At 56.3% G+C, this 140,550-nt stretch overlaps 5 protein-coding genes and 1 long non-coding RNA gene across 9 annotated transcripts; 4 read left to right on the top strand and 2 right to left on the bottom strand.

Moving 5' to 3' along the window:
- Nucleotides 1-5,850: 5,850 nt before the first annotated feature.
- Nucleotides 5,851-43,108, top strand: LOC119094164 (uncharacterized). The gene is made up of 27 exons (XM_037217238.1): nt 5,851-5,870; nt 6,189-6,359; nt 6,852-7,001; nt 7,401-7,565; nt 8,109-8,261; nt 8,849-9,013; nt 10,407-10,577; nt 10,815-10,955; nt 11,304-11,470; nt 11,793-11,943; nt 12,195-12,373; nt 12,589-12,625; nt 12,770-12,934; nt 13,543-13,662; nt 14,750-14,826; nt 15,130-15,193; nt 15,260-15,304; nt 15,624-15,728; nt 16,675-17,046; nt 17,222-17,368; nt 17,726-17,884; nt 18,634-18,846; nt 19,364-19,516; nt 21,090-21,200; nt 25,147-25,212; nt 25,799-26,203; nt 36,931-43,108. Exons 3-27 carry the CDS (start codon nt 6,852-6,854, stop codon nt 42,880-42,882), a joined length of 9,633 nt encoding a protein of 3,210 aa, XP_037073133.1. The 5' UTR covers nt 5,851-5,870; nt 6,189-6,359; the 3' UTR covers nt 42,883-43,108.
- Nucleotides 43,109-48,711: 5,603 nt separating this feature from the next.
- On the top strand, nt 48,712-59,434 carry LOC119094165 (uncharacterized). Its single transcript, XM_037217240.1, has 14 exons — nt 48,712-48,730; nt 49,367-49,377; nt 50,289-50,384; nt 51,055-51,183; nt 51,304-51,698; nt 52,010-52,211; nt 52,502-52,636; nt 53,446-53,591; nt 54,149-54,263; nt 54,528-54,668; nt 55,625-55,807; nt 56,870-57,373; nt 58,109-58,297; nt 58,736-59,434. Exons 1-14 carry the CDS (start codon nt 48,712-48,714, stop codon nt 58,946-58,948), a joined length of 2,478 nt encoding a protein of 825 aa, XP_037073135.1. The 3' UTR covers nt 58,949-59,434.
- An 11,760-nt stretch (nt 59,435-71,194) lies between these two features.
- On the top strand, nt 71,195-73,526 carry LOC119094166 (uncharacterized). The gene is made up of 3 exons (XM_037217241.1): nt 71,195-72,139; nt 73,238-73,342; nt 73,508-73,526. Exons 1-3 carry the CDS (start codon nt 71,748-71,750, stop codon nt 73,524-73,526), a joined length of 516 nt encoding a protein of 171 aa, XP_037073136.1. The 5' UTR covers nt 71,195-71,747.
- A 106-nt stretch (nt 73,527-73,632) lies between these two features.
- LOC119094046 (uncharacterized) lies at nt 73,633-75,038 on the bottom strand. The gene is made up of 3 exons (XR_005093745.1): nt 74,931-75,038; nt 74,419-74,540; nt 73,633-74,217 (listed from the first exon to the last, which is right to left on the bottom strand). It is a non-coding gene; the product is annotated as an uncharacterized LOC119094046 (long non-coding RNA).
- A 1,025-nt stretch (nt 75,039-76,063) lies between these two features.
- Nucleotides 76,064-91,273, bottom strand: LOC119094167 (ribosome-binding protein 1). Its single transcript, XM_037217242.1, has 10 exons — nt 91,129-91,273; nt 87,105-87,252; nt 86,172-86,294; nt 85,439-85,843; nt 85,093-85,228; nt 78,690-78,859; nt 78,107-78,404; nt 77,474-77,856; nt 76,915-77,052; nt 76,064-76,183 (listed from the first exon to the last, which is right to left on the bottom strand). The coding sequence occupies exons 2-10, from the start codon at nt 87,246-87,248 to the stop codon at nt 76,064-76,066; spliced, it is 1,917 nt and encodes a 638-aa protein (XP_037073137.1). The 5' UTR covers nt 87,249-87,252; nt 91,129-91,273.
- Nucleotides 91,274-93,562: 2,289 nt separating this feature from the next.
- LOC119094047 (creatinase) lies at nt 93,563-109,326 on the top strand. 4 transcript variants are annotated; one of them, XM_037217113.1, is made up of 10 exons: nt 93,563-93,668; nt 98,463-98,675; nt 99,467-99,590; nt 102,376-102,494; nt 103,726-103,953; nt 104,601-104,748; nt 105,232-105,346; nt 105,836-105,946; nt 107,104-107,237; nt 108,005-109,326. In XM_037217113.1, exons 2-10 carry the CDS (start codon nt 98,535-98,537, stop codon nt 108,205-108,207), a joined length of 1,323 nt encoding a protein of 440 aa, XP_037073008.1. In that variant the 5' UTR covers nt 93,563-93,668; nt 98,463-98,534; the 3' UTR covers nt 108,208-109,326. The 4 variants fall into 4 exon arrangements, with proteins under 4 accessions (XP_037073008.1, XP_037073010.1, XP_037073011.1 ...); XM_037217115.1 differs by having other exon boundaries at nt 102,379-102,494; XM_037217116.1 differs by having other exon boundaries at nt 98,463-98,667.
- The last annotated feature ends 31,224 nt before the right edge of the window (nt 109,327-140,550 follow it).

The raw sequence follows: 140,550 nt of genomic DNA on the forward strand, positions 1-140,550 counted from the left end.
GATGTTATAATTTCCACCAATCAGATGTACTCCATCGCAAAAGCCGATGGTTACAAGACAGAACTTTTTGAATGCAGCATTTAGTGATGTGTTGCACTTATGCCCTTCTATCGTTCGATTTGTGGTGGGAGGTTTGTGTAGCGGGAAGTTGTTGATGGGCTTTGCGCACCCGAAATATTTTGTTTCTAGTGCCTCGTGGCGTATGATTATGCACTGTCCTTATGCACACGATTATGCAGCGGCAGTGCTGTGGCGGCCGGTGTCGCGCTCGGCCGTCACGGGCCCTTCTCGGTCGCCCAGAAAGGCGACGTCTGAGGCGTCCGTCTGGAGTGTGGCGGAGCTGTGTGCACGGAGTGGCCGGCGACAAGTGCAGTGTCTGACCTGTGGTGCTGGCAGACAGCCCGCGAACGGGCGCTACCCGCCAACGCCCTGGCAGGAACGCCGGGCGGCGCGGCCGCGGCTCCGCCTCAGCGTCCGCGGTCGTGCTGTGCCGGACGCCGTGACTGGCCACTCACGGCGCTCGTCTTCGTTGGACAGAGCGTGCACAACGAGCTACAGTGCGAGAAGTCTCGGCTGGACACGGCCGTACAGATTTGCGAGGCGGCCACGGCCTCCATTAGCCGGCCGTCCTCGCCGCACGACCACCCGCCCGACACTGTGCCGGAGCGGGAGCTGCAGGTGGGGCTGGCACGCACGCGCGCGCACGCGCACGCACACGCACGCACGCACGCACGCACGCACGCACGCACACATTCACGCACGCACGCGCACACATGCACGCACGACCCCTTCTCATTGCACACAAATATAAACATGGGCACCCCTTTCCCCATACGCAGACACACGCACACACGCGCGCGCATGCACGCACTCACGCACACACGTCGGAGGACGTCAGCTGTAAGACTCAGGGACGGGACACCTGCAGACCGGGCTCGCTCCAACCGACCGGGTCAGCGCGGCACGTCCTGCAGTGGTATTTGTCGAGTGGAGGTCAGCGTGTGTAGTGGCTGCCTGCCCGCCGGCCTCTCCCCAGTGGACTGGCCGGCCAGGTGCTGACTGACGGGCTTTGCCTGACGCTGTCTGACGGGCTCTGTCTGGTACTGACTGACGGTCTGTGTCTGGTGCTGACTGACGGACTGTGTCTGGTGCTGACTGACGGATTGTGCTTGGCAGTGACTAATGGGCTGTATCAGGTGCTGACTAACGGGCTGTGTCTGGTGCTGACTGACGGACTGTGTCTGGTGCTGACTGACGGGCTGTGTCTGGTGCTGACTGACGGGCTGTGTCTGGTGCTGACTGACGGACTGTGTCTGGTGCTGACTGACGGACTGTGTCTGGTGCTGACTGACAGGCTGTGTCTGACGCTAACTGACGGGCTGTGTCTGGTGCTGACTGACGGACTGTGTCTGGTGCTGACTGACGGACTGTGTCTGGTGCTGACTGACGGATTGTGTCTGACGCTAACTGACGGGCTGTGTCTGGTACTGACTGACGGATTGTGTCTGACGCTAACTGACGGGCTGTGTCTGGTGCTGACTGACGGGCTGTGTCTGGTGCTGACTGACGGTCTGTGTCTGGTGCTGACTGACGGATTGTGCTTGGCAGTGACTAATGGGCTGTATCAGGTGCTGACTAACGGGCTGTGTCTGGTGCTGACTGACGGACTGTGTCTGGTGCTGACTGACGGGCTGTGTCTGGTGCTGACTGACGGGCTGTGTCTGGTGCTGACTGACGGACTGTGTCTGGTGCTGACTGACGGACTGTGTCTGGTGCTGACTGACAGGCTGTGTCTGAAGCTAACTGACGGGCTGTGTCTGGTGCTGACTGACGGACTGTGTCTGGTACTGACTGACGGATTGTGTCTGACGCTAACTGACGGACTGTGTCTGGTACTGACTGACGGATTGTGTCTGGTGCTGACTGGCGGACTGTGTCTGGTGCTGACTGACGGACTGTGTCTGGTGCTGACTGACGGGCTGTGTCTGGTACTGACTGACGGATTGTGCTTGGCAGTGACTGAGGGGCTGTATCAGGTGCTGGCAGACAGACTGTTTCTGGTGTTGACTGACGGGCTGTGTCTGGCGCTGACTGACGGACTGTGTCTCAGGTGCGCTGTCAGCTGGAGCTGCTGATCGACCGGGCGCAGTCGCGGCTGGCCGAGCTCCAGGCGGCCGCCGACGGCCTGCAGCGGCTGGACGAGGACGAAGCGAGCGTGCGGGACTGGGCAGAGCAGCAGACGCGCCAGCTGGCCGAGCTGGACCGGCAGACGGCGCGCCTGCAGCCGGAGACGGCCGCCGCCGAGCTGGAGCGGCTGCGCGAGTTGCAGCACGCCCTGCTGACCAAGCAGGCCCTGCTGGACGAGCTGGAGGCGCGCCGGCTGCAGCTGAGTGCTGAGTCGTCGTCGCAGCCGGCGCGGGCCGAGCTGGAGCAGCTGGCCAGCCGGGTGAGTGGGCCGCTGCCGGACTGATAGTGGGCGCAGCCGGGCTGACGGTGGGCGCAGCCGGGTGAGTGTGCCGCTGCCCGGCTGGCGGCGGGCACAGCGTCCTTCTCCGAGGTCTGCCCGGATGCCAGGCGGCGCGCTCAGCGCGTGATCGGTAGATCGGTCCCGTGGCCGTGTCAGCGTTTGACGTGTTGGCCAGACTGACCCAGTGTGCCGCCGCTGGCGCGGCGCGGCGCCGGCCGGTCTGTCACCCGCCGCCGCCCACCGTCAGCAGGACTTCATCCGGGTGAGGTTGTGGCGCTGAGGCTGTGACACATGCTCCGCAGGTGGCCGAGGTGCTGGACGCGCGCACGGCCGCCCAGACGTGTGTGGAGGAGTATTCGGCGGCGCTGCACGCGTGCCGGGAGTGGCACCAAGCGACGTCGGACGCTCTGCGGGTAGGCCGGCCCGGCAGCCGGGCGCGCACCATGTGCCGCTCCCAGTCCAACGTCGCACGGCCGAACAGGGCGACCGTGTCCGACAGGGACTTCCCCCAGGACACGCAGGCCGGCGCAGACCGGCGAGACAGTCGTAGAACCGAATGCAACCCGTGTTGTTGCTTTGGGTTTAATGGATGTTTCTATGCCTGGATACCAGTGGGGTGCAACAGGCTTTCATAGATGTTCATGGAGATGTCATACGCAGCACGGAGCCACCTGTGCCAGTCGAGGTCGAACGCTCAACAACGTGAAAGAACGTGACAACGGTACACTCGTGTGCGTTCGTTCATGCAGTTCCGCATTTAGAGGGTTTGGTGTAGATGGACCACAGTCTGGTTGGTATCGGTGTGTTGTTTTGACGGGAGTCGGCCGTGGTGGCAGGCCGTGGACGCGCAGGCGGCGCCTGGCGACGGGCGTCTGCAGTCGCTGGCCGAGCTGCGTCAGACGTGTGACGCGCAGCGGACCAAGCTGCAGGCGCTGGAGCGGCGGGCGGAGGAGGCGCGCGCCCGCCTGCCGGAGCCGGAGGCGCAGCACGTCACCAGCCAGGCGAGTCGGGGCCCGCCCCGTCTGATGTTGAGCGGCAGGCCGACTGGGGGCGTGTCGGCCGCTCCGTCGCACAGCGCCCTGTGCCGCCTCTCATGGCGTCTGCGCTGCGCGGGGCTCCGTCGGCGTCGATCGGTCGGCTGTGTAGCGGACAGTGGCGGTTGCACGGTTATATTGCGCCCTGAGCCGATTGTGCGGCCGTGTGGCGTTGCGTCTGCGGAGGAGGGAGCGGCCCACGCGCCGGGGCTGGCCTTGACCAGCGCGCCGCGCCTGGCCGGCGGCAGGTGCTGAACGCCCAGCGCGGCTACGACGAACTGTGCCGGCGTCTGGAGCAGAAGACGGCCAGCGTGCGCTCGGCCGCCGAGCAGCTGGAGTGGCTACTGGAGCAACTGCGCCAGCTGGCCGGCTGGTGCCAGCAGTCGCAGCAGACGGCCGCTGGCCTGGCCCGCCCGATCGGCTTCACGCCTGAGGCCGTCGCCGACCGCATCCAGCAGATCCAGGTCCGCCAGCCCGCCAGGCCGCCAGGCCGACCGGACGCCGTCTGACGGCCGCGCCATCCGTCCAGGAAGTAGGCCGTGCTGCACGCTGCTCACCTATCCACTGTCCGAGCGTGGTGGGGTTTATAAACCCCAATGCACGGTTGGGGACCGGATATGTGTACAATTACGTAGCGGGATCACCCTCACGTGCCGTATTCCCCTATTCTTTGTATTTTCAGCCGATGTTGGACTTCCGTGCTTTTGTGTCGTTTGAGAAAAATGCTATGAGGTCGAATGGGCTAGGACTGTATGATTAAGCAGAGCTGAAGCCTTGCAAGACGCTCAGGCCGGCGACAGGTCCTTTCCATGAGACGAGTGCACGGCGTCTTCCCATTCTCGTCGCTTGCGTCGCAACGCTGTGTCTGTGCGGCGGCAGGCTCTGGAGGCCGAGACGAACGCGAAGCGCTCGATGCTGCCGCAGTTTTCCAAGGCCGTGTCCAGCCTGGGTCCAAGCCTGGCCAGTTCTGAGCGCCAACAGCTGACCTCGACACTGCAGCGGATGGAGGTGCGTCAGCCGCCGGCACAGCCATGGCTGCCAGCGTTACGTGACAGCGATACTCAAAGCAGTGTGGTGTGGTCAGTCATGACCAGTGCAGTGCATCAGCGGAAGGTTTGGCTGCAGTTATGAGGTGTCTGCCACTTGATGCATGGCGACTCAGCGGGCGCGAAGCATGGCATCGGTCTCTGCGAACATCGCGAGTCAATTGGCCGAATTATATATTGTCTGTCGTCATCAGGTCGTTGTTTCTGTGGAAGGGCGAGGTGAACTGGTGATGAAGCTGGACACTATAGTGACGAATAATTATATATATATATATATATATATATATATATATATATATATACGATGATGTGCCCTCTCCTCTCTCTCCTCACCCACGTCTCCCCCCTTCCCCTCTCTCCCATGTGGGACTTGAAGAGCTCTCAGACCTATTGCGGTTATGTACTGACCTGCATATAAGGATGGGGTGACATCACCATGGCACCAGGCCCAGAGCGCCAAAGCCACACAGCTGTGAATCGATGTTGGGCTCGTCTTGTCATGCCTTGCCATGTGCTGTTGGCGGCTGTGTGTTGTGACTCTGTCGCGCGCCGCGCCTCTGCCGGCCGGGCAGGCGTCTGTCAAGGAGCTGTCGGCGGCGCTGGAGACTCAGACGGCGGCGCTGCGGCGGGCGCGCGCAGACCGCGAACGCCTGCAGCGCGCCACCAGCGACGCTCGCCAACAGCTGACCGACGCCGCTGAGCAGCTGCAGCTGCCGGAGCAGCTGCCGCTGGCTGCTCAACAGGTCCAGCAGCTCATGGACCAGAGAACGGTAAGTGGCATACGTGGTCGGCTGCAGACACGCGGCGGGCCGGTTCGGTCAGTCGAATGGTTGGCGTTCGCAGCAACGCATCAGGAAGTTAGAACAGGGAGCCCTCCCCCCCCCCCCCCCCCCCCTCCTTGCATTTGGTGTGTGATTGAGTTCACCAGAGACGTGGTGCTGACATTCGGTCTCACGGTTCAGATAGCTTGCAACATATTCCATATACCCTCTTTCACACCAAAAATGTAATCGCCTTTATTCTGCTTTGCACTGATTTTCTGCGGAGGCTGCAACACTGGAGCTGGAACCTCGGTGTTGTAGTACAGTATATGGCTACAGTATTGAAGCGCCTCGGTTTGCTGTGCGTCGCCGCAACTCTGAGAGACTGTCCAGTTTTGGCGGCCGCCAGACACTAGTGTCGCAGTTGGATACGCTGGCCGGCCGCCGGCTGGCCGAGCTGCGCCAGCAGGCCGAGCCGCTGCTGGCCGACTGCAGCGACGACGACAAGCAGAAGCTGCTGGACCAGCTGGAGCAGCTGAAACGGGACGTCGCCGGCCTGCAGGTGTGTGGCGCGCCGGCTGTGGGCCCTGTCTGTCGCGCGCCGCGCTGCACTGACCGCCGGCCGGTGATCACGGGCCGTCCCAGACGACTCGACCTATGTAGTCTAGCGGCCGCGGCTCAGTGCAGGCCTCATGAAGGGGACGGTTTGGCGTTTGTCGAGCAGATATTGCCGCACTCTGTGCGGCGTCAGCGACGGTGCGAGCGACTGCGTGCGCGCATGCGTTTGCACGTGTGTTGGTGTTTGTGCTCTGTTTGCACATGTTTGTGTTGTGGAGCGGTCGACGCTACGAGCTGACCTGCGTCTTCCTTGGGTGAGCAGGAGCGGGCGGCGGCCGGCCGGGAGCAGCTGGCGTTGGTGCTGAAGTCGCGCCGCCAGCTGGACGCCGAGCTGGAGCAGTGTCGTGACTGGCTGCAGTCAGCCCAGCTGACGCTGCGCCACGAGCCGCTCACGGCCACCAATCTGGCCATCCTGCAGGAGCACGCGCTCAAGGTAGCCGGCCCTCCCCCCCCCCCCCCCCACGGCCGGATGAGGCCTCCTCCCCACGCCGCGATCGGCGACACCCGGTCAACCGTCCGACGGCCGTGATTATCAGAAAGGAAATACAGCCCATGTTCATTGCCTTCGCTAAGGTTTTTTTAAAGAGAGTTAGCCCAACTATGATAACTCAATCAGGCTTTTTGGAATGATCAAGCAAAAACTATACGCCCGTGACTCCCAAATAGGACGTATAGGTAGGTCGAGACAAGTAATGGCTACGTTAAACCCCGATGCTGGGCTTTCTTTGTGTAGTTGTGTTTTCTTCGGGCTCATGTCCGACACCGTAGGACAGTGATTGGGAATGAGATGCGGCCCGGCGCGGCTACGACTGTACGGCTGTGTCTGGCTGCGGTGTCTGCAGCCCCCGCCCTTTCTGCGAGACTCTCCGTGCTGTCAGTGGTGTGGCCCCGGTGCGGCAGCTGCGGTTCTAACCACGTCCGGCAGATGGCGAGCCTGCAGGAGGAGTACGACGCGCACCGACAGCAGCTGGCCGGCGTGCTAGAGACGAGTCAGCGGCTGCTGCCGGGCCTGCGAGCCCCCGACCGGCTCACCCTCACCGACTCGCTGGCCACGCTCAACGCCCATTACGGCGAGGTAAGCGGCGTTTCCGGTGCCGGGAGCCGGCTGCGGAGCCGGTCACGGAGCCGGCCGCGGAGCCGGTCACGGAGCCGGCCTCGGAGCCGGCCACAGAGCCGGCCACGGAGCCGGCCTCGGAGCCGGCCGCGGAGCCGGCCGCGATGCCGGCCGCGGAGCGGGCCACGGAGCCGGCCGCGGAACCGGCCACAGAGCCGGCCACGGAGCCGACCACGGAGCCGACCGCCCTGGGTCACAAGCCCCAGCACGAGCGACCACGTCGGTCAGACCAGCACCATGGCGGCTGGCGGCCCGGGGATGCGTGTAACGTCGAACTGTGTACCGGGTTGATGGCGTCGGCGTGCCGTCGCCGGCGGTGCCTTGACGCGCCTGACCGGGCTGGGCCGGCCTGTCCCTCAGGTGGGCACGCGCATTGAGGAGCGGGCCGAGGCGTTCCGCTCGGCGTCAGAGCGCCAGCAGGCCGTCAACACCAAGATCGCCTCCAGTGTTACGTACCTGACCGAGATCAAGAAGGAGATTCGCACGCTCAACAAGCCCATGGGCTCAGGCGTGGAGGACGCTCAGGTAGGCAGCACGAGCGCCAGCCGCGCCCGGCCCGGCCCGGCCTGGCCGGCTGGACGCCACGCACGCTCAAGGCCGGGCACACCGGACTGGCTCGGGTTCAGGGAGTGCCGCCCCTCTGGATAGACTTGGGTGCAAGGATTGCCGTCGCTCTGGACAGGCTTGGGCTCAGGGAGTGCCGTTGCTCTGGACATGCTTAGGCTCAGGGAGTGCCGTCGCTCTGGATAGACTTGGGTGCAGAGATTTGTGTCGCTCTGAGCGGGCTTGGTTTAAATGAGTGTCGTCACTCTGGACAGGCGCGGGCGCAGGGTGTGCCCTCAGTCTGCCCGTCCGTGAGGTCCGTTGGGCGGCGTCACAGTCGGTACCAGCGGCGCCTGTGCTGGAGCCGCGTGTCGACACGGGCGGTCTGGCCAGCCCCGAGCAGCACGCCTCAGAGCCGGGGTGTGCCGTGTCGGCTCGCCGGGTGCCGACTGACGCAGAGTCTGGCCGGCGACGCCGGGCCGGGCTCCTCGGCGGCCGGCTGACCCGTGCTTGTGCTGGCGGCAGGGCATCCTCAGCAGCTACGAGGAGGTGCTGCAGAAGCTGCGCGAGTTCCGCAACCAGCTGGAGTCGCTGCAGGACCAGACGGTGGGCAGCATCACCGACCTCAACGACCTGATCCGACAGCAGGACGAGCTGGTGCGGGCCATCGAGAACCAGGTGAGCGGCGCCTGGCCTGACGGGAGCTGGCCAGTCACGCCACGTCACGTCACGTCACGTCACGTCACGTCACTGCCGAGCGGCCGGGCCGGCGGCCATGAGCCGTCGCCTCTGCCCCGCTCCGACCGAGGCGCCCTAGGCCGCTATACGGACGGCAGGTGTTCAGCCTTCCAGCGCGGATGTCTGGAACCGAGCAGCGCAGCTTCGTGATGGAGGACGACGCGCAGGACGGCACGCAATGTAATTGTGTTTTCAACAACCTGATCATTGTATGTCTGTCGTATGGGTTGGTGTGTACCGATGTCGCACGAATCTTTTCTGAAAATTGGTGGCTGCTATTTAGAGGAATGATGCTTCTGCTAATCCCTTGATTGCCACTTGTCGGAGGCTGAACGAGGGCGGCTGTTGGTGTAACAGGCGCCGTGCGGTCTCCAGCGCGCCGGCGCGGGGGCGCTGTGCTGGTCAGACGGCGGTCGTCCGGCGGTCCCGGGGCGCCGTTGAGAGGGTGCTGCGTTGGTCGGATGGCGTCCGGCCGGCCGGCCGGCGGTCCGGGCGCTCCTCCTCAGCCGCCACCGGCGCGTCCGCAGGTCTCCAAGCTGCGCAACCTGGTGCTTCTGCGGCAGCAGTTCCTGCACCTGCTGACCGAGATCACCGCCTTCCTCACCAGCCACGCCGACATCGTGGCCGACGTGGAGCGCACGGAGCGGCCCGTGCCCGACAAGATCCGTCAGTACACCGGCGTGCTGGCCAAGGTGCGGATGTGCGCGGATGTGCATGGCACCGGCCCTGCCCGGCGCCTCGCTCAGGCGGACCGGGCACGCCGCGGCGCCGGCGGCGGCCCGCACATCCGCCGGCGGCGCGGCGCCGCAGGCCCCAGTGTTGGCTTACTGGACAGGATAACTCTGCACTGCTTTCGAGATTTACCGTCTGGCGTTATAGGCTTTTTGGAAGGGTGTGTGATGCACGTCCCCTGCACAACCTTTTATAGAACTCCAGCGACTGCGGTGGTCATATCAGCGCTAAGGGGCCGTGGTGCTGCCGGCATTGGAGCCAGAGCTTCACACGTGGGAGCCGAAGGGACCGATCACCCGACCGTTGCGCCCCTAGTTCGGACACTGGGTTTGCCCCTGGTTAGGTCCCTGTGTCGTGTCGTTGCACTGGGCGCTGCGGCGTGTCGGCCCTCACGCGTCCTGTGTCACATTCGTCCGAGGTCGCCACGCCCTGAGGCCGTACTTCTGCGCACGCCGCTGATGAGAGGAGTGCACAGCTGCTCTGTCAGCGGGGTTTGCCTTCCAGGTGGGCGGCGATCCGAACCGGCGGGTCCACTCGGCCGTCTCGCTCAAAAAGTTAGGCGTCGCGCAGTGCGATCAAATGGTAAACGACAGCCTGCGCGCCGTCGTCGGTGGCGTGTGTGCCCAGCCCGGTCTCCGGTCCGCCCTCCGGCGCCGGCCGGTCCCCGCCCCCCACTCCCCCTTCCCCCGGGACAGACCGATCAGGGGCGCTGGGCCCTCCGGCGGTAGGTCACGGCCTGAGCTGACGGTGGTGGCCGCAGACGGTCGGCCGCCCCGCTCCAGCTCCGCTTTTGTTCCGCTCAGGGCGGCGCTTCGCCTACCGTGACCGGGCTGCAGCGGACGTGGGAATGTTCTGACCCGGTTCTGTCCGTCCACGGGGTGCAGGGAACTACTGACCCGGCACTGTCCGTCCCCGGGGTGAAGGGGTATCCTGACCGGGCTCTGTCCATCCCCGGGATGTAGGGGGTATCCTGACCCGGCTCTGTCCGTCCCCGGGGTGAAGGGGGTATCCTGACCGGGCCCTGTCCGTCCCCGGGGTGAAGGGGGTATCCTGACCCGGCTCTGTCCATCCTCGGGGTGAAGGGGGTATCCTGACCCGGCTCTGTCCGTCCCCGGGGTGAAGGGGGTATCCTGACCCGGCTCTGTCCATCCCCTGGATGTAGGGGTATCCTGACCCGGCTCTGTCTATCCCCGGGGTGTAGGGGGTATCCTGACCCGGCTCTGTCCATCCCCGGGGTGTAGGGGGTATCCTCACCCGGCTCTGTCCATCCCCGGGGTGTAGGGGGTATCCTGACCCGACCCTGTCCATCCCCGGGGTGCAGGGGACTACTGACCCGACCCCGTCCGTCTGCAGGTGCAGGACATCGAGGCGCTGTTAGCCGCGGCGCAGGACAAGGGCCAGCAGATCTCGGAGGAGGGCACTGTCAGTGACCGCAACGCCATCCTGAAGCAGCTGCAGAGCCTGAAGCAGCAGATGACGTCGCTGAAGCGGGCGGTGGAGACCAAACGGCGCCAATACGAGGAGGTGAGCGCCCTCGTACAGCCCCGCTGTCTGCCGACACACCGCGGCCGCCTGGGGGCGTCCAACAGCCGCTCAACAGGAGCGTCAGGTGTGCCGTGACGGACTGTCCGCAGGGTTCAGTCTCGGGTGTATCCATGTTGTCCCCAGACTGTCTCAGTTCTGTCCGTGTTGTCCCCAGACTGTCTCAGTTCTATCCGTGGTGTCCCCGGACTGTCTCAGTTCTATCCGTGGTGTCCCCAGACTGCCGAGCGCCACGCGGCGCTGACGCAGCAGGTGGCGACTGAACTGGACTGGCTGCACGAGCGGGAGGCCGTCATCAGATCACGGCCCGTACTTAGCATGGACGACGCCGAGATCCACCGACACAGCCAGGAGAGCCTGGTATGGGCGGCGCGGCGCAGCGTGGCGCGCGGGTCAGCCGCTCGCCCCGTCCCTGCTGGCACGCCACGCGCGCTCAAGGGTGGACCAGCGCCTGACACGGAGTGGTGCAGACGCGGCTATGGCGCGGCCGGTGGAAACGGTGCTTGTAAACAGGCGTCTGCCTGGTGTTCTCTTGTGTTCTACGTCTGCCTGTTCCAATCCTGTCTCGCCCTGCGGGCCGGCACATCTCCCCCGGTGCCCTCCGTTCGCCCCCCCCCCCCCCCCCTGCAGCTCTGCCGACCTCCCTTCCGGTGCTCGCCGTCCGACTGTGTCCGTCCGGACTGACCAGGTACGTGTGGGCGCCGGCAGACGCTGTGTGACGAGACGCTGCCGGCGCTGGAGCGGCTGCAGCAGCTGGTGACGGAGACCGAGGGCCTGGGACCGACGCGCGAACTGCCGGCCGGCCTGCAGCAGCAGCTGAGCCAGGCGCGCCGCCTGCTGCACACCCTGCCCGGCGAGATGGCCGGCCGACAGACGTGCGTACCGCGCGCCGCCGCTGCACGACGTACAGTGCCAGATCTGGTCTGGCGACGATGGCAGAACCACGCAGTGGGCGGTGCAGACGGTTGCTCGCTGAATTTAGACCTGAGTGTGATTTGGGTGCGAGCTCTGCGTATGGCGTATGAGTGTAGAGCAGCTGCCGGGCGTTACGTCGGCCTTCGTCTGACGTCACACCGCGTCACGTCACGTCACGTCACGCCACGTCACGTCAGTGAGAGCCAACCATGGGCTAAGTCGGTGCAGTCGCGCGCGATCAGTGTCACGTTGGTAACGGTTCGGCGGGGTCGCACTGCGCAGGTATCTGCAGGAGGCGCGCCGCCTGTTCGACCAGTACCGGTCTCTGAAGCAGACTGTGTCCGAGTGGGCCCGCGACGTGGGCGAGCGCGTGGAGGAGGCCGAGGCTTGCGGTGACACGCCGCAGCGGCACCAGGCCGTCTCCCGGTGTCAGGTGAGGCGCCCGGGGGTGAGCCGCGCTGCCAGCACGACGGCCGCGCCGCCCAGCAGCCGGCTTTGATCGAATAGGGGGCGCTCCTGACACTTGGCATTTCCACTAGTTGTTCGTGTACTATGCGTGGGTGACGTGGTTGTTGTATGCGACCGTGAAGAGTGCCCACCTGTAGCGCGAGCGGCTGCCGCTGCCGGCCCGCTGGGGCCCGGTCGGTGGCGCCGCTCACTCGGCGCGTGTGTGGCCGCCGGCAGGCCCTGATGGCGGACGAGTCGGCACGGCGCGCCCAAGTGGCCGAGCTGCACACGACTGTGGACCGGCTGCTGCCGCTGCTGGCCGCCAAGCCGCGCGCGCAGCTCGACGCCAACCAGCGCCAGCTGATGGTCTCGTACGACGCCATCGTGCTGCGCGCTCAGGAGCTGCTGGACGGCTGGTCGCGCCAGCTGGCGGCGCGGCAGCGGGCCGAGGCGGTGCTGGCGCAGGTGCGCGCAGCCCTGGCCGCCGCCCGCCAGCCGCTGCCGGCGCCGACCAGTCTGGAGACGCTGCGGGAGGCGGCCAGTTGCGCACGGCAGGCGCGCGCCGCTCTGGACGTGAGTGTGCCGCCGCTGGGGGTCGGTGCCGCCCGACCGCCTGTCCTCCACCTGTCAGTACAGAGGTGTCCGAGGTTTCTGTCGAGGCCGTCCAGGTGTGTGGTTTCACCGGCCGGCGTATCCTAGTGCGAGCGGCGCCTGTAAAGAGTCTCCCGCGGCCTGGCGTACCGGGCCGTGCGCCGTCGGACGGGTGCCGGCTGGATGGGCTGCTGTCTGACGGTCTGTCCCATTCCGGCCAGTCCAAGGTGCCGCTGCTGTCGGAGCTGCAATCGCTGGTGGACGCCACCGACGGCGGGCAGGAAGCGGCAGGGGAGGCGGATCGGGCGCAGGCCGAGTGGCGGCAGATGGCTGACCGGCTGGATGTTGACGCTGCCACTATGGACGATATGATCAGGCTGTGGCAGGTACGGCTCCAGGGGCACGGCATATTATCAGGGGCTGGAGCCCTTCAGCTCCTGAGAAGTAGCGTTGACCCATGGACATTGACTGCAACAAAAAATAACCAAAAAAACTGTTCACCCCAACTTGGTAGGACATGCCTTGTCTCGAACAGGGCACGCGTCCTCTCCGTCCTGGTCTGTGTGGTCTGTACCCACCGCACCGGCCTCTATACTCAGCGCACCGGACCGATGTCCACTGGCTCAGACCTCAGCCCCATCTGCATCCATCGGCCCCGGTCCTAGCGTCAGCCCATGTGAGCATCAGCTCTGTGCGGGATTTGCTGCCACCGTTCGCAGCGCCGGCGGCGGCCGCGCCTGCTTGTGGTTGGTCTGGAGCCGAGCGAACTACAGACTCGAGTGCACCACCCACTGCCTCCTGTGGGGTATAGAACTTACCTGTCCGGGGTGTGCATATGGAAGTGGCGGCAGCGCCGGCCTCGGTACAGCCGCCGCACGTGCTGGCGGCCGCCTCAGTCATGCTCTTGCCGGGGCGCTACAGCTGCTGCCCGCCTGGCGCGCCGCAGTGCTGGCCCGCGGTGGCCTCCGCTGTACACTGGGCTCCGCCGTTGCAGACGGTGGAACGGGAGCTACTCGGTCTGGAGTCGGCCGCGGACGCGGTCGGAGCGTCGGCTGACGCGCTGAGGCCAGCCGACGGCGCCTCCGACCGGCAGGCGCAGACGAAACAGGCCCAGGTGCGTGATGCGCGCCACGCCCGGCGGTGCCGCCGCGTCCGTGATGGGACCAGGCGGCTGCGGTGGCCGGCCGCCGCTGCTCGTCGGTGGCGGCTGCGGGATTGCAGCGGAGGCCGGCGGAAATCAACGGCAGCCCCGCCCTGTGGGCACGGCATTCATGTGTGTGCGGAGTGCTAGTGTATGCTCTGTACGGACTGATGCGGAGAAGGTAGCCTGGTGGCGTGGTTTCGGCCAGGGGGGGGGGGGGGCTGCCTGCCCCTGAGCTCTCCTATCTCTTCTCTGTTGCCGCCGTCTTTTGGCACCGGTACCTGCTGTCCCTGACGACTGCCTGTTCCTGTGCCCGCTCTCCCTGACGGCTGCCTGTCCGTGTGTCTGTTATCCCTGACAGCTGCCTGTCCGTGTGTCTGTTATCCCTGACGGCCGCCTGTCCGTGTGTCTGTTATCCCTGACGGCTGCCTGTCCGTGTGTCCGTTATCCCTGACGGCCGCCTGCCCGTGTGTCTGTTATCCCTGACGGCTGCCTGTCCGTGTGTCTGTTATCCCTGATGGCCGCCTGTCCGTGTGTCTGTTATCCCTGACGGCTGCCTGTCCGTGTGTCTGTTATCCCTGACGGCCGCCTGTCCGTGTGTCTGTTATCCCTGACAGCTGCCTGTCCGTGTGTCTGTTATCCCTGACGGCCGCCTGTCCGTGTGTCTGTTATCCCTGACGGCTGCCTGTCCGTGTGTCCGTTATCCCTGACGGCTGCTTGTCCGTGTGTCTGTTATCCCTGACGGCTGCCTGTCCGTGTGTCTGTTATCCCTGACGGCCGCCTGTCCGTGTGTCTGTTATCTCTGACGGCTGCCTGTCCGTGTGTCTGTTATCCCTGACGGCTGCCTGTCCGTGTGTCTGTTATCCCTGACGGCCGTCCGTCCGTGTGTCTGTTATCCCTGACGGCCGCCTGTCCGTGTGTCTGTTATCCCTGACGGCTGCCTGTCCGTGTGTCTGTTATCCCTGACAGCTGCCCGCCGCCGCAGACGTGCCGGGCCGAGCTGGCGGGGCTGCGCCAGCGGCAGGAGGAGCTGGCGCCGCGCGTCGCCCGGCTGCTGCAGTACCTGGGCGCAGCCGAGTCGCCGGCTGTCGGACCCCTCTCGGAGCGGACCGAGCGGCTGGGCCAGCGTCTGGACAGGTGAGTGGCGTCCGCCTGCTCGGCACGCACCGGTGCTCCGCACGACGGCCGCATGCGGCGCTAACCTCTCCGCTGGCGCCAGCCTGGACAACTGTCTGTGTAATGGCCAGTGCAATAAAACCGGCATGAGCGGGGAAAGGTAAAAGAATACTTCGGTGCGTTGGAAAGGCCTCGATGTACTTGTCCTTGGCTTGTACTTAAACTATTACTCGTGTCGCGATTTGCGTCAAGGGATAAGTGGTTGTGTCCGTCGATGCGCCGCTGGCCGTGCAGTTCAGCCGTGCGCCATGTTCGGTCCCGCAGTGTGACGACCGCGCTGGAGGAGCGCTGCCGTCAGCTGGAGGCGGAGGCGGCATTCTCCGAACAGGTGTGCCGCCGGACCGCCGGCCTGGCGGCGCGGCTCGAGTCGCACCGCGCCGCGCTGGCCGAGCAGGACCCGTACAGCGGCGAGCCCGCGCCCGCCGGCCACCAGCTGCAGGTGAGCAGCTCCCAGCGGACGAGCAGCATCCGCACAGCTGTCGGCGGTCGACCGCGGCTGCCAGCGGCCCGGCCGTGAGGTCAGCTTAGATTTGCCACGCGCCTGACAAGGTGCAGGCCGTCGATGGATGGCTGATGGCAGCGCCGCGTCCAGGGACGGCTGTCGGGAAGAGTCATCGACAATGGATGGTGATGTGACGGACTGGCATGGAGGACAGCATGCCAGGCAGGGTGCCGTGATTTGAGCATCATCCGTCAGATGTGACGGCGTCGGCCGATGGTGTCGATGGTGCTCAGCTCAGTGCCGTGCGCGCCGGCAGGACCTGCAGGAGGCCTCGGACGGCCTGGGCGGCGAGCTGACGGCGCTCTGTGACGAGGTGGCCGCGCACTACGAGCACGGCACGCCTCGAGCGGTGGCTGCTCAGGTAGGAGACGGGCCGCGCCCCAGGCCGCCCCGGCCCCACGCCCCATGGCAGCGGTAGCCGAGCGGTGCCGCTTGTGACGTGCCGAGTTCGGGCAGCACGTGCTGTCCGTGTGCAGCCCGTGCACGGCAGAGGGCGCCAGCGGACGTCAGAGCCGGCCTCTGATCGTACTCGTCCCGGCGTCCCGCCCGTGCACGTGCGCCGCCGCTGCGACCGAGCACTGATCAGTCGACATTGGTGGAGTCTGTGTCGGAGGTGTCGGTATTGGTCGTGTTTCCAGGTGTCCCGTCTGGAGATGGTGTGGGTGTAACGCCTGTCACCAGGCTGGAGATGGTGTGGGTGTGACGCGTGTGACCCAGCTGGAGGTGGTGTGGGTATGACGCGTGTGACCCGGCTGGAAGTGGTGTGGGTATGACGCCTGTGACTTGCCTGGAGATGGTGTGGGTGTGACACGTTTGTCCCGGCTGGAGATGGTGTGGGTATGACGCGTGTGACCCGGCTGGAGGTGGTGTGGGTGTGACGCCTGTGTCCGTGTTGCCAGGTGTCCCGGCTGGAGCTGCTGTGGGTGTGACGCCTGTGTCCGTGTTACCAGATGTCCCGGCTGGAGGTGGTGTGGGTGTGACGCCTGTGTCCGTGTTGCCAGGTGTCCCGGCTGGAGCTGTTGTGGGTGTGACGCCTGTGTCCGTGTTACCAGATGTCCCGGCTGGAGGTGGTGTGGGTGTGACGCCTGTGTCCGTGTTGCCAGGTGTCCCGGCTGGAGGTGGTGTGGGTGTGACGCCTGTGTCCGTGTTACCAAATGTCCCGGCTGGAGGTGGTGTGGGTGTGACGCCTGTGTCCGTGTTGCCAGGTGTCCCGGGCGAAGATGGTGTGGGTGTGACGCCTGTGTCCGTGTTGCCAGGTGTTCCGGCTGGAGGTGGTGTGGGTGTGACGCCTGTGTCCGTGTTGCCAGGTGTCCCGGCTGGAGCTGCTGTGGGACGGCTGTCGCCAGGCGCGGGCAGACCTGGAGTCGGAGGCCAAGCGCGCCTCCCAGGTGCTCGCCGACTACGCCTCGGGCCTGGAGGAGGTGACCAAGTGGATCGGTGAGCTGGAGTCGCGGTTGTGCGCCGCCGCCGAGCCGGTGCAGCTGCGCGCCCTGCTGGAGGAGCTGCAGGGCGAGCTGGCCGTCACCTCTGTTCGGCTGGCGGACGTGACGCGGCTGGCGGGCGTCATCACCGAGCGCGCCCGCCAGCCGGCGCGGCGCGCCACCGTCCAGCAGGCCGTGCAGCACGCCACGCAGGAGCTGGAGGCCGCCCGCGGCCGGCTCGAGAAGCGGCGACTCCAGGTGAGGGCTCCAGGTGTGCCATGTGAGGGCCGCTGTCTGGTGTGGTGGCGCTGGCCGCTGGTCCGGTGTTGTCACGGCAAGGGGCCGCCACCGTACTCAGCGGCGTTCCAGGTGTCAAAAGTCTGTAAGCAAGTGCTGGTGTTTGACGGTGGTTTGCCGGGCTGTCTCGCCGCAGGTTCTCGAGTCACTGGAGTCGTGGAGTCGCTTCATCGATAGTCATGACGCTGTCCGCGACTGGATGAAGAAGCAGCACGCACTGGTGCGCGAGCCGAAGACTTTAAACACGCTGATGAACGCTAGGGACGCACTCAACGAGTACAAGGTGATCACGGTTTTCAGAGCGGCGTTTCGTGAAATCGTCATGCTTTTCATGACAATAATAAAGGCGGGGCTCGGTATGTGTGCAATGGGAGATGTGTGCACGGTATGTCACACTCCAGTCTCGTTGTATGGGTTGTGGTGTCTGCTAGTTGGCTATCACTCCAAACTAGATAACAGATGGCTACGATCCTCCCAATGTCAAGCGCGGCCGTCCCGGATCGGGCTCCAAACAGTGCATTCGATGACGCAACAGGGTGTTAGCCGCCCTGGTAAACTTCCCGTGGCGTGGGAGGAGGCGCCGGCGCCAGCAGCCGCGCCGCACGGTCGCTGACGCGCCGCTGCCGGCCGCCGTCGCCAGGCCGCCGTCAAGGAGTGCAAGTGGGCCACCCGCAAGCTGCACGAGATGGCCACCGAGCTGAGCAGCACTGGCGAGACGTCCAGCGTGGACGCGCTGACCGAGCGCATGTCGGCCTGCGAGCACGACAAGATCGAGACCGAGACGCTGCTCAAGGAGCGGGTGAGGCGGCCGGCCGGCGGTTGGGCGCGGCTCCGTGCCCCGCCGCTGCTCCACTGCATAACCCGGCGGCCATTTGGTGGGCCGAGGCTCTCAGCTGACTAACTGTGACGGGGGGGGGGGGGGGAGGGGCGGGTTTTATGTAGACGGAACGAATTAGAATGATCGCGGTCTAGCTTTTCCTTTCATTCGCTCGCTGCGTGGTGGTTGTCGTTTGGTCCCCGCGGTCTGTGCAATAAGCTTGGCTGATATTTGGTGTGCATTCAAACAGCTGTTGCTCCGATGGACTCATGTCCAGCCCGCGTGCCGCTGTGTGTCTTGAGTCACGCTGCCATTGTCGGGTGTGGTAGTCGTGCTGGCGGCCGTGGGCCATTGGCTGGAGCACTGGGACCGCGTGGCGCGGACCAGGTGTGGCCAGCAGCTGTGATCTGGGCTGCGCTCCAGAGCTCGCTGGCGGAGGCTGGTGTGTGCTGGGCTGGGCGGTAGCAGCGCCATCTGGTGCAGGTTGGGTCTGGTTAGGGACCGATTATGGCGCTAACGGCGTGGCGCGGCGCTGGCCGGGCCGCGGCCTCGAGGACGTGTTCTGTGTTGAAGTTAGGTACGGACGGAAAGGCCGGCCGGCTGGGGCCCGGCAGCTGCATCTGACGGCGGAGCTGTAGCCGCGCGCTTGTCTCGCCCGTCCGTCAGAGGGCACTGTTGCCACACACGGCCGAAGGGTGGGGCTGGCTCTCTGACATCTACCCGGTTGACAGATGTCGCTACTGCTGGAGATGACCGAGGAGTGGGAGCAGTGCGAGCGTAAGATGCGGGAGGTGCAGGCCTGGTGTCAGGCGTCGCGCGCCTCGCTCGAGTCGCAGCAGGCGCGCAAGAGGCCCCTGCGCGACCAGCTCGCCTTCTGCGAGAAGATGTCCAGTGACAACGGCATCCAGCGCACTCGTCTGGCCATGGCTGTGGACAAGCTGGGAGTGAGTGTAGCCGCCGGGCGGACTGGCGGCCCGGGCCCAACACAAACAGCACTTTCCTGCGATGCCTGCGTGATGGCCCTCATAAGCTACACGCATTGTCACAAGAGTGTGTGCGTTCTACGGGTATTGCGGTAATAGTGCCCAGGTCCCACTGTTATTTGCGGAGGTGTATTAGGTCTAGGCTGCAGCTCACCTCCCTCCCTCCCTGACTCGATGCTGTGTGTCCGGCCGGTCCCCAGCTCGATGCTGTGTGCCCGGCCGGTCCCGGCTCGATGCTGTGTGTCTGGCTGGTCTCGGGCTCGGTGCTGTGTGTCCGGCCGGTTCCTGGCTCGGTGCTGCGTATTCGGCCGGTCCCCGGATCGTTGCTGTATGTCCGGCCGGTCCCCTGCCTCGATGCTGTGTATCCGGCCGGTTCCGGCTCGGGTGCTGCGTGTCCGGCCGGTCCCGGCTCGGTGCTGTGTGAGTCCGGCCGGTTTCCGGCTGGGCGCCTCCTGACGTGCCGTCTACCCGGTCTCAGGTCCACTTCCGCTCTGGTTACTTTGCCGGCGCGTCGGTGGTGGAGGAGCGTCGCTCCGAGCTGGAGTCGGAGCTGCGCCAGCTACAGACCACCGTGGACGAGCAGTGCCGCTCGCTGGCCGTCTGCGTCAGCCAGCTGGAGCAGTACCAGCAGGTGGGTGTGCTGGCGCGACGCCGCGTTACCCGGCTGCCAGCGGGCAGCCGCTGCTGCCGGTTGTACGGTCGGCGCTGGAGACGGTCTGCGTGGCTGCTGGCGGTGCTGGTGACGTCACACAGATGGCACCTCCAGGACGCCGTCCTGCCGTCTCGCCTCGTTGGTAACAGCTGTATGGTGTTGGCAGAGCTGTCGATATCTTACATTGATAGGTACTGGTATGGCTGTGAAGGTTAAGGAATCATCAGCTCTGAAAGCGGATGTGTGGCCGCACTGTCTCATAGGTGCGTTGTGATATTGCCACCAGCGCCAGTGCGGGTGCGCTGGCGGCCGGGATCCTCTTCAGCCGGCCCTGTCCCTCCTGGCGTCCGATGCTCCGCCGCCGTCGTCGCCGCGGCGCCGCTCCTCCAGCCTGCCTCCCTCGGCTGGCCCGCCCTCTCCCGAGCGGGCGGCACGCCCCGCCGCCGTCAGTCGGGACCTGACGCCAGATCCGCGCCAGCTTCACAGCTGTGTGCGTAGCGCGCGCTCCCTGCTGCGCCACACCTGGCGCATGTGCGCGGTACGTGGTGCAGGTTCTCCTATGATCCGCTCTCCTCTGCCCTCTCCCTGCGCCCCCCCCCCCCACCCCTCCTCTTCTCTCCTCCTTCTCCTCTCATCGCCTCTCCTCTCATCGCCTCTCCTGTCCTCATCCTCTCCTGTCCTCTCCTCTCCTCTCCTCTCCTCTCCTCTCCTCTCCTCTCCTCTCCTCTCCTCTCCTCTCCTCTCCCCTCCTCTTCTCTCCTCTCCTCTCCTCTCGTCTCTTATCGTCTCCTCGCCTTTATTCTCGTCTCTTATTGTCTCCTCTCCTCTCCTCTCATCTCTCTCCTCTCCTTACCTCTTTTCTCCTCTCCTCTCCTCTCCTCTCCGCTCCTCTCTTATCCTCTCCTCTCCTCTGCTCTGCTCTCCTCTCCTCTCCTCTCCTGTCCTCTCTCCTCCTCTCTTCTCTCCTCTCCTCTGCTCTGCTCTGCTCTGCTCTGCTCTCCTTTCCTCTCCTCTCCTGTCCTGTCTGTTCTTTTCTGCTCTCATCTCATCGCATCCCTTCTTTTCTCTCCTTTTTTCTCTTCTTTTATCTCTTCTCGTCTCCCTTCTCTCCTTTCCTCTATGCTCCTCTTCTTCCGTGTTCTCACTTCTCCTCCGGTCGCTGGCCAGTGTTGGTGCCGGGCCGCCACAGTCAGCTGTGCGTCTCCTACCAGTCGAGTTGTCCGTGTGGAGGAGGCGGGGCTGACCTATTCGCTCGAACGCGCTGTGATGCTGTATGGTTGACTTCAGACACCCAGCGCTGTATCGGCCTCAGCCGAGCTCCCGTCTTGTGACCTTTCCATGACTGCCGCTTCGCAGGCTGCCTGAATTTAGTAGGACTAGTTCCTGTCCTAGTCTACCATATGTTCTCATACCTATCCAGGCTCTGGCCCGTCTTTCATCCGAAACCTGGCCAGGGCGAGTGACGCGCGCCGCCGTGCCGATGCGGCACCGGTGGCCATGCGTACCTCCACCAGTCGGCCCGGTGCCTGTCGTGACCCCCCGCCACCCGCAGGACGTGCAAACGCTACGCGCGCGCATACTGGAAATCGATCAGCAGTTGCGCACCGTGTCGCAGCCAGCACACGTGGCACGGGACCGGGACGTGGCGCTTGCGCAGCAGCGGGTGAGCGCAACCGAGGCCGATCGGCACGGCCCCTCGGCGTGTGCGCGTGTGCCGGCCGCCGGGGGCTGAACTCGGCGGTGGCCGCCGTCGCCGGCGGTGCCGTGTGTTCTGTGGGTGACCCAGTCAGTCGACGTCCCAGCCCAGTGGTGTCCCTGCCTACCAGGTGCGACGAAACAAGTGCTATCTGTGTTACCTGTGTCGGCCTTCGCTGACTATGTCTTCTGTTCTGTTTCAACCTATAAAGTAATTGACGCGTGTCCGGGGCGTGGCGATTGTGTAGTTTGATTTAACGTGAATTCAAAATGCACGCTGCTGGAAGCTTTCGTGTAGAATTCAGCCTTGCAGTGAGCGTGATCACACGGAAGGACACGTAATCATTTATTATATACGAAGCTCACTTGTGTCTTGCGCCGGCCATCTGCCGGGTTAGAGTCGTTCCAGAGGCTCTGCCGTCCTAAGTCAGAGACACGTAACTAACATTTTTCTCGAGATGGACTTATTGGTTTTATTACATTCGTCTGGGCGGGCCATACATTTTGACCGAGTGAAAAATGCGCGTTAATAATTTTAAAAAGAAGTAAGGTGATACAAGGATGGTAAATAGACGTATAAGTTGTTTCTGTGACGTTGTCCAAAGACAGAAACGAGTTTCTGACCCGTAACTGTGAAACAGGAGCCTTAGTTGTTCCCACTCGCTCCGTTTTCAGGGTAAAAAGCGCGCATCCGTTCACATACGCAGTGTTGTCACTTACGATCAGCGGCATTACTATGTCAAAAGAGCGTATCTGCGAAGTTACGCCTTTTGAGCTATTGGGAATCGTTGTAAACTGACCAGTTACGCTTGTTCGCCATTGAAAAATGTTTGTTTCTTTAAATTGTTTCCAACTCAATGCAAATACGCGCATCTTGGCAGCGGGAGTGCTGCGGTCTTACACGTGCATTGCAGTCATTCGTACAATGGGAAGAACAGCAGCTTCGGTGTGTTTATACCAGGGGTCTTAACCATGGCTATTTACCACCAAGAGCCACCATGCACAACGGGTATGCATCACACCATGTCTGATGTTCTCCACCCAAAAGATGCTTAACTTTTGCAGAGGCATGCACGGCCCTGAATTGATAATGGATGGCACACGACATCCTTCCCTGGTTCCATGGAGCGGTTCAATCACCCATTCGATGCTTAATAACTGCGTATAGAAAACGCGTTACTGCGCAAATAGTTGTCTTCGCCGACATACAAGACTTTTTCTGAGCCCCTTGCTACAATTGAACAAAAACGCGTATGTTATGGATATACGCGTGTGTTATCAAATACGCGTATATCTTATTAAAATTGTATGTTACCAGATATGCGTTTTCGCCAAGATACACCTTTCTGACTTTGACCACTATTAAGTTTTAATACCGTCTTCCCCTGTCATAAAACATCATCAGCAGTTAAAACTGTAGTTATCTCCGGCTCGTTAATTTTTGACTTTCCTAGGTAGAGAATTGTTTTGTCTTCCGATTGGAGTACGCTTTCTACTTTTGATTCTGATTTCTGACCATGACGCCAAAATAACATAAAAACGCTCTCCTGAACTATTATGAAATTGATAGTTAGGCGTTTTTGACTTTTGACGGCAGGGCTGGTGGAAGCTGGGCCAGGCCGAGCCGAGGTATGCACGAGTCTGGGGTGGCGTCGGTGCTGGCCGGCTGGGGGTGTCTGTGTCCGCCCCTCGGAGCAGTGAGCAGTGCCACTGGGTTGGGTCGGGGCGCCGCGGCGGCGGCCGACTCTCCACACTTCGCAACACCGCCCTCACTGATGCACCGACCGATGTGTGGCCGCACACTGCGCTTGGTCCGGGCCGGGACTGTGCTGACTGTGTTTGACGGGCGGCGGCGGCTGTAGCGGGCGGCGGGAGCGGGCGCACCGGCGCGGCGGCGGCGCGCGCTGACCCACTGTTCTGTTCGCAGGACTGTCGGGAGCGTATGAAAAGCTTGCATGCCAAGATTACCGCCAGGAATGAGCGCATTAAACTGTTGATACAGCGTGGCAAACCTGATCCTGATCCACTGCCCACCAATCCCTGATCGGCGGCCGGCGAAGTCGGCAGGCATTGGCCGGCGGTGAGCGCCGGGGACACTGTTACGGTCCCTCATGTGCGGCCTCGCCGCCGCCGGTGGTGCCGATCTGTCGGCGGTGTGTCGTGTAGGGTCGTCGGGGCCCGCCACCGTGCTCCCTGCAGACGGCCGGCGCCGCAGGGCGCGGCGCGGCAGCCGGCTGTGATACTCTGTCCCTGAGGGCAGCCCCGACCTGCGCCGCCGCGGTGTGCGGTCGGACGGCCGGAGCCCCGTGTTTTGTATTTGTCTGGTTGGAATATACGCGGCCGGCGACAGAGGTGTCTTGGGCAGCGCGAGCGGCGGCGCTGATGACCGGCGGTCGGGTCAGGTCAGGCCATGCGGCGCGGTCGGCTGGCGGCTCCGGAGCAGCGGCGCGCCAGGTGCGAACTCGCCAGAGTGCCGCATGAGCTAACCCCAGTAACGGGCCTGAGCCCTGTCTCCGTGTGCGCTACTAACCGTGCTCGTCCGTCTCGCTCGGCGTGCCTGACAGGCGCGCATCGTGCGACGGTGGAGGTGCACCGGCGCCAGTTCAGACCAGCTCCGCGCGCGAACGCGACGTCGGAGGCAAGTGGGCTGTTGAGCCCGGTGGCGGCGGTCGGCCCCTCCGCCGGTCCGTCTTCCGTGCAGGCCGGGGCGCGGGGCCAGGCTGTGACGCGCCGGCGCCGAAGGCGTGCCAGACCCGCCGGGCTGGACGGCTTGTCGGCCGCGTAGGACCCCCCCCCCCCCCCCCCCCATCCCCCTCTCTCTTTCCCGACGTCGGCCCGGCCACACCAGCGTGCTGCTTCACCCTCCCACCCTCGCGTGCTGCCACAGACTGTTTGCTCGTGTTGTGAACCGGGTGTCGTAGTCTCTCTTAGCCCTGCCGTGGACATTGCTGTGTTATTGGAGTGTAAATGCTGTCCAGTTCTACGTAGTTCAAGAGTGCGTTTTGCAGGTTGCAGGCGAGTTGTGTTGGTAGATCCCATGGCAATGGCGTGCTCTTGATAAGAGCTACATCTAACATAAACAACATATTAACAGCCTGCTGCCTGCCGCTGCCACTGAGTGAGGCTTCCGATCGTTTAAAGAAGAAAATTGCTAAGATAAGAGATTGAAAACAGGAACTTGAAATCGTCCGATGACATTGTCATTCAGTTCTTGAACATTTCTCCAGAACTGCTTCTGGCACACTGGATGACATGTTAGTGGCCTTCGCTTTTGTGCGATGGCGAGCTTTTAAGCTGTAAAAGGCGAAACATCTGAATGAAAGGCGGACAAGACGCGTTTGGGTTTGCTTTGGTGAATGTTTCGATCGCCATCTTCACCGAAATTTTTATGTGCGCGGCGTAATGTCATGTGCTGCTCAGTTCTTGGCCAGTTTGTACGGGGGCGGTCAGTAGAGCGCTATTCCGTGACGCGTCAGTCTAGCCGTGCTGTTAGGCCGCACCAAGCTGTGCCAGTCTAGCTGTGCTGCCAGGCCGCACCAAGCTGTATCAGTCTAGCTATGCTACTGGGCCACACCAAGCTGAGCCAGTCCAGGCGTGCTGCTAGACCGCACCAAGCTGAGCCAGTCCAGTCGTGCTGCTAGGCCGCACCGAGCTGTGCCGGTGCGGTGGTAAGTGCTCCTTTGTAGGCGGCCGCCGTTGGTCCAGAGATGGGGACCGGTCCAGAGCGAGGCGCCGCGGCCAGCCTCCCCCGTTAGTCACGAGGCAGACGCCGCCACGCTGATGAGAGACGCCTGCGGCGGTCGGAGCCGCGCCAGCGCCTGCCGTGCTGCCGCGTCCTCGCCGTCTGGGCTGCGCCAGCGCCGCAGACAGGCGCGGCAGTGTGTGACGCCTGTGCCTTTGCGGCCGTGTTGCAGGCGGACGAGCCGGTGTTTGCGGACCCCGGGCGGCGCACGGCGTGCTGGGCGGACACTGAACAGCACGTGAGTGGGGGATGGCCTGCTGGCGCAGTCACCGCGGCGCGTTTACCGCCACTGGTCAGGGCGTGCTCTGGACACTTCCCCGGAGAACGGTCTGCGATTGTCAGGTGCATGCGGAGGGGCCCTTAGGCAGGCTGAAACTCAGCAGAGACATGACAAGCGTTACGAAGAGAGACGTTTGTGGTGTTGAGGGATAACCTCATGGTGCCGAGAACGACCTTGGAGGTGCTGAGGGAGACCCTGTTCGTGCTGAGGGCGACCCTGTTCGTGCTGAGGGAGACCCCTTTGGTGCTGAAGGCGACCCCGTTGGTGCTGAAGGCGACCCTGTTGGTGCTGAGGGCGACCCTGTTCGTGCTGAGGGAGACCCCTTTGGTGCTGAAGGCGACCCCGTTGGTGCTGAAGGCGACGCTGTTGGTGCTGAGGGCGACCCTGTTCTTGCTTAGGGCGACCCTGTTGGGGCTGAGGGAGACCCTTTTGGTGCTGAAGGCGACCATGTTGGTGCTGAGGGCGACCCTGTTCGTGCTAAGGGAGACCCTGTTGGTGCCGAGGGCGACCCTGGAGACCACCATTGACGGGCCGGTGCCGACAGGTGGCCAGCCTGGAGCGTTGTGTGTCGGAGCTGACGCCGGTGGTCGGGTGGCTGTCGCAGCTGGAGCGGACCGTGTCGGGTCTGACAGAGCCGCCGCGCCGGCCGCCGGTGACCGCCGACCGCCCGACCACACCGCCCGGTGTGGACGGTGGCAGCGACGACACCCACGCGTCGGATACCTCCCCGGACACGGAGAGTCAGTCGGCGGACGTGCCGGACATGGAGATGTGGCCGCTGTCAGATGCGGAGAGTCACACGTCCGATGGTCCGGACACCGCGCGCGAGCAGCCATCTCTGTCGGACAGCACGGACGGGCAGCGTGGGCTGTCTGGCTGTCTGCTGGTGGATTTGGCGTGGATGGAGCGGCAATTGACGGAGATGCGGAGCCGGCAACACCAGCACCAGGTCAGCGGGCTGCGTTTCTCTTCACGGGCGGGCGCCACGTTATCGGCCCGGGCTCATCGACACGGGCCGGTGCTAGAGAACCGCTGTGATTGTCTATGGTATTAAACACGGCAGCTAAAACAGCTCGGTCGCGCACGTAAGTGTGCGTTTCAGTACATACAAAGGCACTGGCGGTGAAGACACAAGTGATGCCTTTCACCACGACGGATGCACTCAGGCAACGGCTGGTCTGCATGCACAGTGAAGTAACGTCGTCTGATGAAAACCTCACGTTTTCGTGGATCGGCTCCAGCGAAGCGCAGCTGCCGCCGCGCATGTACCCTCGCTTCTGGGCTGACGAACCACTGCACGCCCTGCCGCACGCAGTGGCTGTGGCTCCAGCTTGCCTGACGCGGAAGTGGAGGCTCCGTACTAAAAGCCGCAGTGTCGCGCAGCGCCCGGTCGGGCTAGCTTACACAATCCACATGATATTAATGCATCTAGATGATTATGCCTGTATATGGGCAGCTGTGAGCGGGCGATCCTTCGGCTCGGCGGAAGGTCAACGGGCGCTTGTGCAGAGCCGGCGCCGTGGCAGCCTACAGCGGCTTTGTGTCGTTGCTACGCTGCGAACCTCGGTACAGCACGCGACTCGTCGCTCTAACCTATCGATCCTGCGAGTGCCTGTTGGACTTTGAACGGCCGTCGCGGCTCGGGCCGGGCGGTGATCGCCGGGCCATGAGTGTCCCAGTTATTGACCGGCTGGGCGGCACCTGTGCCGGTCAGGTGTGCCCCCCGTCAGAGGCGCACCGCGAACCCCGCCTCTCAGCCGGCCCAGCTGAGCAGATCCGGCGGACCGGCTGCCGACGCCCAGAGGCCGGCCGGACAGGCCGCGAGTGGACAGGACTCCGCTGGCTGTTAGTGGACAGGACTCCGCTGGCTGCTAGTGGATAGGACTCCGCTGGCTGCTAGTGGCTGCTGTTAGAGGCTATCGCGAACGTATTCCCGACAGCTCCGGAAGCCCGACGGAGAAATTGCACAGGCCGATGAAGCTTGACGTTTACCAGCATTCTTATGTCAACATTCTAGGAAGTACTGTCTATCGAGTATCGCTGTCATTCCTGCTCTCCAGAATCGAAAAGTCGAATTTGGGAAGCATTACGCGGCTCAGCAGGGATGTGTATAGAGGCCAGCGTTGTACTGTTGTCGGTTGACCATGTGAAGGTCCTGAGTCGAGGTGCGCGCAGTGCGGTTGTGAAGGAACGAGCGCTGCCCCTAGCGTCAGCCTTCTCATAAGCGTGGGCGGGTCTGAGCTAGAGGATCCAGGTATGCCGGATAGTAAAACCCGGCAGACGTGGCCGCCTCAGACCAGCCGAGCGGCTCACTACATATAATGGACGCGCCGGCGCCGACAGGTGGCCGTGTTCGATTATCGCTCATGGCTTGGTGGTTCCTAAATAGTTGTGAACGTTGCACACTATCAAGATGATTTTGTTGTAAGGTGTGATCAAACGCTTCTTTCATCAAATGACCATGTTTTGCATGACTTCCGTGCGGATGGTCTGAGGCAAACGTGCAAACGGGAGAGAGCGGTACCGTGGACCGAGGAAGTCTCACTTCCAGAAAAGTATTCCGTATCAGTCTCGTTCTGTCTCAGTACGAAGCCGGCTGTTTCATCAGTTACCCCATCATCAGTTGCCTCATCATCAGTTACCCCATCATCAGCTACCCCATCAGCAGTTACCCCGTCATCAGTTACCCCATAATCAATTATCCCATCATCAGTTACTCCATCATCAGTTACTCCGTCATCAGTTACCCCATCTGTGAACAAAAGCCGCTTAACCATGCGATGCCCGCGGTCTTTCGTCAACCGTGACGGCCCGGTGATTAAATTCCTTCGTGCAATCTCAGCATCTAACCATCGGATCGGAAAACAATCGACAAGGGATAACGTGGTCATTTTTATTCAGACAACTGAGTTGACATTTTCGCCGGACCAACTGCCTCGCGGATCACGTGAAATATCCTAGAAGTCCTAAAGTAGCGCTGCCTAAAAGTCTCATTCTAATTTCGGACCCAGCAGCACTCGTAATTGTGGTTGTTGACGGTGATAGCTGACCTAGGTAACGTCCTGTGATGGCATTACCCATGGGTATTGGTTCATGCAACGCGTTAGTCTCGTCGAATTAGTTAACACGAATGGGCGGCACAGGTTCTGTGGCTCAGCGCTTCAAATTGGTCTTGCGTAATTGCACGGGTGGCGATCCCTGGACTGAACATGTAGCTCGACATCCTACTCGACATCGACAAAGGCATTGACTGGTGGCGGTACGGCATTGCCTGGCCTGCTAGATTGCCAGAGAACCGGCCCTGCACACACGTAACAGTCCAGATGAGAGTAAAAGCTATCCGATAGTTACGGTGGTATGGAGTCTGCGTGTGTTGTGAATGCCTTTTGTTTTACAAGTGCTGCGTACAAAATCGATCCGCATAGGGTTTTCGGCGTCGCTATCGACCCATTGTCTTCGAGCAAATGGTATGGGCAAGAACGTCAGTCAAAGAAGCCTTCTCAGAGCACAGGTGTGAAGCGACTGCTCCAGTCAGTGATCGCTGTCCGTCCCTGTTTGTAAATGGAGAACGTGCTGCTAAAGCGGAGCACCTCCCTCGGTGCTGCGGGTGACCGTTCTCACGGAACAGAACGGGGGCTTTAGCACGACCACGCCCGCACGCCCGGGGTCCAGGCGGTGTACGTGCCGCTCTCCGCGCAAGGACTGCTTTCTTGATAGTCATGGGGAGAGGCAATTATAATTTCGTATGATGACGGATATGGGTTTTAAGTACAGTTTGGCGGTATATCTTCCACCTGATTGCATCTCATAAAATGTGTCGAGGAATGGAATGTACGGATTTTGTACGCCTTGTTACAGAGTGAAGGAAGTATTGGCGTGGTGCTTATTTATTTCTGCGAAGAAATCCGGCCTTGAACTCAGCGTCGGAGCGTCGTATCTGCTTAATACAACCATTGCTTGCTCGATGGCTTCGTTCAATCGGTGCCTTGTGAACTGAATGTAATTTGTGTTCAGCGAACTCCCCACTCATGCCGGACCATAACGAGTGAATGGCCTTTCTTACTTGTATCAACTTCAAGCACATGTCGAAGCGCCGGTCCCGGTATTAATTAAGACGGCCAATCTGGTAGCTCGTTCGGTCTCCAACCTTTGCACATTCTGTCCGTCCATTTATCGGAGTGCGCGTTGAGCTCGGGTAAGGTCAGTTCCACGTTTAGGTGTAGGTGGTTACTGGCAGTGCGCATGGTACATTTCTCGTAATCCCCTGGAAAATGTAAAATGTTGCACGCTCTTCTCTAGTCCGCCCCTGCCAGGACACGTCATTCTGCATCAAGCTGTGTTTACGTCTTAGACCACCTTCCATAATTGATAAATGAAACCCATTCTCGGGGATCATATCGGACCGATTTACTAAGATGTTTGATAATGATGTTTGGGGATGTCTTGACATGGGAAACGAACTTTAATTGGCTGAAATCCGTGGTTTCGATTTTAAAAAGTTACGTCCCTGCCTCTGACAATGAAGATAAATATCATAGCTTATGATAAGAGTTCACAATGAGATGATGGACGGGTCCCCAATACCGAACCCCTGTCATTCTTTTGTAAGCTGAGGACCGTTAAACCGAACTCGAAACTCTGTACCATTTATTTGACCACCTGCGGTTATAAGGAATCTTGTTGCGTCAATGAAGATTTCGCTTCAGTCCGCAGCCAACTTGTGGGTCAGAGGGCCTCCCGCGTCAGTCCGCAGCCAACAGCCTGGGTCAGAGGGCCTCCCGCTTCAGTCCGCAACCAATTGCCCGTGTCAGAGGGCCTCCCGCCTCGATCCGCAGCCAACTGTCTGGGTCAGAGGGCCTCCCGCTTCAGTCCGCAGCCAACTGTCTGGGTCAGAGGGTCTCCCGCTTGTCTGGACCGATGTGCGGCTGCACACCGCGCGCGGGCCGGGCCGGGACTGTGCTGGCTGTGTTTGACGGGCGGCGGCGGCTGTAGCGGGCGGCGGGAGCGGGCGCACCGGCGCGGCGGCGGCGCGCGCTGACCCACTGTTCTGTTCACAGGGCTGTCGGGAGCGTATGAAAAGCTTGCATGCCAAGATTACCGTCAGGAATGAGCGCATTTAACTGTTGATACAGCGTGGCAAACCTGATCCTGATCCACTGCCCACCAATCCCTGATCGGCGGCCGGCGAAGTCGGCAGGCATTGGCCGGCGGTGAGCGCCGGGGACACTGTTACGGTCCCTCACGCGTGGCCTCGCCGCCGCCGATGGTGCCGATCTGTCGGCGGTGTGTCGTGTAGGGTCGCCGGGGCCCGCCACCGTGCTCCCTGCAGACGGCCGGCGCCGCAGGGCGCGGCGCGGCAGCCGGCTGTGATACTCTGTCCCTGAGGGCAGCCCCGACCTGCGCCGCCGCGGTGTGCGGTCGGACGGCCGGAGCCCCGTGTTTCGTATTCGTCTGGTTGGAATGTACGCGGCCGGCAACAGAGGTGTCTTGGGCAGCGCGAGCGGCGGCGCTGATGACCGGCACTCCAGCGCGGTCGGGTCAGGCCAGGTTAGGCGGCGCGGCCGGCTGGCGGCTCCGGGGCAGCGGCGCGCCAGGTGCGAACTCGCCAGAGTGCCGCATGAGCTAACCCCAGTAACGGACCTGAGGCCTGTCTCCGTGTGCGCTACTAACCGTGCTCGTCCGTCTCGCTCGGCGTGCCTGACAGGCGCGCAGCGTGCGACGGTGGAGGTGCACCGGCGCCAGTTCAGACCGGCTCCGCGCGCGAACGCGACGTCGGAGGCAAGTGGGCTGTTGAGCCCGGTGGCGGCGGTTGGCCCCTCCGCCGGTCCGTCTTCCGTGCAGGCCGGGGCGCGGGGCCAGGCTGTGACGTGCCGGCGCCGAAGGCGTGCCAGACCCGCCGGGCTGGACGGCTTGTCGGCCGCGTAGGAGCCCCCCCCCCCCCCCCCCCACCATCCCCCTCCCTCTTTCCCGACGTCGGCCCGGCCACACCCGCGTGCTGCTTCACCCTCCCACCCTCGCGTGCTGCCACAGACTGTTTGCTCGTGTTGTGAACCGGGTGTCGTAGTCTCTCTTAGCCCTGCCGTGGACATTGCTGTGTTATTGGAGTGTAAATGCTGTCCAGTTCTACGTAGTTCAAGAGTGCGTTTTGTAGATTGCAGGCGAGTTATGTTGGTAGATCCCATGGCAATGGCGTGCTCTTGATAAGAGTTACATCTAACATAATCATATTAACAGCCTGCTGCCTGCCGCTGCCACTGAGTGAAGCTTCTGATCGTTTAAATAAGAAAATTGCTACGATAAGAGATTGAAAACAGGCACTTGAAATCGTCCGATGACTTTGTCATTTAGTTCTTGAACATTTATCCAGAACTGCTTCTGGCTGCTTCTGGCACACTGGATGACATGTTAGTGGCCTTGGCTCTTGTGCGATGGCGAGCTTTTAAGCTGGAAAAGGCGAAATACTTGAATGAATGACTGACAAGGACACGTTTCGGGTTGCTTTGGTGAACATTTCTGTCACCATCTTCACCGAAAAGTCATATGTGCACGACGTAATGTCATGTGCTGCTCAGTTCTTGGCCAGTTTGTACGGGGCGGGCAGTAGAGCGCTATTCCGTGACGCGTCAGTCTAGCCGTGCCGCTAGGCCACACCGAGCTGTGCCTGTCTAGCCGTCCTGCTAGGCCGCACCAAGCTGTGTCAGTGTAGCCATGCGGCTAGGCCGCACCAAGCTGTGCCAGTCTAGTCGCGCTGCTATGCTGCACCAAGCTGTGCCAGTCTAGCCGTGCTGCTAGGCCGCACCAAGCTGTGCCAGTCTAGTCGCGCTGCTATGTCGCACCAAGCTGTTCCAGTCTAGTCGCGCTGCTAGGCCGCAACAAGCTGTGCCAGTCTAGCCGTGCCGCTAGGCCACACCGAGCTGTGCCAGTCTAGTCGCGCTGCTATGCCGCACCAAGCTGTGCCAGTCCAGCCGTGCTGCTTGGCCGCACCAAGCTGTGCCGGTCTAGCCGTGCTGCTTGGCCGCACCTTGTAATGCATTTAGCTCGCGATAAACTCGTTTTACTCTATAATAATTATGGAAGCTGTGCGTCGTTACGTTGTGTCACAACTTGCAGGAGAATGTCAGGTGACACTGTAGCAGCGCTGAACGCCTCGGTGTCGCCGTCGAGGGCAGCGCGCAAAGTGGCAATGTCCGTGTTCGGAATTGCTGGGGGTTCAAAACGGAGTTTTGGAATATAGATTATCTTTTGACCCAGCAAGTTGTTGTCTCCATCCCTGTAAGAAAGTAAACCATAATAGCGTTGGAATCTCCGGTGCCGTCAGGGGTAAAGAAGAACACGGGCGAGGGATCGCAGTCTCATGGTTTTCCGTACTTTGGCTCCTCAGGACCCCAGCAATACGACGCCGGGCGGTCGCAGTTTGCGCATGAACCCCCGCCAAGGTGGTGATGTCCCACTCCGGGCTTTCGCGTCATGCTTAGGGCTTGGTCCTAGTTCGTGCTTCTGGTGCCGCCACTGCGACCAATAGCGTGGCACCGATCACTCGCTTCCGTCGTCATTTAGCTGACTGGGAGACGGCGTCATTGCTGACATTGGCAGCCCCGAGGTACTATGGTGTCAGCATATTTTTACCCTCTGAAGCGGGCTCCAGGCACGTGGCCAGGTGCCAACTGCGCCTGCGCTTTGCTCTCTGACAGTGACAGTGCACGGGATGGCAGCAGTGTGCATGAGCGGTCTTTTGCTCCGGCCGTTAGAGGAGCGATGATTCATCAATGTTTGTCCAAGACGACGCCTTGGTTGCGTTCGCTTTCCACCGAGGCTGGTATTTGGTTTTCGCGACGGCTTGGTTTTGTCGACTCGCGACAACGTCGTAACAAACTACTCGCATGCATACGTTTTTCTGCTTACGCGGCGGACAATGGGTCTGAGAGCGTTTCCGGAACACACAAGAACAATATTTCGGGAAGGGGAGGCCAAACGTATGTCATCAGATAACAGTCGAGTGTGAGGCGTCATCAGCCTGAGGCGTACAGTCAGCCCCAGCTGTCGAGCACGTCTTGGGCGGTGTGACTGGGTTTTTTGCACGGCATGTGGACTAGTACGTCGGCCGGCTTCATTATCCTGGAACGGTGAGGGCCAGCTCGCCCTGTGGTAGGCGGCAGCCTGTCAGCCGTACCCGGTCCCTGCTCGTCAGCTGTCGGGCTCACTTCGGTGGACACCGGTGGCCTTGGGTTCAGCTCTGACCCCCGGTCCGGTCGGTCCGGCCGCGACCCCCTCCCTCCGTCCACGTTTGCGACAGAGTCAACAGGTGCGGACCCGGCGGCGGACGCGCGCATCTGCCAGCGGCCGCTCGGCGGGGGGCGGGGCCAGGGTGACGTCACCCGGCCCTTCGCGCCACCCGGGCCTTGGCGCCATCCGGCGTCAGTGTTGATAGTGGCCGCGGGCGGGGTGTGCGCGGGACGAGGCCTGTTGGGCTGCCCGCCGCCGTGCGACGTCGGCCCGGTGTTGCAGGGTGTCCTGAACCGGCTCGCGGGCAGGTGAGCAGCGGCCGGTGCTGTCTCTCGCCCGTCACGCGGGGAGGCGCCATTGTGGCTGGCGCCGGGCCCGGGCGGTGACGGCATGTTTGGCAGTGTCCCATGCAGCGGCGGCTTGATTTTGGCCCTGGTGTCCGGTGGGACTTGGCTGCGCACGATCAAGATTCCGCAGCGGGCAGTTGCAGGCCGGAGGGAGATGGTGTGGGCAAGTCTGACGAAATTGCCCGAACGGCATCGTGCGGTGGGAACGGAAATCGTGGCAATTTTGATGAGGGGTCGTATGGCCACTCTCACGCCTGTCATAAAGGTAGTGCATAATGCTGAATATAGAACCCACGCACCGCTTATGACAGACGGTGCACCGTGTTCTTAAGCGAGAGATGCTTACCATTGTGACTGGATCTCATGCTGTAACTGGGTCGTTCTTCAGCCCTGAAAATACTCACCAACTGCGTAATAGGGCACTGCGTAACTGAGTAATAGGGCACTGCTGTGTCTGGAAAGAAACAGGCGACCTTACTGCCTAGCTGTGCTCATCTGCGTCGTGACAGTCGGCCAGAGCGTCAGTCAGCCCTGCCTCTGTGTCAGCAGCGCCGCGCCGCCGACCGGCAGGCTTTGGCACGGCGCCAGTCGCGCGCCCCGGCGTTCGAATGGTGGCGCGCCGCCGGGTCGGCGGGCTGGGCGTGGGGCGCGGCGTCCGAGTCGAGCCGGCCCGCACGCGCTCGCACCGCTGCCGGCTCAAGGTCGTCTGACGTCAGCCACGCCGTCGCCGGCAGCCTGCACGGCTCGGTCTGGGGGGCCGGGGCCCGCTCGCGGACCGTCCCCAGCGGCGGCCGCTGGACGCCGGCCCGCCGCCGCCGGTAGTCGGCTGCAGAGCGGCGCGGAGGCCACCCGTACCGGCGCCGGCGCCGGTGCGCTGACATACGGCGCAAGAGCTTTACGGGGGGGGGGGGGGGAGGAGTGAGATGAGATGTTGGGGTGACGGGTGGAATGATCGGATATCGTCCTCGTGTGGGGCTGGAATGGACACGGCGTTTCGGCCAATGACTTTTCGGCCGTTGTCAGGTGTTTTTGGGTTCTGAGAAGGATTGGAGGATGTCTGGCTTTCAGCCATGTACGCGTCACAACTCGAATTCTCTTCGTGGAATTACTGGGATTCGAGCGAGGGTCCCCTGTTTTAAAGTTCAGTATTCAGCTGCAGTAGCCTTGGATGCTGCTACCAATACTGGTAACGACACAGCCGCTGCGACGCAGCTTCTGTGCAACATTGGCGTCATAAAACTGCCAATATGATGGACAACGCACCCATTGAGACAACACAACCGTCGAAGCGAGTCGTCTGGATATAAGCATGTAGACGAACTATCACATCCATTGCTCTATTCTCTTGTGTATTCTACGAGGAACAAGGCTATTAATACCGTCTCACCTAAATACTAATAACCGTAATATATCATTAAAGAACAATGTCAACCTATTAATGATTAAAGATATAACTTGAGAAATAAGAGTTCGACAGAACTTAGCTCAAGTGGGCGACAAAAAGCACCCGCAGGTAGACTGATAGACGGCTTCCGTCGCCGCGTTGCTGCGGCAGGCCGGAATCGCGCCGCCGCGAGCCAGGGCCCACCTGGTCACGGGCAGCGTGCGCTGTGGTGCATTGCAAGCCATAATTCAGTCATTGTTACAGGTAATTGCTTGAAACTTGGTACAGGCATCATTCATAGTTATAGTGGGAATACTTAAATATTTGCATAGTTTTGAGCTCGAAAAAAATGTTGAGTTCTCTTTATCAGTGTTTTTGTTATTTTACATTCCAGTATTTCACTGTGTAATACTGAAACAACGCAGCAAGGCTTATGAATGAGGGACTCGCAATGATGGCGCACATCTCCCATTTTCAGGATGTAAAACATGCTGTTTCGTTCGGCCTCTGTACCAATGTGTCTACGGCTGTGCGCTTTTGTAAAAAACAAAACGGCGAACATGACATCACTCTAACGGCACTCACGCTTGATCTATTATGGTCTAATAGTTGTGATTTTGGCACAAGGCGTAGAGTTCATCAGTTGTCGGCTACCGAATTTTTTTTTACGATATCCCGAGACTTTTGAATTATCGGGAATATTGGACAGGGGCGCAGATTCGATCTTCCCCTGGTCAATACCTGGTTAAGGAACCCGCGATTGTAGATTGAAGTGGGTCACCAAGTTGAACTAACGTGTCCAAGTTACGTTTGTCTGGAAGTGGTCAGCATTCAGTCGGACTCGATAAGTGATAAAAATTACATTAAGTAGTTTTGAGCACGGCGCTCGCAAATATTCGGAACAAAGACCTACGGCAGAAAAAAAAACACTCCAGGCGTTGCAGTTCCCGTAGGCGGCGCAGAATCCGCCCCGCATCTAATATGGAGCTTTGCTCAACGGCTGGACGGAAATGATGACGCATCCGAAAAGAAGTACCTTTGAACGCTTTAGGGCATCAAATCGTACATTTAAAAGGTGACCCAAATGTGGCTGCCTGTCAAGGCAGCTCACGCTCAGCCCATGGTCAGCCCATCCAAGCGATCCTTTCAAACTGCCCAAAATATGAGATGGAAGACCTTCTCGACATGAACACTTCGATCAACTCCAAGGTGTGGGGAGTATGGGAGTTGGGCTTATATCGTCAGTTTCACAGGGTTCATTTCCAATCAGTAGATATCAACTAAATCACGTAACAGTCGTCTTTGTCTTACAGAGTTAAAAGCATTTCAGATTTTTCTGATACAGAACATGATTTTAGTTGCATCAAAGTAAGGTCACTTTTTCATTTTGCTTTATTTCCTATCGATTGTATCATCGCACCGAACGGGGTTGATTTCGTCGGCCCATGTGATTGTCCTGATTTTTAAGATGATAAGTAGCTGGGCTGTAACACCTTATTCACCTAACGCCTTATTTTCCGAATGGACTAACGTGATAGTCAACATTGATGATTTCGGCACTCCTGGGATTCCGCTGATTTTGAGATATACGATAGCTGGACATTTAACGCGCCGGTGCCCGTGCAAATTACGCTGGGGAAAACGTTCTTAGGTTTATTGTGTGGTGTTCCGTGCTGTGTGCTGCGTGGCCGGTGTTTGAGCGTGATCGGTCGTGTGTTTCAGGCGATGAGTGACGCCGGGAAGCCGGCGTGGGTCGCCGCTGGCCCTGACGCGGCCGCGGCGGGTGCCTCCTCGGAGGTCGGCTCGGAGGCGGCCCGCGCCGGCCGGCTCTCCCCGGCGCCGCACACTCCCGCCGGCAGCCTCCAGCTGGTGGAGTTGCCAGAGCCTCGCACCGCGGTCGAGACGGAGGAGTCCGTCGACGAGCTGGGCCGCCGCGTGGTGGTGACGACCACGCGGTTCTTCACCTACGAACGGTCCGACGACGACGCCGACGGTAACGTGGTGGTGCTGGAGCGCGTGCGGCGCCGCGTGCACCGCGCCGTGTACGAGAATGGCGACGAGCAGGCAGTGCCAGAAGACGCCGCCGTGTCGGCCGTCGTGTACGTTCCGGAGGAGTTTGTGCTGCCCGAGCCGGCCGAGACGAGCGAGGTGCGCGAGTACGAGGACGAGCTGGGCCGACGTGTGGTGGAGAACATCACCATCCGCACCACGTTCGAGGAGGGCGGAGAAGAGGATGGCGGTGTGGTCATCCTAGAGAAGAGGCAGAAACGGGTGCATCGGACCATCTATACCGGTGACGAGGTCTTGGAGGAAGTCGAAGAAGGTGATGCGGATGAAGCTGGTGCGAGTCCCGAACTGCCAGCACCACATCAGAGAGAAGAAATGAAGGAAGTTATCGACGAATTTGGAAGGAGGGTTGAGGTCAGGACTGTCCACGTGACGACCTACGAGCAAGATACCGATGACGATGGCAATGTCGTTATATTGGAAAAGGTGTGCACAAAAAACTTTCAGACCATTTTGGAAGACGTTCCAAAGGCGGCTGAAGACGACAGCCGTCTCCCAGATTCCGATGCACAACATGTGCGGTCCGTGGTGACTAGTAACATGTCGGAACCAGGCGAAGACTTTGAGCTTCCTGAACCGCATGTGTCGGAAGAGACGCGCGAGTATGAAGACGAACAAGGCAGAACGATGGTGGAAAAAACAGCCATCACTACCACATATGAAAAAGACGCTGACGATCCGAACTGCGTAACGATTCTCCAGAAAGTGTCGCGACGCGTTACGAGAACTATATATGTGGACGGCGAAGTGGTTGAAACGATACACGATCCATCACCGGGGCCGGTGGCCACCACCGGCCAACCCCGACAGGTTGAGGAGCGACCCGAGTCCGGAGCCGTCACCACAGATCGCCTTGAGCCCGTCGGTCCGCTGGAGGAACCAGCACTGGCTGAGGATCACGCTGTGGCCCGGCCAGCTCCTGATGACCTCGCTGGCGATTGGACCGGGCCGGACGCGGCGGGCCTGCCGGAGGCCGTCGCTGGTGACGTGCCCTGTGTCGACACGTCGCTGGCACTGCAGACCGGGCCGGACGCGGCGGGCCTGCCGGAGGCCGTCGCTGGTGACGTGCCCTGTGTCGACACGTCGCTGGCGCTGCAGACCGGGCCGGACGCGGCGGGCCTGCCGGAGGCCGTCGCTGGTGACGTGCCCTCTGTCGACACGTCGCTGGCGCTGCAGCGGCTGGTCGGTTGGCCGGCGGTCCAGCTGCCGCCGAGCGCCGTCCTGAGGGTGGCCGAACGCGAGCTGCCGGCGCGTGACGTCCAGTGGCCAGGTCAGGAACCGGCGGCGGCGCCGGCCGGTTCGCTGCTGGCTGACCTGCCGCCCGCCCAGCTCATGGCGCATGCCCCTGCCCAGGCGCCGGTGGCGGCGGCGACCGCCGCTTTACCGGCTCTCGGTGAACTGGCAATGCGTCATGCGGCTGTGCCGCCAACTGTCGGCGAAAATCCGCAGAACTGCGGCGACCTGACGCCAAAGGCTGACATTGACGAGCACCAGCTGGTCGGACAGTCGGAGACGCCCTCCAGCCAGCCACTGGCGAGTTGGGAGCAGGACGGCAGCGTGCAGTCCACGAAACTGGGCCTCGAACCGTCGTCAAGAAAACGGAAGCCACGCGACAAGAAGGCGACGTCACCACCGGTCCAGCCATGCGAGTCACCGACGCCGGCCGACGACCTGAGCCCGGCCACTTCTGCGGACGGTGGCGCGCAGCGGAGTGACGAGCGGCCGCTGGCAGAGGACCTGTCCAGCGCGCGCTATATGGTGGCGACCGAGACGACAGAGCTGTCGCCCGAGCCAGGCGCATGTCCGAACGCCGACACCCTCGAGGAGTATGTGGACGAACACGGACGCCACATCCGCACCGAGAGGACGGTGCGCACTCAGCGCGACCGTGCCGTGGCGAGGGACGGCGTGGAGCGGCTGGTGACGCGCGTCGTGCGCTCGATCCGCGTGGACGGCGACGAGCAGGACGGCGCCTCGGCCGACCCGACGGAGGAGTGCCGTTCGGAGTTCTGTGAGGACCAGACACGGGGGACCGAACCTCAGGCGCAGGAGCAGATATTGGGAGAGACAATGACTGACAAAGCCGTTCTACGGGGTGAGGTACCGGGAGAGGCTTTGCTAGGGCAGGCCATCATGCAGCATCAGGAGCCTGGAGAGAATCTGTCGGATGGAGCTGTGCTGTACCACCAGGGGCCCGAAGAGATCCTGCCAGAGCAGTCGGTGCTGAGGCATCAAGAGTCTGGAGAGGTCCCGCCAGCAGGCCTTGCGCACAAGCACGAACATGCCGGGGAAATGACGCCGGACGACCCGGCGCTGGAGCAGCATGATCCGGGTGCTCCACCGGCCGGCGTCTCACCAGATGAGCCAAAGAGCACCAGCGACGGGAAGAAGAAGAAGAAGCGGAGGCAGAAAAAGAACAAAAAATTGCCAGATGCGCTGCTTTTAGCCAGCCGACTTCCGGAAAGCATGGTGATTGGCTCGGAATCCAGCCCAGGCGTAATAGATTCCGGGGCCAAGTCGTGTCAGCCGGTAAAACATGCTGAAGAAGGGACGATTTCGATGTTGGGCCCCAATCTGGCCCAGAAAGCATTGCAAGATGTGCAGACTGGGTCCAGTTTTCCCGACGCCGAGCGCGACCCGCTGGACTGCGAGGCCGCCCAGGTGCAGCCGCCGGACGCCGCTCCACAAGCACCGGCCGGGGACGCGCAGTCGGAGGATCGGGACGCCAGCGCTATCGACCGTTTGGAGCTTCGACCTCTTGATGGTAAGGAGGAGCGTGCTGGTTTGCCGTCGACAGAGCCGACGGGCGCGAAGCTTGGAAAGAAAACTCGGCGTAAAACGAAAAAGAAAGAGCGGGACGGATCGACGCGACATGTCGATGCTAATCATGCGCCAGCTGTCGGCAATTTGAATCGAACAGAAACCCCAAACGACGCGTTGTCCGAGCCCCAACTCGGGGCCGAAGGCCACTCGACTGAAGACGTCCGGTTCGAAGGTTTGGAAAAGCGATTGGAGGAAACAACTCAGACTGGAGCATTGCGGGAAGCGTCGCCCAGCGGGGAAGACGCGTCCGCCACAATGTCCGCCGACAATGCACGGGCTGACCGTGGCGTCGAAGGAGAGTGCACGCCCCCGCAGCGTGACGAGGTGCCACCGGCCCGCGCTGCCCCGGTAACGCCGCTCAAGACGGAACGCCAGGCTCTGGAGGAGAGCGTCGAACTGGTGGACGGCGTCCTGCTGCAGGACCCCACCGTCAGTATTGTCGAAGACGAGATCGTCGACGAGATGGGGCGGCCGGCGAAACTGCGCAAAATCTACGTCACGTTCGTGGAAGAGGTCGAAGACGAGTCGGGGAACAAAAACACGATGAAACGTGTGGTCCGGTCCGCCCAAAAGACAACAGAAATTGATGGTAACGTTGTGGTAGAGGATATCGAAGAACCGTTCGAAGACGTGTGCGGGAAGGACCTTGAGAGCCAGTTGATCGAAGAGTGTTTACCTCGAGTAATGGGCACTCTGGTTGAGGAACCACAAATCCAGATTTCGGCAGAAGAGACGTCGGACGACAGGGGCAGGCGTGTGGTTATCCAAAATATTTGCATTACATTCGTGGAAACAATTTTGGACGACTCGCAGGGGACGACCGTCGTGAGACGAATCATCAGAAAGAGACGCAAGGTGACTGAAGTGGGCGGTACGTCGATATTGGAGGAACGTGAGGAGCCCGAGCACGCAGAGGTTATGCCGGCCTCTGTTCCGGAGTTGACCGAGACATCGGTGCTGGAGGACTCGATGGTGACGGTCACGGGACAGTTAATCGGCGATCCACATGTGGAAACGACGGTGGAGGAGACCGTGGACGAGCAGGCCAAACCTGTGAAGATCAAACGGGTGTACGTAACGATCTTGGAGGAGGTTGTCGACGTCACGGGCGTCACCCGTCTGGTGAAACGCACGATAAAGAAGACCCAGAGGACGAGAACGGAGAACGGCCGCCCAGTCACCGCGGACGTCTTCGAGCTGATCGAAGAGCCGCCAATGGACGAACAGCGAGAGCGTGTGCTGGAGCTCTGTCTCCCGCTCATGCAAGGCACGCTGTTGGAAACGCCCAAGGTCGAGTCATCTTACGAGGAGACATTGAACAAGGACGGAAAGCCGGTGACCATAATACGCTTTTGTGTCACGGCCATCGAGAAATTCGAGGATGGTATACCAGGTACAATGAGCATCTACAAGAGACTGATTAAAAAGATTCGAAGCGTTACAGAGATGGACGGCACAGCCGTGGTCGAAGAATGCGACGAGCCTGACGAGACCCAGCTGGTGGCGCGCTCCATCCCTGAGGCCACTGAAGCGTCTGTTCTCCAGGAATGCAGGCCTCTTCTGAGAGGCACCCTAGTTGTGGACCCCAAAACCGAAGTTGATGTTGAGGAGGGCGTTGATGACCGCGGTATTCCCGTGACTATCAGAAGGTTTCACACATCATTGCTGGAGGAAATTAATGACGGGGTGGACAACCCCCGTCTCGTGAGACTGGTGGTCAAGAAGACTCAAAAAACCAAGACGGTTTATGGGCTTCATGTGACCGAAGACGCCGAAGAACAGATCGCAGAACCCTCCCGAGAAGAAATGAAGGAACAAGTGCTGCAGCAGTGTTTGACGTTTTCACGCAGCTCACTTATCGGAGAACCCACGGTAGAAATTCACACGGAGCCTGGTCAGAGCAGGGTGGGAACTCCGGCGCAGATCAGTAAGTTTGTCGTCACCGTCGTGCAGCAGGATGGTTGGACCCGCGACGCGTTGGGTCGCGATGTTCCCATCAGGCGCGTCATCACCAAGAAGCGACTGGTGTACCCGTACCAGGACAAGATGGTGGTGGAGGAGTACGACGAGCCGGAGACGCTTGAGGAGCTGGCGTCGTCCGTGGCCGAGATGACGGAGACCGGCGTGAAGGAGGAGTGCGTGGCCCTCGTGGCAGGCGCACTGGTTGGCGAGCCGGAGGTCACCACCACCGAGGAGGAGAGCTCGGACAGCCGGGGACGTCCGGCGCGGCTGCGCCGTGTGTGCGTGACTGTCACTGAGCGGCAGCCCGGCCCTGGCGGCGCCCTGTTGGTCCGGTCGGCGCAGCGTGTGCAGCGCACGGTGGACGAGAAGGGCCGCCGCGTCACCGAGGACTTACAGCAGCCGGTGGCGCCCGAGCCGCGCCAGCTGCAGCGGAAGGCGGTGCAAGACTGTCTCCGACACCTGGCGGGCACGCCGCTAGGAGAGCCGGATGTGGAGACGGAGCTGGAGGAGACGGTCGACGAGAGGTGCGGGCCCTCTGTAACCCAGCGCGCGGTCGTCACGGCGAGGGAGCAAGTCACGGACGAGCAACAGAACGCGCAGATCAGGCAGGTCAGATTCGTTAAGAACCTGAAGACCTATCAGGTTGATGGAATGTGTGTGGTGGAAGAATGGGATAAGCCGCTGGAGGTGGCTACCGTTACCTCGTCCGTGCCAGAGATGACGGAGGAACAAGCACTGTCAGAAGCCCTGCCGTTTGTTCATGGTTGTCCTGGTGGAAGACCCCAGAACAAGAACTGTCATTGCAGTGGCGGAGGACAATGATGGGAATCCTGTCACGATCAAGACGATATATGTGACTCTGCTTGATGACGTTACTCAAGCGGATGGAAACAAAAGGCGCGTAAAGCGAACGATGAAGAGGTCCCAGACGATGAGCGAGGCGTTCGGAAGGCCGTCAGTGGCCGACGTGCGGGAGTATGACGTCGATCCGCCGCCGACTGATGAAGAGCTGCTCAGAGAGTGGCCTCTGCCGCTCGCAGGGCCCATGCTGGGAGAGCCCAGTATACACTGCGTCGTCAACGAGTCGGTGGACGAGACGGGCAAGCTGGTGACGACCCGACGTCGCACAGTCACGGTGCTAGAGCAGGTCGTTGATGCCGCTGACAACATCGCGGTGAACGAACGCGTCTTCTCACACGTGCTGAGATCGTACGTTATCGACGACAAGCTGGTCATGGAGGAGACCTTGGAGCCCGAAAGCAGCCAGGTGCTGTCCACCTCGGTCCCGGAGGTCACCGCGGAGGCGGCGATCGAAGACGCCCTCTCCACCGTCACTGGCAGCCTGCTGCAGCAGCCGTCTGTCCAAGTACTGGACACCGAGTCGGACCACGACGGCGAGGCGGTGACGCTGCGCAGGACCGTCGTCACGCTCAGCGAGAGCGTGCCGGACGTGGCCGGCGTCGTTCGCCCGGTGACGCGGTGCATCACCCGCGTGCAGCGCATCCGGCGGGTGCCCTGCGGCCGGGTGATCGAGACCGTGCGCCCGGAGCCGGCCGAGCCGGCCGACCCGGCGCTGGAGGAGGCGGCCGCCGAGCTGTGCCGGTTTGCGGCGGACGGCCGCCCGCTCGAGCCGCTCCACACCGAGACGTGCGCCGACCAGGTGACCGACGCCGAGGGCCGGGTGATAGTCAGCCGGCGGGCCAGCGCCACGCTGCAGGAGGCGGCGCGCGACGGCCGCCGCGTGCGCTGGACGGCTGCCCTGCTGCGCCGACTCGTGCCGTCGGAGGACCGGCTGGTGGTGGAGGTGTGGCCGGAGGAGCCCGTGCGGGCGGAGGTGCTGGACGGCACGGCTGACGAGCAAGCCGTCGAGCTGGACGGCCGGCCGGCGGCTGACGAGCCGGAGACCGCCTCCGCCGCCTCCGCCGCCGCCGGCCGCTGGACCGAGCTGGACTGCCAGGCGCAGCTGGCGCTGGATGAGCTGCGCGCCGCCGCGCTGGAGGAGCCGCAGCTGCACGCGGAGGAGGGTGAGTCTGAAGAGGAGCGCGGCGGGCGGTGCCTGACGAGGCGGCTGGAGCTGACCGCCTGGGAGCGGGCGTCCGACCGACTGGCGCGGCCGGTCGTGCTGCGGCGCCGGCTGCGGCTGGCGGCCCGGCTGCAGGGCGGCGGTCTCCGTCTGCTGCCACGCCAGGAGGAGTCCGAGCCGCTGGGTGTCATCGTGGACTCGGAGCCGGACGACGGCGGCTACGTGTCGCGCGTGGCGCACCTGGTGGAGGGTCCGCTGGCGGCCGAGCCAACCGTGCACCGGCAGCCAGCGACGGCAGATGCCGGCCCGGCCGGGCTGACGGTCACCGTGCGCCGCGCTACCGTCACGCTACTGGAGCAGGTGCGGGTCGGAGACAGGTGGCTGTCGCGGCGCCACCTGGTACCCGTCACGCGCCGCATCGCCGCCGTCGGCGGTGTAAGCGTACTTCTGGAGGAGGTCATCGGGGAGCCGGCCACCACCTGGCTGGATGAGCCGGACTCGGCGGCGGCTGGCGACACTGCGGTGACGCCGGCGGCGCCGCCGCCAACCGCGTCTGGCGCTCCGCCAGCCAGCAATGGCAGTGGCGACACGCCGGGCCTGGCTCGGCTCCGACAGACGATCACAAGCCCGGAGCCGGGACCGGCCGCGGTCCGCCACAGCGCGTCCGCTGGCCCGGCTCCCGTGGCTGGCGCGCCGTCCGATCCGGCCGGCCGAGACGCCGCCATCAGCGTGCTGAAGCTGGAGGAGGACGCAGTGGCGCTACCGGACGGCTCTGCCGCCGAGCAGCGGCTGCCGGGCCGGGCGTCTCCGGCTGCCGGGGACCGGGAGCCGGCGGACGGTGGCTCGTCGGGCGCGGCGCCGCCGTCCGGACAGGCGCCGCCGTCATCGGACGGCTCGCAGACAGAGGACAGCTTTCTGGACGCGCCCGTCCTGGAGCGCGAGCCGACCGAGCCGGCGCTGAGCCTGCCGCCGCTACCGCCGCTCGAGTCGGCGTCGGAGCAGGAGCGCGCCGTGCTGGAGCCGCTGCTGGTGGCGTACGCGGCCCTCAGCAGGCCGGGCGCCGTCCGGCCGCCGGAGCTGCTGCCGGCGGCCGCCGTGCCGGTCGACGCGGCTTCTCTGGCTGCACTGCGAGCACCCCTAACGGAGGCGCGCGACTGGTCTGAGAGCTGGCGCTCCTGGGTGAGGGCGCTGCTGTTTATCATGGCGCGGCTCGATCACGTGTTCAGCACTCTGGTGCACACAGACGAGCAGCTGCTGGCCCAGCTGGGAGAGCTGACGACCGCTGATGAGGCGCTGCAGCAGCTGCCGGAGCGTCTGATGCAGCTGTCGGGCATGCCAGAGCCCAGCCGGCACTTGCTGGTGACGTTGGTGGAGCACGTTTCGTCCGCGGCGCGCTGGGGCCGTGACCTAGTGTCGGCGCGCCGGCGCGCCCTGGACCGGCACGGCGCGCACCAGAGACAGCTGCGCCACGGCCTGGCCACCAGCCACCACCAGCTGCACCAGCTGCAGAACTGGCTGCACGCGATGGCCGCCTGTCAGGACCCGGCCGAGCGGGAGCGCCAGATGACGCTGGCGCGCATCAAGCTGCGTGGCCACGAGCGTCAGTTCTGGTGTCACTCATTGCTGGCGCAGCGTCTGGCCGGGCCAGGCGGGGACCGGCCGCCGGCCTGCCTGCAGCCACTGCAGGCGCTGCTGCAGGAGACGAAGGCGGCTCTGGAGGCGGTGCCGGCTGGGCCCGAGCGGTCCGCGGCCCTGCCGCCGCCGGCCGCGCTGGCGCTGCTGCCGCCCCACGACCGGCCGCTGGTGGTGGACACACTGGCCGAACTGCGCGCTCTGCTGCCGCTGTACCGGCGGCTGGCCCTGCTGCTGCCGGCGCCGACCGGCCGCCAAGCCCAGCCGCTCAGCGCGGCGCTGCTGCTCTGGCAGGAGCTCGACGGCCAGCTGACGGAGCTGGACACGTGCCGGGCGGACGGGGTCGCCCTGCTCGCAAAGCTGGCCGACCAGGTCAACGTCGACGACCAACAGCTGCTTCCGCGGCTCGAGGTAAGCACTCCTGGCCGCTCATTTTCAAGGTGCGGCTCTTTACCTTTTAGTCGGAGATCGTTATGTTAAGATCGCTGAAGATGATTGAAAACAATATTCCACACTGCTATGTGGTCGTCGTTTGGCTACAGCTGGTGCGGTGTGGTCACGTGCTGTGCCCGCGGGCATTGTGTAGTGCGTGTGCCCGCGGGCAGTGCGTGTGGTACGTGTGCCCGCGGACAGTCTGTGGCATGTGTGCCCACGGGCAGTATGTGGCATGTGTGTTCGCGGGCAGTGCGCGGTACGTGTGCCCCGCGGGCATTGTGCGGTACCTGTGCCCCTTGGTGTGACTCGACGGCGTCGTCTGGCGGCAGACCCAGTGCCGAGAGGTGGCGGCCGGCTGCGCCATGCTGGCCGACCTGCAGGTGCTGCTAGCTCGCCTGCAGCGCCTGGTCACCGCCCGCCACGCCCAGCTGCGCCTGGCCCGGCTCCGGTCCGAGCTGGCCCAGCTGGACCGCCGGCTGGTGCGCACGGCCAGCCAGCTGGCCGAGTGCCAACGTCGCCTGGCGGACGTGGCTGGAAACTTGGACCGCTTGGAGCAATGGATACAACTCACACAACAGCTGATGGGTCGGGACACACCGCCGTCAGAAGCGGAGCTGGAGGTGAGTTGGGATTTGTCGCCAGGACGCCCAGTTCAATGATGTGACGGAGTCAACGGTTTAAGTTACGGACTTCTGTAACTAATGTGATGGTACACATCGTAGCCAACTATTACTTTAAGGCTGCCGGTACGCTGAATGCTTATCAGTGTTCAGTATTTACTTGGACCTGTGTGTCGACTGTGTGCTTTACTCCCGCCGGCGATGGCAGAGTACTCTCGATGCGTCTTACATTGTCGCTATCAAGACCGGGCGGTCGTGATCGTCTCTGCTGACGAGCGGGTTTGATGTGGACTTTGCGGGGCCCGTGTGTGCGGCGGTGTGAGCGTGCGCCCCGGTCGGGGAGGCGCTCTGACCTCTGGCCGCGTCGGCCGTGGCAGGAGGCCTGGGACCAGGCAGATACCATGGAGCACCTGTGCGTCGTCACGTCTGAACAGCTGGAGGCGGCGCTAGCCGTGCTGCCCGCCTCGGACGAGGAGTTGCTGCGCGCCCGGCTGGCGCTCAACCGGCGACGGCTGCTGGAGCTGGCGACGGCGCTGCGCCGCTGCTGGCCCGACGACCTGGCGCGGCTGAAGCGGCGAGCCGAGCGGCTGGAGGCGCGCGCCGCCGCCGGCCCGCTGGCGCCGGCCGTCGCCGCGTTGGAGGGCCTGCGGAGCCGGCTGGAGCGGCTGCCGGACGCTACACCGCCGGCCGACACGGCCGAGTGGCGGCTGGCGGCGGCCGAGCGCGTCGCCGCCGTCAGCCGCCTGCAGCGCCGCCTAACCGCCAACCTAACACGGCTGCGGCCGCTGGCGGCTCGACTGGTGACGCTGGACGAGGCGCGGCGGGCAGTGAGCGACCAGCTGCAGCTGCTGCAGCGGCTCCGGCGGCCGGCGGGCGCGCCGCTGCGAGCCGAGGTAGAGGCGCTGCAGCTGGTAGCGCGCTCGCTCGCCGCAGAGGGGCCAGGCATCGCTGCCATCCAGGTGAGCTGAGAGCGCACAGCCCATTCAGTCTCTGCTGTGGCACTGCCCGCGTCCAGTGTGGTCCATCGGAATTCGCTGCGTTGTCACCAATGCGGCCGTTCTGAGGAGTATGCTTAGTTGATGTGCTCTATGTCTACCAAATCAGAACGCCGCCTTGAAGAGACCGTTTTGCAACGAACCAGCGGTTAGGGTTTCAGTCCACAGCTGATCCGACTCTGGCGACCTGCCGCCTGCCGTCTGCCGCCTGCTCCGCCGCTGCCCGGTACTCGCGCGTCCCTGGGCGGGAGCGTGCCGAGCAGCGGCGACTGGCCGGTGTCCGGGGTGTGACCAGCCTGTGTGCGTCTCCCCAGTCGCTGGAGTCGGAGGCGGCGCAGCTGGACGCGCTGCTGCACCGCTCGGCGGCGGAGGAGCCGGACCGACATGCCGCGCTGGCGGCCGACCTCGGCCGGCTGGTCAACTACGTGCTGCACGTGGAGTCGGAGCGGGCGGATAGCCACCGACTGGCCGACTGCGACACCGAGCAACAGCTGCAGGCCGCCGCTGACGTGGACCAGGTGGGTCGCGGCCCCCCTCCCCCGCTCAATGGCTGTTCTCTGATGGGTGTGTGTTCTCTGGGGGGGGGGGGGGGGAGGGATGTGCTATCCGTAACTCGTACGTTATGCAGCACATGTTAATGGTGCGTTACTGGGTCGTTGGCTTTGGCTAATGTCTTAACTTATGAACCATTTGGCTGGATGTTCTTCGGGCCAGTGTGGTTGAATTTTTTTATTTGCTTTCGGGATGTGAAATCCTATATATGTCCTGTCCGTTTTCCGTTTTCAACATTGATTGCGCATTTCTTTTATATCTGGTTTGCATAGGACAGCCACATTTCATTGTTACACTATTTAATAGGATTCTACCCTGGCACTGAACCGTGCACAGCAGGGGCGTTCCTTAACTGATGTCTCATCGGTGTTCAGATGTCAAAAAGGATGGAATAATGCAAACGTTCTACACGGGTACGATTTCACGTTCTGGTGAATGATCGTACAACATCCAGGCACGTTAAAATATGTTGTAACCTCTGCTGTCAAGTATAATTGAGTAGATGTCGTTGAATCTGCGAAAAGCTGATTGCTAAAAGATATTGCTAAGATTTCTCCCGATGTGGGTGGAAACATTTAGCGAAAGGTGTGGGGATAGTTTTCACGACGTTTTTTTTCCCAAATCCTGTTGATCAGCGTTGTTGCGGTGTGCGGTCGTGCTGGGCGGCTGTGAGCTGACGGCGCCGGGCTGCGGCGTCCGCAGGAGGCGTCGGGCCGTCTGCAGGCGACCGAGCCGCCAGCGCCAGTCTCCGAGTCGCCGCTGGTTTGGCCGCTGCTCGCCGGGTGTCTCCAGCTGCGCGGGGAGGCGGCCGAGCCGGCGGCCGGCTCCGCCTCCGCCTGTCGGTCCGCCGCCGCCGCGTGGAGCCGGCTGACCGCGCTCCTGGACGCCACAAACGAGTGGCTGGAGCGGCTGCCGGCGGCGGCCGAGGACGACGCCGGCGCCGCCGCCGATCAGGTACTGTGCCGGATGAATGTTGGCGCGTACCTGCTCAGGTCACTGGCAGGTCAGCCTCGAGCCGACCCGGTGACTGTCGGCGCGTGCCTGCCCAGGTCACTGGCAGGTCAGTCTCAAGCCGACCCGGTCTTAGTCACGCCGAACACGGCCGACCGGTGGCGGATGAGGGAGCGAGGTTGTCCACCGGGCTAGGACGCTCCACGATGTCCGGCCGTGCCTGTGTTCGTGTGTCCGCCTGTATGACCCCAGCTGCCACCTGGACCGAGTGTGTCAAGTGAGCCCCTAATGCAGCCAGCTGAATGCATGCTGCTTGTGCGGACGGCGCGCTGGCGAGATGGCACACATTGCGTGAATCTGCGCAGAGCGCGGATGCTCTTGAGTTCGTATGATTTACAAGAACTAGGCTGTCATGGATGTTGAGCCGGTAGCACGAACATTTACTGATCCTCCCCCTCCCCCCCCTCGTTTACTGACCTAGATCCCCGTTTACTGCCGAGTAGCCCCATAAGCATATGCGGGCGATAATGACGTTCGGAAGCATCACAGTTGCCTTTCATCGTTTCCCTTTTTTGAGCGGTAGTCTATTCTGGGGTGTATGGGTGTCGCTGACGTGTTCTGGGTTTTGATGTACCTAGTTTAGATCTGCAGTAGCACGCCGATAGGCGTGGAGGCAGTGAGCAGAGTGAGTCCTGTGCCGCTGCCGCGCGCCGTAGGCGGACGGCGCTGACCGTGGCGCCGCGCCGGCAGTGTCTGCTCGAGGAGCTGGCCGGCCGACAGGAACAGTTGGGCGCCGGGGCCGGCCTATTGGACGCCGTGCTGGGCTGCGGCCGGGTGTCGGCCGGCGCCGGGCGTGCTCTGTCGGCCCGACTGGCGGCCGCCGGCGCCGGCCTCGACGCCGCCGAGCACCGGCTGCGCGGCCGGCCGGCCGGTGGGCCCCAGCTGGCCGCCTGCCGCCGCCGGCTGCAGCTCATCACCGACGCCGTGCAGCTGCCGCAGCTGCCGCAGCTGGCCAAGCAGCTGGAGGCTGCCGCCGACCTGGGCCTCGAGCTGCATCAGCTGTGCGGCACGGTGGCAGCGCCGGAACACTACGAGGAGCCGGCCCAGCTGCTGCAGGTGCGGCCCGAACGTCGAGCCGGTCCGCGGCCGCCAGCTTACCCGGCGCCCGAGCTCGCGCAGACGGCCCGCCGCCGGGGCCCAGTACTGACGCCCTGTCGTCGCGCCGACGCGAACCATCGTAGCGACATCGTATTGAGACCTGGCAACCCAGGGGACAGTAGCGGATGCGTTTTCATCGATGGCGTGGAGGTGGGTCTGCCGAGCCGCGGCTGCCGCCACCCAATGTGTGTAAGTGTGTGTGCCGGGTCGCCAGGAGTGGGAGCGGGCGGTGACGGAGCTGCTGGCGCAGTACCGGTCGGTCGTATCAGAGTCTCTGCGGCAGCCGGCCGGCATCGGACAGCTGGCGTTCGTGCGGCACCATCTGCTGCTGTCCGTGCCGACGGCCGAACCCGGCCCAGCCGCCGACCGTGCGCTGAACGACGCCTTGCGAGCGCAGGTCAGTCACCTCCGGGACAGGACGGAACGGAACGGAACGGAACGGGACATGTGGGTGTGCACGCCTTTGTTGTGACCAACGCTGAGGTGTCACCTGTCTTGACGCCCGCAGGCGATCGAGGTCATCGTTGGTGTGCACCGGGACCAGCTGGCGGTGCAGCTGGCGTCGCCGGAGATGCCGGCCGCGCAGCACCAGCAGCTGTGTGACGAGCTGGCCGCTGTGCTGCGCCAGCTGTCCCAACTGCGGGACGGACGCGCCCACGGCGCCCAGTGGTCGTCGTACAGCACTCTGCTGGCCACGTACCTGGTGTGGCTGCGGCGTGCTGACGCCGACAAACAGCGGCTGGAGTCGGTGCCGCTGGTACCGGAGCAGCTGGAGCGGCGGCGGCGTCAGCTGGCCGCGCTGGGCTGCCGGCTGACGCGCGGCGGCCGCCTGCTGGCCCAGCTGCGGCAGCTGTCGGCGCCGCCCGGCCGGTCGCAGCAGCTGGCGGCGCTGGAGCGACGCCAGGCCAACCTGGCCGCCGGCGTGGCAACGTGGACCAACTACGTGGCGTACGTGGCCGAGCATTGGCGGCGCTGGTGCGAGGTGACGGAGGCGGCCGACGCGCAGCTGACGGCCGCCGAGGAGGCCGTGACCGGCGCCGGCGCGCCGCCGCCGCCGCCGCCGGCCGCGCTCGACCGGCTCCAGTCGGAGCTGGAGAAGGCGGCGCGGCTGTGGCGGACGGTGCAGGCGCTGGCGAGCGCCGAGGCGATCCGCGCCGCTGCCGACCAGCTGGCAGAGCTGCACCTGCGGCTGCTGCTGCTGCGGCTGCTGATCGGCACCAGACACCAGCAGACGGCTGACGCCGACACGGCCCGTCACCTGCAGACACTCAGGTGAGACGTCCTCACAGGCGGCACACGCCAATAGTCTGACCGCCAGCCGCCACCACATCGGTCTGTTGTGGTGCTTGTATGGCGTCACACGACGCTTGTTCTCTGCCCTGAGAAGTGCGGTCGGGTTGGTTTGGAAAATGACTATAAGCTTTCGTCTTATTACCAATCTTGTAGTTTTTAATCATGTTTGTAGTCGAGGTAACTTTGCTAATTTGATACATCTACGGGGCCCATATATGCTGCCGTCGTCGGATATGCTGCCGGTTTGGTGCGCATAAGCATTGGCCTGACGCTTGTTTCCGCTGTTGCAGTGGTGATCTGGCGCAGCAGAGCCGGCAGCGGCTGGCCGCCGGCCTACGCGGCCACGGCCAGCCCTCGCTACCCGCTCTGCTGGCCTACTTGCAGCACGAGCTGCCGGCCGAGCTGGCCGCCGACGGCGCCAGCACCGGCGACGAGACGGACCCGCACGGCTTGCGCTGCGCGCGCTTGCTCAAGGTCGAGTCTCTGATCGAGGTGAGTGACGGACAGCTGTCACCGGCCCCTGTGCGCTCAGCCGGGCTGGTGCCGGCCGGCTGGTGTACGTGTGTGCCGCGGATTGGTGTCGGCTCGGCGCATTACTGGCGCGGCCGTTGCAGGCTGTCCTCCAGCCCTTAAATGGTTTCGGTCGTGTCGTGGTCTGGGTCTATCACTGCGCAATCGCTCCGTATCTGTGGCGGGGTCTGTGGTTGGCTGCCGTGTCGTGTTATCCCCACGTGGCTGCCGACTGGAGCGGGCGGGTGATGCGCCGATGCCGACGCCGACAGACAACCGCCGACTTCGAGCGGCGCCGACCGGACCTGGAGCGGCGGCTGGCTGACATCGAGGCGGCGCTGGAGCGGCCGCTCCAGCTGGCTGATGACGCGCCTGAGGAGCACCGCCAGCTCGAGAGGGACACGGACGTAAGTGATCGGCCGACGCCGCCCACCGCCCGTGCCGGCGACCGCCAGCTGCGCCTCACATCGAGCCACACTAGAGCAAAATAACTCGTCTGAACCTGTTAATCCCGTAAGACAAACCGACGGTTTGGACCGAAGTTATGCGATGCCAAAAGCGTTTAGTTTTGAGCGTGTAGTTAATATAGTGTATAGCGTACGGTGTATGTGTTGGCAGTTGCTTGGCCAGAAGCGGATAGTCCCCTACCTTGGTCTTTCCCGTACCCTCCTTGCCATTTTTTGAAGGTGGCGCCTATGCGCTATCTCGCTCCACACTTGTTCCCTGACCTTCATTATGCCTTATTCTCTGGTATGTATCCTCATAGCCTAGCCATTATCATCATCACCTAATCCTATGGTTGTTCCAAGTAGCACTGCTCACCATTCATTCACGGCTGGTGCAAGGATGGCCGTGTGTTTGTTGATCCCTTGATGAATACAATACAGCGTACGCCGGATCGTTGGTGAGGGCCTGGCCCTGCCGTGCGGCCGGCCCGGTGCTCTGTGTTGGCAGTTGCAAGGCACTGATGCCGCAATCGTCGAGGCATGAATCGCCAATGTCGGCTGTTCACCATTAGATAGCTCTGGGTGTGGTGTGGCGGAATGTTGGCCAATGTCAGCTGGTGACCATTAGATAGTTCTGGGTGTGGTGTGGCGGAGCGAGGGCCGGCTGCCGCGTGGCGCCGACGGGCGCGTCACGGCCGGCCCGGTGGTGGCGGTCGCCGCGGTGGGCGCGGCCGGGACGCGGCGCTGAGCGCGGCTTTCCGCGTCGGCAGGACGTGCTGCGCGACATCCGCGACGTCAGCAAGCGGATGCGTGACGTGACGGGCCCGTGTAATCTGCTGTCGGGTGATGGAGACGGCGTGCCGGACGTGCGCGAGCTGCAGGCTGTCACGCGTGCCGGCGACCTCCTGCAGCAGAGGTCAGTGGGGCGGCAGGGTCAGGTCAGAGGTCAGTGGGGCGGCAGATCATACAAGCTGCTGGCGCCGTCGACACCACTCTGACCTCGAGCTGTGCCGCCTTCATACGTTTGGGCTGTCGGCTTGTTGGTGAGAGGCCTGGGACTGGCATGTTTCTAGCCGCCATCTGCCTGAGGCGTAGTCAGAGCGCAAGGCCACACGTGCCAACCATCCGGAATTGGTCTTTTTTGAAAAGTTGTTCTCTTCTGGCCACCTCTCCCTTCCCATATTGATAGACTTTTTGTCGCTGTGTCGGTCATACCGACTAACCGAGTCGATCAAAAAAGGTCCTACGTCCCCTTTTTTGGTATGACGGCCAGTGGCCAAAGGCACTTTGCAAGATGATAAGCATAAATTGAGGCAGGGACGAAGACGGAAACCTAAGGACATATGCCAAGGTGGGAATAGGGACGGAGGCATAGACAGAGACAGGGACATGGACCGACATACCCAGGCGGAGACTGGGAGATGCGGAGCGACTGGTCTAGGCTGGAGCGCGGCTCTGCCTGCTGCGCCGCAGGTGGCTGCGCATCTGTGAGGTGTCGGCCGGCCGGCCAGCGGCCCTCGCCCAGGCGTGGACCGCCGTAGAGACGCTGGGCGGCGGCACGGACCTGCTGCAGGCCGGCCTGGACTCGGCCGGCCGCCAGCTGCCCGACCCGCTCGACGGCCGGGTCGTCCCGCGCTGCCAGCTGGCCGCCGAACACCAGCTGGCGCGCGCCGCCGTCGCCGACCTGGAGCAGCTGGCCGAGCCGGCCGGCCGTTTGCGCCGCCAGCTGTCGGAGGCTCTGCAGCGCGGCCAGCTGCAGCCATCCGGCCCGCTGGCAGGCCGGCTGGCCGCCTTGCTGGCGCGCTGGTCGACGCTGCAGGCGGCGGCCGAGCGGCGCGCCGGCCGGCTCCAGCGGCTGGCGGAGGTGCACGCGCCTCGCGAGGCCGACTGGCAGCGGCTGGAACAGCTCGCCGATCAGCTCCTGCAGCGGGCCGACCAGCTCCGCGGCCAGGCGCGCGCGGGACCGCCGGCGGACGCTGCCGATCAGCTCGAGGTGAGTCCGTTGGCCTTCCGCCTGCAGCGGCCAGCGGTGGAGGCCATGTTGTGACAGATGAGCCTGGCCTGGCCTATCACATCTGGCAGTTGTGCGCAGGCTGTTGAAACCGTGTTAATCTGTTTGAGCTCTTTCAAGCGGCTGTGGGCAAATAGCGGCTCTGCTACATGCTTTATCGATATATGCTGACGGCGCACAAAAGGGAGTAAGCAGCATGCACGCATCAGGCAGGTCACCCTCTCTGGGACTCGAACCCGGCCGACCGGCCCAATGTCCCGCTGTTATACCGCTGGCCGCGGGCGCGACGCCGACTTGCGTGTGTGGGTGCCGGTGCTTGTGTGCCTGGAGGAAGAGGGCGCGAAAGAGGTCCCTTACCAGGTCTGCGCTGGTGTGGCCGTATGGGTTAATACAGGATTCGACGGAATGGACTCGGTTTATGAGTTGGACATTTAGTTAGGGTTGGCAGCTGCAGCTGCATTGCGCGTATGTCTATGTGCCGGTCAGAAGCTGCAGTGTGTGTGTGTGTGTGCGTGTGTGCGGCGTGCACGCGCGCCGGTCAGGAGCTGCAGTGTGTATGTGCGTGTACCGGTCAGGAGCTGCGGTGTGTATGTGTGTACCGGTCAGGAGCTGCAGTGTGTGTGTGTGTGTGTGTGTGTGTGCGCGCGTGCGTGCGTGCGTGCGTGCGTGCGTGCGTGCGTGCGTGCGTGCGTGCGTGTGTGTGTGTGTGTGTGTGTGTGTGTGTGTGTGTGTGTGTGTGTGTGTGTGTGTGTGTGTGTGTGTGTGTGTGTGTGTGTGTGTGTGTGTACCGGTCAGGAGCTACAGTGTCTGTGTACTGGTCAGGAGCTGCATTGCGTGTGTGTGTATGCCGGTCAGGAGCTGCAGTGTGTGTGCTGGTCGGGAGCTGCAGTGTCTGTGTATGCCGGTCAGGAGCTGCAGTGTCTGTGTGTGCCGGTCAGGAGCTGCAGATGGAGCGGGCCGGCCTGAGTGCCCGGCTAGCGGAGCTGACGGCCGACACGACCCGCCGGCTGGAGGCGCAGTGTCCTCTGGAGCAGCACTCGTACGACCTGAGCCCGCCGGCCTCCTGTCAGCAGCTGGACCGACTGCTGGCCGAGCTGCAGCAGCAGGACGTCGTCAGCCAGGTGGGACCCGCCTCCGCTGACCGGTCATTGCTGCCCATACGCTGGGCCGTGGGACCCTCCAAAAAATAGAAGTACTCGATACCCGATGTGGAGGGCCCCCGAACGGTCGAGTGTGTCCGAAGTGGGGCTCACAGATGGGGCTCCGGCAAGAACTTGGAGCCCTCCACAAATGACAGGGGATTGGAAGGACCCTAGACCAATGTAGAGGGCCGATGAGCATATCGCAAGTGTGTCGATAGGTTAACTGAAACCGGGATGAAGGGTCCCTGAGTAACGTGGAATACCCCGACTGTTTAACATATCGGGCCCTGGCCATAGCATACAGAGCCTTTCGGTCCAACGTGAAGAATCTGTGAAAGGCCCCTGATGGTCAAGAGTGCCCCAGCGGCGTGTCAGCAGAAAGGATCCAGACAGCAGCGGGGGCCCCCTGAGAAAATGTGAAGAAATCAAGAGCGACACGGGAGGCTCCCTGGCAATCGGAGTCACCCTGCTAGTGGGTATATAGCGCCCCCCTCGCCAGGAACAGCGTAGGGCCTCTGTACACCATAATGAGCCTTAAAAATTTGTCAATCACCACCCTCTCAATCAGTGAGGAATTATTGTCGTCTGCTGGTAGGCCCGTCACTTTCGCTCGCGACTCCTGGTCACCCAGAAGCTCTAAGACGTCCAAATTTGTTGCGTTTTGTGTAAAAAAAGACATCTGTTTGGCCGAGTATGGGCCCTTTCGCGGGAGGGGGCATTGCCCCCCCCCCCCCCTTTGGAACCGCCCGCGCGCCTGGCGGCACAGCACAGTTGGCGACCTCACTCAATGGATGCCCCCTCTGCTGGGTCTGTAGTTCGCTGGTCACGTGATTGTATTGCGATGTGTTCAGGGACGGGGAATGATGAATGCTGTGATGAACATATGATGGGACTGCAGCCGGGCTGTGGGACCGCTTAGTGGCCACCTTGTCTCGGATGTTAAAGGGAGGTTTACTGACCCAACACATGGATGAGTTCGTGAAGTTGTGTTGTTCTTGTACCGTGGAGGTCGACTGACAGGTGTCCTGCGCCTTTTGGCAGGAGGTGGACGGCGCCACCCCACGGAAGACGGGGGATGCCGGGGCAGGTGGTCCACTCGAACCAGACGTCTCTTCCCAAGAGGAAGCCGGTCCTCCAGAGGAGATAGGTCCCGGGGAGGAGACCTTTCCGCAGGCAGAGGCGGCCATTCACGAGGCTGAGGTCTGCCTGGCGGCTCTCGAGTCACTGCTGGACGAGCCGGCGCCGGAGCCACTGCGGCTGGGGCAGACGCTGGGCGCCTGCTCGGGCGCGGCCGATCTGCTGGCGGCGCTAGAAGGTGCCACCGACAGCCAGCTTGCCACGGCCGCCCAGCTCCGCGGCCGGCTGGACCAGCTGGGCCGCCGGGCGCACGAGCGGCTGCATGGCCAGCAGCGCGAGCTGTGCCAGTGGGAGCTGGACCTGTGGCGGCTTCAGCAGTGGCTGCAGCACACGGCCAGCAAGCTGGAGGCGATGCCATCGGCCGTGCTGCCCACGCTTTGGGACGACGTGCAACAGCGTCGGCTCCGCGTGAGTTCCCGGGGCCAGGCTGGCCCGATATCTGATCTTGTCTGATCTTATCTGATGTTGTCTGATCTTGTCTGATCTTGTCTGATTGTGTCTTATTTGCGCTCTCTCTCTCTCTCTCTCTCTCTCTCTCTCTCTCTCTCTCTCTCTCTCTCTCTCTCTCTCTCTCTCTCTCTCTCTCTCTCCTCTCTCTCTCTCTATCTCCTCTCTCTCTCTCTCCTCTTCTCTCTCTCTCTCTCTCTCTCTCTCTCTCTCTCTCTCTCTCTCTCTCTCGCCTATTCTCTCTCTCTCTCTCTTCTCTCTCTCTCTCTCTCTATCTTCTCTCTCTCTATCTCTCTCTCTCTCTCTCTCCTCTCTCTCTCTATCTCTCTCTCTCTCTCTTCTTCTCTCTCTCTCTCTCTCTCTCTCTCCTCTCTCTCTCTTCTTCTCTCTCTCTCTCTCTCTCTTCTTCTCTCTCTTCTCTCTCTCTCTCTCTCCTCTCTCTTATCTCTCTCTCTCTCTATCTCTCTCTCTCTCTCTCTCTTCCTCTCTCTCTCTTCTCTCCTCTCTCTCTCTCTCCTCTCTCTCTCTCCTCTCTCTCTCTCTCTCTCTCTCTCTCTCTCTCTCTCTCTCTCCTCTCTCTCTCTCTCTCTCTCTCTCTCTCTCTCTCTCTCTCTCTCTCTCTCTCTCTCTCTCTCTCGCGAGCTGAACTGAGCTGAGCTGAGCTGAGCTGAGCTGATGGCACCCGTTCCTCCGCAGCGTCTAGGTGTGGAGCTGGACTCGCACACGGAGCTGATGGCGTCCGTGTCGCTGGCTGTGCGTGACGGACCGCAGCGCAGCCGCGTGCTGGATCTGCAGACACGCTGGGACACCGTCAGTCACCAGCTGATGGCGCTCCAGGCGCTGCTGCCGCCGGCTGCCGACGCCGGCCACCCCGTAAGCGAGGAGGTGAGCATTGATGGGGACGGCCACCGCGGACCTGCGCTTCCGGTCGGCGTGCCTATTGCGGCGGATTTCAGATTTGTACGACGCTACTGCCTATAAAACGTATGTGTACGTTTGTGTTCGTGGTCAGTGAGTGGAGTGTGTAGGCCTCCGTTGGGTCGTCTGAGCCCCCGGACTGAGCCGGCGAGGCCGGACCCGAGCCACGGCTATCACTAGAGCTACACGAGACCCCGATGGCCTACTGCCAGACGGCGCGGCCGAGCCTTCAGACACGACGGCCTGCGCCGTCCAGCGATCGGCGCAGGGGACCGGTTTGGCTCTGCCGGGCCCGGCCAGCGCGGCGTGTCGGCAGTGCCGGCCCTCCCGGTGTGCAGAGCGCGGCTGGCGTCCGACCGCCGCGCTGACGGCGCGCTCCGACTGACCGGCGCGTGTTGTGCGCAGGCGCCGCCGGGGCCGCTGGGCCGGACGCTGCTGGCCATGCGGCGGGTGCTGCGCGCCTCGCTGCCCTTCCAGGCGCTGCTGCTGTTGGCGTTGGCTGTCCTGGCGCTCTATCCGGCCTGCGAGCGCGGCGGCGACTGCGACGCTGCCGTCAACAACTTCGCTGCCAGCTTCGAGACCATGCTGGCCTACCCCAACGGGCCCCCGCCCACCTAGTCCGGCGCCCCCACCGGCACGCCGCCAGGCGGGGCGGCTGCTCCGCCGACTCCGCACCGCATCTACACGGACGTGCTCGGCACCGCATCATCATCGTTACGCTTGGCTTATTGGCAATATCGTTGGTGTTTTAGTCGCCTGATCGCAGCGTTGTTTGAAGCTCAGACGTATAGCGCGCTGTTTTGGCTTGTCGTCAGTAGTGTGCGTGCTGCGCCGCGCGCGGCCGAGCGGCCGTGTGCGCCGTGTTCCCATGTCGGGCGGCTGACGGTGATATCAGGCTGCTGAGTCTCAGACGGGTACGTGCCGGGCCGCGGCGCCACCATGTACAAGCTTCACTTCCGTCCCCGGGGGGGCTCCCGCTCGGCGCCGGCCAGCTGCGTCTCTGGCGCAGAGGCGGCCCGCGAGGTCCGCCTTAAGCATGCGCTGGTATGGCCTGAAGTTGCTGTGTTGTCCCAGTCACGTCTGCGAATAGATGTTTGCTTTGTGTGGAGCGGTTTAACCAGGATCAATTTAAAGCGTTACATGGAGCGGTTCAACCAGGAGCAATTTAAAGCGTTACACGGAGCGGTTGAACCAGGAGCAATTTAAAGCGTTACATGGAGCGGTTTAACCAGGAGCAATTTAAAGCGCTACTTGGAGTGGGTTAACCAGGGGCAATTTGAAGCGTTACATGGAGCGGCTTAACCAGGAGCAATTTAAGGCGTTACATGGAGCGGTTTAACCAGGAGCAATTTAAAGCGTTACGTGGAGTGTTTAACCAGGAGCAATTTAAAGCGTGTGAGTCGATTCTGCAGTCTTCGAGAAATCATCTTGCGGTTGCAACAGTGCCAAATTACGCTTTTAATGTTCCCCTGGCAGTAACGGCGGGTGGCGGTACTCTCACCAGCCACGTTCCGAGCAGAAGGGGACATCCCCTTTGGGCTGTCATCCGTCCGTGGTCTTCCACTCGCGGAATGAAAGCTGCAGAGGTTCGTCGGTTTGCCAAGTCAGAGAGTGAGGGTCTCGACGATATTAAACCTCAGCCCCAAAGCCGAGCTCGAACCCGTAGCTACTGGAGGGAAAATGCGCGTTTGCGAAGCGGAAGCGGATGCTGAAACGTCACTTGTATCACGCGATGTGTAGACATGGCGCTTAGGGCTTAGGGGCATATGCAAACCGGATTTCGCAACGGAAGGGCAAAATTTTTAAGTTTTCCCTAGAAAAAATATTTTAGCGTACTGCCGGTCCGCGAAATGTCTTCCATGGTACGTGTCAGCACGGCATGTTTTCAAACGATATATGTCAATGCGTACATGGGTTTTGCACTGTCTTGCTCTTGCTCTTGCAAGTGCATATAATTGCGCACAAATAGTGAACTCAAAGTTCTTGTGTTGGCGTAACGACCTTCAGTATGCCGCGGGTTTCATGTTATGTTGAAAGGTAGCATATGAACTTTGAATTCATAATTTGACAAAGGTCAAAGATGTGCCCCCCCCCCCCCCACACCGCTCTAAATGTCCCTTTCAGCGTTAAAAGTCGTGGGGGTTTGGGGTTTGCGAATCCTGTGGTCTGAAAAATCGCATTAGACCGATGGCGTTTGTTAAGACATCTTGCACCTCAGAGGACGGTCCCGTTTGATAGCCAGTGTCGTCAAACGTGAACGGTCACACTATGCGCATTCTACTAGAAACATCTTTTTACAAAAGCTTGCAGAAGTTTCAGAAGGAGAAGTTCGTTGGCCGGTCGGCATCATGCTTAAAGTAATAAGCTGGCAGCGTGTTTTATCAAGCTTATTGGTTTCGCTGGTTGATAGCGGTGTTTTGATGCTTGATTCCCCGAGGCAGGGCTATCAAGCGTCCACAACTGCACCCTTCGCGCGCGCCCTTAGTTTTTGTTTCAGGCGCCGTTGCTGTGTTGCCTTACGTCATAGGCCGTGCAGTCTCAGTACTACGCCCTCAGGGAGCATACCAAACAGGCGCCGCTGGCTAATGATAATGTTCGGAAGTCCTTCCATGGCTCTGATATATAGATATCAAACGTGCACAGTCCCAATGTCTACATGCGACATATGTTAGTCAATATGCGGGCCACTCTAAAGCCAGGGTGGCGGCCGTTCGATTTCCGCCCTCCACCGGTGATTTGAACAAGAAAGGTCTTGGCCGATGAGAGAGACCTGTAACACCGGCTGATAATGCTCTCACAATGCTATCATATGGGGAAAGGTGAACCTTCCACGCGCAGGTGGAATTACACAAATTAGACACAGCATCTGGAAATCGCTGCTTCGACGAGCTCCGAAGCCTTCAGTGGCACGCTGGCTGATGTTCGACCGTGCAAAACCGAAACAAGAATCAAACTAGCGTGTTTTACTGGAAGCTGATATCCGTATTCCAACGAGGTCGAACGCACACAGCTGCGATCTTCGGGTCACATTTTAAGCATTTTCCTCGGGCCAACGCATTGTGGCAATGGCAACGGGCAGTGCGGCTGTAGTGAGCTGCGCGCCGTGAAAGGGTGGTTTGAACAAAATAGTCCGGCCGTGCTCATAAGGTGACCGCACCGTTGCACATGCGACTCCAGCTACGTCGCTGACGTCACGTACGAGGGTGAGGCCCGCTACGACCAGGCCTACGCCCGCCCCTCTTACCCCCCGCAGCCCAGCTACAAGCCGGCCAAGTCTTACAACTAACCAGGAGCCGCGAGAGCAAACCGTGACCAGCCATTGTTACTGATGAGAGAAGGTTGGGTGAGAGGTATTTCCAGGCATTAATGAAATTATTGATGCTTAACATCTCGCGCAATTTGTGTTGCATTTGTTTGTGCGACGAAGTACTTTCCACAAAAACTACGGCGCACGTTGGCTAGAACTAATCAATACGAAAGGAGACGGAATTCATCCGAGCACTTCAGACCATCTCGGGGCCGCACTCTAACGTTTGGTTCACAAGTTGGCATCGCAGTGATTTGACATCTCATTTGATTTGACAGGTTTGGGATACTTTGAGCGTTGCTGCGATAAAGATTGCCTGCCGAGAAATCGTGCATTACGTTTATTCAATAATCCGGTGTACATCAGTTGTTTGAACCCCGGGCATTCTAAAGCCAAGAGAAAATTGAAGATCGCTTACCAAGGGCACGCTCGATATGCGTCGTGTGCCTCTAGATCAGTTAGGGGCCATACAGACGTTACTTTTTTCGGGACGTTACACTTAACACAGCGTAGCCAGGGCATAACCATGAACAGGGAGAGCTGAACAATGGTCCAAGTGCATAACGTAATTTATTGACAGTTCCTAAAACATCCAAATGCACGCCTAAACTTTAAAGCCGGCTGCCGTTGGGTTCTCATGAAAGGGAACACGTCCGCTACTTGTTTTGCGTCCTTGACTCATCCAGGGGCTAAGCCCATGGTACGCTTAGCTCAGCGTAACTGCGTAAGTTTTGTTTTCCCCGGGTAACTGACAGTCCGATTGAATGCCTGGGCGACTTAGAATCGTTTGCAGGATGGATAAAAGATAGAGCCTTTGCTTAATGTATTTGCATACCAAGGGCAGACGAATGAAGAATGGAATATAACAAGGGGTGCAACGATGGATTAGTAAAATCAATACACGAAACGACCAACGTAGGAAACAGGGAGAAATATCCGTACACGTACCTCAACTACACAGGCGAGGACCTATGTCCACCGTCTGCCCCCGCAGGGCGGCACAGCTGCGTCGCGTGTTCTCGCATGTCTGCTAGTGTCCCACCAAAAAGGGCAGCAGGAGAGAGGGTCCCCCGTGTGAGCCCGCGCAGCAGGAGAGAGGGTCCCCCGTGTGAGCCCGCGCAGCAGGAGAGAGGGTCCCCGTGTGAGCCCGCGCAGCAGGAGAGAGGGTCCCCGTGTGAGCCCGCGCAGCAGGAGAGAGGGTCCCCGTGAGCCCGCGCAGCAGGAGAGAGGGTCCCCGTGTGAGCCCGCGCGCGCTTTGTATACGAGTCCCACGCGGAGAGTAACGTCACCGCTCCGCCACGCAGCGTGACGTCACCGCTCTACCACGCAGCCTGACGTCACCGCTCCGCCACGCAGCGTGACGTCATCCCCTGCGTGGAGCCGGTCCGCTGGTGAGCATACTCGATACACTGATACCTACTGGAGCTGAAATAAACCGCGCTGATCTGATAAAATGAGAACAGACTACACTGATATTGACAGAGTTTGTCCTAGAGCTCTGCGTTTGCCTTATGCAAACGCATATAAGATACATGCATGGTACGCTTACCAGATACATACAAGGTACGCATACAAGGTGTATACTATTATAGTTAGTGTACACCTTGCATTATACTATAGTTACGCATACAAGACAAACTTATCTGCACTTTGCCTTATGCCATACGCCCTTCACTACACTTTAGTACGCTTGTCATATACTACACTACACTGCGCATATAAGCTTGACTTAAAGCATGCCACGGCCGCGTCGCGCGTGCCGGCTGCGTGGCGGCGCCGGCGGCGACGTCATAGGCGGCGACATCGACACTGGGACGGCCGCGGTCGCGGTGATGGTCATTTCGTGGGCCTGACCTGACCGGGTCACTGGGTGGGGCGATCGGCGGGGGCGGGGGACAGGGGCATGGAGAAATGAGTTCCGTACGGTCGGGAGCTAGTGTGGAATACGGGAAGGCGATATGCGGTGCAGAACACCGCAAAAAAGGAAGGGAAAATATTTACGGCCGTGAGTAGCTCCCGGCGACCGGCCCGGGCTGACCGCGTTGACGGGCCCGCGTCGTGTCCGGGTGGCCGTTGACGGGCCCGCGTCGTGTCCCGGGTGGCCGTTGACGGGCCCGCGTCGTGTCCCGGGTGGCCGTTGGCGGGCCCGCGTCGTGTCGGTCCCGGGTGGCCGTTGACGGGCCCGCGTCGTGTCCCGGGTGGCCGTTGACGGGCCCGCGTCGTGTCGGTCCCGGGTGGCCGTTGACGGGCCCGCGTCGTGTCGGTCCTGAGTGGCCGTTGACGGGCCCGTGTCGTGTCGGTCCCGAGTGGCCGTTGACGGGCCCGCGTCGTGTCGGTCCCGAGTGACCGTTGACGGGCCCGAGTCGTGTCGGTCCCGGGTGTCCGTTGACGGGCCCGCGTCGTGTCGGTCCCGGGTAGCCGTTGACGGGCCCGCGTCGTGTCGGCCCCGAGTGGCCGTTGACGGGCCCGCGTCGCGTCGGTCCCGGGTGGCCGTTGACGGGTCCGCGTCGTGTCGGTCCCGGGTAGCCGTTGACGGGCCCGCGTCGTGTCGGTCCGGGTGGCTGTTGACGGGCCCGCGTCGTGTCGGTCCGGGTGGCCGTTGACGGGCCCGCGTCGTGTCGGTCCCGGGTGGCCGTTGACGGGCCCGCGTCGTGTCGGTCCGGGTGGCCGTCGACGGGCCCGCGTCGCGTCGGTCCCGGGTGGCTGTTGACGGGCCCGCGTCGTGTCGGTCCCGGGTAGCCGTTGACGGGCCCGCGTCGTGCCGGTCCCGGGTAGCCGTTGACGGGCCCGCGTCGTGTCGGTCCCGGGTGGCCGTTGACGGGCCCGCGTCGTGTCGGTCCCGGGTGGCCGTTGACGGGCCCGCGTCGTGTCGGTCCCGGGTGGCCGTTGACGGGCCCGCGTCGTGTCGGTTCCGGGTAGCCGTTCGATCGCCCTGTGCGACCATGCTGGGCAGTCCTGCCCACGTCCAGCTGAACACTTCGCTCGTCCGACGGTCGCCGGGCGGATTGGTCTCACAACTGCAGGCGAAGGGAGGGGGGGATGTCGTTCAGCGCAAGCAGCGCGCAACCAGATGGGGAGGGAGGATTACAATGGCACACAATGCGTATTGTAATAAACGAACTTATGAACGATCGTAATTTATGCTGGGACGTCGTAAGATCCCATAAATTGAAAGCTTTGCTAGGTTGCGTGAGTCACAGAACGTCAATGTGGCCACATCTTATTTTATGTTTGAGGGGCCTCCTAATGTTGACGCTTTGCATTGTTTTAGCGAGCGGTGGGGAATGAAAGGCTCTCGCGCGTCATTATTCGATGCTTTCTTGCAGGTATGGGTCATATCTTTATTCACTAAGGAGGGCTGTGGGTGTGGGACCGAAGCCCTCCTCTCCATGTCATACAAAAGAAGCACACGCCAAGACCGGTCCGTAAAAGGACGCGCCTCGGGTTCCGGCCCCGAGATGACCGACCATAAATTGTGGCAACGGCAGTTGAGGGGACCTGTGTCCCTCGAGACGGACTTAAGCCTCTCCCGCTGCAATGACGTCGCAGTCTGGAACACCGGCTCTCCCCGGCGGTGCGTCGCCCCTATGCCAAGCCATCGGCCATGGTGTTGACGCCTCTGGAGATGTCCTCGCCCAGCAGCATCGTCCCAGTGCTCAGCTCCGCGCAACATCCCCTGCCCACAAGCCGACCCATCAGCTGCACTGGACTGCAGCGAAGCCTGCCAACATCACACGGCTGCCCAGCTTGTGCCGTTTCATATTTATCAAGCCATCGAGTGATTATCTGCATCGACACTAAAATTATTAAGAATTTCAAGAACTTTTGCTCTTTTAGAACGGACGCGATGAAGACCAGTCAAGAAGCAGTGAAATTTGCATAACTTGTTGTGATTATTATCTTTTATACCAACACAACAAAAACAAGAAAAATACCAAGCATTGGAAAGTGCACGATACAAATTTTGTATTTACCAGATTTCGTACGGTGTCGCGTGCGCCGTGTGCCGTGTTCTTGTTCTGTGTTGGCGGCTCCCTCCAATTTTGCGTCAGTTTTGCAGGTGCATTTTCCTGATTGCTATTGATATTTTAGAGTACGTCCGTCAACCTAGCAGTAGATTGATATCCAATCGCCAGTTGGATATTCCGGGGCGTCATGATCGCCTCAAAATTTGGTGAGGATGACCTTCTCGACACGCTGATTCCGAAAATCACCGTCTTTGGGGTGGGATTTTGCGTGACTTCCGAGTTACAAGACGCGTACCATCGCCAGGTCGACGTTGCGGGGCGTTTCGATTGCCTCCAAATTTGGTGTACAGGGCAATCTCAACACGCTGATTTCGAAAATGGACCGTCTTTGGGGCGGAATTTGCGCAATTTCCAAGTTATACGACGCGTAACACCCCAGTTCGACAATGCGGGGCGTCTCGATTCGCTCAAAATGTAGCGTGCAGGGCGTTCTCAACACGCTGGTCCCGAAAATCACTGTCTTTGGGGTGGGATTTCGCGTAACTTCCGAGTTATACGACGCGTAAGAACCCAGTGGGATTTGCGGGGCGTCTCGATTGCCTCCAAACCTGGTGTGCAGGGCCCTCTCAACACGCTGATTCCAAAAATCACTGCCTTTGGGGTGAGATTTTGCGTAATTTCCGAGCTACAAGACGCGTAACACTGCCAGATCGACGTTGCGGGGCGTTTCGATTGCCTCCAGATTTGGTGTACAGGGCAATCTCAACATGCTGATTCCGAAAATCAGTATCTTGGGGGGGGGGGGAATTTTGCGTAACTTTCGAGTTATACGACGCGTAACACCACAGTTCGATATTTCGGGGCGTCTCGAGTACCTCCAATTTTGGTGTGCAAGGCCTCCTCAACACGCTGATTCCGAAAATCCCACCTCAAAGACCTTGATTTCGGAATCAGCGTGCTGAGAAGCCCCTGCACACCAAATTTAGAGGCAATCGAGACACCCTGCAATATCCCACTGGGTTGTTACGCGTTGTATAACTCGGAAGTTACGCAAAATCCCAACCCAAAGACAGTGATTTTCGGAATCAGCGTGTCGAGAATGTTGTGAACATCAGATTTTGTGGCGATCGCTGACGCCTCGGAATAGCCAGCTGGCAATTGGATATCAATCTGCTGCTAGATCGACGGACTTTTTTGGACTTCACAATATATCCTCTTGATATTTCACCCAGCGACATTTGCTTGATTCGCTGAAATTTGTGTGTATATGTGATTCCAGCCAGAGCAGCTGAAGCGGCCAGAGGTGCCGAGGACGGTCCTGCTGAAGAGCAGTGAATCGTACGCCTGTAAGCCCCACGACCTTGACGAGCGCGCGATGTGTGCCTGGCAACGGTCCCTTTGCTGTAACGTTTAAAGCTACCCAAGCCACCGTTGCAGGTAGTACGCGTTGCAGGTAGTAGGCGTTTAGTAGTAGGCGTTGCAGGGTTAGTAGTTGCAGTAGCAGGGTTGACTACGAATTAACCCACTTAGCTGCTCATGCCGTACTTGCAATGTCCGCACCTCTAAAATAACTCTTCGCACATGTCTAGGCGATTGCTCCCTTTGGTGTGGTCGCTTCGGTTCCCTACGCTTTCCTGGGGGAGGGAAGATATGTGGGACCGAAGCCTCCTCTCCAAGGCGAGCAAAGGAGGCACATGCCGGGACCGGTCCGTAAAAGGACGCACCTCGGGTGGGTTACGCCCCCCCCCCCCCGCCCGTCACCCCGAGACGACCGACCATATGGGCCCATATGCCACCATCACCCGTGTCCCACGGGTAGCATTCTTGGCACTGGGTGACGTGCAGGGCTCCCCAATTTTCGACGACCCGCAATTGTCACGCTAATTCCACGAGAATAAAGCACCACCATGTTTTGCTTCGGCTGATATTAGACTTCCATCAAAACATTTCAATTCTATAAAAAAATTGTGCTACCAAGATATATTTTAGCATCCTGCTAGAATATTCGAAAATGAAAGCAGGATCCTGGACAACCTCTTATGTAGATGATGATGATAGTGCTGTATATAAGGGTATAATTTAATCCGCCTCTTCCCGTCACCAGGAAGTGCTCGCATTTGCCAGCTGCTGTGAGGACTGACGGGCGGGGAAATGATCGGCATTTGAGCCCACGAAAGCTTTAAGTGTGTTAGTATTGTGCTGTTAAGTCTTAAGTCATAGTAATAGATGGTTCACAAGATTACGTTAAGGTGAGACACGGTTCAGGAATGTCATCAACCTCCCCCCCCCCCGGCGAGAGGGGCTTGTTCGGCCCCCTCCACCTCCCCCTCCCCCCCCCCCCGGCGGGGCCGAGCTTCGAACTTGTTAAAGAGGTGGGCGGAAAAAGTCTCCGCACGATAAACCCCTCCACCATCCGCCGTGAACTGGAGCTCTACCGTGGCCAGGTGGAGGCCGCCGAGCCGCTCCGCTCGATAAACCCCTTCATCATCCGCCGTGAACTGGAGCTCTACCGTGGCCAGGTGGAGGCCGCCAAGTCTCCGCACGATAAACCCCTTCATCATCCGCCGTGAACTGGAGCTCTACCGTGGCCAGGTGGAGGCCGCCGAGCCGCTCCGCTCGATAAACCCCTCCACCATCCGTCGTGAACTGGAGCTCTACCGTGGCCAGGGGGAGGCCGCCGAGCCGCTCCGCTCGATAAACCCCTTCATCATCCGTCGTGAACTTGAGCTCTACCGTGACCAGGTGGAGGCCGCCGAGCCGCTCCGCTCGATAAACCCCTCCACCATCCGTCGTGAACTGGAGCTCTACCGTGGCCAGGGGGAGGCCGCCAAGCCTCCGCTCGATAAACCCCTTCACCATCCGCCGGTGAACTGGAGCTCTGCCGTGGCCAGGTGGAGGCCGCCAAGCCGCTCCGCTCGGGAGCCCTTCTGGTGAGGGCTTTCTACCAAACACCAGGCCAAAGCCCCCGCTGAAATTAAGCAGGTTCCTGCAGCGGGCGGCGACAATCGCGATCGTAGACTGCCTGAACACCATCCAGGCGGTCGTATACAGCCCGGAGCTGACCGAGCTGTCGGATGAGAAGCTGCTGGAGGAGCTGACCGAGCAGAGGGTGTGCGAGGTCATGCGTCTGCCCGTCCCAGCCTGGGCTCCATTCCCCTAGTCCGCCTGCGATTTGGAGGGCTGAAACTCCCGCGAGCCATCCACTGTGGATACCTCATGGTTCCGGTAAAGGCCAGGGTCCCTCCCCCAGCACTGCCGCGCGTGCCAGCGGTTCGGCCCACGTCGACCGAACCTGCCGGGCTACGCATCCTACCTGCGGCTGCTGCGCCGATCCACACCACACGCGGGAGTGTGACGGGGAAAACCCGCGCTGCGCCACATGCAAAGGCCCGCTCGCAGCTTGGGACCGTCTCGCCTGGGCCGCTTGGCAAATGCAGCACGAAGCGCTGAGAGAACGCCAGCAGCAGGCCGCGGTAGCGGCCCTTGCACCCGACCAATTGGAGCTCCACTCTCAGGAGTGGCCTACACCGCAGGAGGCGTACCTCGCCCATCCCCTCTAACACCAGCTGCGCGGCGGCGCTCCTCCCTCCTCCGCATTCTACTGAGGAGCCCAAGATGCCGAGCCAGCGCCGTGCCACAGCGGAGCGCTCACCCTCAGCACACCGCTCCTCCTCAGCAGGCCAGCCGCGTCTGGTGCGGCGTCCGATCGAGCGCGCGCCGGCCCACCCAGTTAAGGCGAACCCGGTGGCTGCGAGCTTCCCTGAGGAGTGACCCGCCCCACCGTCGCTGCCCTTGATCTATTTTTCGCCGCCGCTTCGCTGGATGATCTCCCTCCCCTCCCTAAATGAATCCCCAATTGGGTGAATTCTTACTCCAATGAAAGACTCCAATGATATGGACTTCAAAGTCCTCAAAGTCAAAGACTTCAAAATTATTGCTCCAATGCTCTGGTGTCCCATTCGGTAGAATTCAAAGAAAAATGATATCATGATTATATATATATATATATATATATATATATATATATATATACATATACAATCAAATATATGATCAAAAATAAGCCATCGCTAACCACCGTTCAACTCAGATTCTCTTCATTATAACTTAATTATTAACGGTGCTCTCAGCTCGCAATCCATTTTGGGCGACCGTATACCGAACGTAATCCTTCAGTTTAAACGCACACACACACATACACACAAGAAACGCATCAGAAACGGAAGGGCAGGCTCTTCTTGGTGAGTCTTAACAAAAGCACGACCAGCACACCTGTATTTATACTGACGGCTCCCGACGCGATGGCTGCACGGGAGCCGCCTTCGCACATCCTAGTTACCCCAAATCAAACCGCCTGTCAAATTACAATGCTGTGTATACGGCTGAGCTGACAGCAGTCCTGGCAGCCCTGCCCTACATCAAGCAAGGTAACATACATAGGGTAGTCATATGTACTGGCTCCTATTCCTCGCTACAAGCTCTCAGCACTCTTTATAATTCATCCTATCCAATTATAAACGGTATGCGTCGAGCGCTCTGCTCCTCTTCTCAACAAACCCACGTAATATTTCTCTGGGTGCCCAGACACGCCAAAATTCATGGAAACAGCCTCACTGCTGTGGAAGCGAAACGAAGTTCTGTGTTACTGGAGCCCCGTCATCTTCCTTGTCCCGCTTCAGATATTCTTGCGGTCATTAATCTACACTTTCGTTTCTTTCTCCAATGTGATTGGGGTCAACACGCTCATCACCAGCTTCATCCAATGAAAACCATATTACAGTACTGACCGACAATTTATCGAGACAATCGCATCAAGGAAGTGCTGCTTGCGCGACTTCGCATGGGCCACATCAAAATCACCGACTTAGCTCACTCCTTCGCTATGTCATCATTGCAACATCCCATCCACAACAGATCACTTCCTCCTCGTGTGCCCGGTGTATCAACGATCAAGACAACCACTCATCAATTACAACAGCGCTAACCGGCTTCCATTCAATCTATTTTCTTCTCTGTGACTTCTATCCCGACGTGCTCGTCCTCTTCGAATTTTCACGCAGTACGAGGTTATCTCATTTCATTTAAATGCAGGTTTTTGTCCTGCGTAATTTGGCGAAAATTGCTGGGCTGTCCCTATTGGCGAGGAGTTGTCTTTTTTTAATTGAGACTTCCAAGGACTAAATAACATCATACAGACTAAAAAATCGTGACGGGCAGCGAAGCCCGGGTTTGTTTTCCCCGTTGCTGCGATGAAGCGGCCCGGCATCCATCCATCGCAGAGGTCGCTGACAAGGGACACCACGTACAGGACTCGCTGCATCCGAGGAGTCTGGCGGACGGGACGGTGAGGAGCCTCTCTTGTCGTTCAAGCGTACTGAATGCGTGTTGTGTCGCGCAAGAAATACATCCATTGCTGCATTATTGCTGGTCCGCTTACTTACTACGGCCTTTTTGAACACAAAAAATAGGCCAGATTAGCGAAACATAGCGTCAAAACATACCCTCTACCCTGCTTTGCTCGGACGGCATAAGCCGACATAAGCCGACAGCGTACCATAGTCCTTGCCTGGCCCTAAACCGGAAGTAATTCCCTCCGCCCCCACTCGGAAGTGACTCTAGGTCTGTCGAAGGAAAAAAGGGGTCTGTCATTGGCCCACCAAACAAAAAAAGTGATCATTCAACAGAGTTATGGGCGAATCTAGGATCTAAAAACCTGCTGGTAAAACTCCAAAATTTTCATGGATAGGGGAAAAGCTTGATTTATGCCTCAAGATCTAGCTCCTGGAATCGGTTTGCGATATACGGATCCACTTTAGGCTGTAAGTGCAGTTCTCGACTCATGTAGATGTGATGTGTAAGATTGGCATGCAATTCTGCCATGCGGGAAGATGTATGAAATGATTTGTCACGAGGTAACCTGTAACAAATTAGTTTGGCAGGTGTTATATCTTCTTGAAATAAGTGAAAGATTATTCTTTACGCTGCAAAATTTGTTCGTACTCGACAAAAGTACAAGTGAAGATGTTTTTTCATCGGTAAACACATTCGATTACTGTACAAATCACACAAATCCGATGCATCTTGGCCGGTAGGGTTTTCTTTCGCGTGCTTGACCTGCCTTGGACGGCCAGCCCGAGGAGCGATGACGGAGAGCCGAGCCGAGCCGCGGCGCGATCGGCTGACACGCTCACATGAGCTGACCTCGGACACGCTGCGCTCGTACATCCACCAGCTGTACGGCGGCGAGCGGGAGCGCCACTCGGCTCCGTCAGGCTCGGCCCCGCAGCGCGCGCGCGAGGCGGCCGCCTCCACCAGCCGCGCCAGCCGGCTCTCCGAGCAGCGGCCCGCCTTCTGGCACGGCAGCCTGGCTAAGGTGCGCGGCTCTGTCAGCCGCCAGCTGAGCAAGGAGTCCAATCCGCCCGCCGAGGTCATCGACCGTGTCATCGCCAATAAGCTAGAAACGCTGACCAAGGTCAAACCGACCGACAGCCTGCCGGAGTTGACCATTCGCAACGTGGCGAGACATGATAAAAGGTGAGGTGGAGTCAGCCCGCCCATATCTGCGGACGCTTCGTGAAACATGGCCTTGTAGGCACTTCTAGTCATAGTCATTGTAGGTGCAGAACATAAAAATTGTTCAGCATTTGTCTTGCTTCTTCGTCGTCATGGTCATTGGGGCCTTACGACGCACTCAGTTGTTGGGGCTACATGGCGTCGTCTGCCTCTCAACCCAGCGGGAATGGCGAGCACTGGGCCGGGGGGGGGGGGGGGGGGTATCTCACCCCATTCCCCGGGTTTCCCAGTCGCGCACCATAACCTCTAAGCTAACGGCATCCCTATTTTGCATCTTTACGCTGGTATTGGCCATTTATTAACACTGGTATTGACCATTCATTAGTGCCGGTATCGGCCATTCATTAACACCGGTATTGGCCATTCATTAACACGAGCATTGGTCACTCATTAACACTGCTATTGGGCATTCATTAGCACTGATGTAATCGTCCTCACTCATCGGTTACAGTCGACCAGCGTTCCGTCCCGTTTTGTGCAGTCCCTTCAGATCACGCGGTCAAGGGCTAGCCGCCGCACAGAGGAGCGCTCCGCGCAGCGACCGGCGCGCCTCATTACACATACCACACTGGTATTGTTCATGGTCGAGCTTGTTTAAATGTGCACCCGCATTCCCATATCTCAGAGCATGGAGATCGGTTCTATCTAGTTGTACGGTGGGAATGAACTCAAAACAACTTTAACCACCCAGCTTCTTTGACATACTCCCGATGTCATTGATACTAAAGAGGCACGAGGTGTGCACGCACGTCGCGGGCCCATGGCAGGCATCACAGCTTGCAAGAGAGCGCAATATGGTGACGCTTGGACTGCTGCTGCGTTCGGAAAGTTGCCTCGCTAAATATGCAAATGATTATAATTCAGCCGGTGTGCACGCATCGGTTTGTAACCCATACCTCAACGGACTACTGAACATAACTACATGGCTCTGCCCCGCGCAGAGCACAGGCACAGCCTGGCTGCTCTGCCTGCCTGGTCCCTGGTGCGCGGTGCCGCCGCCAGCCGGCAGACGCGGCGTCTGGCGTCGCCCGCCGTCTAACGCGAGCCTCACGTCTCCAGGTCCGCGCGACCCGTCAGCAGCCGAGAGAAGCAGCAGCGCATCGCCGCCTGGCTGCTGCAGGTGGAGCGCGCCCTGGGCGACCGGCGCCGCCAGCAGCTGGGCCAGCAGCCGCAGCTGTCGGTGGCGCAGCTGCCGGCCGAGCCGGAGCGGCCGGCGCGCTGGCCGTCGGAGCAGCGGCGGACCACGCACCGGCCGTGACTAGCGGCCGCGCGGACCCCACACCGGGCACCCACACGCTCACTCCCACACGTTGGCGCCGCTAAATACAGAGACAGACTCGAGACCTGATGTACGTGAGCTGACGACGGCGTCAGGCGACCGGCCGACCGACTGCTCACGGTTCACAGGCGATCCGTACCTCCGCGTTCGGTCCAGCTGGACGACAAAACAACAGTCACTCTCCAAAATTAAGTATATTAGGATATGGGGTGACCAAACAACGCACCGTTCGGATTTTCTCGCAATGCCAACCACATAAAGCAAGGCGCAAGGCAGCCTTCGAACTCTAACGCACGTAACGCGCTCAGTCATCGGCCCGCCCGGCCGAGCGGGTGTGAACAAAAGCGTGCGGCAGCGTCCGGCGGCCCGACGTCCGGGCCACGCTGCCCCCGGCTCTATGTATAGCCCCACTCAGCGCGCGTGGCCTGCGCGGTCCGACCGGCGCGGCCGCCGCGGTATTGCTCCGGCCCGAGGCCCACCCGGACAGTGTGCGCGCAGCCGCCGAGCCCACGCTTCTGTCGTCGGCGGCGTCAGCGGCGACATGACAGCCAGCCACACTCGAGATAACATAATGGTGGCCGGTCAGGCCTGCCCGGCCCGGCCGGCGGCCAGCGTGCTGCGGCGGCGCGGCCGGGCGGCGGACAGGCGGCCCACAGCGGTGTCACACGCACACACAGTTCAGTGGAATCGGTACGCCACGCGGTGCAGTGCGGCCGGCCGCTTCGCGTGGCGTCATTGGTGACCGCCTCGTCGCCATTAGCTACGGAAGGAAGCAGCCACTGGTCAGAGCATGCCACGCCAGTAGACACATCCACACTACACCAGCTGGGCGAAGATCCAGACCTACTCAGCCACTTCACAGAAGACGGCTGTCGCAATGTCAGGTGACATCTCACGGGCGCTGCCCGCCGCTAACCGGCCACGTGTGGACGGGCGGCTGTCGGTAGCCCGGCCGTCTCACCTGCTGTTGGTGGCCAGCGAGGCGCGCAGCCGGTCCAGCTCCTTCTGCTTCTCGGCTAGCTGGAGTCGCCAGCCTCGGTCCTCCTCCTCCACAGACTGCTCCAGCCTCTTCAGCATGGACTCCTGGCGGCCGGCGGAACGTCAGGCCCGGTGACACCAGACAGGTCTCATCCGCATGTACGCACGCACAACTTTAGATGGTCACATAGGTAGTCCCGAAACTGCCGCAGCAGATACCGACACAGTCACACCAGGTAAGCACACACCCATGCCAAAACCTGACACACACAGGGGCATACATGGACGGACCATTGTCACCGACCATCCCACCGGAGCAGGCAGACGGGCGCCCGCTTTGCCGTCCGGTGAGCAGTGCCCGATGATAGACACCAGCTCTGATCCAGCGGGAGCGCATGGCACACACACAGCTACCACTGACGCACGTCGCTAGCAGCACAGCGACGCAGGCGGAGCCCTAAATAGCTTACGCTGTCCCTAACCCGAGAACCTCACCGTCTCAGCCAGCACAGCCTGGTAGTGGCGGGCCTGTGCCGTCAGCGCCGCCTTCTCATCCTCCAGCTGCAGCAGCCTCTGCTCGGCGATAGCGCTGCCGGCGGCCGCCGTCGGGGCTGCCGCTGGTGCCGGCGCCGGCCCTGGCGCTGCGGCGCGGGCGGCGACCGTGCTCAGCCGCTCCTGCAGCTGCGACGACCAGCCGGCCGCGTCCTGCCGGTGGGCCGAACGCCGCGTCAGAGGGCCACACCTCACGCACAAGCGAACGGAGCCGACTGCCAGCCGCACATCGCCAGCCGGCGCACCGCACTCACATTCAACGGAGCCGTTACCGACTGCCATCCCAGGAGCACCGGTCCGCCCGCAAAGCTCACACGAGTCAGCAAAACACAGTCATGGCGACTCGGAGGTCCACTTGCGGCTTCATGACAACAGGACAATTTAGAACATAACTGGTCTACGGCCCATGCCCATCCCGTTAAGTACATTCGTTCGGTCAATAAAACAATATGTGAAGATCTCAATCTACTGCTACATGTATGCGTTGCGAATAAGGCTCTCTGTTGCTAATCACATTCCCATTTCAAGCCCACTCATTGGTCGCGTCAGTAATGTGCGTAGCTCGAATCTCACTAAAACTCAATCAACCTGGGCTTTCTTTAATTTCGAGGTCGATACACAGTCATGGCGACTGAGCCACGACTTAACTTAGACTTGTAACTTCTTCCAGCCGTAAGAAGTGACAAGTCTAAGTTACAGCTGGACAGAAACAGCACTGTCCGGCAAACCGGCGCCACAAAAACTATTATTGAGGAATGTACGCAGATTGAACCTTCTGATCAGTGACTGCTAATGGCTGAAGGTCCACAGCACGCCGCCTCCGACGACCGCACATCACGCCGTACGTCGGTATCGAATGTTGCTCTCCGCGATAGTGGGAGGTAATGACCGACAGGCCGCCGTAACCAGCACCGTCTGTCCGGTACGCAGTGACTGTTCTCCGCCCCTGGACATCCGGCCATCAGCGCTCAGTTGACGTGATGGTCAACGGTCCTGCGCGAAACATCAGCACGACGGCCGCCTCATCAGCGGAAAACGCCGGTCGAGTGGACGAGCGGCGCATCAGCACGACTAGCTCAGTCCACCAGCAGCGCACGTACCACGTCCAGCTGGTCGGCGTTGACCGTGGGGAAGAGGTCGACCAGCAGCCGCCGGACCAGGAGCCGCTCATCTCGGCGTGAGGCCGCCTCCGCCGCCTGCCGGCCACGCCGCAGCCGTCACACGGGCAGGGGCGGGCCGCCGCCACGGTCCTCACACGGACGGGGGGAGATCGTGGACGGGCCGCCACCGCGGTCTTCACACGGACAGGGGAAGATCACGGACGGGCCGCCACCGCGGTCCTCACACGGACAGGGGAAGATCGTGGACGGGCCGCCACCGCGGTCCTCACACGGACAGGGGAAGATCGTGGACGGGCCGCCACCGCGGTCCTCACACGGACAGGGGAAGATCACGGACGGGCCGCCACCGCGGTCCTCACACGGACAGGGGAAGATCGTGGACGGGCCGCCACCGCGGTCCTCACACGGACAGGGGAAGATTACGGACGGGCCGCCACCGCGGTCGTCACACGGGCAGGGCCAGGTCAGGAGCGCAGCCGAAACGGCGGATAACAGCAAGACGGCCGTGGTAGGTCTGCATAAACCTCGCTTTCAACTGAGGTATCCGTGATATAAGGTTAATGTAGGGGTGAGAGTCAAGCACGGGGAGAGAACGAGGGCAGAGCCATTGCAAATATTAAGATTGGACAAAACAGACCACTTGCTGGAGAGAAAAAAGGAAACAAAGCTTACAAAGCACTTTCAATCAGCAAATGTGACGAGATCACGGACCCAGACAAGACAGAGCGAGTGGAGCAGCAGGGAGAGAGAGCTGGAGCGCGGAGAGTGGGGCGCCGGCGTGGCTCGCGGCCCACCCATCAGCTGACCTGGTGCTCGCGGCGGCGTGCCTCAAGCTCGCTTTTCTGCTGCGCCAGCTGGCTGGTCAGCAGCTGCAGCTGCTCGTCGTGCTGGCGCGCTTCACCGTTCTGTTTCTGGTGGGACGACTCCTCACGCGCCGCCTCCAGCTGCGGCAGAGGCCAAGTACCGTCACGACGCCAGCTCGGCTCTGTCGCCTGACGCGGGCTCCCCGACTCCCCGCCGGCCGATCAGCGGCCGCACGGAGCGCAGCCGTCGGCCACGACAGAAGCGAGCCTAGTGTCCCGCGCGCCAGAGCCGCCTCGGGTCACACGATGTGAATCATACCCGATGTGCGTGGCTGACGGCCGATGAAACTGACACAGTGTGCGGATATACGAAATAAAAAATCATACAAAATGTGCGGACACTCGCTCAGGGATTACTGTGGCTTCCGTGTCATCAGCGGCGTCCAAACACAACATGCGGCCATCGAACTCCCCTGGGCGCTAATAACCACTACAGCTGACGCAAGCCCACTTCCTTCAGAGCTTTCCCGGTTGGCATTCATCAGCCCCAGCCGGAGCTTACCTCGACCCTGGCCTCTTGGAGCTCGTTCATGAGGCGAGCGGCCTCGGCCTGCGCCTGGCCCAGGCGGCCGCTCGCCTCGGCCAGCTCGGCCTCGGCGCGCGCGCGCAGCTCCTCGTGCGCCTGCCGGGCGGCCGTCAGCTGACGCTCGGTGCCGTCCAGCCGGCTCTGCGTGCGCGCCGCGCCGTCGGCCGCGTTCTGCAACTCGGTCATCTGCTGCTTCAGCGTGTTGTTCTCGCGCTCCAGCGCGCCGTGGATCGACTGCAGTTGCTGCAGCTGCGCCACCTGGCGGTCGCGCTCCTCCAGTCGCTGCTGAGCGGCGCGCACGTACGCCTCGTGCTCGGAACGCAGGGCCTCCAGCTCGCGGCGCTGTTGCTCAAAGTCGTCTGCCGGGTGGCGTGGCGCCGGTCAGCGGTAGTGACCTGATGCACGACAGTGTGCGACACACCACGCACATTCATAATGCACCAGAGTATGCATCGTAACATTCCCACTTTCGAGCAACAACACACGACAATAAAAACAGAGGGAGAATATGGAACATGCCAGCCCCAGGTCGGCCCCACACAGTCGACGTCTTTCTCCACCAGTGCCTGTGCGCGGCAAACACGCCCCTTCGAGCCGCCAGCGCCTCACTTTTGAGCATGAGCTCCTGCTTCATCCTCTCGGCGGCGACGGCCTGGTGCAGCTGCAGCTGGCTGCTCTCCTGCAGCTGTTGCAGTTGCTGCTGGAAGGCAGCCAGCTCGGCACGCAGCCGCTGCTCCTGCGCCTGGGCGCGCGCCGAGTCCGCAGCCTGCTGCGCAGCTAGCTCGTCCAGCGTGCGCTTCTGCTGGCCGGTGCGCACGCGCTCCTGGTTGAGCTCGGCGCGCAGCTGCAGCAGCCGCTGCTGGCTGCTGGCCGCCGACTCCTGCTCAGTGTTCAGCTGGTTCTGCGCCTGCGGACGCCACAGACAGGGCGTCAGAGCCGCCCTCGGGCCACTCTCGGCTCCGCAACCGGTAACACAGCGCGTGGCGCCCATAAACGATGTGTCTGACAACGACGTCAGCTGGTGGATTATTTCAAACGATAGCAAAAAACAAAAAACAAAAAAGTAAGCAAGTTTCACGATTATTACAAAGCGATGGTTGCACCGCGAGACCCCGTACATCATCTGTGAGTTAGCTGGCCTGCAGCCGGCGAGGCGAGGCGAGGCGAGGCGAGGCGAGATAAGGTGACGCACCTCCTCCAGCTGTTTGCGCAGCTGGGTGACGGGGTCGGGCCGGCTGCCCTTGGCGATCCAGTCGGAGCTGGACTGTTTGTTGAGCAGTAACTCGATCAGCGTCTGGATTTCTGCCCGGCTGAGTGGCGCCGCCTCCACTAGCGATTGCACGCGCTTCAGGCTCAGGCCTTCTGTCGGCCCGGCAGATATGGCATCAGGCATGGACTGCCCAGATTGTCTACATGGGTCACAGACACTGCTGCGGTGGAGAAGCGACAGAAAAAGTCTGGCACGGTGACAGGGTTCTCGGCTAGGGGCGGTAGATTAGGCGGAGCGAGGGGGGGGGGGAGCTGCCTCCCAACTCCGGGCAACAAAAAACATCAACAGAAGCGGCATTTAACATGCAGTTGTTTTAGTCAATCCAGAATAGCATGTCATAACCTGAACCGAGGGGCTAGATCATAAACACTACACAGGCGCGCCGTTCAATTCATTGTGACCAATACTACTACAGGAAGCCATGTGTGTGAGTGTGTCCGCCATTTGCTCTGTCCTGCGCAAGAACAAACGGCGGCGAGCTTTTACGTGCCATTTTCACACGACCCGGGTCCGCCTGCGACGCTTAGCAGCGCCACGTGGCGTCTCTCGCACAGCGAGCGCGTGGCGAGCGAAATAAGACCGCAAACATCCCCAAAGGTTTAACATGGGTGACGCAAATTTGACACCGATAAGGCGGATGGCCCCGTTCGTATGCATTCCTAGAGTCATACCTCGACAACAACGTGTCGGAGCGACACGAAATTTGTACATTTCGACAGGGAATCAGATGAGAATTCGACTGTTGGCACACTTGCGGTGTCACGTAGCAGGTTTCACGTGCACACGAGCTCGAAAGATAAAATTGGTCGTTTTTATGTTTTACGTTTTTGGTCACATCTCAACAACCAGTGACGGCACAGGCGTAAATTAAGTTTCAAAACATTGAACAAGTGTGGCTGCAACTTCGATGCGCATCACGAGTTTGTACGACGCACGGTTGCACCGCAAATTTCGGAAAATTGGCAAATGTTATGATTTGGAAACACACCACCCAATACAAGAAGCTACCGTCGAAACTGAGAACATTTCGGGCATAAAAATTACATCAGCGCGGTTATCGATTCCAACCCTCTCTCTCTTTACCACCCTGTTGTCGATCTTTTTTTGCGAGACATTTCGCCCACACATTACTTTAGGGTACCGGGCTCCATTACGGTTTTTTTAAGCCGCGATAAAGCAGTGCTGCTCGATCTCCCGGCTGTCGCTACCGCGAATTTCTGTGGGGTGACCAATGATATTACGCAGCCCCTTTGCTCACCATTCCGGGCCGGCATCCCGGCAACCACGGGTCAGAGCGACTCGAGAGCGGCACACTTTGATAGGCAATGGTGCAGGGACTCGCCCGGTATCTAGTCTCCATCCTCACGTGTCACGTGCTACGCGCCCACCAGTTGGCAAGATCGATTGGGCTGCGTCCGTCTGTTATTCACGCGTCGTGGTACATCTCGGCACTCTGCAGGCAGAGGCGTAAATCCAGCTTGAAAGCGTCCACCAATGTCCCGTCTACAACTTCGGCGCTTCAGTGTCCACTTTGTGCGACGAACGGTTAAGTCGCAAATAATTGGAAAAGTAGGGAATGTCGGCATTTTGTCGACGTCGCCGGCCATACACATGACATGGGTGAGGGAAATTCGCGACCGATGTGCGACCAGCCGACACGGCGTGTCATTCCCAACACGCAATACGACAACGACAGGTCAGAGTGGCTCTGGAGCGGCACAATTCGATAGAGAATTGAACTGGTAATTGCGTAGTGTAAAGTGCTGGCTCATGCGCACCATGTGCCATGCCGACACCAATAAGCAATGTCGATTTGGCCTTTTTGGATACTTTTCCAGTTACCGCCCTATCCCAGCACAAGGGCACGAGGCGACTTGACAATGTCATGCTTCGATAGGGAATTTAACGGCGGGTCACATGGCGTCATTTGCATAGTTCCACGGCCCACATGTTGCGCCGACAAGATCTGAGAAGGCGGATTGCTATTTTCGACGGGTTTATACGTTTTATGCCAAATCTCTGCACCCAGGACGCGGAGCCCCTTGAGAGTGGCATGCTTGGATAGAGAACTGGACGGAGAATGACGTGGTGCCACGCGCAAACGTGCCAGCAAAAAAAAACTTGCCATTTTGGACCGCTTTTCACGTGTTATGACATTTTTTGGCACTCAGTGTACCTAAAGGCGTGAATCCAACTGCAAACATAGATAAATCGCATGTTTGCGTTTCAGAAAGAGCGCAACGAAGCCAGCGTGCAGACACCCATTACCCACTAGACATATGACCGTTATTTATTTGATTTCGGTAACACTGACCGTGAGCACAGATAGATCACTGAAAGGCTAGGGATCCCATGGAATCAAACTGACCGGCATGGCCCAGTTCAGAGACGGACTACCGTCAGGCCACATGATTTGTAGACTAGTGCGAAAATACCACATCGGTGACCCTATTGTTTCTATGGCTTTGGGTGAACTTCTTTCTAAAAATTAAATGATACCTCTAAATTCTAATGGATTGGCAGGGCAATTTTGTGTTCGTAATCAAAGGCGTCTGGTTCAGTTCTCTTAGGTTTACACTTGATCACCAGGATGATCACTTTATTGTATTTTTTCATAGCTATGGTGGTCGCCGGCATATGTATAACATGTCCCGCTTACCACGTCTGGGATACGTCCGTCCCCAGTATCCTCACATCCAAACTGTGTCACGCCGCCGGCTGTTTACGCAGTACTTTATTTGTGTTTACGGTCGCATCGACAGTTGAGGTCACTTGCGCCATGGCTGTTTAAACACCAGCCGGCTAGGCTGGGGCTGTCCACTGTTCAAGCCGCTGTCTGCGGAGTGACGGCCTCCGAGCCTCCTACTACCCCCTGACCCCGGCCGAGCCGCCCGGACGCCGCAGTCCGGCCCGTCCCCTGACCCGGCCGAGCCGCCCGGACGCCGCAGTCCGGCCCGTCCCCTGACCCGGCCGAGCCGCCCGGACGCCGCAGTCCGGCCCGTCCCCTGACCCGGCCGAGCCGCCCGGACGCCGCAGTCCGGCCCGTCCCCTGACCCGGCCGAGCCGCCCGGACGCCGCAGTCCGGCCGGGCCGCTGCGCTCATTCTGGTACAAATGTGGCCGAAATTCTTCAATTCCCGACAGTCGGAAACTGTTCGCTCGAGTTGTTTTCCAGCGCCGAATTGATCAGACCCTGTGAAGTCACCTTCAGAAGTCACTTGAGCCTATTGGCGTTTGCTTTACGTCCGTGTAAAGAAGGGACTTTTTTGTCATTTGGCTCTATTGTCATATATTAAGAGCAGGTTTGTGATGTATTCATGAATTAAGCCATGTATTGACATGAAAAGGATCACCAGAGCGTGCTTTATCGATTCCTGGCCTTGAATTTGACCCAAATGGTCTTAAAGTCCCGATTGCACATGATTTTAAATGATACATAACACATAATTGAAGTGCACGCATGGTACTTGAAATAACAACAAAGCAAAAAGTTATGGCGACCAGTTAAAACAGTGGTTAGTCCCACTTTTGACTGCATTCAGAGTCCTTGCCAGTGTATAGGAAATAATTTCTAACAACCTCAATTTCAGAAGTGCGCACGATTCGTCTCGGAAACGGCTTAGTTGTTCGTAACTCTCTGTCAATGGTACTATATGCCACAGCCAGTGCACAATGCTGGATAGTGGAGCGAACGTGATCGAGTCATTGCCACCACCCAGTGGTATGCATAACCAGGAAGAACGGGAGGCCGAAAACAATACAACCGGCAGTGGACCACTTCCACTATCTGCTGATGACCAGCGATCCACTAACCGACATCATCACACTCGACTTTTAATTTGCTTGCTTTGTTTTGCTTCCACACATTTTATGTTTGAAGTCGAACTCATTAGGACGCAGATTGAACACATCTGTCCGTTCAATCTCTTGGGAATGAGCTAAATATGACACGTAAGTCAGACGCCATTAACGTTACGGTACTGGTATAACACAACTGGACGTACGATTTCATTTAAGTCCTGCGACCTCTGTAATTCGTATCTTGTTCGGTGTTCGTTTCTGTACTGCATTGACTTTCGTGACGTAAATGCACACGTGGCAATGTCACAAAAAGTGACAAAAGCACCACGAATAATCCGTTTCACGCTTATTTTGGCGCCAGTTATCGTTTTTAACAGGTGTATCGTACGCATCGGTCATTTTGCCCATTACATGAACATTGGATAGATAAAAGACGTATGTTTCATAACGTAAGCGTAATTGTCCAAGATACAACACTCTTCTACGATCTTATTATGCCATCCCATAACCTTACTCTGGTAAAATGTTAAGAACCACATCTGCTGTGATCCAGTGCGACTTGTAATCTGAAGGGATAAACTCCACCGTCACAACGTGCTATTTGGTGACAAGTGACAAACGGACATAGACACACACTTTGGCAGATGACAGGCGAATACTTTGCTAACTTTCACGAGCCCTTAATGATGTTTCTACATTGATTGGTGCCTGAACTAGAGGCTTTGGCCATTTCTAAGCCCAAACAAACGCAGTGTGCGCTGCCCGGCCGCTGCGCGGCCGACCGACGCCGCGTTCCGTCGCGCCCCGCCCCGCCCCGCCCCGCCCATGTGCTGCGCTGCGGCGGGGTGGGGCGCGCCGCGCGCCGGCCGGTCGGTGAGGTCACCACCAGCCGGACGGTGACCGGCCACCGTCAGCCGCCATGGACCGTGGTCTGATAACACTGCCTGCCAGTGGTAAACACTTGTGTGCCGACCAGTCACGACCGCCGGCTACCGGCCACCGCCGCGGCAGCAGATCAGGCCACGACGGCGGGGTGACACCGATCGGCAGCCCCGCTCCGGACAATACCGCGCTGCAGCGCCGACCACCGCGGCAGGAGATCAGGCCACGACGGCGGGGTGACGCCGATCGGCAGCCCCGCTCCGGACAATACCGCGCTGCAGCGCCGACCGCCGCGGCAGCAGATCAGGCCACGACGGCGGGGTGACACCGATCGGCAGCCCCGCTCCGGACAATACCGCGCTGCAGCGCCGACCGCAGGCAGGCTGCAGTTCGACTACGTCCACACCGGCCAACGCAACACCGGTCGGGCCCCAACAGCCGACAGAGCTTTGGAAACAGGCATTCAAATGCTTTTTGTTGTTTTTTGTTTGTTACTGGAAACAATGGCGCTCTAGAGGCACGGTTCAAGTCCAACCGATGGCCCTCGCCCTGACCAGCCAGAACGGGCAACGGAGGGATGGCGTTTGTGTGGAGCATTATGTCCCGCGCCCAAAACCGACCTATCCTGCCCAACGGCCAGCTGGCTTTTCGATACCAGCCAGGACAAGCAATGCGCGCGTCCCGGGTCTCGCGTCTGAAGCCGCTGGATTATACGCGATGCATCTTTCTCCTGGACGCAGTGTGCTTTTGGACGGCGCGCGGCGGCACGGGTAACCCCGGACATTTACTTCAGTTTTAGCAACTATGCCCACACCCAAGACACGCGCACACAGAAAGGGCAGATGGCCAGACACCAGTACGGCAGAACACTAGACGGACCCACAACCCGTCCGGCCCTTTCCGTACACTAGGCGGCCCCGCAGCCTGTCCAGTACACCAGGCGGTCCCACAGCCCGTCCAGTACATCAGGCGGTCCCACAGCCCGTCCGGCCCCTTCGGTACACCAGGCGGCCCCGCAGCCTGTCCAGTACACCAGGTGGTCCCACAGCCCGTCCAGTACACCAGGCGGTCCCACAGCCCGTCCGGCCCCTTCGGTACACCAGGCGGCCCCACAGCCTGTCCAGTACACTAGGCGGCCCAACAGCCCGTCCAGTACACCAGGCGGTCCCACAGCCCGTCCAGTACACCAGGCGGTCCCACAGCCCGTCCAGTACACCAGGCGGCCCCGCAGCCTGTCCAGTACACTAGGCGGCCCAACAGCCCGTCCAGTACACCAGGCGGTCCCACAGCCCGTCCAGTACACCAGGCGGTCCCACGGCCCGTCCGGCCCCTTCGGTACACCAGGCGGCCCCACAGCCTGTCCGGTACACCAGGCGGCCCAACAGCCGTCCAATACACCAGGCGGCCCCATAGCCTGCCCGGCCCATTCGGTACACCAGGCGGCCCTTCAGCCTGTCCAGTACACCAGGCGGCCCAACAGTCTGTCCAGTACACCACGCGGCCCCACGGCCTGTCCAGTACACCAGGCGGCTCTACAGCCCGTCCAGTACACCACGCGGCCCTACAGCCTGCCCAGTGCATCATGCGGCCCCACAGCCCATCCAGTACACCAGGCGGCCCCACAGCCTGTCCAGTGGACCCACCTGGGCCGGCCAGACTGGCGGCGTTGCGACGCCGTTCGGCCGGACGCCGTTTCTTGGTGGGCGCCGCCTCCAAGCCGGAGCGTCTGTCAGCCGGCGCCGGCACCACCTCCTCGTCCACTTCGGGCTCTTCATCATCCTGCCGGCGCCGCAGCCGTTAGTGGCACGCACAGCAGCTGGACTGGGACGCCACGCATTCGGCAGACGCAACCAGCCAATCCCACGCCGGGAAATGGAGCCTGACACATGTGCATAGAGGTGCGCACCAATAACTCGGCGGCCACAAGAACACCTCATTCCCCCCATAGGTTTAAGAAAACGGTGCGATTCAAGCTCCGGCCATACGAACCTCTACATCCTTTTCCGGAGCCTCCTTCATCTGCTGCTCTTTGACGGCCTCCTTCTGCACATCTCTCTTCGCAACTTCCTTTTCGTCCCTCTTTGGTTCGGCCGCCTTCTTCGCATCCAGTTCAGTGTTCACATCCACCTCAACCCTGGGTTCGGCCTTGGCCATCCGCTTCTTCTTGTCAGCCTGCTTGCGACCGGCAGTAGGGCCCGGGGCAGGGGCAGGGGCAGGGGCAGGGGCAGGGGCAGGGGCAGGGGCAGGGGCAGGGGCAGCGGCGGGGGCGGGGGCGGGGGCGGCGGCAGGGGCGGGTGGGGTAGCCCGTGGGCTGGGTGCCGGAGACGGGTCGTCAGAGTCTTCCTGCTGTCCGTTGACCTCTTCTATGGGGAGCCGGGTTCCGGAGGGGGCCTCCTGACAGCAGGAGACGCCATCACCATCCCCGTCTGCACAGCGAAATTGCGAGCAGACCCCACACGCATGGTCCAATGGTGTTCGCAAAGTACTCACAGACATTGCAATTCAGCTAATTTAAGGCTAGCTAGTCATCACGTTATCAGCTATGCCGAATCGTACACCTGCCGCATGTTTGGAATGAATGTTATCCATTACACAATGGAGAGAAATAAAAGAAAAAGGATTCCCACATTCAGCAGCCTGTGCTGCACACGCACAAACAAGGACGTAATCTCAAGCTGCCGTGCACATAGTTGTGGGCAATTGCTCAGCAGAAAACACAAACCTTTTCCGTTTCGTCATCGCTGCTCTTCTTGTTGTCTCCCGACGACGCTTGCTTGTCCTTCTTTCGGCGATCCTGCCGGTACTTCTTAGGACGCGACTCCTTTTTCAGAGCGGCCTGGCGATCCTGGAAACAAATGCATGTACTATTATTCCGTAGGCAAATTGCTTCACGTGATCGATTATTGACGCCGGCTTCGTTACGTTACAACAGTTGGTTTTCAACCGTGAGGTGTTAAGTCGCCGCCGAACACACAAAAAAACGCGGATGCAAATTATTCCGCCATAAGAAAATTGTACAAATGATTCTGGGGCGGCCCAGCTGGGCGGAGACCGGGGCTGAGCGGTGGAAGCGTCTGCAGATAGTGGCCGGCGCGCCATCCGAGGGCGTGCTGCCGGCGTGTGTATATCAGTCGGCTACAGACCACAGCCGGATCCGGCCACTATCCGAGGGCGCGCTGCCGGCGTGTGTACATCAATCGGTCACAAACCACAGCCGGATCTGGCCGCTTACCTCTGTCTGACTCCGGTTCGGTCAGTGACCTCAGTTCCTTCCGACACTACTTAGCTGACGGACTCTCCTCTTAAGTCCCAGATGATGATGATAGTAATTTGGGCTTTGGGGCGCACCCACTACGTTGGTCATATGGCGCTTATGCCCTCCCAAATCCTAGATCACTCAACAGTGACCACGTCTTTAGAGTGGTCCTATGTCTGACCCGATCCCGATCAATGACACCGATCTCTGATCTGACTCATTCCTAGGTGTGACCATGGTCTTCCGTCTGGAACACTCACAGCCGCTAGCATGGATCGCGTTCTATCTGGATCCTCGCTATTAACATTGGTTGTCCCTCCCGTCACTGACGCTAGCCTCCTGTCCCGCCCGTCCAGTCAGTGACCTTGGTCGCCTGTCTGACACCGTCAAGTCACTGACCTTCGACTCCTGGATGGCGCGCCGCTGCTCGGCCATGGCCTCGTCATAGCTCTTCTCGCGGACACCGGTCACGGAGATGAGGTAGACCAGCGCCACCAGCACGACGAACACCCCGGCGGCGATCAGCAGCGTCAGGCCGTCCATCGCGCTGCGGCGTGGCGAGAGGCAAACACATCCCGCTCAGAGCAGGCGTCCGCAGCCCGCATATTCCCCGCCCAGAAAGGACGTCCGTGCCCACACATATCCCGCTCAGAGGAGACGTCCGCACTGACACATTCCCCGCCCAGAAAGGACGTCCGTGCCCACACATACCCCGCTCAGAGGAGACGTCCGCACTGATACATTCCCCGCCCAGAAAGGACGTCCGTGCCCACACATACCCCGCTCAGAGACGTCCGCACTGACACATTCCCCGTCCAGAACGGACGTCCGCGCCCACGCCTCTCTCGAGCACAATCACGCAACCAGCGAGCAACAGACAAACGAGGCCACGCAGAGTCAACAGCCAAATGCACACCATGGAACGGACACAAACCTCCGCGACCGCCCCATGCCGGTCACGACAAAGAGTGCCATTGTGTGGGCTGGCGCACCGTGCGATCTACCACATCGTGAAAATGCATCCTTAGCTTTGAAAACGAATCATAGACTACATCACCTTGATCGTGTCTGCTCCGTTCATTGAGTTAACGTTTTTTTTTTGCCCTGCGACAGTAGTGCGAGGGGGCCACCATTTCTCGCCGAGGCGTTTTCCCTCGGCCCACCTCCGCCATCCCAGACGGCCCGTACCATAGCTCAATTTGCGTTCCAAAACTTTCCGCCGTAGGACTACCATTCAGTACCTTTCGTTCAAGAGCTGGTCGTTCGCCACTGCTCTGCTTCGCAAGGCCGTGCAATAACTGCAGCCGGTATCTGATGGAGGTGCGCTGATTGCTCCCCGTTTTCCAACAAGCATTGATTTCCAGAACGACTTAATGCAATAGAAATCATACTGGACCATCCCAACGTATCTATTACCGACCAAATCCGAATGAAAACTCCCTTACAATATCAGCTATTTGTTGAAGTGCAGCCTGATATCAAACAGGAGCAGAACATTGTCATGTTTTCGGGCACAGCGACGTGTGTATGGCGAAAGGAATGAAGACAATGCATGCATCCCTGCCAGTTACTGCAGCCATCAGCAGGTGGAACAATAGGACTCCTTCAGCTAATTTTCAATGAAGTTTCATGCATGCTACATTGCCGAATTAATCCCTTAATGTGTTCTGGTTGCCCCCAAAATTATATATACATCCACCATGTAAACTGATGCACGACCAGCCCATCTTTACTAAATGCTTACACATGTATAGCATACAGCAGGCAATGCATCCAGCTTGGTTCGACACACTTGCCCCATCAATTACCAAGTAAAGGATTTGATGCTGTGTCCATCCCACCCCATTTCCAGCTACTGACACAACTTACAGGCAGAGCTAGCCCACTTTGTGTGAATAGCATTCCTGATTCAGAAAAGTGAACTGCTGAGCCTGCTACAAATTCAACAACAATGTCACACATGTACATCTAACAGTCTTTTCATTTCAAGGCCACCCAGTCATCCATGACACCATAATAGCACCTTTCAAATATTGCTGTTCCATTAGCTATGCTGTGATCAATCATATCCTATTTCATGCTCATCAGCACAATTTCCAATATAATGGCAATCAAGTAGCTCTTGATGTTGTGCAATATAAACAATGCAATCAAACAATGGCATATTATGGAGCATATTTACTGCACAGAGAAATTGAGCTGTCTGAAGCAGTCTTTTCTACTTTAAGGTATACCATAAGTTATGAATTGGATTTGACTCTTGTTCCAATATTTTAAATATGGAGCTTTCCCTTTAATGTGGAAATTCTGTGCAGGTTTAATGCTGACATCATGATTAATATGCTGCATAGGCAGGTGCATCATGTTGTGTGGGCGGCACAAGATGCAGAAATCTGGTGAAGCAACAGTTATTGTGAGCTGCATGCGGAAAAATTATACACCAAGATATGCATATCTTAACAATGCCAAACTCACATATTTGCAAAAGCCATAACTCAAACTCCCTCAGGCCTAGCCTACTGCATTATGATCTCCTCACCCAATGGTACCACAAATTATCTCCAAATTGTTGCACAATCAAGATAACTGCACAAGGCATGACATATTTATGATCTCACTTTGCCTCTACCAATGCCACAAGTCACCTGGCACGGAACTTGTGTTGTATACCGGGTGCCTCCCATGTGTAAAAAGAATTCAAAACTGGTGGTAACAAATACATACCTGAAGCACGCAAGCAACTTATTAAAATGTGATAGTGCTAAATACAACACAACTAACAACTAACAAAGTGCAAGATTAAGCCTTTCTTCTTTTTTAGAATAGTGACGGTGCTATGCAGTGATGAAAACAATTTGGAATGATGCACTGCACTACCGACACCAAAATTATCCCACAGATAATTTTCTGTACCAAGGGAGAATCCCAGAAGATTTCCAGGCCATGACCAAGACCAAGGATCTTTTTTTACTACGCATAGCTATGACCACTGGCTGTCTGTGGCACACTGGAGACAAATCTAAGGGACAATTCCTGGACCAGCAAAATACCAATGGAGGATGTCTGTGGATGATTATTAGAGATAAGTATTTACCAAATACTTCCTCTCCCACAGAACATACCCAAATTGTTTTGTGGTCTGGCCACTGATTGGCATGGGGCCCACCAGCAAATACCAGGATCCCATTATTCCCTTCCAAGATTGTCTGAATCAATTAATTTTATGAATTTATGGGATAGCAGCATATACTAGACAGTGCTAACTGTGGAAACTCTGCCCCCCATTCCATCATCAAATTCCAGATCAATGGAAAAATTCATTGTGGGAATTCATTTGTCATCAAATTCATTGTTCAAAATTCATCATTCATGCTGCAAGCATCCTATAGTACTTGTTGCAGCCTGCCCTTTGACTCCTTGATATCAAGATTCTCTGCAGACTTCTATCACCAGCACCAGGTATCCCGGTTTGAGAACAAAGCAAGTCCTCAAAGTAAATCACACCTGTTCTGTCACTGGAAAGTGGCTCCAAAGATAGTTACCCAGGCAAGGACAAGCATCAACTGAGCTACTGCAATGAACAAATGCCTAACTATGGGATGAAGGATGACATGGAGTTCATCATAATATGGGGCAGAAAAACAAATGCTACTAACAGGATGGTAGCCTCTATCAAGGTCATAAGCCTTTACCAATGATAATCAAAATCTCACCTAAATACATCAGTATGTCAACTATTGTGCTTGTGTGTACCAAACTCGAGCCAGGCCATGTTGTCCTGGATTTCCAAACTATGTTTGCTTGAAAAATGTTTTCAGGGTATGCATGTTCATCTAAAATTGCACTTGCATCATCAAATTCCTAAAACATTGACTCTCGATGTCCTGACATGACCACACGCAGTAATGACGCCAGTGTCGCAGCTGGTGTGTGTGCGGCGCTCGGGAGCTCGCCATTGTAATTATAAAAAATTTGAAGGTAAGAGCATGAATCTACCTGTTTTGTGATTATTTATGATGTGTCCTGCCTTAAACACGACAAATGGTGTACAATTATTCTTTCTAACATTAGGCAGCAAAGCACACCCTGACCGTGCTGCTGTTATGCCAGACATATTCTGTGTAACGGGTACCTACTGTGATCTGACTTGCAGCCAAACTATCCCTCAATGAAATGAAAGAACATGTAGTACATAACCCACTTTAAACGAAACCAAACAGACAACCCCTTCCCCATTTGTCTACATCGGTGATATTTTCAACGTTTGCAACAAGTTCAACGGACATTTTGTTCCAAGCCTCATCAGTTAACATCGGCCAAATGAACTCGAGACCTCAGGGGAGGGGATTTCCCTCATTCCTGCATGGACTTCAGGCAGGGTTTACTGCAAAAGAATGGAACTAAGACTCTACTGTCTACTCACCCCGACGTTGTAATACTGTGAAAGCTCTATGTAGCGACTAGAAAACGCCTTTCCCTACCCCTCACAGACATCCACCAGCTCGGAGACCTGCCGGTTGCTGCCGGTGCTAGGGCCGTGGAGTACGGACCCGTGGCAATCAGCAGGGTAGTTGCGTACCGATTGCCGACGTGTACAGCTCCCAAATTGATGACGGAGACAGAGCTACCAAATTTGATAAAGAAAATCGCTCACGTCTTCTTCAGTTGGCGACAAAAAATACAACTTCGACTGAAGCGACGCAACTCAAATGTAAATACGGATACCAAAGCTGAAGAAAACATTTCCCTGCCAGCTGTTTCGAATCATTAACACCAAGGCACCTGAATTAATGAATCGTGAACTATGGTCGTTGTGAGCAAATCATGGATGAATCATAGCGCTGGAAATGTCGAGCTTTCTCCGCAACGTCACGTTAAATCGGTCGTATCATGCTAATGTGCGATATTGAAGCCCAGACGGGACATCATCGTACCGTCACAATATTGATTAGCTCACTCTAAAGCTTCAGCTAGGGACCAAATAAAACTTACGCTTCAGGGGTGTCCTTCCTATTCATTTGGGAGAAGCTTCAGCCTCCCAACTTTGCGAGGAAAGTGGGCCAAATCTGGGGAAAACCCTGCTTTTCGACATAGTTTTCGGATAGGTTGGACCATTTTTTCAGTTACCCCCGCCAGCTCATTTTGTGAAGCTACGTCCTGCCACGTTTGCACGATCGCAGGACCTGAAAGGCTGGGATGCTGAGCCCAGAGGAAGGTGAGGGGGGGGGGGGGAAGGCGCTCCGGTATCCTTAGCTTTATAACAAGTGTCACTGCTTCTAAACCTATGCTGCGAATTTCATCGCCAATATAAGCCTGTGATTGGTCAGAAGAAGTAGCATCTTCACAGCTTTCAGTTCCGTTAAATACCGGTTGCCATGATGGTTAACCACGAGACATGCGTATATATTCCAGCACCCAGTAAAATCGCACTGCAGGCAAAAATGTTCTGCAAAGCTACCAATCTAGAGAGGTTTGTAAACCGCGCTTTCAGAACCTACTGTTGTACCCAGGATTGGTTCACAAAAGAATACGCATGTCGAGCACGGAAGTGGCATGGGTGGTACACCTGAGTGTCGTATAGACATCATTAAAACGGAACGGAAAATACACAGCGCGAGTTTATTTTGAACACATTCGGCTCCTGGAGAGCCGGATGTGTGCCACCTCTGGGGCAGGGGACGGCGCCCAAACAAGGACGCGATAGACGGGGGGGGGGGGGGGCTTAGGGGCAGCTCGCTCCCTCCCCCAACTTGAGAGCTGTGGGGGGGGGGCATGCAAAAGTTAATTCCGGCCAGTCAAAGGCTCATTCTGGGCTAACAATGGTTCCTTCTGACCAAAAAAGAGCAATTCTGGGTGTAAAGAAGGCCCACGCTAGCCTGCAGAAGCTAATTCTGATCCGTGCACGGCCCATTATTGACTGCGGTGGGCTCATCCTGGCCTGTAGAGGGCCCATTCTGACCTTAAGAGGGATCATTCTGGCCTTAAGAGGGTCCATTCTGGCCTGTGGATTGTACATTTTGACCCGAAGGAGGTCTGCTATTACTGTCGAGAGTTTAACTCTATTCTGACTTGTAGAGGGCCCATTCTGGCCCGTAGAGGCCCACAATGTAATCTAAGAGGGCTCATTTTGATTTTTTGGAGTTTCCTCCCAACCCCAACATGGATCCTGCGCCCCTGCACCCAAATCCCCCTTGGCTACATCGCTGTTGGTTGCACGCGTAAGCGCGCGGCACTAGGCAGTGCACCGCAGGGCTGGGCTGGGGCTGGGGCTGCGGCTGCTTCTGCGGCTGGGCCTGGGCCTGGCACTGCGGCTGGGGTTGGGCCTGGGACGGCGGCTGGGCTTGGGCCTGGTACTTCGGCTGGGCGTGGGCCTGGGACGGCGGCTGCGCCTGGGCCTGTGGCTGCAGCTGGGCCTAGACCTGGAACTGCGGCCAAGCTTGGGACTGCGAACGGTCCTTGGCCTGAGATGCGGCTGAGCCTGGGCCTGGAATTGCGGTTGGGGCTGGGGCTGGGGCTGAGGCTGGGGCTGTGGCTGGGACTGGCGCTGGCGCTGGGCTGGGGCTGGGCATAACATGGCCAGAGGCCGCTGATTTTGAGAAGGTAGGGTGCAGTTACCACTGCCAAATTCGGACAACATTTGACACGTTTTTTTACACGAAAATATCAGCACGTTTTTGTAGATCGTCACTCAAATTATAAGTTTCAGAAAAGATGCCTCCTTGACATCTTACACGGCTTTTGGGCCTTCATGGCAACGTTCTTATCGCCATGCATGTCATTCGTCTAGCGACGTCCTTGGTACAGTTAAACGGTAAACGAGCTGCCAGTACGATGCCGCCCAGACTTCAGCGGTGGCAGTGTGACAGGCAGGGCAGTGCCTGCTCCAGCGAAAGCAGCTGCGGGTCTAGCTGCAAGCAGTAGTGATTTCGTAACGTAATCAGTTAGTTCATATATTCATTCTGGGTGAGTACCTACAGCTGCAATCAAGGCATTTGTGCACGTTCCTCTCACACAAAGCTCTCAGAAATACTGTGGGGGTCGGAGGCGGGGAGGGTGACCTACGACCCGGTAAACCTAAAATTGTGAGGTCTGGGGAGGGGGGGGGGGGGGTGGAAGCCGCGAGGTAAGTCATTTTTGGGCTCGCGCGGTGTAAACAAAACTGATCATACGAAATGAAAATAGCCCAAAGAGTAATCGCACTGTCGAGGCAAAAGTTGACAATTCCATCGCCGGAACTGTCTGGCAGTTTCACGATTTCACCCCTCATCTTGGCTTCCTGGTAGACATCATCTGGCCGTCCCGGGCCCCTCTGGCCTTTCAGTGTATCCTTCCTGGTCACCAGGGCTCCTAGAGGCACTCTTAATGCCCACCAAAGGCATTCCACGCGCACTTTAAAGGCCCAGAAATCATATATGCTCTAAACCTCTATCAGGGCCTCCAAACGCTTAGGAGCCTTTTAGCGACACAGGACCTTTTTGGCTGCTGAGAGGCAGCTCGCTCGGGGCCCGCTATATTCTTACAATAACCCTCTGAGTGATGGTGCATTTTTTTAGCTGCACGGAACAGTTTTGCTGTAAAGGTCATCCGGTTACCAAGGGCACCCCAGTTATTTTCAAAAGCGTCAGTCTCATGCATGACCCTGTTCAGGTGCAGTGCAGCAGGGGAAGGGGGTGCAGAGGGGGCAAGAGTACGTTTTTGCCCCCGCCCCCGCAAAAAGATGGAAGACCCCCTTTGCACAAGTCAACGTTCACGTTCATTACCAAAATTCCGACTGAGGAGGACTTCATGGCTGAGCTAGAGGGTGCTAAATTGGGCTCCAAAGACTTTTCTGCATCAAGAGACTCGTTCGATGGATCATGGACCACCTTTATGAATTAAGTATCCCATTCTCTAGATTAGGGGACCCAGTATTGTGTTAAGGAAATCCTTTACTGGCTTGGAAGGTAGGTGTTGTAAACTAGGAGGCCCCACGATGAACTAGGAGGCCTTGCGATGAGCTAATGAGCCCCGTTATGGACTAGGAGGCCCTTTTATGGGCTAGAAGAAGCCCATTATGAATTAGCAGGCCTCGTCATGAGCTAGGAGGCCCTTGTTTTGAGCCAGGAAGCCTTTGTTGTGAAGTAGGAGACCCTCGTTATGAACTCAGACGTCCCTGTTATAAAGTAGGACGCACTCGTTATGAACTAGGAGGCCCCAAATATGAACTACGAGGCTCTGGTCATGAATTAGGAGATCTCCTTTATCAACTAGGAGGCACCTGTCATGTCCTACGAGGCTCCGTTTTGAGCTAGGATGCCCATTATGAACCAAGAGGCCATGTTTTAAGCTAGTGGGCACTATGACATAGGAGAACCCGTTATGAACTAAGAGGCTCCCATCTTGAACTAAGAATCCTCCGTCATGAGCTAGAAGGCCCTGATGTGAAGCAGAAGGCCATTATTATGACCTAGGGGGCTCCGTTATGAAAACGGAGGCCTCCGTTATGAACAAGAATGCCCTATCATAAATTATGAGGCCTCTTTATGAACTAGAACGTCCCTGTTATGAACTCGGAGGCCCTTTTTCTAGATAAGGAGACGCCTTGTATACATCAAGAAAACCTTTTCTGAAACAAGAGCACGCTTTCATGCACAGTAGGCCCACAGCCAGACCAAACCATCAGAGAGTGCAAAAGTAAACCAACAAAAACGTGGATGCTATTTGTAAACACGATATATATGTCTGTTTCTGGTACAACGTTATTTCCGGCTTAACCACTTCTGCTTGGAGTGAATTTTAAACACCTCAAGTAGGCTGGGCCGCCTGGGGCTGCCAAGGCAGGAGTAAAAACCCAAGAAAGCATTGTAAAAGCCTTGTGCCACCATTGCTACGTGGCGCATGCTAGATGCAGACAAAATATGGAAACATCAGGCCAAAACAAACGAAAAACAAAAGAAAGAAAGAAACGGGGGCCAATAATATGATATTTTAACAAGGTAAAATCTTTGGGAACTGCTTTTTACGGGGAGCGTCTTGCGCCAGCATGCGTGTTGGTTACTAGCAAATTTAGTCAATACCATTTATAGATGGCATTAGCTTTTCCCATTATGCCTTTCTTCTGGTACTCCTTGTACCAAGGTCGGCGAGGTTAAAAAGGCCCTAGAGGTCACGCACCAGCCTAAAAATCCGCAGTTGTATAAGAAAAATGTGATTATAATCGGACAGATTTGCTTCTAAATACGTGGGCACTTGCTGTATGGATGTGTGGATGAATATGCAGATGAAAAGCGGTCGTACAGACGCCGGATTCCGTTACCGCCACTCTATTTGACACTATGCGGCTGTTGGTGTTCATTCCTAGTCAGACTTACATTTTTACGTCAGATTACGTCAGACCACAATGAGTCAAGGGATGTTCGCGTCATGTCCCTGACTTTCGAAATTGTCATTGGTAAGCATTGGCTGCAACCGTGTTCTGTCGGCTCGGCAGTTTTACGTCCTTTTCTGAACTGGATCACGTATGACGCATGGTCATCGCGGAGAACGCCTTTTTTGCAAATTCAGTACCGGATCACTGAAATATTTGTCGTGTTACGGCGCCCATGAGACGAGAAAATTGCATTGTATCCTCAACGAAGCTAAAGGAAACGGTCCCTGTTGATACACAGATGGCGAGTGCAATTATTTGGTACATACACTTGAAATTTAGTATTCCGACTAAGAAGTACATTTGCAGTTTTTATATATGGGATTAACGACCGAGGTGATGTAGTGACCGAAATAATAGGAAAATTGTGATAAAAATAGAAGATGGCACAGCATAGGCAATTGCAGAGTGGACCACCTAACGGGTAGAATTTTCCTCACCAAATCCATCCGCTACTCCTAGGACTGTGCTCACTCTTGGTGACTTAACGGATAATATTTTGCTAACCCAATCCGCTCTTTACCCTTGCGACTATGCACGCACTTGGCTCCTAACCAGCGCTGACCAGTTATGCTCACCTGATACCCACTGTTCTGCTTTTTTCCAGGTATTTCAATGCATGCGCACATTATGTACACCATGGAAGACTTTTAGGAACGCTTACATCCCAACATATCCTGTCGTGAGAGTAATTACAAAAGTGGTGTAAATGAAACGAATGTCTAAATAAGGCGCAAACAGTACCGTTGTGTAGTATTTCCTGGAAAATTTACCCAACATTTCGTACAGTCTTACCAATGTCGGTGCATATGTTTTCCCAAAATCCATGCCGACCCATGCCAACTGTTACCTATATCACGTGGGTACCTATGGCTTTATCCGACCCGTGAAGTCCTTAAGTCCACACCAACCCGTTACCCTTCCTTCCTTATACCTACACATTATCCACCAACTGAATTTTGTTTTGCCGTACGTAACCTCTGCATTATGGGAAAAGTTCAGAAACATTTCCGTCTGTCCCGCTAACTCCGTTGGTTTCAGCGTCCACCTCCTGATTCATTCATCAGTGGCGAGTTGGGTTTGATTCGCTTTATGCATTTGTCATTTGCCTCTGACTGGGATGTCCCGTGCCATGCGGCGGCAGCCACATGGCACAGTACATAAGTTCAGATGACGTTAAAGGGCTGGACTGAGCGCTTGTGCAACAACACTGCTTAGTGCGCACGCTGATCTGAGAATCACACCATATCAAAGGCTTTGGATTATAGGACTTTATTGGACTTTGGCTGACTTCCCCTATACTACATAGCAGCAGATCTGGTGACACTGTAAATCGTATGTGAATGTTGATCATAATCTAGCGTGAAACATTCGGTTGCTGCCACTTTAGCTGCAACAGCTCCAATATCACGTGCTTCTTACGAATGTTTGACAGCATTTTATGATAAAAAGTAAAGCCCCATCAGCACAAACATTCATTTAATTACTCAAAACGCAAAAACGACTAATGATACAGGGTTTACGATTGGTAACATGAAACTTGGAATAAGCCAAGTGCTGCCTCGAACGTTTTTCCGTCACGATTGTTACAGATCTAAACGCAAGCAAGAGTTTAGGGAAATCGTCGTGATGCCCTATGCCTTAAGTACAGGGTTGCACGCAGCGAGGCCGGCAACGCGTCCCACCTCCCAGAGTATGCGTGGGCACTCAGCGCACCCAAGGCCGGGGAGAGTATTGTCGTCGAACCGTTCAGATCTCGCATCCATGAACACCATTTCCAAATAACGTGGACGTAGATTGGCTCTCAACCGAATGTTGGGCAAGCTATGCAAGCTTCAATCACGAACCCGGTGTGGTGTTACATAGTCATAAGTACATAAGAAATTGGCATGGCTGCTTCACTTGCTAGTTATTACGGAACTATGACCCGTAATCAAATGACGTAAGGATAGCGTCGGGCATGTGAATTCAAGTAAGCGTGTTCATTCCATGGATTTATTTGCAGGAACACCTCGAGACAGGACCAGAACACGAGCACATAACGATACTTTCCTCGGCGAATACTAATTTGCATGCGTATCTGAAGTTCTTGCATACCTTACGGAAAAGTTTTATCACTGCTTTGTCATCGCAGAGTTAATTATGCTTTGTCTCTCAGTGCGAATGCTTTGCTGGGGCATAGCCTAACTGCAGTAGTTATACAGTGCCCGTCTATGACAGGGTTTCACGTTGTTTTGTGATCAGAATTTCATTCGCTAGTGAGGTCGCAAACGATCCACTAGCCCCTGTCTTGAGTGGCATGCTGAGTGTAGAACCTCCCAAACAGCATGCCTGACGCACACACCCGGCAGGCAGAGAGGCTCTCACAAGATCGCACACTGACCGACTGCCATCGTTGAACTCCGTTTCGTATCAGATTGAAGATGCTTCGCACAGCTGTTACATCGATGCGTGACGTATTGTGCCGGCGGCTGTCAGCAAGTTCTGTGACGTCGCTTCGAAACTCCTCTACCATCGCCGAATTCGAAAACACCAGAACAATGACCATCAGAAATGGTGAGAAGGTACGTACGCGATGATGTGTGTGTGTGTGGGGGGGGGGGGGGGGGAGGATTCCCTCTGTTTTGGACGGCCACAGTGCACGATGTCTGCGTTTGACGCCATAGTCAACTCAGCAGCCAGTACAGTAACCTTAAGCCACCACACCAGCCTTGTGTGACAGCCCGTTAGAGAAGCGGCTGGCAGGCTGCAGCGCGGCTATCTCCTGCTAGTCTGTGGCTCCCGGTTCACCCATTGTCATAGTCATAGTCGACCATTTTACACAGGATCCGATATCGTTGGCTTTTTATACTCGCACATCGCGTTATACCTAAACGTAGATTAATGCATCACATGCACATATATCACTCCTCATTTCGAACACACTATCTACTACGCATGTCTAGTCGCGATAGTCTAGTTTAGCCAGGATCAGAACGCGAACTGTTCATGTACGTGTGCGCTGATGTGTGCTCGTGCGTTTGTGTGTCCTACATGTGTCCCCCTCTTGCACGCTCTTTGTGCATGTGCCGTGAAGAAGTATGCATTGCCTTTCAGATGAGATCATTAATGTGCTGACTAGGGGGACTGATAAAAGCTTTTGACAGAGAATGTTTCACACGAATGAAGGCTATCAGGTTATCACTACACGTGAACACGGCATGGTTGACATGATCTATGATCTTTCCATGACCTTTCGGGCTGCCACTGCATGTAGACACGGCATGGTTTACATGATCTACAAGGGTCCTAAAGCGATCCATACGCAAATCAAGTTTGTTTTCGCCTTTTGACCGGCGGACTTTGGTGCCGGCAGACGCGAGCCTTCTACTCCGACGCCGAGGTGGAGTCCCGAATCGCCAAGCTGAGGTGTCAAATGGAGCAGAGCGGGATGGCCGCCTGCGTTCTCACGTCCCGTCACAACATCTGCTACTATACAGGTCTGTGCAGGCAGGTAACACACGCTGGCTATCGTCCTCACGTCCCGTCACAACATCTGCTACTATACAGGCCTGTGCAGGCAGTTAACACACGCTGGCTAGCGTTCTCACGTCCGGTCACAACATCTGCTGCTATACAGGCCTGTGCAGGCAGGTAACACACGCTGGCTAGCGTTATCACGTCCCGTCACAACATCTGCTACTATACAGGTCTGTGCAGGCAGGTAACACACGCTGGCTAGCGTTATCACGTCCCGTCACAACATCTGCTACTATACAGGTCTGTGCAGGCAGGTAACACACGCTGGCTAGCGTTCTCACGTCCCGTCACAACATCTGCTACTATACAGGCCTGTGCAGGCAGGTAACACACGCTGGCTAGCGCTCTCACGTCCCGTCACAACATCTGCTACTATACAGGTCCGTGCAGGCAGGTAACACACGCTGGCTAGCGCTCTCACGTCCCGTCACAACATCTGCTACTATACAGGTCCGTGCAGGCAGGTAACACACGCTGGCTGTAACAGCCGTCAGGTCACAGAACACGTGCTTTTTTCTGGGACGGATCTTTAATCCAATTCCATGCTGTACATGGCTTATTGCTAAAACCACATTGAAATCACGATCTCTTTATTATAAAGCGTCCTCAGCAGATTTTTCTCTTCTGTCCCGTTCTAAATAGGACGGAAGGATCTTTGCCGCGTTATGCGACTACACGACTGTCCGCCGCCCTGTAACCTGGCTAACACTCTCAAGGCAACAACCAAATGGCCCTCGTTGACGAGCCACACGTGCACATTTATTTTGGAAGGTGAATCTACCCCACGCGTTTCTCCAAGTCAGCGCATTTGTGTATTTCCAGTTGAAACAGTTCCTCGTTACTCTCAGCCTCACACAATTACTGGTCGATGTGAAATGTTCATTATGTGTCGTTAAGCACAAATAAGTGTTATCGATTGTCTGATCACAATTGTCGATCGATCTTGCTGATCACAATTGTCGATGCCATTACATAAGCGAATTGAAAATGTGGTATGACGCCAAATTCAGACCGACATTTCTGCCTACCGTAACTTAGATAAAAATCGTAGCTTAGATACAGTACTGTTTTACACGGTGGGAGCTGCGATCTAAGTCCAAGGACGAAAAATGATTGGAAGTAGAATGAGTTACTTAAATGGCTTGGCACCCAAACCTCATAACTGGGTCCGTTAATGTAGCCGGACGTGTACCGCCTCAAAGAAACAAGACATATGTGTTTGCGGTATGGAGAAGTGCACATACCAACACTAGAATACTCCTATGATGTATATATATATATATATATATATATATATATATATATATATATATATATACCCTCGTGACATGAAGTCGTGTTTGCTCGTACCACTAGCTAACACGAAATTGCTGAGCGGATAAACGATGTGATGAACATTACACAGCTATGGCCAGGAGACACGCAAAGGTTTGAGAGGCTAAACTGAAAAGCTCATGAGTAAGGGAATGACCGAAGTCCTCCATGACTAGCCCTATCATCATCCACCACAACTAGAAACACGTGCCGCCGTCCATGGCCGCAATAAAAGCGTGCCTTCGGCGCCCTAAGGCGGCCTCTAGGTGTGACGCGCTTACTTTTCCATCAGAAGGGGCACGTGCATCCTCCGTTCTCTAGATCCGCCCCTGTAGGACTGTTATGCTGCCGAGATTAAAGGCTTTCTTTTAATGGTACAAATATTTACCACATAAACTGCCCTTCGCCAAAAAAAATTGGGCTGGATCCGTTGAGACCAAAATGAAGGGGCTAGTTTGTCGGGCCTTCGGCTCACCTCTCCCCCAATCATTTATAAAAATTGACACCATTATCCCAAGTTTGATTTGAGAGGCAAGAACAAAAGAACCATAACCATGACTCTAATTGATGCGGAGGAACCAACATCAAGAGAGCTAATGGAACTCAAAAACCAGGGCGTGCATTTTGCGAAGGGACCAGTGTTGACCGAGAACTGATGTTGGGAACCAGGCACATATCGGTAAGGGCCATATCCATATTTGCTACGTACGGATCTATAAAGCCAACTTGTGCATGGTATATGCGCTACACAACATTTCTGCACGCATTATCACCTTTGATGTTGGCGAACCCTAAAAACTCAAATCATCATCTCCATCATCGTCCCACAACATCTCGTACTGCACAGGTCGGTGGAGTCACACATCAAGCACTGTCCACCAGTATCTGGCACTGCGTGGCTAAAAACAGCCACTGTTTCCGTGTTATGTTGGTCTTTCGAGTTACAGCGCATCTGCTGGCAGCTGCGTATGGAAATAAACTTATCTGTGAGGTCCAATTTCTTACTGCACTGTTTTGCAGCTCCACATCTGCGTATTTTGGCATCCTACATAACTATATAGCCAGGGCCTGTGCACATATCATCACCTCATCTGGTATTTTATATATACCAGATGAGACCAGATGACGAAGACGAGACATACATGCTAGATGACTGTTGGGCCATGCAATACCTGATTTGTCACTCGAATGCTATGTACCAGTCGCTTGCACTAGCTCAGCATACCACCGCACTGGCTGCCTGCGGGTGGCCAACAGAGCTCGTCCCTATGTTTGGCCGCGCCTGGGCGGCGCTGAGCGTGCCCGTCAGCTGGATCTCCGCCTGCTCAGAATGCCAGTCAATCAGCCGGCCAGTCTGTCCGGCAGCGGTCATGGCGCCGCGTGCCAGACCTCCGTCGTCAGCCGACTATACATGTTGACCCGTGTGGTTAGCAGGCGGGTTCATCTACTGCGCGTTCGGCCGTCCGTACGGCCTGGTGGTGACGCCCGACAACCACTGCACCGTCTCTGCCCTCATCGACGGCTCACAGCCCTGGCGCAGGAGCCCGCACGTGAGTCACAGTCCTGGCGCAGGAGCCCGCACGTGAGTCACAGTCCTGACGCAGGAGCCCGCACGTAAGTTACAGTCCTGGCGCAGGAGCCCGCACGTGAGTCACAGTCCTGGCGCAGGAGCCCGCACGTAAGTTACAGTCCTGGCGCAGGAGCCCGCACGTGAGTCACAGTCCTGGCGCAGGAGCCCACACGTAAGTTACAGTCCTGGCGCAGGAGCCCGCACGTGAGTCACAGTCCTGGCGCAGGAGCCCGCACGTGGGTCACAGCCTAGGTCAGCTAACGGATCTAGAGCGGAAGCCAGTAAGCGGGTTTTAGTCCTACGGTGGGAGCCAGGAGGGATTTCTATCCACTGGAGTCACAAACCACACATGAGGTCCAGTTCTGGTAGAGAAATCCCCTCAGGAGCTCTGGTTCTAATGAAAAAGTCTTCTCATGAGGTTCAGGATTGACGTGGGAACGCGCACTAGATCCTCTATAACATGGCGTAGAAAGCAAAACGTCAATGTAGCCTTGCCAATGATTTTGTTTTTTGCCGTGAGCTTCAGTACTGTCGAAGGAGTCAGTTTTGTGATTCTCAGTCCAGATCCAAGACTTGATCATAAACTCAAATCTTAGCCTAGGGCCCTACTATTGATCTCTAATCATCCTGGCTTAGGACCCCACTCAAGAGCACCAACCTCCAATTCATCCAATTTCATTCAATCAACAGTTCTCCCACACTGGAGAACTCCAAATTCAGCCCCAAACTCCGACTCCTCATGACCCAGAAACCCTCCGAACAGTTATAAGTCTATTAAATTCTAGCACCTAGCCAGCTTGTAAGCTCCAGCTGGAGTCAAGGAGTAGACGCATGAGGTCTGCAGTCCTGGAATATGACGCGTGGCTGTCAAGCGATATAACACTAGGAGCTAACCAGTCCAGCACATACTGCTGTAGCAACAAAACAACCTCGACCATGATCCAAAACCAGTTTTGCTGTTTTATAAAATGTATGCGAAGCAATCATGTGTGTTTAAGTTGTAATAGCATCTCCTGCCGTAAACCTACATTGAAACCGATGCGCTTGCCTAACTGTCCGGCGCTAGGAGTGTGATATGAGAGCGCTTGCCTAACTGTCCGGCGCTAGGAGTGTGATATGAGAGCGCTTGCTTAGCTGTCCGGCGTTAGGAGTGTGATATGAGAACGCTCAGTACCTTAATTCTGGAAATCACCGTCTCGTTTCCTCCGCAGGACAACGTCATCTACACCGATTGGAAGCGTGATAATTTCTTCTACGCTGTCAGTCAGCTGCTGAGGGATGTTAAGGGCGATGTTGGCATCGAGTTTGACGACGTTACCTTGGAAAGAAATGCGAAACTAGCCAACTGTATGCCACATAACAATAAACTAGTGGATATTGCTGAAACAACCATGCGCATGCGCATGATAAAATCCCAGGAGGAAATAGACGTTATTAAGGTAAGGCTGTTGGGTTTTATCTTACTTTAGGTCACGTTTCCGAACACGTGATGGTTCTCTCCAGACTGGTCAGTGCTTACCAACGGGTTAACTACTCCTGGAGTGATAAATAACGTAAGAAAAGTGCAAGAAACGTGATGGTAAGAAGCAAAACAAGACATGTTCAACAATGCTGAACAAGGCTCTGAGGTGACAACAGGCACGTTGCTTGTGTTCCACTAAAAGAATGGGGGCAAGAGCTTCTCAGAGTAATAGTCATTGTTCAGGGCCTGTAACACATGATAGACATCCTCGCGTTTCATGTAGCACATATCAGCACATACATGCAACCCAATACTGAAGACTAATTTCATTTCATTCGGTCTCCTAAGGCCCACAGTTGTCCACCAGTGTGACCTCTGCATGACAACCTATCAAATAAAAATGCCTGGCAGTTTCCAACCGGTGACTGACGCCACCAATCTCCCACGAGAAGCGATCGTTTTTATACACGTGTGGCTTCGGGCAACCCACACGAGCATTACAGTACGCACGACCCCGCAGCCTGCCAACGGGTGTGTGTGATAGCCAAGAGCCGTGAACCGCTGTGTGTCGAACTCAGTCCTGAAACACGCTCTGTTCGCACCTCTCGCGCGGCCGGTTCACAGAACAGTGCTGCCACCTGCGACGTCGGCGGGTACGCCATCCGCGACGCGCTGCGGCCGGGCGTTCAGGAGCACGAGATGGCGCTGGTGGGCACGGCAGCGATGGTCCGCAATATCGCCCGCCTGTACCCGGACAGCGAGCTGATGGACAGTGAGTGGGCACTGCCCCGTTGGTGTGAAATGCCTGGCGTTGGCAGTGCCAGTATCAGATGACGTGGTTATACCATATGGTGTATACGGAATTATGAAATGTCCATCATCATTTGATTGCGAATCCGGCTCGTCGTCGGCGTGGTCAAATCGCCAGGTGGTCAATCGCCCCGTGACAGCCATGACTGCCAGTGTGGTTGTGCCCATGGTTTTAAAATAAATCCGAATGACTTACAGGGCTGTTAATGCCAGGTCCTATAAATTTTAGCCCTGCCTAGTTTTGCTAAATGTGGTAAATATAACCATTTCCTGGTGACTGCTTTAGACTGTGCTATGCTTTCTGTTGTTATACCAAACGCATTCGCGTGACAGTCAGTCCCTGCTGAAATAGTTCGCGGAGTACACAGCTACCTTATTCATGAAAGCATGGCTTCTGGTCACCTTTTCAGAGGCTCACTACGTCTTGATCTCTAACCTGTTGCAGCCTGGGTCTGGTTCAACACAGGCGTGAACAGTGACGGCGCCCACAACCCCAACACGACCCGAGCTGTCGTCCCTGGAGACGTCATCTCGTGTAACACCTTTGCCATGCCCCAAGGGTACGTATCGGCGGTGCCGCATCCCTTACTCGCGCTCTTCGGCCGTCGCCCTGCTACCGATGATAACCTCTCGTCTTTTCATGTAGTTCCAAAAGTGAGCTTTATATTTTGCCCCTAATTGGATGACTGTATTTTGTAGCAATAGCAGCCAAATTATTCAAACCTTTCTGAAATATATCAGGCGTCTGCTGTTATCTAATGCGCAGAATGGCCACCGTAGTATAATATCCCATAATACCCGAGGTCAGATGAAACATGTACTCACGAGTTATGGCGATGCCTTTAAGCTCGAACAATATTTCACTCGCGTGTGGACATCAAAAGTAACATCCGAGCCGACTGTCATAGATTTTGACTAGCAGCGGCGATATTATAGAAGGCAGGTTAGACCATTTGATCGCCGAAATTTGACCCGAACGTCTTCACGGCAGGACTGAAACCCCAGCAATATTCTATTTCATTAACAACCACGTTCCCTGTGGCGATCAGACATTACACAGCACTCGAGAGAACTATGTTTCTGGGGCACTGTCCAGACGACTGCCTCGACATCTGGCAGAAAAATGTCAAGATCCACGAACACGGCATACAGCTCCTGAAGTGAGTACACGAATCTGCGTTTCTGGTCATGGTGTGATGACTGCAATGCCTGTCACGAGGCCGCGCCTCATACCTTTAACTGAGACCTTAGCAGGTGCTCAATCAGCGGGTCGAAGACCCCTTGTTCAGCTGTTATCCACGCAAAGCTTCCGGCTTGGCTCCGCCCAGTAATGTCCCTTCACACTTTCAACCTTACTAATGTTGGCAATGTTTTTACACATCCTGTGTTCCCCTGGCTCTGTCATACTGGCCAAGCATGGCGAGGTCCCTTTGCACTCGGCGTTGTCTAGACACAGCCGTGCTTTCCAGGTCTGGTAGCAGCAAGGCCCTCTCGAAGCCCGTATTTCGTGGACAGAGCCACACTTGTGGGTCCGGTTTCATTAAAGTCCCTCTTGGTGTGTGTTGTCATTACCCAGCCATGCTTGACAAGCCTTTGTAAATCGCCTCCAGAGCCTGTGTTGCTTTAAAAGTAAATACAACTACTTTTTCCAGGAACAGAAAGGTCCTTGACAACCTTCGCTTCCCTGACGCAGCCGTGTCTGCCGGACCGAGTAAAAGTAGCATATCTTCTCCGTCTGCGGCGCCCTGTGACAGCCGTGTCTGCCAGACCGAGTAAAAGTAACATATCTTCTCCGTCTGCGGCGCCCTGTGACAGCCGTGTCTGCCGGACCGAGTAAAAGTAGCATATCTTCTCCGTCTGCGGCGCCCCGTGACAGCCATGGCTGCCAGACCGAGTAAAAGTAACATATCTTCTCCGTCTGCGGCGCCCTGTGACAGCCGTGTCTGCCGGACCGAGTAAAAGTAGCATATCTTCTCCGTCTGCGGCGCCCCGTGACAGCCATGGCTGCCAGACCGAAAAAACATTAACATACGTTCTCAGCCTGTGGTGCCCCGTCACAGCCATGCCAACCAGACTGAGTAGCAGCAATATATCCTCTCATCCTGAGATGCCCCGTCACAGCCATGTCTGCCGGACCGACTAGCATTAACATACGTTCTCCTCCTGTGGTGCCCCGTCACAGCCATGTCTGCCAGACCGACTAACACTAGGATATCTTCTCCGCCTGCGGCGCCCCGTCACAGCCACGTCTGCCAGACCGAGTAACATTAGCATACGTTCTCAACCTGTGGTGCCCTGACACTGCTGTGCTTGCCAGGCCCGGTAAGAAGTGCAGCGAGGTGGCGCACGAGCTGAACGACCTGTGCGCCCAGCTGGGAGTGCTCCAGTACCGCTCGTTCGGCTACGGCCACAGCTTCGGTGTGCTCTGCCACTACTACGGACGGGAGGCCGGTAAGATGGCCACTTATCCAGGCAACGGACTGTCGGCAGAATACTCTGCATCTTGAAAAATGTATCTGTCCTAGACCAGCCACAATAACCCAAAAGCATTTACTATGTGGCAACTGGAAGTCCAGTGTTAATGTGTGGTCCCGTCACATTTCCCGGTTATAAGCGGTACCAACTTTTCACTTTTTTGAGGGGTTCGAGCCCCATTGCTACGGGACCTTAACGTGGCACATGCGAGTGTGGTGTAGAAAGAATAGAGCAAAAAGCCAGATGTACCCCGCCCACACACACGCAGACACACGCACATTAACTTGAAATAGTTCTCACTCTGGTCTCGATCTCAGTTTATACCTCACGACGGTATTCAGGTGGCAGGAAACAGTGCGCAGTGCATGCCTCGCTCTCCAAAGTGACTCAGTGAGAATCACCACTAGCTTAAACCAGGCTGCTAATAATTGTAAACGTGAATTTATGCGAAGGTGCACATGTATCCAACAGCCGTTCCACAAAAAAACTATAACGCGGTTGGCAGTTCCCGTACTGTAGGTCTCCATTCTCTATTATGGATGCACAAACTGCAGCAGAAAGCATGGAGAGAAGGTGCAAACCAGTGAACGCTCCAAAATACATTTTGTATATCAAGTAGTCGCTAATGATACGCAGTTTGACCCGGTCTGCTTTAGCCATGCCATTCTGTCGGCTGCCAAGGTTCGTCGTTGAGGCGGGTCGGTTGCATGTCTCCTTTAACGCGTGGTGTCCGCTGTGGGCAGGTCTGGAGCTGAGGGAGGACATCGACACGGTGTTGGAGCCGGGCATGGTGATCTCGATGGAGCCGATGCTGATGGTGCCCAGCGGCCAGCCGGGAGCGGGCGGCTACCGCGAGCATAACATTGTGGTGCTGCACCACGACGGCACCACTGAGGACATCACAAAGTTCCCTTATGGCCCGGAGCACAATATCATTCAACATTAATGAGAGGTGGTGTCCAGCACTTTTATGAGTTAGCTTTTACTAGAACGGGCAGCGGCAATTATTATTCCTGAGCCGGTTTCGCTCCCCAAAACACGGAACAACAAAAATATTAACGCTTTCTTCTTTGTCTACAGTTCCCATACAGTGAGGATAGCAGTCGACACAATTAGAGTCGACTGTGCGGCTTTCGTCTCCCATTGGGCCTGTGGTACGGTAAAGCTGTTTGCAGAATTGTTAGCTGGTAGGGGGGGGGGGGGGGTAAGAAAAAACTAACAGTAAAAGCCATGATGCGAGATGGATCAGGTAATAATTTTAAGACCTCTAACTCGCCGTGGGCCTAGTCCCTTTAAAGAGTCTGTACCTAAACACCATGTGATTCGAGCTGAGACCCAATAGGTCCAATCCCTTTACTGGCGTGAGGTCTACTGAAGAGCTCTTGAATTAAATGCATTACAACTGTGATGTAGTCTCCTCATTCATTCAGTAGCTCCAATTTACCGGCAGTTCATCTTGACGCTTCACTAATTCGGCAAGGTGCGACATAAGTATGGGCTCTGCGGGAGGTACGCATGCGACAGTGGCAATTCCATTGTGATATTGCTTTAGTCCTTGGCGTTATGGTCCGAGACAACTCACCAAATTCAGTTTGGGCTTTGTTGGGTCGAAAAGACACTTTTCGAACTAAGAACTCTATTCCCGCTCAGGGACGCAAGGTTAGCAAACTCTTCGGTGGGCCCAATCCCTTTCGTAGTTGCCTCATTTATATGGTAGATTATGCTAAGCAGTACCTCGTGGATCTTTGAATTGTATGTTTCCGCAATGCTCCACTACAATGGGTTCATTTGTAGCTTTAGGCCAATGTTTGTTGCTGCCACCTCCCTTTGCACGTTATCTATCCTTCTTGTTAAGCTTTTTATATGCAGTGCTGATTATATCTATGTTTAGGTAGCGTGAGTTGTTTGGTTTGTGGATTACCTGGTTGATTTGTGTAAGCATTGGTGTACTGATCATGACTCTAATGTTTGAGCATTTGGAATGTGGAAAATGAAGATATTGATCACTTTTCTTGGAGAGACGGTGGTTGTGCTTCTCTCTGTTGAACGTGTGCAAAGGGCGGCATGTTTGTTTTTTACTCTGCCTTACCAAGGAAATGATAACGCATAAAGGCCATAATCGCAACTGCCACAAGCTTCAGTGGTGTAAATGGCTGAGTTCTTTCTCCGATGGTGGCGACAGCTCCGCTAACCGGACAGAAACGTCATCAGTGTTGACGTCATCACTTGACACAGGTGGCGCGGCGGTGAAACACGGAGAGAGCTGCCGAGCGGCTGCCTGCCGCTCTGTCCGTAATCTGCGGGAACTCCCCCCCCCCCCACCCCCCCCCCCCCCCCGATCCCCGCCGTCCGAATCAACGGCCGACCCGCCCTCGGTATCTGCTTTTGTGTTTCATTGGCATGTGAACAGTCCCCACCGCGCCCGGTTACAATTGTGAATACTAACGATCATCAAGTGCGCGTCATTCGACCAGATGGGATAATTAACATATAACATGGTGGCAGTACAAAATTGTAGTCCAATTCACCTGTTTAGACGGCTACCCTATCAATTAACGTTCGCTTTGCACACAACCCTGGCAACAGGGACATAAAACATGATCGTTTAGCCTCACGCAATCGCTCCACGCGTTGCTAATGCTGCCGTCTCCCACTCCGACCAGACCACCTGTTAACTCGCGGCTGCCACACCAGCAGACCGCCTGTCACCTCGCGGCTGTCCCACCAGCAAATCACCTGTCACCTCGCGGCTGTCCCACCAGCGGATCACCTGTCACCTCGCGGCTGTCCCACCAGCAAATCACCTGTCACCTCGCGGCTGTCCCACCAGCGGATCACCTGTCATCTCGCGAATGTCCCACCAGCAGATCACCTGTTACCCCGCGCTTGTCCCGCCAGCAGATCAACTGTCAGCTAGCGCTTGTCCCACCAGCAGATCAACTGTCACCTGGCGGCTGTCCCGCCAGCAGCAAGTCTAACCGAGCTTTTATGATTTTTTTTGTTGCAAAAAACAGCTGCATCCCCAACATGCAAATTTGCTCAGGATGACTTGCAGCAACCCCAACAATATGTAGCCCAAATCTTATGCTGTCCACACGAGAAACATGCATGATATAGCATGACCTTCCATAAAGCAGTACGTTTTTGCCCATATACGCTGACCCAATCCCCTATACACTGAACCAATATGGCGTTTATTCATGGGTTCAATTCAGTGAACTTGAATTAGGATACATATATACGTTCTGGATAGGCATATGTTAATGTTCGAACAACAGCGTATTTCAGTCAAGACACAGGCAGCCCGCATCTTCGTAAGTTGTTCAGTGCATTAGCGAGGAATATTATTCACCTAGAAAACATAGCAGTATTTACCAGAAAAAAGCAGGAGTATGGAGATATAGTTGAGTTGATACTTCGGCAACATGCCTTTGTTGAAACGAAACCAGAAAATACGCTTTTTCTATTGTTACAAAAAAGGCATGTTGCCGAAATCTCAACCCAGCTATATTTCCATCCTCCTGGTTTTTCTCCGGGGAATAAGGCTAATGATGCTGTCTTATCAGCCCACATCTTACAAATTCCAGGGAAAGCTCTATCGTTTGGACTCTAATAACTGGAGAACTGAAGGTGATCGGCCCTAAAACCAGATATACTCTTAACCGGCGTGGCGAGAGGAAGGCATGTGTAGAACTGCGGCCCAGACCAGACCACACATGCGTGGTGTGAGGCGAGCGAACTTGCCCAATAGAGTTAGCATGGGCGACGGTCAACTCCGTCTCATTTGATACCTGTGAGAGCAGCGAAGAAAATCGGCCGCCTCGCACTGATGGATTACATTCTGCTGCTTGCGAGGAGACGTATAGAGTAAAACCGGCCTCTATATAGCGACCAGTAGAACCCACAAACACGCATTAAGTGACGCTTCTAAAGTGATTTTTGCGCAACTGTTTATCTGAGACTATCTGGGACCCATAAATACAGCGTGACGAAAGTTAGTGCCGAGCAAAGCATCACTAAGCGAATCACCACCAACGTATGCACACTCGTCACCGGAAAAAAAAACAGCAGGACGGCTCGCCAACCAACTCACACAATCAAGCAACGGCCAGATCTAAGTCCAAGACAGCCAAAGCAGGCTTCCCCGCGGCGATGCCGTAGAATGTGCCAATGGCCTCTTGTGCGAGGTTTTCCCGATCTGGAACAACAGTAGCCAGACCTAACCTGGATCTCCACGGACTGCTGCGATCTGGAACAACAGTAGCCAGACCTAACCTGGATCTCCACGGACTGCTGCGATCTGGAACAGCAGAAGTCAGACCTAACCTCGGATCTCCACGGACTGCTGCGATCTGGAACAGCAGTAGCCAGACCTAACCTGGATCTCCACGGACTGCTGCCTGCGAACACAAAATACTGCCGGCGGCTAGTAACGGCTGTTCACACGGACGGCAGCAGCCGCGTTCTGCGTTGGGCGGAGACACGTGCATTTGGCGGCGAGTGACAAGGTTGTCGAGAGATATAAGTTTTGTCATTAAACACTGTGCTGAAGTTCCGGAGAGAAATGTATGTTGTGCAGCTGTGTGGCGCTAATTCTAAGATTCCTTGCTGTATAAACCGTCTTTTGGTTTCAGGTAACTTTTTAACCCTTAGCCTCATTTACACTGCCTATATGTTTTTCTTTTAAAGACGCATTTCATACACCCAGATATTAGCATCAGGACTTTTCAACGCCGAAAATGCGTGTTAAGCACCTCAAGTTAAGTGTTCGGTGATCTTGTTCGGACAGATAAAACGCCTACTTTTGCTAGGTTAGCAACTAATACAGATGCTTCTTATGCCCGGAAAAGGTTCTGTGTAGACTTTGCTACACTTTTAGAATTCAACTTCTTTTATCGCGTTTGCGATACGTAATTTACATTGCTAAAAACCGTTTCCCCAGTTCCACAACAGCACGCCAAATTCTGGATTTTTATGGAAATGGAAGCTTTGACGCGCAATTCTAGGCCCTCAGTTTTAAGCTCCTTTCGCATTTTTGCTCTCGTTTTCGTGGATAGATACATCACATCAACATTCCAATAAACATCACTTTGCCGACAACAAACCAATGCTTTTCCAATCGATGGTTCATTATATTTGTTCCATAGCAAACCAAAGTGCAGAGGCTCCCATCTTCATCATTTTTCTAGCCAGAGCTCGCAGAAAAACACTCCACCAGACATCGGCCACAAAAGCTGGCCTTCATAAATGCAGAGTGCAGAGTTTTTTTTTTCCTACATCGGCTGCCCGCAACAAAAGAAACAGGAGCCTGAAATGCCACCCAAATTTTTAGCTCAAATTACCTAGAGTGAGGGTAATTACCGCCCTGGGAATCGACATGCATGATATGATTTCATTATTTTCCAATCTTTACTTTTATTGACTCGTTTTCCATGAGCGTTTTGGGAACAATCACTTCGCTTATTGTGTTGCAGCACTGGTTCAAATATTTTGTCACCAGTCGGGAGCTCTTCGGGAGAGCTCTGGAGTCCGAAACAACACCCTTTGTTTCTAGCTCGTTATGGATGTCAGGAAAGATATTGCTGCAGACCTGAAGTGATTCAGCATGACGCATCACTTGTCTTGCTCTAAGCCTAGGTTGTTGAGGCATCGTTTGACAAACACGCATAATAAATACAATATCATTGAATTCCTTGCGTCAGGCGTGATCTTACTGAGGAGACCAAAGTGGCAAACGAACTGCACTAGTTCACAATGCCCTCAGAACGACTGGTAATTAAAGCTAGGCGATACTCTGGACTTCCATAAGAACATTAATCCTTTAGTAAAGGTGATTCCTGCAAGATTCATCAAGATATTAGGCGAGAAAAGTGATATGTAAGATAGCAAAACTAGAGGAGTGAGAAAAAGTGCGTTGGTTCCCAGTATGCTAAAATTCAGTATTATGAGTAGGAAATCTTAATTTTTATGGACAATTTTGGCCTTTCAGTGTTGGATGCTTTCCACAATGTCAGTTTTGCATTCATGGATGTCTTCAGTTTTTGATTCATTCCGGTCTCCTTCGGACCTTTCGCGAAGACTTCATTTTGGTCCCCATGGCACCTTACTTAAAGGGAGTGTTCCACATCTGCATGTGGTTTTGAACTGAAAAGCCAGCTTGAAGATCATTCTGTGCGGTTCGCAGCCCTGCCCTTGTTAATACTTAAAACCCTCTAATTTCTGGGCTTCACGCCCGCGGAGATGTGCAGACTATTGCACACTGTTGCACACTGTTGAAATAATATGCACACTATTTCAAGGCTACCCAGGCATTCATGAGGCCATAATAGCGTTATTCGGCTCCTGGCTGAATAATCCTGATATTCAGCTCCTGGCTGGCCATGCGGCGTTCAAGGTCAGGAGAATATAATTGCCGAGTCGTTCATATCTGCAGTTCGTCTTATCTGCAGCACCGAGTCGTTCATATCTGCAGTTCGTGTTATCTGCAGCGCCGAGTCGTTCATATCTGCAGTTCGTCTTATCTGCAGCGCCGAGTCGTTCATATCTGCAGTTCGTCTTATCTGCAGCGCGACTTCCAAGTGCACCGGCCGCCGTTGGCTCTCAACTAATGTTGTTCAAGCTATGTAAGATTCCAACATTATTTACGTGTTGTGCTACATAATACAAGAAGTCACATATTATTCCTAGATGTTACAGAAAGAAGACTTGCAATCGAACGACTTACAATGACGCACACAAATCCAAGCAAGCACCTTAAATTCACGGCTAAATATGCAAGAACACGACGAGAAAGGGCCAAAACATGAGCACCTGGCGATATTTGGTTCAGCACATATCCAGCACCACCGCGGTGCACCTTTGAGCAGATTGAAGCACTACAGATGAGTGCTGTCATACAGACTCCCCAGGACAGTCAAACAGGGACACGGTAAAAAGCATAGTTACTAAATATAGAAATTGTGTTGTCTAGAACAGCCTTTTCCGCTTAAAAGCATACCATTACTTATCTTGTGAGCTTATTTCATCACATATGATACCTGCTTCAATATCTTTTAACGTGCAGCAATGCCCTGTAGAAAACTTCGATGCAAGGCTCCATACTAAACGAAATTCCCGCTTTGACATAACAACAACTTTTAATGTATACCATTTGTCGCCACTATTAACAGTGCAAGACAATATACTTCTGTTTTCACGAACAAAACCAATTTACTTCTGGCTGTTCAGGTGACGCAAAATGTCGGAAGTTCTTACGCAATTTTCCTGGAAGCTTGATCATTTACCTAAAAGCATACAAATATTTACATCAAGAACTGCCCGATACGTCTTTTGGTTTAAATCCACATCTTCAAAGCTGCACTTCATTTCAGAAAGGAAGCCCATGCAATCTTCTGGGCAATTCATGTGCCGCTGGTGGCGCCATGGAAGCGTTCGATGACAGAGCATAGCAAGCGCATGCTAGCTGCCAATTGTCGACAGCGTTACGCAGGTGCGCGCGGGGCCATGCGTAACGACTGTGCCGTTTGTTGTGCTCGGTCTCCAGCAAGCTGTCATTTTCCGGCCTTAATGATACAGCGTCCCCTCTGGCGGCAGCGAGGGGGGGTGCAACACCGCGTCTGCAGAGCAGGTACTAAAGCTCACCCGGGGCGTTGCCCCAGGTCACGCCAGTTCCATGTATCTGCTGGTCTGCAGAGCAGGTATTAAAGCTCATCCGGAGCGTCGCTCCAGGTCACGCCAGCTCCATGTATCTGCTGGTCTGCATGAAGCCACCCATGCATCACATCTGCGCTACGTGTGTTCGAAAGGCTCAGGGCTCATTTTCGGGCTGGCCACCTGGATTTATTTACATTGGTGTCTGTCTGCCTGTGGCTGCAGACCCCGGATCCATGCATGCATCGGCAATTATGCCGCACGTGCACCGCACTCAAACGGTTATCCCACACGACGATATTGGAAACACGTGCTAAACGCATGACCACACCCAAAAGAACGCTTGCATGCCGGTGAGAAGTGCCTGATGAAGCGTTTCCTTGTGCAGGGGAGTGGTGCAACCAAAACAGATTATTAACACTAATCGGTCAACAAGTTCGGCCTAACGGGTGACCACACAACAAGCTCATGTCACGTACCCCTCCTGTTCACGAATATTTTGTGGCTGTCGTCAATTTTTTAAATTTAATGACTGTCATCCGTGCATATGAATATGTCATGTTGTCGCCAAGGATGACATTTAGAGTGTGCTAGCGGTCCCCGCTTGCTTCGCTGTGCGGAGAGGTGACGCCGTTGGTGCAGGTAGTGCCGTTGCTTCCCTGTGCGGAGAGGTGACGCCGTTGGTACAGGTAGTGCCGCTGCTTGGCTGTGCGGAGAGGTGACGCCGTTGGTGCAGGTAGTACCGTTGCTTCGCTGTGCGGAGAGGTGACGCCGCTGGTGCCGATAGTGCCGTTGCTTCGCTGTGCGGAGAGGTGACGCCGTTGGTACAGGTAGTGCCGCTGCTTCGCTGTGCGGAGAGGTGACGATAGTGCCGCTGGTGCCGATAGTGCCGTTGCTTTGCTGCGCTGAGAGGTGACACCGTTGGTGCCGGTAGTGCCGCCACCCGTCTCATAATGTTGACTTGTGTCCTTACAATATGAAGTAGATCTCGGTTAACGGTTGAAAGCTCGTGAGCCATTATTGTCCGTGCAACGATTTTCACGAAATCAGGACCTCGAATTGATGGTGTGGTTCCCGCTTGTTTCGATGAGCGAAGTGCCGGTACCGACAACGTCGGTACAACATGTAACGCAGTCTTCAGCCCATACCAAAGTTATCCGCATCTGAAGACGCACACTCGGTCCTGCTAAGCCTTCAATGCATGTGACAATTGACAGTCTTCCGCGTGTGAGCAACACTGTATTCATGAACCGGTAAAAGTAGCGTATGTAGCATATGTAAAAATGTGGCATATGCGTTGGCTACAGCCCAGTAAGAAGACGCTATGACCCGCACTGGAAGAGTGCAGACTTCACAGTGTACACAGAGTGTACGTCATGAGAGCTATACAGACGTGTATCCCTTTTCATGGTTACCAGCAGCCAACCGAAATGTTTTTGTATTTGCAATAATTTTGTCCTCACTGCAAACATTATATCACTGCCAGCTCGTCGATTTCGCTGACCAAAATTGCCACGCCCGGCCATACTCATTACCTACCAACTTACACGCAATGTTGGCTATGAACTCGCGCGGATGCTACATTACTGAGCCTGCGCCCATTAGATTGTCCTGATAGGTGAACATCCCAGCGCACTCACTGAACGCATCATTTTGGGTTGACACAGATGTTCGGTTTCATTAGCTTTGCACTCCTCATCATCTGCACGATCATTGATAACTCACTGCTGATACCGCCTGGCTCGCCCCCTGCGACGCACAAGGCCTCTTACTGGACCGTCTTAAAACTAGTGTGAGGGCGTATATCTTTACGTCTGTGTATGCGTGCACATTTTTAACTAGACGCCCAACACGGCAAGGACTGCCGTGAAATTGATGCACACGGCGGGTTAGCCTGCGTGATGATCCACGGCATACATTCAAGTTCGTTTGGTACAGGTGTCGGTCACGGCGCGATCGAGAGGGGGGGGGGGGGAGGGAGACTGTGATATTGCAGTACAGCAGAGCAACGTCTGCCCCGTGCTCGTGGGATCCCACCTACACCAAACTGCGCAAATGTGTTTCAGCCTGTCCGCCCGTAGCCATCGGCAGTCCTGTATTTCTCCAGAGCACCTGGCTGATCGCGCTGGAAACCATGCGCACTCATTGCATGCACCTGATCCAGATTTCCTGCCTCCTAAGGTTTGTCATCTTCATTGTAGGTACTAGATACATTCATTAAGAAGAGGGACTTCTATCATCATGATGCGAATTTACACGGCCGACATTAGTGATTTCGTCACGTACTGATTACTCATTTGGCCGCCGGCTGAAAGGCAAATGGAGCATGGATGGGTTTCATCTCTGCCTTGATCTAAACTTAGAAGTCGTCCGTAGACGGGAATAATCTGTTATGACCATGTTGACATTTTCTTGGGCAACCATACATGGTTGTACCAAAACGGAATGTGCAGCCTTGTTCCTCAATGAACGCACCTTTCTTGGTGGTAAGGAACGCACCTCCGTGCCTCACACGCAGAAGGCGTCCGAGTGGACACGACCGGATCGAGTTCTCGCACCGCGTCGTGTTGCCCTGCCAGGGGACCTGCCCAACAAATTTCTTGACAATAACTGACAGCATCTGGGTCAGTCCCGCGTCGTATAAGCCACCTTGTTTTCTCTGCCTGCATTTACACGGCTCGTGCCATATTATGCTGTTTTCCATTTACCATGATACTGGCGAAAAATAGGCCCCCAGAGATAGGTTACAGGTTCATGTGTCAGAAGCCCATTCATCCTACTAAGCGTTCAGAATAATAATTTTGTATTACCGCAAGACGAAATGTATCGTTACCTCTCCGTGGCATTATATACCACAATTTTCGCCATGTTTTGGAAAACACTCATAGCATAACACTGCCTCACGCACATCCGCATAGTCCACACATACTCCGCGTTAATCGCCGCCGGTTTTCCCGCTGAAACTACGTAAGCTTAAAACACCACGCAAAATCTGAAGAGAACAAAACAAGAGAGAGCGCTGCGTAGAACAGGGTGAATGACCTTCGGCTTCTCGCAGCCGGCCGGCCGTTTTGACTGAACATCCGGCTCCCTTCCGCTCACTTTGTCTCGGAAATATATTTCATCAGCGGGCGGCTATTTTCTCGGTCAATTTGAGTCAATTAGCGCGGCCCAGTTGGCCATCTGTGCATCAACGGAGTCCCGGCGGGTCAGGTGCGGTCGCGCGCCGCCATCTGTCCTGAATGCCGCGCCGGCAGCCACCCCGCCCCCTCCTTTGTGGCGCGCCCCCCTCCCATCACGCTGCGGCCACAATGGGGAGGCCGACAGCGGCAGAAAGAGGCACGAATTTATTTAACCAGCTCCACGAATATTGGCGTGCGCTTGTGTAATGTCACGCTTGTGCAAAAGCACAGGTGAAGTGTGCAAAGGTGGTTCCGGGGGCCATGCACTACCGCCCATCAAGATGGCTTAAGTCGGGCAAAAATGATCCATCACTGAACTTTCAAAAATGTAAATGAAGCTTAGATTTTAAACACTTTTTTAATGAAAGGAAATGAGATCTCAGGAGATTTCTCTTAAAATTCGGACGTCTCTTAAGACTAAAGCTCCGCTTAAACCGGCGTCACCACTCTCCCCACCCCCCCCCCCCCCCCCTCTCCATCGACTGCGTTCTGGATCCTCTCTTGGAATGCGTTCCCCCGGCAGCGCGTTTACATGATGATGTCAAGGCGAAAATGGCAACAGTGTCCTGTTGTCATTTTCGCCTTATTTTAACCAGCAGCTATGCTTTGTTGCTTTCCTTTTGCAGCCCACATTGCAATTATCGTTGGGCATTGCATTGATTGTACGGCTGCCGCGCCAAGTTAGAAATATCGGCATCTGAAACGGAATCAGCCGAACTGCCAGTGTAGGTGGGTGCATCGACAAGATGCTCTTCATTGGAATACACGACAGAACGCCTTTACAGTGCCTGAACGTAAATTGCCTCAGTAGATGAATTGCTCAGTAGATGGAAGTGTGATCGACAATTGCCTCTTCTGCGTCTGACACCTCAACAAACAAGCAACGAGATGCTGCTGCCGACTGCGACCGGGTCACAGCACAAAAATAGCCACGCGGAGGATGACGTGACGTGATGACTTCACGTCATCTTCACGATGGCGTGAAGATGACGGAGATGACGAGGTGCGTGCGCTGTCATCTGCGCATGCGCCGTGCACGTGGGCCGGCACCTCGCGGCGCAGGCCAGAGGGCGCGTGCCGACCGGGCGGAAAGGTCAGGCGAGGGCGGCGCCACGTGCCTGAGGCCACATCGCGGATGGCGGGGCATCGCACGCACTGACTTATTATCACGGTGCAGGGAGTCGATGAGACTTCGGCGGTTCATGATTGGGTGTTATTAGAATGAGGACAGTTACAGTCTGCGTCGGTGTTTCCCAAGCTTTTTAGGTCAATTTTCCCTGAATGTGGATCAATACATTATTTCCTCCCGAAAACAAAGAGCAAAACTTATTCGACGTGACCCATGCGTATGCATTCTTTCCTCTTGTTGTCAAAAGGATCACGTAGGCGGTTGATAGCCTCAAGGCAATATTCTTCACAGCGATTGTATTTGGGCAACACAGCTCAGCTTACAGGTGTGTTAACTCCCAGCATCTCGCTCGTGCCTGAATACTTCGTGCCAGTGGAAGCACTTAACGGTTTCTTGGCCTCTAGCATTTTCAGTTCAGTACATTCCGTGCGTAGCAGAGCGATGTACAAGTGGCAACACTATCTCCAAGTCAACGCCTACCGGTTGGCGCGGCATAGACAGTGATGTACCTTGGCTCAGGTATGATTTGCCCGATCGCAGTTCCTCTGTGAGAGCCTTGTATTCATCCTTTGGGGAATCCCCCTCTCCCCTCCCCCGTTAGAAAGGCCTGATTGATGTAAATGCTGCACTGACTGAATACCGAGAACACTCCTTAGGTCTGCACGGTTGCTTATGTAGTGCCTTGATGCGTTTAATGTGTAGATGAAGGCCGGTTGTTGATAAGATATATGACATGATATGATATTATGATATGGTGTGATATCATATCATATGATGTAGTTCACAAGATTGATGCATGTCGATGTGATATGGCCAGGTGTTGATAGCAAGCTGCGTGGACAACGCAACCGCAGCTAAACGGCCTCATATAAGTATGTTCAGATAGCGCGTGATAAAACCATAAGAACGTTCCCCATTAAGCACATACATGTAAGAACGAAACAGCCAGGTACGCTCCGGCTGGATTGTGCTTTTCATGTGCGGACCCCACTGTCAATGATTGCGAAACACTGCAGGCCGGTGTTACCATGTCTACGGCCTCGGTGGAGTACAGCAGGCGGCGGGGAAAGAACAGCACGCCTCGGTCAGACTCTGACGACACGCGGGCGGACGTGCCAGCATACGCATCTGTCCACCGTCCCTCGGCAGACGCAGCTGGAGACCACGCGGGGGCGCCGAATGCGCCGAGCCAAGGCTACGGGCGATAAGGTAGGGCGGTCTGAGGAAGTAACAAGTTTCAAGCTCAGGGCTTAAACTCATGTCCAGCCGTTGAAAAAGCTTTGGTGACAACGTACACCGAAAGGCATTGTGAGCCAGTTCTTATGCCGTGAGAAATGTGCTCGCTCCTAGATCAGCCATTTGGCATTAAACTATTACCGGAAGAGCAGGGCGAATGACATGCCCGAGCGGTATTGTCGGGACCACAAATACAACGTGCGGGGGGGGGGGAGCACTGTTCAATTTGGTACGCCTAGTAATGCAATGATCGCGCATATTTTGATGAGATCTTTGGTCAGGGATTATGTGAGATCACTCAGCTGTGACTGAGCGCTCACTGTGAGGTCACTCAGCCATTTCCTGTCCATCCTGGTAGCTCAGTTAGTTAGAGTGCCTGTCTTCCAAGTCACCCACTCGTGGTGCGCTGGGTTCAAGATGCTTTAGGTGCTCGATATCTGTTCTTGACTGAAATGGCCTGCGGCCTGCGGCATTCGCCGCGATGGGGCAAAACGACTTGTATGTACTCTTAGGATAGGTACCAAGTACCTGGCCCACCACTAAGAATTTGATTAAGCTTATGCGAGCATGAAGCTCATAGGTCTCTTGCAATACTCCGTTCGATACATTATCATATTTCTATATTAAATAAAAGCATGCTTAATCCGCTCGCTCCTTTCTGGTAGGACCTGTGTGAATGCCAAGTAACGGGCAGCAGTAAGTGGAGCGGCGTGCGCAGAGCGGACGGAGGTAAGCGGAGCGGTGTGCGCAAAGCGGACGGAGATAAGCGGAGCAGCGAGCGCAGAGTGGACGGCGGTAAGCAGAGCGGCGATCGCAGAGCGGACAGAGGTAAGCGGAGCGGCGAGCGCAGAACGGATGGCGGCAAGCGGAGCGGTGTGCGCAGAGCGGACGGAGGTAAGCGGAGTGGCGAGCGCAGAGCGGACGGGGGTAAGCGGAGCGGCGAGCGCAGAGCGGACGGGGTAAGCGGAGCGGCGAGCGCAGAGCGGATGGCGGTAAGCGGAGCGGCATGCACGGAGCGGACGGCGGTAAGCGGAGCGGCGTGCGCAGAGCGGACGGAGGTAAGCGGAGCGGCGTGCGCAGGGCGAACGGCGCGTTCCACACATTGCTCGGCTCCCTGCCCGGTTCACCTTATTTAAGTCCAGCCACCCGACTACTAAGGAGACGGATATTTTCTCATGCCTCAGCATTGGGGTGGCCGGCTTACGGAAAACTTTGCTCCACAGCTCTATTTTGATGCATTCGTGCACTCTGATCACTAATATTACCTTACAGATAACTACTTCGAAAGCTTGCCCCTTCCCACGATTTTTGCATTCAAGACTCGACATTACAATTGACAGCGTTTCGAAAATAAGCATTCAAACGAGCAACGAAACTCAGTATCTGGATGACGTGATAAGCCCCAAAATATCCTAATCACCGCCAATCACCGCCGTCACCTGTCACCTGTCATCAGCCAAGAATGAGTTTGTGTCCTGCTCACGAACCCTTTACTTACGCTTGTGATTGCTCTTGATGGCTTGGAGTCACAAAGATACCCATTTTGCTGCATTCTGTGTTAAAAAAACTGCGTCCGTTCGGCCGACTATGGCCCCTGTGGATCCTATGGGTTCCTTTGGGGGCCGAGGATGGGTGCATGGCTTTGTGTCCCCCCTCCCCTGGATTTACCAGTGCTGAAACCAGAATTCTTCAGTATCTCAAAATTTTCTTTTCTTCTTCTTTGCTCGGCATCTTATTTTTTTGCACAAAGCTGGTAATTTTGCGAATGCAACATTTCCTAATGAATGTTGTCAGTGGTGGTAACACCGCAGGTTGTGCTGGTTGACGTTCCCACATCACCTGATGCCGGGGACGTTGTAGCTGCACCGCTGGAAATCTATAAGTGCCCATGCTAGCAGCCTGTCGCACCCCTTTTGGCAGCCTTTGGCCTCCCCCTCCTCTCAACCTCGCATACGGCGAAAGCTCTTGGTCGCACTCGTTGTGTATGTGGTTCTCTATTCCCCGCGACTCGTGCGTCTTGAAGTGAACGATCAACAGCGTGTTCCTGTTCATGAATTGCATGCTTTAAGAACAGCTGCACGTGAGGGGCGGAGGCGGTAGGGTGACGAGGGGGGAGGACATGTGGTCGCAGGGCCCACTTCATAGATGGGCCAATAGAAATTAAACAAGGAGTACAGTGAAAAGCAGTGGCAACTACGGTATTGAAAGCGGGTGACAACTATCAACGTCTACTGCCAAACAAAATGGCTCACAAATATATTACCAACACGGAGTCTTTGGCACACCTATACGGAAAACACATGCACTGAGCAAAAATGTCCGGTCGGCCCAATGGCACAAGTGTCACCTGTCCGGCCGGTCCTGCGGCACAGGTGTTGGCACCTGCTGTCGACTGGATAGTTACGCGGCTGCGTATCAACAGTCAGGCGACAGTCACGCGTGAGTACCGGTGAGCAGTCAGGTGGCAGTCACGCGGGTACCGGTGAGCAGTCAGGCGGCAGTCACGCGGGTACCGGTGAGCAGTCAGGCGGCAGTCACGCGGGTACCGGTGAGCAGTCAGGCGGCAGTCACGCGGGTACCGGTGAGCAGTCAGGCGGCAGTCACGCGGGTACCGGTGAGCAGTCAGGCGGCAGTCACGCGGGTACCGGTGAGCAGTCAGGCGGCAGTCACGCGGGTACCGGTGAGCAGTCAGGCGGCAGTCACGCGGGTACCGGTGAGCAGTCAGGCGGCAGTCACGCGGGTACCGGTGAGCAGTCAGGCGGCAGTCACGCGGGTACCGGTGAGCAGTCAGGCGGCAGCAATGCCATGTGACAGGCGCGCAGGGGCGGAGCGACCCTCACACGGCACATGTCAGGTGTAGAGGCATGTGCGCGAATGTGCGCACTGCATGTACACAGGTCAGGGGCAAGCATTCGTCTACACTCCACCGGGGTTAAGGGGGGGGGGGGGGAGGTGGCATGCGTAATTTTGCTATTGGGGCACAGCTCAAAAACTCACCTGCGCTAGCTTTCTATCTTCGTTTCGATGCTCTCGATCGATTCGTTCAGAATCTATGTATGTTAATAGTCATATTTATCAACACATTTGTTGATGTTTGTGATGATATATTTCGTACAGGAGACATGTCCCAGAAGGCATACTCCACCGCAATCTGTAAACCCCACATTGGACAGGAGTATGCGTGCACGGATTTGAAACAGAGGAATGAACATAAGCTCAAAACAGGTGGAAGTGCACAGACATAGGACGGAAGGATGTATACAGATCCGGGACCGAAAGACGTGCACAGACCAAGGACAGGACGCGTGCAGACCTGGGACATAGAGTGCGCAGCTCCGGGACAGAGGAATACATGGAGTCCAAGGTCAGACGCTGTTTACACCTCCCTCTTGCTCCACAGCCGGCGCTACCTGTCCTCCCGCCGGCCGGTTTTCTCGCCTAATGCAACAGCTCGCCGGGACGTCGAGGGCGACCATTTGGGGCGGATGGCCGGCCGCTCAGGTGGCGCCACCGCTGCGTCTGAGGGTGGCGCCCGTGCCCGCTGGCACAGCACGGCCACGAGCAGCCATCAGGGACCGACCAACCGACCCGACTCGCCAGGCTTGTCCGGCGGCTGTCAGTCAGACCCTGGCTTGTCCGTCGGTTGTCTGTCAGACTCTGGCATGTCCAGCGGCTGTCCGTCAGACCCGAACCTGGCCGGCGGCTGTCCGTCAGATTCGTGTCCGGCCGGCGGCTGTCCGTCAGACTCGTGCCCGGCCGGCGGCTGTCCGTCAGACTCGGACCCCGTCAGCGGCTGTCCGTTAGACTCGTGCCCGGCCGGCGGCTGTCCGTCAGACTCGTGCCCGACCGGCAGCTGTCCGTCAGACTCGTGCCCGGCCGGCGGCTGTCCGTCAGACTCGGACCCCGTCAGCGGCTGTCCGTTAGACTCGTGCCCGGCCGGCGGCTGTCCGTCAGACTCGTGCCCGACCGGCGGCTGTCCGTCAGACTCGTGCCCGGCCGACGACTGTCCGTCAGACTTGGATCCGACCAGCGGCGCCTTGGCTGACCTGGTAGCGAGCAGAGCTGCCGGTGACGCCGGTGACGCCGCCTGGTTGGGTCGCGCAGGGTGCGTGATGCACCGCTGCCGACACGGCCCAGTACGGCCAGCCGGTCCCGGAATCCCCTCTCCATTCACTCTCGGTTCACAGCCCTCCGTCCGTGACACGGCCCGCTGCCGCCGTGGCCGGCGGCCAAGTGACGTGACGCGTCACGGAGAACACGTCTGCCGTCACGGTGACTGAGTCCTGTTGAGTGGAGTGGAGCGAGGAAGGCAGGCCATCTGCATCGGGGTGGCGCCACTCAGGTGTCAAGGTGTGTGTTTTGATTCATGCAGTTAGTCATAATGTGACATAATGGTCATATGTGATAGCTGTACTCTGTTATTGATTATACATTGCAAATAATCGGCTTGCAAGGTGCCTTTTATGCACAGAAATGCATCTCATGTTCTGGAACTACAGGCATGCAGTTTCCTATTTCACGTGTTTTAATGCATGCCTTTTAAGTCCATAGACGTTTTTTTGCCTTCGCTTTTCGCCGATGCAGTGGTGGTATGTTTCATCTCAGATGATGTCTAGAGGCGGGATTTCGGTTCGCGAGCAATTTGAGACGAAATCGCATCATCTTTCATATGTCAGGGTATAATTACCTCGCAAACAAGTTCCGCGGGGGACGGGCGGGAAAACAACTGTGATTTAAGGTGTTTGGTTATCATTAAACCAGTGTAAACGACCATGCTCACTAATTAGTCCATTATAATCGCATTGGCACTGGTACTCATCCACCAGAGCTGGCTGAAGAAATGTTATCAACCGCACAGAATCGCTGTGAGGTAGCGCATGGCTATGCGGATCGGCGTTAGCAAAGGGCGCCCCTGGCCACTGCCCCCTCCCGCGCCACGGAACTGTACGCACACAACAGGTACGACGGGCCCCGGGTATCCGCAGCGGAGGGCACCCCCAGCAGCAGAGGACCACCTCTACCAGCAAAGGGTAGCCTTTGCCAGCAGAGGATGACTTGTATCGGGAGAGGATCGCCTCCCTCAGCGGAGAGACACCACCTGTGTCAGTAGAGGATGGCCTTTGTCGGGAGAGGATCACCTCCCTCAGCGGAGAGACACCACCTGTGTCAGTAGAGGATGGCCTTTGTCGGGAGAGGATCACCTCCCTCAGCGGAGAGACATCACATGTGTCAGTAGAGGATGGCCTTTGTCGGGAGAGGATCACCTCCCTCAGCGGAGGTGGTCTTGGTCGGAAGACATCACCTCTGTCAGCGGAAGGTGGGCTTGTGGGGAGAGGGTGGCCTCTGTCAGCAGAGAGTGGCGTTTGTCAGGAGAGGGGCGTCTCTGTCAGCATAGGGCGGCCTTTGTCGAGAGGAGGTGGCTCCTGTCACCAAAGGGTGGCTTTTGTCGAGAGAGGGTCGTCTCTGTCAGCAGAGGGTGGCCTCTGTCGGGAGAGCGTCGTCCTTGTCAGCAGAGGACCGCCTCAGTCGCTGAGCGGAACCGTTCTCACGGTGCCAGCGGCGGAGTGGAGTCAGTGTTTTGACGGGTGCGACCTCTCTGCACCTGCCGGTCTGCGCGGACCGAGTGGGGGCAAACAGGCGGCTTTAAATCGCGCTCGGGGACACGCTTTGTTCGCGCCGTGCGGCGCCGTACGGCGAATGAAAGAGGCAGTCGTCGTCCAGCCGAACATGCATTGAAGTCACAGGTGTGATCGCATTCACTCTGAAATGAGGGCGCCGGCTGGCCAGTGTCGGGTGGCGTCCTGTGCCGGCCGGCGCGGAGGGGAGCGCCAGCCAGCAGCGGACGGCCGGCGCGCGTCTGGCTTCGGGGAGCAGCTGCCTCTTGTCGGCCTCCTTCCCAGGCCCGCGCAGTGAATGTCCAATCTGCCAGCCCGTGGTCGACGATGGGCGTCTTTGGAAGCATCGAGAAATTGGGCGGCGTTCACAGGAGACTATCATGCCGTAAGGGTTTAGGGTTTCGGAAGGCACCCGTCCAAGGCGGGAAGAGGTTAATGGAGCGAGGTTTCCCACGGGCAGACCGCTGAAAGTCAGGTGCCATGTGGCTACCGCTCTTGACCGCACTCTAGCCACAGAAGCCGCAGTCTTCTCCTCACTTCAAGTCAGTTGCTAAACAAGGGTTTTAGCCCGCACCATTTCCCTCATGCTCTGACAACCTGCTTAGTGCATTGTATCAGCACGCATGTGCCTGGTTCCCAAGATTTTCTTCCAGAAACCGGTTCCTTGTTCCTGGCTCCGAAGCCAGAAAGAACCCAGGAGCCAGTTTGGTATAAGGCACAGTATCCATTGGGAACCGGGATCCAGGCTCATATCAAGTCGAAAGATCTAGCAAGGACCAGGATCCAGCCACATACTTCTTTGAAAGATTTAGCAAAAACCAAGATCCAGTTTGGCAATACGCCGAAAGATCCAGCAAGCACACAGATTATGCAGAGCTTTTCACTTTGTGTTGACTCAGATGGCAAAGCCAATTCAAGAACTCCACCTTGGCTCTCTGAGATCTACACTAATTGTTTCTTTCATGTCAGTGCATAGTCAACATTGGCCTTACCTTGAGAGAATCAACAGTCACTATTTTAAAAGCCAGGGGCCTCAGGCTCTGCTCCTTCTGGCTGTTCCATTCGCCACGCTACTGTCAGAAGAAAACGTAAAGTTTTTACAACGAAAACTGTCGCAACTCTGGTAGCTGCAACTCTTACAGCCTTTTAGGGAGACTGATGGTTGGATAGTTGAAATTCTAACAGTGTTTCTATTACTTTGAAATCTTGTGGAGTATCGCAAGATCCTGTTGTGGTTGATTAGTACACCGTTCGCAAAAGACTCCTGATTTTATGCAATCATGAGCATATTGTTTCAGTTGTCCGGCGCCTACTTGTCACTATCAGGCAATGATCTTCGACAAACAGTAAAACTGCATCAGCTTTAGTGCTGCTACTAGGGTATGGTGACTGACATGTCTGTGATGTATAACATTTCACCTTTTAAAGAAAATATATGGATCGCCCTGGTGATAATTTCAGCTCCCATGGACATACTTCTGATTGTAGGCAGCGATCTTCAACTATAAACAAAGCTTTATTAGGTGAAATGGTGGTATAAGGGCATACTGTTTGACTTGCCTGTGGTCTGTAATTTTCATGTGGTGTGAGAGCAGAAATATGAGTTGTCGTGTGTGATAGTTTCGGCCATCAGGCACTCACTTTTAAACTGTAGGCAAATAATATATAACTAGCAATTAAAGGGAATGCTCCACATGTGATTATCGAAGCAAACATAAGATGTGATGAAATAAGCTCCATCGTAATTATTGGTATGTTCTTAAGCGCAAAAGACTGTTCTACGTAACATAATTTCTCTAATTAGTAAATATGCTCCTCAATACGTCATCGTTTGATTGCGTCATGGGACGTTTGTACTACCTCGAGGTACTGCCAAACTAGCCGTGCGAAAGTGCCACCCTCGCACTCACTGGCAGTACTTCAAACTCGCCGAAAGATGGTAGTAGCGGTGCTGGAACTGTTTGCTGAGCAGAATATCGTTGCATGCTCATGCTTTGGTTCTTTTCTCGCGGTGTTCTTGTATATGTATCCGCGACTTAACGGTGTTTTTTTTTTGCATTTTGCACTGTTGGTTCTTTTGCCGACCCCGCCTCGGTGTGTTCCTCCGAATCCTCCCTCCGTGTGCTCCTCGCCCGGCAGGACGACCAGCCATCATTCAGCACCCCCAGGTCGCCGGTATAACGACTCATTCTGGAGTGCGATGGCAGCTATGGCTTCAGTGGGCGATGACGTCTTCCTCGGGCGATCCTTTCACGCCGAGATCTGATCGGTTTGATCATCAGCGCTCGGCGCGTCCCGTCGTCCCAGACACGTTAGCGCGCCGCCTGCTGCACGGGCCGATGCTCCGCCGGCGCACTTTTTGCGCGGTTCTACACAATAGAAGCCACCTTTCCTGCTGACGGGGGTCATTACACCGACCAGCGATACTCAGTCTAATGGCACGCATGGAAGCGTCTAAATAATAGGCCTTCGCTGCGGCAAACAATGCCCCCCCCCCCCCCCCCAAGCGCAAACTGCGCTTGGAAGAGAGGTATGACACATGCGCCTTCCCAAAGGCCGCGGGGGACTATACCGCTGAACAGAGCGGCACAGGATAATCGTGGCTCTAATGAACTGACGATTACGGTGATCGGCTAATTTATTGCGGCTTACCCATGAATGCTGAGCAGCGTGGTGTGCGCTGCTTGTACAGAAGTGCTCGGAACTTCGGCCTCACCATACGTCAGCTATTGGACTTCGAGCCCAAGAGGTTTCCAGCGCGCGCTCGAGAAACGCCGCTGGAGATGGCCACTCACCGACGCTCTTCCGAACAAGAACGTTGGACATGAATCAGCACGACATGTGCAAGCTTTAATGACGCTGTTAAAGCTTTTCTTTTCGAAAACTTTTAACCTTTTCATCGTGTTTAAGCTTTTTCATGGGAACAGCTAGGCAGTACTTTAGTACCTGCACCCCATTGGCAAAGGCAGGCCTTCTGTGGCTTTCAGCCATATCACGCTACCGCATGGCGGATTTGTTGGCCTTCTTCTGTGGCTATCATACATCTCCTTACATCCGCTTCATGCTGCTGTTTACTTTGTGACGCCCTGCAGTTTCTCTCATTATTGCCCCAAAATGTGTTCAATTCGCTGATTTCTTATCTTGTATGTCGTTTACAAAAGCTTTAATTTTACATCTTATTCCTTCTTGGTCTCGATCATAAGGTGCGGTGCAGTGGGAAGCGCGCATGAAAGATGCGCGCTGGGCTTGCTTTAAAATAAGTAGCATCGTGCAGCGTATAGTGCAATGCCGGGTATCAATATCTCAATATGAAGGCAAGTGTTTTTATGTTGAGATACCCATCGAGCTATGCAGACAGTATTCGTGTTGGTTCGTTCAGGACAAGAGGCTGGGATACGACGCGAAACCCTTTTTAACGCCCGTTCCGTCGAAGAAGTGCCCCGGATGATTGCAGAGGTCTTCATTGAAATAAGTTAGAATGACGCGCAGCAGCTTTACAACGGCCCCCAAAAATGCAGCCAGTCACCAAAATGGTGCGTGACTTTGACGGATACGTGCCATGTCATAGAACAGGGATTTGTACAACCTTGAACAAATACCCCAGCAGTGTCCTGAAATCCGAATATTTGGGCGGGAATCCACACCTAATGACATTGCTTTTTTGCCTTAATTCAGTCTCCAGACGTTTCCCTTTAGTGCTTTGCCCGGATTCCTACATCGCATGGCAATTATCCATATGTTTGCACGGGACAGGCAACAAAGCATGAACACCAAATGTGACGATTAAAATCCCACCAGTCGCGCGGCACACGCGCGCACACACACACACGGAAACACATCTCTCGGCCTTCCCCGGCCTCGAGAAGGTCGCAACTGGCGACGTAAGAACAGTTCGTACTTGAATTCGGGGGGGGGGGGGGTCCAAAGTCTAGTATAAAATATGGCAGCAACGGCGCACATTTCACAACTAGCCGTAGGGTTCCCATGTTAAAATGACCTTCTTCAGGCTCACGGCTTCCTAAATCTTGAACATATATATCCATACAAAGTGCATAGAAATGAAGCTTGAACAATTCTCTTTCGATTTCCAAGATCAAAAGTGTGCGCCGTGGCACTCATTTTCGAGCTATAAGGCAAAGCGCAGACCCATGCACGCGCCACGATGTCCGGGCGTGGATCGAATCCTGCTACCGCCAACTCTTTTCAGCAGAGTTGAGATGGAACGCGCAGTGAATACGGCCGCTAACTGGCGATAGAACTATAGAGCGCAACATTATTCTGATTATATATATATATATATAAATTATATTACATATTATATATATTAATTGCATTATAATTACATTATATATATATATATATATATATATATATATATATATATATATATAGTATGCATATATATGCATATTATGTATACCCTGAAAATGCATCTGCTGTGCTGTGAAATGTGCTGCGAGCTATTACAAGAAATACACATGACATATTTTTATGTCCATCAAATATACCTGACAGGTGTAATGCACCCGTCGGGCTACATGCAACAGCCTATGGCTGCGGCGCATAGCATTATTGTGCCTGACGCATGGAACCTATCGCGACGGTAGCCGTCCAAAGCTGGCCGTCCCCAACGCGCCCAGAGGTAGGACCAGGCACTGTGTTAGGTTCTTAAGTTGTGATGCTGGCGGCCACTGCTGTGCAGGGCCGGCAATGTCGCCTCAGGACCAGCGCAGCAACGGTGGCACAGTAGCATTGCAAGCACCGCTGATTGGGAAGCAGCTGTGCTTAAAAGCGGGATTGTAAGCATTCTAATGATAAGTCCCATAATGGTGAGCTGTGCTGCCCAAAGGCCCTGATATGACAGAGCTCTATAAAACTTTTTTGATTGATCTTGAAGAGCTTAAACACCTGACAGACCTATGGCCTAAGTAACCATGCTCCCTAAAACCATTTGCACGAAGGGTTTTGGCATAAGGTGAATACAAATGTTTTATCACTGGCTTCACTGAATAAATAAACCTAAAAAATCTTGCTTTCGCATCACAAAACCTGCAAAATAAATATTTCAAACTTCAATATGACATATTTTTTCTATTCCTCATCAAGCCTTCTAATTGATAACTTTAACTTTCATCCATTGACCTCAGAGTAAGACAGGTACACCTAAGCAGCTGAAGTGAAATGGGCAGCTTTAGAAGGTTTATCAGTATCTGAAACATATGCAGCCTTGGCTCAGGGGAATCAAAACTACCAATGGACCTTAGATTGTCCCAAACCATGCCCCAGTTATGCATATTTTTATATAAATGGAACATATTGTATTTATATAATATTTATGTACCACTTTGTACTCAACATTTGCTCATATTGCCACGAGGAAATTGTGTTGATATAAATTAGGGAGCGTGTGTATCGACTCATGAGTCGATTTGCTGAAAACGGCCCTTCTGTGTAAATCACGTCGGATCCCAGTCGGTTTACACACAGCTACACCACTGCGTAGAGTCAGATTCATGACGTCACGTTTGCGCATGAGCACTCGCCTGCGTTTGCGACCGTGTCCGCACCGACGCGCGGTTTTGAACGCCGGGCGTGTCGAGGTGCGGGTGAGGGTGGGTGTGGTGCGCCATAAATGAGGATTGAAGGTATGTGCATATTGTGCGTGCATGAAGGTATGTGCATATCGAATCGAGTCACAGATCAATGAAAGTAATTTCATTAAATAGGTACACTTGGCCAGAGACGAGGTGTGGGTCAAAATCAGGGTGCTTTCAACCAGGGACGACGCAGCAATGGCATAGGGGCTGTCCCCCCCCCCCCCCCTCCCATTGCCGGCAGACAGGTAGATGGCAGCAGTTCCAAATAAGGATTTCCTTAAACTTTGAAGACCCCTTTTGTGGATTGAAAGTATGCTGTTCTTGGTGACAAAGCCCTTTCACGTGCCAGGAGGCCATGTTGTATGGTACCAATGCCCTTTGCTGCAAAATTATAAGGTCCTGTTTGTTTTATTGTCAACATCTATTTACCTGGATATAATGCTTATAACAGTTTGGTAAAAGAACATATGCCTGCAATTTTCCTTTCCATTCAACTTTCGAGGCAACATTGCCCAGGAGGCCCCCTGTGAGGCAGCCCCATTTTGCTTAGGAGGTCCCTCGAATATCCTCCCCCCAAACCAAAAATCCATGGCGCCATTCCCTCTATCAGCATCAGCAGGCTGGACTGACTTTCCCTCACTTGTTTCTACTTCGTATTTAGGTAATTCACTAAAAGTAGCATATACTTTGTACCTATACATTTTGTCACAAATGGGAGCAGGTTTTGTCAGCTGATTGAATGTTACAGTGCTTATGTATAAGATAATGGTGATCTTCAGCTGATTCTTTGAATGCCTGTCTTCTGGTTTGAAAAGGAATTTGCCCATCCTGGCTGAAAGCAAGACTGGGTAGGTGTTTTCATCAAAATCTGTGGATTTTGTTGAAATGCTGTAAATAATTTTACATCATGTGGTATTAATTTAAGAAAATATTTGACCAATACATATATGCTTCTGACAAAATGTATTGAAAGCTGTGAAGTAACAGCTGGGAATGATAGTTTTTTTTCCAAATTCTAGCATTGACAAGGAGATATCTTGTGAGCGAGGTACGCAATGGTAACAAAACGAGTGGCCAAAAACAGGTATTTATCAATTTTAAAAACTTTGGGAAAACGGCAGCTGTGTTTGAAAAGCAAATTTGGATCTGGTGAGGCAAGAAAAGATGTTACTGGAGATCTTAGCTTCATCAACATGCATTTTAGGACCCACTAAGGTTAGAATGCAAACAATAAACATGATTGTTGTTGTTCACAACTGTTCACATACTCTTTGCATGTATGTAAACTTATTCAAAAGCAGTGTTTAGACACACACACACACAACACACACACACACACACACACACACACATATATATATATATATATATATATATATATATATATATATATATATATAGATATAGATATAGATATAGATTAGATATAGATATATATATATATATATATATATATATATATATATATATATATATATGTAAGAAAGCTGTAGGTGTGGCCGACTGACAAGGATCGCGCTGAGAAGTCGGCCATCACAGAGGTCTTCCCGGACTGCGACCAGTTTCTACGCAGCTTCCATATGCTAGCAAAAATGCTGGCTTTTTCAGTTTGTTTCCATAACCTATCAAGGTTGCAGGTTGGATTGACTCCCTTCGTTGCCCTTGTTTGTGTAATATTGTTACTTAATGGCTTGATCATCCTCCGCAGTGGTAAAAGAGCTGAATGTGTGCTGAGTGATCCCTGCATTATACATCAGTTGGTGAGCCAAACTAGGCTTTAAACATTTTATGTGGTATACAGCCTTGATAACTTTTTCATATAGTACTAATGGTCTGGCTCTTATCTCTGCCCCTGATAGTCTAATGTAGTACTCCTGCAATCTGGCACCCTGGCCCCTGATGTTCTAGATCAGAAGGCCCAATGTTGTGTTATGGTGAGCCCTTTGCTGGCTTGGCAGGCTGTGTTACAAGCCAGGAAGCCCTGTACTGGATTAAGAGGCACTCTCTATTCATTTGATGCATCAGATAGCAGCAGTTCAAGGTCAGGGCTTCCCGACCTGATATTACTGCCCTTGAGACTCTGGCGAGGTACTCCTACATCCTGGTACTCTGGCCCCTGGTGGCCAGACCTAGCGCTCCTGCCCCCCATGGTCTGACCTGGTACTACTTCCTCCTGGTGGCCTTACCCGGTACCACAATTTGATTGGTGTGAATTGGTACCAGTGCTTCTGGTAGCATAATACTGCTGTCTCATGGTGATCTGACGTGGTGCTTGTGCCACATGGTAGAAGGACTTGATACCTCTGCCCCTGATGGTCTTATCTGGTACCCCTGTGCTTAGTGGTCGGGCCTGGTATTCCTGCCACCTGATAGGGTACCCCCACTATTGATGGTCTAGGGTACCCCCACTATTGATGGTCTGACCTGGCACTGCTGCTGCCAGCTGGTCTGACCTGGTACCCATGCCCCCTGCTTGTTTGGCATGGTGCCTTGTGCCTGATGGTCTGACCTGGTGCTACTGATGATCAGACCATCAGTGTGTGGGGTCACCAGATCAGACTACTGGAGTTAGAATTACCAGGTCAGGCCACCAGGAGGTGGGTACCAGACCTACCCCTCATGATCTGACCTGGTACCCCTGATGATCTGACCTGGTACCCTGATGATTTGACCTGTTACCATGATGATTTGACCTGGTACCCCTGATGATCTGACCTCTTACCCCTGATGATCTGATCTGGTACCTCTGATGATCTGACCTGGTACCCCTGATGATCTGACCTGTGACTCCTGGTGATCTGACCTGTGAATCCTGATGATCTGACCTGTGACTCCTCATAATCTGACCTGTGACTCCTCATGATCTGACCTGGAATCCCCGCTGGTCTGACCTAATATTCCTGCCTCCTTGTGGTTCTTGGTATGCCAGCTGGCAAACTAGATGGTTGTGCTTTGTGCATAATGTCTGTGGACATTACTGGGCAGTGCACTTAGCTAACATACTTCGCTATCTTTCAGACGTATAGCATCTCAACAAAAGATAGAAGATGGCTGTGTTGAGGAAAGGTGACTGTTTTCATTCCTTTGATGAGCTAGATGCCCATATCCGTGAATTGGAGGCCGAGACGAATGTGAAGTTTTTCAAGTCGAGCTCTGTCACTCTTGGTAAATTTCTTCAGACAAATCCTGGGCACTTCATTTCAAAGTTGGTCGCTGACCGTGCTGACAAGGAGGCGCTTTTGCAGCAGAAAAAGTACCGCCTCGTTAAATTTTCATGCACTCATGGTGGGCGCCAGTACGAAAGCAAAGCTGGTGATCGTCGTGTCCGAAACACGAGAACCAAAAGTCGGCTGTCCCGTAAGCATCCTAGTGTTTCTGGAAAAGTCATTGCGTTTAGAGATTAGGGACATCTCACTGGAGCATTCCCACCCGGTGTCGAAGGCAAGCTTTCTGCTGCAGCCAGAAAATCGTCGCCTGCCTGCGTCCTAAAGGCAGCGTCACCACAGTCGTGGGATCAGCAAAGAAATAAGGTAAGCTTGCTTGTTGTGAATTGATACGACCTTTCATTGACAATTGTTAGTAAAACTACGTCTCGAACAGTAATGAGTCGGGAAATATGACCGGCTCATATGCGGTGCGTTTCCGGTCATGACTAACTTGTATCGATCAATAACACATGGTACGGCGTAAAACTAGTTCATAATGTTTCTGCTCAGTGCGTACCATGTCTTGATGTAAGTTTTTCTTAACGTGTTCCTTTTTTTCTTCAGAGTACTGAACAGCAGCGGTGGATGGTGGGAGCGCTAGATTACACCGCCCACGTACTCGGCTTTAAACCCGCCATCATCATGCACCGCGTGGTCACGGTGTTCCATGAATTTGACATAACTTCGTTCATCGGAAACGCCTTGACTTCCCGGATACCTGTAGAGCTCTTAGGCTTCTTCTATTGTAGAGAACATGCTCGATATCTATATTCGGTTGCATGTCACTGATGTGAATAGCTGGTTTGCCAAGATACATCTTCATGTACATATATGAGTATTGCAAGCCCATCCAGAGACTCTGAAAGGCTGAAAGCGTTTCCGACTATCTGTGTTGATTGTTTCCAAACTGGATAAGCTTTGTTAAATAGCACCGCTCACCAAGCAATGGTTGCTTACGTCCAACCTGCTGCGTCCCTGGATGTCCTTGCACTATCTCCTCACTAATCGAGATGAACGTTGAGCGAGCTTAGATCTGTCGTATACCTGAACTAAGTAGCTGAAGTGAACTAAGTAGCCTCGTCAAATGTCTGGTGCGTTCTTCGTCGACAGTTCTACATATGCGAGAACTGACTGGGTAATTAAATACTTGCCCCATGCGAGGAAGACGCATACGAATGTATGTACAATTTTGTTTTGTGCTGGTTTAACCAGTGACCGCTAAGGAGAATGTGTTTTTAAAAATACCAACATGAGAGCATTGCTTTGGCTACTTATTCAATGTGTCGGGCCGCTGTTATATAATTGCTTAGTGCGTTCAACAATTCTCAGCCATGGTTGTTATTGATGTTTTTTGACACTGGTTGTGCTCGCACGCCTTTAATCTAGTCAAGAAGAACGTTGATGATTGTGCGTAGTGGTGGGTTTCCATGCATCTCAGCACTCAGGGTGTGTCTTTGTTAGTGTACGGGATTTATTGGCATGTGAGAAAGTTTTCCTGACATAGCGCGGCATGTCTGGCCGCACCAATGCGGTAAAATACCTGCGCTGTTGTGACATGGTCGCTACTTCTCATGGCATGCATCTGTGATAAGCTCGTACGGCTGCGTGCCCAGAACTGCATGTCGTGTACCTTCCAAGGCTGTGGTTATCCCAGAGAGGTCATTAACCTCAATACTTTAATACATTTAAAGCTGACCAACTCTGCTGAAGTGATTATAGCGCGTTGCGAAAATGCCACGTGTCGACAAATACGCCTGAGGAAATCCATCAAATGTCTTGTGAGTTTCATCGGTATGCGCAAGACCACTGGCAGCTCTAATGACACCTCTCATTGCGGATGCATGGCTGGGTCATGTTCACGCCATTTCAATCACAAATTATTCAGACAGCTGGGTTGTTTGACTCGGTACGATTGCAACAGTAGTATCGGTGCAACATTTTTCAAAACACGGCGCGACTAGATTCGCACGATATCAATCGTCCCTTCGTTCTAACAACTTGGCCAACAATAAATCATGCATCAAAATTTAAGCCGTCAGAATATGTCGCGAAGCGGCAAACAAGCAATGATTACACAACAGGGCAGTCTACATCGCTCAGACTGACGCAAAACACATTGTAGGCGTAAGAGATGGTGGTGGTCGGCGGCAGCGGGATGAGGCCGCGTAAATACGAAAAGACCTGCGTGCTGTCGATAGGTGAGGGCTGGCAGACCCAGAGCGCCCATCGCTGCCTGCGCGGGTGACATGCTGGCGTAAAGCTGTACGTGTGGTGAACAGGGACCGAATCTCCAAAGGAACCCACGAGTCATTAAGGGCCCTGAACACAGCGATGCTGCCACGGGAAATGACTAGGTCACCGCGCCAGCCAAGCGCTTGAACGGTCGCCGCCATTGGATCTTGCTGAGGAGCATCGGTGGCGATCCTGGCCCCACGGTTAATCACCCCTTGCACTCTATTTAGGTGACGCGCTGCAGCCACACCCCAGACCCAGAGGCAGTACAAAAGATGAGAACATAGGACTGGATGATAGATTTACGAACCTGGGGTGACGAATCTGTTGATTGTGGTTTGTGGTGGAATCCGTTCATTGTGATTCGTCACAAACAGCCAATATGGTTGGTTGTGGCGGATTTTATGCAAGCCGAAAAGGATGGGGCTGCGCATTTCAACGTAGGACGTGAGCATCTCCCAAGAAAAGGGACCTGCAATAGGACCCCCAGCACCTTCATGGACGACGAAGGGCTCAATTGGTGTCACGCACTGCCCAGGTGAAAATATAAGGTTTCCTTTCAGGATTGTGGAGTGCCGGGAAGAATCGCTCTTTTGGTCGGCTTCATTTTAAGAGAGTTAGATGTGAAGAAGGAATTAACTACTTGAATGGTTTCCTCCTGTCGTGATTTCAAAACGGATGGTTGGTCTGGATATGTAGAGTCTAGCAGTTGGGTGTGGTCGGCACAGGATACTAGATATTCGTGAAGGAGGTAAGATAGAGATTCATTCGTAAAAATACTGAAGAGGATAGGGTCAACCAAGGATCGCTGAGGGACACCGTAAATCGACAGAAGAGAAAGATTCCGCTTCTCACCATCCACCTTCGACCAGCAAGGTAACTCCCAAACCAATTCGGATCAATACAATATCATTGCAGCTTTATCGGATCTACGCCATGGTCAATACATTAAAGGCACGGCTGAAGTTTACGAACGTGACGGCCACGACGTGCTTAACCCCAATCCGAGTACAGCTCACTCAGCGGCATTGTCCAGGGCGTTTTCGGTGGAGTGACCGAGGATCATGGGTACCGAGGTTGGACGACAGCTGCATGCACACAACTTTATCGTGTGTCTTTTACAACGCGGGCAAAGCTGATGTGCCTACGAAAATGCTAGCGATTTCACGGAAGACATATTTGTGAAGAGCCGAAGGTAGAAGATAGAAGAGCGAAGAGAATATTTATCGCATTTTATTATTGGCGGTACCCTCATTAGGTACCGCCAATGACTGTCTTTAACCGTGAGGTTCTTTCGGCACAGACGTCTGCAAGTGACCTAAACCTAAAAAGCGTTTCCCATAACGCTACGCAGAAGCGAAGTTCTTGGTTTTAAGTTAGCACCAAGTTGAGCGACTTCGAATTTACAGACGAAAGACTGATCTGGATGTCAAACACACCCATATTAGTACCGCGTGTGAATCAGTTGAGTAGCTTCAGTTGGGTTACTTCACAGTACTAGGTTCAGTTAAGGTACCGAATTGCATTCAGAATGTAGGTTGCATAGGCATGAACGTACGTACGGCCCAAGTTTGGGTTTGCCGATTTCGGTCCTAATTTGTTTTTGTTTTTTGAGTGAGGACTTAACGAAGTCCTCCATACATTTCTCCATTTTACCTACCGCGCTATTCAACGTTCAATCATTGCGATTTTCCCGCCCAGGGGAGCGCTACTTAAATTAAGTCTATTTTTCCAAAGATGACTTCAAGTAGCCCCATTCGAAAATATAATGGCTAGGGTCGGGCATTTCTTGCCATTGCCCTTTGAATGCTCGGTACTATTACAGATGTTAATTACAAGACCCTAGGTTCACCGGAAGTGACCTAACTAGACCTCTGAAATCGAGGATACACTTGCCACATAGAAACTCTGGGCGAAGATGCATTACTGCATGAGGAGATGTAATCACAGCATTGGATTAGGCTTCTAAGACTTGAAGTGCGTATCCTAAACACTGTTACATAAGTTGCATCACTAATAAATTCTGACAGAACGTTTAACTTCCCTAGGCGAACATGGGTTAGACAAGGTGAAAACATTGCTGACCCCATTTCCATCTACACTCAACGTGCACGGGGTCATGAATATCTCTGCAGAGCTCAGAACAAAAGCTTGGCAATGCTCTAAGGTCAATCCCTTTGGATAAAACCAGCTTAACAATTTAAAAGGAATAACACCGATGCGCATATTTTGTATGTCATCTAACATCACTTCCCTTCTGTTAATTATTGCCTGCAACAAAATACAGACAGCAAATTGCTTTCCAGTACCTTTCATGGCTTCTTGCCCCAGTGAAGAAAGTTAGAAATGCATAAAACACGCACAAAATCATGCCGATGGAAATGCATCGGCCAAAGCTGACGAATTTGTGTGTATGAGAGGGGGGGGGGGGCGTTTCACCATCAAGGAGCCCCTTTAGGAGCCCTCCGCATCCCTCACCCGTTACCAAGACTGGATACAAGCCGCACACTGCAAAGCACCGTGTGGCAAGCATGCGATACCGCATGGCGTGCCTTGTAAGCAATATGACAAGTTCAGCATCTACCTTTCCTGGAACATACACATGTACACGCGCAAACGCACGCATACTATATTATATATACATATATATATATATATATATATATATATATATATATATATATATATATATATATATATATATATATATATATATATATATATATTCGCTTCTCTGGACGGTATGTTCTCAACAAAGTACGCAGATGTGTAGCTTCAGTGATGCAAAAATGAGCTATGCATGGGCAAATGCATATTTTCAGCTTTTGTGCGCGTGTTTGATTGCTGAAATCACACATTTCCCTTATTCGGTAAGTCATAGATCAGTTCGCCGGTTCGCTGCGTTGAATACGCTCTGTCGCCTGCGCAGATCACATCGCGATGTAATTCACAGGTGTGTGTATCCATCATGAGTGCATCTACACAGAACACCTCTGCTTAAATCCACTCGCGAGTGGAGTTACGCAGAATGGCGCTTCTGCGTATATCACGCCATGAGTGAATCTACACAGAACACCTTCTCTGCTTAAATCCACTCGCGAGTGGAATTACACAGAATGGCGCTTCTGTGTACATCACGTCATGAGTGGATCTACACAGAACACCTTCTCTGCTTAAATCCACTCGCGAGTGGAATTACACAGAATGGCGCTTCTGTGTATATCACGTCATGAGTGCATCTACACAGAACACCTTCTCTGCTTAAATCCACTCCGGAGTGTATATACAAAGAACGGCGCTCCTGTGTAAATCCACTCAGATCTGAGTCGATTTACTCCTGAAGCCACACTTGTGTAGATCTACTCACAAGTGGCTTTACACAACAGTGCGTTCATGTGTAGATCAACTCAGATCTGAGTCGATTTACACAGGGGTGGCATCC

This window comes from Pollicipes pollicipes, unplaced genomic scaffold, assembly GCF_011947565.3.
Source record: "Pollicipes pollicipes isolate AB1234 unplaced genomic scaffold, Ppol_2.1 Scaffold_4002;HRSCAF=4701_pilon_pilon_pilon, whole genome shotgun sequence".
Lineage (NCBI taxonomy): Eukaryota > Metazoa > Arthropoda > Thecostraca > Pollicipedomorpha > Pollicipedidae > Pollicipes > Pollicipes pollicipes.

Coding starts and splice junctions, on each gene's coding strand:
- LOC119094047 (XM_037217113.1), top strand. CDS start 98,535: ATGCTTCGCACAGCTGTTACATCGATGCGTGACGTATTGTGCCGGCGG. Junction 99,591..102,375: donor CAACATCTGCTACTATACAG/GTCTGTGCAGGC, acceptor CCGTGTGGTTAG/CAGGCGGGTTCATCTACTGC. Junction 105,947..107,103: donor CACGGCATACAGCTCCTGAA/GTGAGTACACGA, acceptor TGTGCTTGCCAG/GCCCGGTAAGAAGTGCAGCG.
- LOC119094164 (XM_037217238.1), top strand. CDS start 6,852: ATGGCGAGCCTGCAGGAGGAGTACGACGCGCACCGACAGCAGCTGGCC. Junction 19,517..21,089: donor AGCTGGAGCAGTACCAGCAG/GTGGGTGTGCTG, acceptor CGCCACCCGCAG/GACGTGCAAACGCTACGCGC. Junction 21,201..25,146: donor TGGCGCTTGCGCAGCAGCGG/GTGAGCGCAACC, acceptor GCCGTGTTGCAG/GCGGACGAGCCGGTGTTTGC.
- LOC119094167 (XM_037217242.1), bottom strand. CDS start 87,248: ATGGACGGCCTGACGCTGCTGATCGCCGCCGGGGTGTTCGTCGTGCTG. Junction 78,405..78,689: donor TGCGCAAACAGCTGGAGGAG/GTGCGTCACCTT, acceptor TGGCGTCCGCAG/GCGCAGAACCAGCTGAACAC. Junction 76,184..76,914: donor CACGCCGCCGCGAGCACCAG/GTCAGCTGATGG, acceptor CGTGGCCGGCAG/GCGGCGGAGGCGGCCTCACG.
- LOC119094165 (XM_037217240.1), top strand. Junction 51,699..52,009: donor CGTCACCTGCAGACACTCAG/GTGAGACGTCCT, acceptor CCGCTGTTGCAG/TGGTGATCTGGCGCAGCAGA. Junction 52,212..52,501: donor AGGTCGAGTCTCTGATCGAG/GTGAGTGACGGA, acceptor CGACGCCGACAG/ACAACCGCCGACTTCGAGCG.
- LOC119094166 (XM_037217241.1), top strand. CDS start 71,748: ATGACGGAGAGCCGAGCCGAGCCGCGGCGCGATCGGCTGACACGCTCA. Junction 72,140..73,237: donor GTGGCGAGACATGATAAAAG/GTGAGGTGGAGT, acceptor TCACGTCTCCAG/GTCCGCGCGACCCGTCAGCA.